Genomic DNA, 137767 nt, shown 5'->3' with positions numbered 1-137767 from the left:
CGGCGTGTCATAGCGCCTCAGAGACTCCCGTGTGTCTGAAGGAAAAGTGTTTTTATGACTTTTCTGAGAAAGGGTTAAACAGAACACTATATGTATAGTGTCTATGCCACGTGGTTAGTCATCTTGTTACAAAAGACGTTATTTGTATTATCGTGATAAAGGAAAAAGAATACTTCTGTCTGCTTTGTGCAGAGCTAATAACAGGTTTAATCGATTCTCTACTTAAATAACTCATTGTCTATAATACGTATCTTATACCAAGATATTGATGCTACCAAAGAAGAGATTATAAAGAGATTATAGGTAGCATGAGCAAGATGAACCACCTGACTCCACTAACAGCTAAAAAAATGAAAGTGAGCTTAATTAAAACCAGTGAAAAAAATTTGAAAAGTTATAAAGCCATCTTACCCGGTAGAAGTCTAGAACAGAGCTAAATTTGAAAAGTGAAAAAAAAAGAAGAAACCAACTGCCTCTCAAGAAAGGGCAAAGGAGATATTTGCGGCACAGAAGCTGCGAGCAGAGGTTAAAATCCAGTAAGTTATATATAAAAATATTATTAATTTTAACTGAGGGTACATCCACAGCTCACACCAGTGTAACATAATGTCCTTTAAAATTTGATTCACTTTCCAAAAAATGTGTACTTGAACAAATGCCTCTCGCCATGTTTTGCTTTCACCCAAAAACTAGTATAGAATATAGAATGTGTATTTATAGTTTGCTTTGTATATAATTATAATGTTGAATGATCTTCTAGAAGTAGATCGAAGTTGTAGTAATGGGAGTGGGCCGGCCAAGGGAACACATGTCACTGTCTACGTATACCTTATCAAGTCAGCCAATTACGATACGTACATACGTTACATATAATAACCCGTCTTTTATAGTAGTACCGTATTACTGGGTGCATGGAAAAGAAGGAAATGGAAAACGGAAGGCGAAAATAAATAATAAAAAAATCGCGTGTACCGCGCGTGCATAATTATAATGGAAACATGGTTATGATGGATGAATACTATTTTCCTGATCACATGCAGGACGTGTTTCTTTACCTCCGACTCTATCTCTTTTGGCTCTGGTGGAGGGCTTTTAGTGCTGATTCGATTCTTCAAATTTGTGAAGCGCACCCAAATTCGATAAAGAATGGGTCGTATCAAAGACATGTATTTCGATGAATTTGGGGAAATAAACTCAATGCCTGTGAGTAACCCATGTGGAAAATCACAATGTAACGTAGAGTATCTCAAATAAAGGCCGCGTGTAGTTAGCAGCTGCCAACGGGCAAGTTTAGCTTTTGCTCGCTTTTATTCGACAAAGAAACTTTAACATCAAAATCTGCCACTATTTAAAGCAAGATATTGTTGCTATCTATGCTGCAAACGCAGCGCTATGGCATCCAGGTGAGTAGAGATTCTCACCACAAACAGACAAACAAACAAACAAACCAACAGACTACTATACCCGCTGGCCACGGCATGGCCTCGGGTAACTATTCGATCTTTCCCGGGTGGACAGTATGTTTTTTGGAAAATTCAAGTAGGTTTATGTCTCTTCCACCCATATAACTGTTAAGCTGGCCAATTTGGTGGCATACTCTTTTTCTACAGTACAATGATGTCCACTACAACCAAAGTCCAGTACCAAATGTTGGGGCCGTTGTGGAACGACAAAAGCTTTTCTATTGAAATTGAAGTGAGTCATGAATTATTTTGTGTGTTACTGATGGACCTTGTTGGAAAATCAGCTGGTTATCGAATGCTGATTATAATTGTCGTGTACACAGACCTGGGACTTGCTGGAATTGATGTTTAATAGATTCAACGGTCTTTGCCAAGAGTTTATACGACACCATGATGAAACCAAATCATTACATTGTCCCCATTCAAATCAACGAGAGCTCAATTGAGATTAGCCGATTAAGCACAATGCAAACAGGAACCTTTCGGCTGTACTACGAATCTGCGATGGCTCGCTTACTTACAACTAACCAAGTTTCAAGAAACACCGATATAAACGTTTATGGGCAGATTAACTTTGGCTGCATACGGTTTAAGTTCATCTCTCAAGTTTAGTGTCACTGATGTGCCTTTGTCATAATTTTTTTTAACCGGTCCATTGATTTTTCCATATCCTTCTTTCTTAAGTTGGCCATCTTATCAAACGACAGGGAATAAATGCTCTTGACTGCTTTCACTGAATTCATGACTTCACTGGGAAGTATAAACGACTTAAATAGAGCATCTTTTTCTATAGTTAGGATTAAGATTAAGGTGAGACAACTGCTGCCTTGAATACTCTTCAGCAAGCGACAATCCCAGAGACAATCCGAACAACTTCTCAGTCTGTGCAAGACACTTCCTTCCAAAGATTTATGGTCTGGTCTCCTTCAACAACGAAAAGGATTTGTGTATAAGAAATGACAACAGGCCAAAAGCTAGTTTAATCCTGTTGCATTGCGTGGGCGTGGAGTGTTGGAAGTCTGCTCAGTTCAACATTCAAATAGATGGTAGCAGAACAAGTCCTTGTTCCCACCCCTCTTCCCTATCACCTTTCTAATATTTTGACGTGAGTTTGAAGGTTGCCTCATAACATATTTACTTTATCATCATTACTTTATAACTTATGTCTCGATGTGCATGCGCATGCGCAAGCGATGTATACGGTTTTTGTGTCTGTCTGTTTGTCCGTCTGCATGTGTGCTACAGCCGCTTCCGTGTAATTTATTCGAGAAAAACATTTTTCATTATCGGGTACTTTCCCTAAGGGGAAGGTATTTCATGTGTTTAATGACGTTCGATTCTGTGAACAAACTGATCGACTACTACAGGATTATGTCGATGTCCTCGAGGCAAAGCCCTAGCAACTCATACCAAAAACTCAGAACCACCACGGCGAGACCTATAGGAACCACAGGAAAGACAAGGCCCCTGAGGAAAAACCCACAAATAACAACCAGAGGAGCACCCCCAATTGACAGACACAATATTTACGTCGGGTGGATATGTCCGAGGAATATGTGTCTCATGTATTCAAGTATGCTGCCTGTGTCGAGAAAATCCCTTTTAAGGCCCCGATATGTTGATAGGGTAGGGAGATATGCATAATAATAATGATGCCCAAATTTGTCATCCTGTATAGGTCAATCACTCACAATAGCGAAGCTACAGATCTCACTATTGTAATGGGGTTTCATTCCTCTGCACTGTGAACGCCCCTCATATCTTCCCATTAATTCTGCTGGATATGTGAACACAGATTGTGGTTCTCGTGTCGGTAAAGAGGAATCCACAAGTCAACAAAAGAGTCCCATTACACTTGGCAGTAATCTAGACAAGACGGACAGGCTAGAATTTGGCATGTACGTTTATCTTCACAGCAGTCGTTTTGGAGAGCAGCACCTTCTCTGTCGGTATACTATCGGAGATATGCCACCACAAACTAGGACATTCGGTAACATAACCAGTTCATAGTGAGTTTCCACTCCAATTATTGTTGACAATATGCTATAGCCACCATCACTGTACTATAACAAATTATTATATGGATCTAATCTAAATCTTGATAGATCGTCAGCAAACCCCCTTTATCACGAAGAGGGTGTTGTGGTCCCGCTGAAGCTTATCCAAGTGAGTAATGGATGTATCTACGATGATCCAGAGTGCCTACCGTTTGTGCATGAGCATGATCACTACCACTCCACGGGCCTCTTCTTGAAGCACACAAGCAAGGTGGAAGCTGTGAACGTTTTATACGCAGCGGTGCATGGTAGACAATCGTAGGTGCATGCGTGCTCTTGGTAAGAAGGTACCACCAGACAGCATGTCACCAAAGATATGTGCCGGTCTGTATCACAAATGCTCATACATACACATTGTATTCTGGTTTAAATTTGGGTGTGCGAGCACTACTGTGCACTAACTTCCCAACTGGAACATAGCCACTGACTATAATGACTACGTTTTGTGTTGTGTACATATACTCTTCCTACTTTTGAAACACACAGCGTGTCATAGCGCCCCAGAGACTCCCGCGTGTCTGAAGGAAAGTATTTTTTTGACTTTTCTGTACATTCACAATATATTGAGAACAGAACACTATACGTATAGTGTCTATGCCACGTGGTTAGTCATCTTGTTAACAAAAGACGTGATTTGTATTAAAATATTAATCGTGATAGCAAGGAAAAAGAATACTTCCGTCTGCTTTGTGCAGAACTAATAACGGGTTTAATCGACTCCATGGTTGCTACTAATCTTTGAACAGGAGGCCATAGGCAGAAAGTCGATATCTCTAAAAGTACGGACAAAGACAGTTTATCACAGTGCTTGGTCACACAAAAGATCATTACCCACTCTTTGAATTTCCCTGTGATTCCGGATTCTGCATGCAGCAAAATTAAAAACAAATTTAAACATGTTCATCAATAATATTATTATTCATGATAACAGTGTGTGTATAAAAGCTAGCTATTAGTAGCTTTATGTTATGAAGCTTTGACACCTCCACCGAGGCATCAGCACCTGCGATGCTTTCATTAATGCATTTCCTGTCAATGAATAATTAAAAAAGGGGGCTCGAGAGCCCTCAGAAGAAATTTCTTCAGTCAATTCCACGCACCTCGTGGGTACACAAACACATTATTATAACTTGTTGTGTGATATGGCATCCAGGTGAGTGGACTTAATCGCAAACAGACAAACAAACCAACGGACTATTATACCCGTGGCCTTCCACGCGCCTCGGATAATACAGTACAGCTATATGCATAAAATGGATGCGCACAACGGACCAAAAAACAAAGCCGACTGCACCTTGTCCTCCACGGAAATTATTCACTTGTGAAGTAGAACACTGATTCAGCTGTATTGCGGGAATGTATGTACCGTATAGCGGGAATTTTCGCGGGTGCAAAAGAACAAGAGCACGTGTATGGAATACGAACAACAACTGAGTGCAATGTACAGTAGAGGCACAAAAGTTCTGTTCCATTTTTTGATTCTGTTGCAGCAAGCAAATCCAAACATCAACATTACACTAGAAGGGAGTGCTTCAACAAACCACCACACTTCACTTTGACCTTTATTATTTTTGGGTGTGTGGGTGGACTAAAATAACACAACAACTACATTGTGGTTGCAGTGGCTCTAGAGTGTATAGCCTGCAAAGGACTGTAGTACAGTAGTACTGTGGAACAATAGATACAGTAGAGAGGGATTGGAAACAACGTACCTCAGAAGTACCACCCATGTTTCATAGCCTGCAAAGGACTGCAGTAGTACTGTGGAACAATAGATACAGTAGAGAGGGATTGAAAACAACGTACCTCGAAGTACCATTGCTTGTTCCCCCCCCCCCCCGTTTTATTTCCAAGTGAGGGTCTAAACATGAATTGTTTTTGCTGACTTTGTTTTTGCTGTCTGTAAAAAGGTCACGTTTCTCCAGTCTGTTCTGTCATAGATCGAAAAGGAAGGGGATTGGAAACGAAAATGTTTGCGTGAAACACTCCGCGTTATAGGGCGTGGCTAACACTACAAAGGGATTATTTTATAGTCAGCATGCTCATTACCTGTCTTGGCTGCCATACAATGTGCTGTACACAGAAATGGTGAAATTGATCACTCATAACGTGGAGTGTTTCAACCATTTACACAGGGAGGCCTGGTCATTTCCAATTCCCTTAGCTGTGCTCATTAGCTCCCCACACTCTATCTGACATCTACCACATGGCAACAAGCTGGCAACAAGCTGGATCTTGCGATTCACACTGGGCAGACAATGCCATACAAGCACTAGATGAATTCTTGAGGCTGTCAATAGATAAGCTAATGAGCCACCTTGTGGACAGACAATGAATCTGTGGCCTGCTCAACTCATGCCACAAGTCATGCCACAATAAGGCAAGATTCAGCTTGCAGCACTAGTTTGTTATGTGGTACTAGCAAGGACATAATTATGCTTCTCTTCATACCCTTGGTATACAAGATATGAGATGAATATGTGGCTAAGGCAAGATTCAGCTTGTTCTCTTGATCAAGGCCTCCTGGTTTTGATTAATTCACACAGACAATGAATCAAGGACTAATGCTGCTACTGCTGCTTTTCATTTTGTGAAACTTTACCTATATGAATTGCAGGCACAGCTATGACTTGGGGCATAGAGGCAGCCACAATGGCAATAGCTATAATTATGAAATTATTTTGTTGGCTTGCTGACACTATAACAGAAGCCAACTGTATTTACTACATTGTGGTTGCAGTGCTTTGCAGTATAACCTGCAAAGCTTTTCAAGTACACTTGAAATATCAATTTAAAAAGAAACTACCACTAATTGACCTCAGGTATGTGTACATATAGTAATGGTCAGAGCTGGATGCTCATTGTAAATGAATGATTGGTTGTGCAAGACCTACATCTATTTTTAGAGCATGTATTGATGTGTTTAGCCTTTTTTGAGTGAATCCTAGGCGTTTAAGTAGACAGTATAATGTGGCAGCACTTTAGATCTACCAGTAATCTGAACTTCTGAAGCAATTGGGTCTGAATTTTAGGTAGTCTTGGCTTTTCACAAATAATTTCAATTCATCGTGAGATCATCTAGACAGTGCTCCCTTGGGCTGGCTTTAAATAAGCAGCGACACACCTCCAGTGAATTGAAATCTATCAACAACCCTCGGGCCAAACATGTAGTAGCTTCAGCAACAAACAATCTAGCTATCTGCTGCTTCCTGATGGTACAGCAATTGACAAGCTTTTGCCATACCATTCTCCACCTCAAGAAGAAATAAAGTATACAAAGGGGCTGTAAATGGAAGCATCAGTCAACCAATAAACACATCCTCTCTACTCAGAGTGGGTACATTTGGTAATACTTTTAGAGCACTTGGGTAAAAGCAGCAGTCACACTGAGCCAAAACAGACGGTAAAGACCCACTAGACAATAAACATTAAGCGACACACGAGTCCTACGTAGCTCTGATAAAGGGTTGATTGTACAACCTAACACAACTATTATCACTGTATACTCACCAGACTCGTAGCTGGTCACACGTTCCTTTGCTACATGTACTTGCTCCTCTCCTATGTTACTGAGACGAGATTGGCCAGCTCACTCCATGTTGGTCGTCTAGACCAACCCGCACTGTCGTTGGGACACGAAAATCACAACACACTGAGACAAAAAATACGGTAAATACCCCTACACAATAAATTGGCTTCATCTCCAAATGGGTAATAGGGTCACGCTTTCACAAGCTAATTTGTTCTCTGCAAGGACAAGAGATGCAATACATAACACTAAAAGCAGTACTACTGTTAGCACACACGACGACATGTATATAAAGAGGCTAGCTCTGAACCAGGTTTCTTGGTCTGGCTAGCTAACTCATACCTCCCCATGTAAGACACAGAAAAAAATGCGTGGGTAGAAGGACATGAGGGGATGGTGATATCCAATGGTTTAGAGTTAGAGGTACACAGTTGGAGGATCACAACCATTTGTAATGGACACACGTATATAACGTATATAACGAAACAGACACTTTAGGTACATGCATGTACATGGATTATGACAGAGGGATAATTTGGAGATAAAATGTACGTACGCATGGCTAGTATTGCATTATAAATTTACATACATGCTGGTTTAACACATTACTTTGTAACCCTCACCTTTTACAGCCAGTCACTGGAGGTGCTTGGTGATCCCAAACCCTAGGCTCCCACTGCGGAGGAGATAACGTCTTTGTACAACCTAGCAATATGTACAATCGTCCCAAAAGAACGAGTTGGTCTTTGCCATACCTGGAGTGGTGTATGTGCTGTGTGTGTGTATATGACACATGCTTATAGGCTGCATGTTACAGTATATCTTTGTGCTTTTGCACAAAGACAATAATAATGTACATGCATACAAAGATTAATGACTAATGCTGTTTATGATATTGGCAACGGTTCGAATTAAGGATTAATTGTACGTATACTAAGTACTTTACATGCATCCATTCCTTAAAGGCTACAATAACTGTCACTGCTGGGCAATACTGTAGGCCAATACATCTCACCTTGATGATTATGGTGCAAGCAAGTAGCTAACTTTGGGACGTAACTATACATTGTCGTGTATAGTTACACATAGAGTGCTTTTGAGGTGAAACTTAAGAATTAAACGTGAGAAACAAATGACCCACATCGAAGAGGGTACCGTACAACACGTTGACTTACTCTGATCGAGTCTTGTCTCTTGTCCTCTGTCGTTCTCAATGTGAGTGAATCGGGAGCCAAATTCCTGGTTGGTAATTAGATCCATGAAAGTGTTGCTATAGAGAAACTCACTAGAGCTGCAAAAAAGAAAATATTGCTGTGAAAAAAAGCTAAATACTAACGTCGTAGGCGGTCACTGACTACCAGTTGAGTAGGGATCGCTGTGACCCTCCACGGAGCTATGAAATTGGGTGGAATCACCTACATGTAGCATGATGATGTGGACACAATAAAGTGCAGATTTCCCTAGCGAGTATTGGTGTTCAAACCACCTTGGCAAACAAGCCGCTTCCTGCATATAAGTCACATTGTATAATTATCTGCCTATGATGAAGCTTATTTCACTCATGTTTGTGCGTCTTTCTGTGATCTCTATTGTTATCTGAACTCTGTCCAATAACTCTTCCTCATTTTTGTTTTTTGCACCTATTATTCTCGAATGTATGTTACAGTTCAAGAGCACATGCTCTTCCAACCCTACTCTCCCAAAAATGTTTTTTGCACTTGTTATACCATTAAAACAAGCATATATATCTACCTTAAAACGTTAAGAGGTGTTTCCGATCTTTTGTGTGACCAAGCACTGTGATAAACTGTCTTTGTCCGTACTTTTGGAGATATCGACTTTCTGCCTATGGCCTTCTGTTCAAAGATTAAGTAGCAACCATGGAGTCGATTAAATACACACATGTACAGTCACAGAGGGTACATGTGCAGTGGAGGGGACACAGAGGGTTAAACACACATGTGCTCACCACATATTGCATGGTGCCCACCAGGGAGGTACACACACTACTCTGATCATAACTCTTCGCATGTCCGAAGTCAGTCAACTTATACACAACCTGTACAACAAGAAATCCAACATCTTGATTAAATAATGTATTTTCTTCTGTTCTTCAGTTTTGGCCCTAGTTATACTTTCTACATGTACATGTAATAAAGCTAGAGTACTCTTGCTATAGCGCTGGGCAAGCTAGTCAGAGTAGAATTCATTGTAGCTGACCAATACGACATTGGGGAGACGTTAGGCGCTGAGAAATTATTATCCTACCATGGTTTGCTGCTCTGTTGTAAGTGCCTGCAATCCACCGTCATTATCTGATATAAACTCACCTGGTTCTTGTGGATGATCTTGCGCAGTATGTTCTCTGGCTTGAGATCTCTGTGGATGACCTTCTTCTTGTGAAGAAACCGGATACCAGAGTCTACACACACACACACACACACACACACACATAGAGGGGGTCAGTAGGGGGTCAAAGCGTTATAAGAAGCATCTTTGAACGGCCACAACTTTCTGTTTTAGAGAGGCCATTTAAATGATGTGTTGAATCAAAAGTCTATTTGGGCCTGTTTTTGACAAAATACCATGGGCTATAATAATCATCAGCCCACGGTCTTTTGTCAAAAACAGAAAATTACGGCATACCCACACCCCCACACACGACACACTATAGAGTCCAAGGCAGAGCACTTACTGACGTCAGAACAGATTTGTCGGACATCTTCCTCCGGGAGACCACAGCAATTGTCAGGTTCACGAAGTACCTAGCAAAGAGGGGGCGGGGCATTGTATATAATTATATCATCAGGGCGACGCCCACCTGTCTGAGGTCCCTTCCGCCACAGAACTCCATATATATACATGGCACGTTTCCTTGGGGACGGTAGTACAGTCCCTCGGGCGGACTCTGCGCCTTGACAATATTGACGTGATCCAAGCGCTTGATGATCTCCACCTCCTGCATCCAGCGATCAAATGACTCACGGGAAATATTGAGCTGACGACATTCCTTAAGAACAAGCTTCTCCCCCGTGAGCTGTGGGGGCGTGTCCAGTTATATATTATAATGCAGTGACGTGTACCTTATGCACAAACAACTTGACAATTCCAAAACCTCCCTGGCCTATATCCCTATCAAAGGTCCACAGCTCCTGGGCACGTGAGGGTGGCGGACTGTCCCCCGCGCTGTGATACTGCTCGTCATCACTGTAGCCAGCATCGAAGCCTACTTGAGCCATTTACTACACACTGCACGTACATGTACACACTCACAAACTAAAAACAACTGTTTGTTAAATTTTATCACAGTATAGCATCTACACAGGCTCTCCTTTTTCTTTTTTTGTCACATTCGTTCAATAAGTTAAAATACTGTATAATCCTTTAATGAGATAAAATACGGTATTAATTGGAGGTAAAGAAAGAAATGGACGTAAAGTTAGGAAAAGGAGACTTACTTTTTCACTGTACGCCCATTTCTTTCTTTGCTGCCTCACAATGTCTTTATGGATGAACAGTGACAACAGCAAGAAAAAGTAAGGCCTGGGATCGAGGCTAATCACAGTATAGGATCAGTTGAGCATGTCAAGTAGGTTGCTGGGTCACATGATACCTAGGTTAGTAGCACTAGTAGCACATGGTGTCCCAGAGAGCACATGGTCCAAAGAGCACATGGCATGAAACACAGTGGACAGTGTAGCTAGCTAGAGCTGAGGTGAGGCGGTATACATGTACGTGTACACTGATTGTATTCTCTGTATTTCATTGAGATAACCCCTCTCCCTGCTCTACAGGTTCTGGCTTGGTTTGAGGACGGTGATCACCAGACTACAGCTTTTGTCGAACCTTTAGTAGCACATGGTGTCCCAGAGAGCACATGGTCCAAAGAGCACATGGCATGAAACACAGTGGACAGTGTAGCTAGCTAGAGCTGAGGTGAGGCGGTATACATGTACGTGTACACTGATTGTATTCTCTGTATTTCATTGAGATAACCCCTCTCCCTGCTCTACAGGTTCTGGCTTGGTTTGAGGACGGTGATCACCAGACTACAGCTTTTGTCGAACCTTTTGTCATTCTTCTCATTTTAATAGCCAATGCAATCGTCGGAGTATGGCAGGCAAGTGCTATAAATAATAGTTAGACACTGTTTTGGAGGTGTCTATGGGATTTAGAAGCCCAAAGGCACTGATTAGTATCCCAAGCGTAGCGAGGGTACTAAAGTGGCTGAGGGCTTCTAAATCACATGGACACCGACAAAACAGTGTCTAACTTATTTAGATATTAGTGCACATGCGCAAATCGCTTGACTACAATACGATTACTTGACAATGGACTACTAGGTAAACTAAGTAAATTTGCAGGTATACTAAGTCCCATAGTATACCTGCTCTGAGGCACTTTTCCCATGTACTTCCCGTGTAGATCTTATCAACTAGTGTCTAATAGCTTATATTTTAATTATTTGCAACAATTTGTGTTATTATTTTTTGTTGTATATTTGTGATGCATGGGTTAATTAGATTTTGTTCTTTTACTGCAGGAGAGAAATGCCGAGTCAGCAATCGAGGCTCTCAAGGAGTACGAACCGGAGATGGCCAAAGTGATTCGCCAGGGGAAAGGGGGCGGAGTCTCGAGCATACGAGCCAAAGAGCTGGTCCCTGGAGACATTGTGGAAGTATCAGGTACAATAGTCAAGTGGGTGTTTTCTAAATCAGACCTGTTTTCGGAGCTATCTTGGATTGTCCATAACTTGTGTTGCGAACGTCAGATTCCAAAAAATGTTATGTATTTAGTAGCTGTTTGGTAGTGCTACAATATGGCGTGGTTAGAACAATGCTTAGTTAGGACCCAAATTGTCCAAAAATAAGCCGCTAGCTCTTGAGGCATATTTGTGTTAGCATACGTATGCATGTACAGTGAACCTGTCTATTGTAGCAGCCCTCTATAATACAGCCAGGCCCCAAAGTCTCCATAGCATGTGTTTGGATTTGTGTTAGCAGGCCACCTCCATATATACAGCCAGGCCCCAAAGTCTCCATAGCATGTGTTTGGATTTGTGTTAGCAGGCCACCTCCATAATACAGCCAGGCCCAAAAGTCTCCATAGCATGTGTTTGGATTTGTGTTAGCAGGCCACCTCCATAATACAGCCAGGCCCCAAAGTCTCCATAGCATGTGTTTGACCTTGTGTCAGTAGTAGGCCACCTCTTCATTGCCGCCATTGTTATAGTCCGCCCGTCAGTACAATATTTATTAGCGTGTGGGCAGCCACGGGTTATAGTAATCGTCAGGTCTGTTTCGTCGTTTAAGACTCTTTTCCTGCAGTTGGAGATAAGATCCCAGTTGATATACGCCTCATCACTATTCACTCTACAACACTCAAGATTGATCAGTCCATTCTCACTGGTGAATCGGTCACGGTCATGAAGCACACGGACGCCATTCCTGACACAAAGGCAGTCAACCAGGACAAGCTCAATATGCTCTTCTCTGTGAGTGCATGGGGGGAGCTTGGTTGCCTAACAACACTTGAAAAGTGAACTAAGTTACATAACCTTCCAAACGTAGCCAGTGTTTCACTGAATTGTTGGGTGGTCCTTGATATAATTATCATCATGTCATGCGATAAAGCTTTCTAAGAATTCATTTTGAATTTGCCCACACTGGTCAAGACAAAAACCTTCTTAGGCTATAAGAGAAAAGGCAACATTCTGTTATTGAAAATAGCCACTGCTTTGAAAATTCTGGGAACGTTATTGTCTATCTAAAACTTATTTGTTGTGAAGTGCTGTGACTGATTCCATTTCTCTACACTTGTCAACAGGGCACAAACGTTGCGTCCGGTAAAGCTAGCGGAGTGGTGGTTGGAACTGGTCTCCTCACGGAGATAGGGAAGATCAGGGATCAAATGGTTTCTGAGATGTGTCGTATTTGAAGGGGATTATTTGTGTCCTCTTCTTGATATCGCATCTCATACATGTCTACACTTTTAATGGTTAAACTGTATAAGTGGTGATGTCTGTATTGTGTTATAAGCTCTATAATTATAAGCTCTATATATATATGTCCACTGTAGACTGGAGATGGTGTCAATGATGCTCCAGCACTCAAGAAGGCTGAGATTGGAGTAGCCATGGGATCAGGAACAGCTGTCGCAAAGAGTGCCTTAGGTGAGAAGAAACTGTTACTAAGTCTTATGTATATAGAGCTGTTACTTACCTCATGACTACTACTTGTGTGGTTCATGATTTAAATAGCAGCTAGAGCAAAGAAACAACTGATTCGAAATATTTGCAATAAATTATATCTTCTACTTCGGCAAGCTTGTTTCACATCCCTAGAACTGTTACATGCATGTGCATGTGCATGTGCATGTGGTCTTCGTGTACTGTACATTATACAGTATGTACACTTTACATGTGATTGTAATTATGCACTTGATATTATAAAATGTACAGCTGTTCGAAATCCATTCTTTTTTCTGCAGAGATCATTTTAGCTGATGACAACTTCTCGACGATAGTGTCAGCTGTTGAAGAGGGCAGGGAAATATATAATAACGTACACCAAGCAGTTCATTCGCTACCTCATCTCCTCCAACATCGGGGAGGTTGTTTGGTAAGGGGGCGGGGCTCAACTAGTACACTACTGTATGTGCATGTGTATACTACTAGTATCTTCTCATCGCCAGAGGAAGCAAAATTGACAAAACTAAACTCAAAATTTGAACTCATTGCATGTTTGTTGTGTGACTATTCGCTCTGTTATAGCTCTTTTCACCTGATGTCGCCATGTTTCAACCCCCCCCCACACACACACACACAGTATCTTCCTGACAGCTGCCCTTGGTCACCCTTAGGCCCTCATCCCAGTGCAGCTGCTGTGGGTCAACCTGGTCACGGATGGGCTCCCTGCCACGGCACTAGGATTCAACCCACCTGACGTCGACATCATGGACAAACCACCGAGGCATGTTAAAGACCCGCTCATTTCTGGATGGCTCTTCTTCCATTATCTGGCTATCGGAGTGTATGTGGGCATAGCAACAGTGGGAGCTGCCACCTGGTGGTTCATGTTCTACTCTGGAGGCCCACAAATCAATTATTATCAGTTAGTGAGTGTGTGTATAACTTTGAGGGGACGTAACTTTAGTTTGGATAGTCCAATCGCAAAAATAAAAAGCAATATGTACATTTACATGTATATGTAGGTCTCTGAGAGCCCTGTTATGTGTTTCAAATAAAAATGTTATTTTAATTTTAAAATTTACCTCTCCCCAGTCTCACCACCTCCAATGCACCAATATACCACCCCTGAGTTTTCTTCTCTGAGTAGCTGTGACATATTTGATGACCTTCATCCAATGACTATGGCCCTCTCCGTCCTCGTCACCATAGAGATGCTCAACGCTCTCAACAGGTACACACATGTACACAACCTAGAATGTGGTACAGCACACACACACACACACACACACACACACACACACACACACACACACACACACAGGTAATGAATATAGTGTTGCACACAAGTTTATCAAGCCCCGGCTTACATGGGCCTGATTGTTCACAGTTTATATGCATGTATGCACTGTACGTGTAGCCTTGTACATACGTTTTTGTAATGAATATTTCAATAATTGTTTGTCTTGGTTCATTAACCACACCCCCCCCTCCGCTAGTTTGAGTGAGAACCAGAGTCTACTGGTGATGCCCCCCACTAAGAACATATGGCTGCTGGGGGCCATTCTCCTCTCGATGACTCAGCATATTCTCATCCTCTACATTCCATTGCTCACTGTAAGACATGATACTTAATGAGTAGAAATGGTTTTAAACCACAATCATGTATTTGATGGGCTGCATGGTTTCCCTGATATAGGGCGTGTTTTTGTTTATGCTATGTACCTAGCTCAGTAAGTGCATAATGTAACATAGCCTCCTTCGCAGGCCTTCCTTTTTCAGTTATAATTTTTGTTTCTGTTGTTTGTCACAATAATAATTGGAGGGAGCAAAGAAAGAAAAAAGGAAGCCACTAAGAAAAAGGAAGGCCTGCCCCGCTAAGTCTTGTGATCTGCTACTGACGTAGCCAAATTTAATTGAGCGTGGGCAAGAGTAAACCGCAATATCTGTCCTCCCACACACTGTGACACAGTACTTAGAGCGTATTTACCAGGAACTAGAGGCAAAGAGTGTGTGAAGCTACAGAACACGGTATGTAGAAGTTAGCTCTACAAGATGAAGCATGAAAGGCTAGAGTACTACTGTATCTGATAATAGCACTTGTCAAAAGCCTGAAAAGGACCTGGGCAAAGTATCCCAGATCCTGGACAACTCACAGCAATACTTCTGACATGCCAAAATTGACAGATCCCTTCATGTCATCAGAAGGAATGTTTTAGTCCAAGTCATAATAAGAGGAGAAGAAGATTGCCCTGGAACAATCACACTATCCAAACTAGAAGGGCAAGGGCAACCAATTTTATCCTCGGATAATTACAGTAGAACTACAGCAGAACTACAGACTACAAGACTCGCCTTATCAAACTCAATGTGCTCCCACTCTCAAGACCTCACGTTCGACCCAGTCGAGTGTTTTAAATTAGACAATGTAGACCTGAGTGCTTATCTGCAGGTATTATTTCCGTATCCACTATAGAGCTGGTTCTACTGCCAGAAAGTTTCCAAAAGGAGCAGAACCTCTAATACTACTACAATAGGATTACACGACTATGGAATTGACAGGACCCTATCGATCTTCAATCTATTACATGTATTGAACTAAGGGAAAATTCGACATTGGTGCTCGTTCCCCTGTGAAAACTGTCTCATGCACACAAATTAGTATAGTTTAGTCACTCTGTCAGTACTCATGAGATCACAACCTTGCAACATTGTCATTTTACACTGTTTCTAGACTAGACTACTGCTCAATAATAACTCAAGCCTCAATTTGAAGCTTGAGGATAGGCTCAAAGATAGACCTTTAGTCTTCAGACTAGATATTAAAGCCATCGTCTATGATAATAATTATCTCCAGACTTGCATATGAAGTAAGTCTACAATGCATAGGCATCCTGTGGCTTTGTTGCCTGTCAGGCTCCGCCCATCTACTGAAAGCCCACGCTCATTTTCACTGTGCCACCGTCACGCGACTTAGCGAGGCAGGCTCTCCTTTTTCTTAGACGGTTAGTTCTTTCTTTCTTTGTTCCTCCAATTCTTACCGTATTTATCTTATTGACCGTGTGACAAAGAACAGAAAAAGGAGAGGCTGCGAAGGAGGCTAATGCTAACAATCTTAAATTGATACTCTTTTCTAGATATGGCCCAACTTAGTTCTATAGTTTATACGTAGCACTTTTGTGTTCCCTGTATTATACGTGTACAATATGTAGTACAGTGCTGTTGGCAGACTTGATTGCCTTCACGCTCTGGTGTTGCTATCGTAACCCAGATCAATCTAATCTGCACACACAATCTAAGCTCTGTCAAGATTATCTCTGTTGTATATACATACGTACAATTAGCTCTACATGCGTATGTGTGTAGAGTACATGACAATTGACTACAGCGTTACATGTCGGAATTTTGCGTTAAAAATTAATTATAGCTATTCAAGTGTGTGTTACCTTTAAATAGAGTACTATGTAGACGGACAGAGCTTGTGTGTGTGTGTGTGTGTGTGTGTGTGTGTGTGTGTGTGAGGGAGTGGCTAAACATGGTGCTGTCAGGATTGCCCTATATGCTGGCCTGCACCATGCAATGCCTACAGGTAGTAATAGTATCTGTAATGTGTCGAACAGCTAACTGAACGAGGGTCTATGTCTTTCTCCCTTCCTAGCAGACCGTGTTCCAAATAACACCGCTCAACCTGACCGAGTGGTTTGCAGTGCTCTGTTTCTCAGTGCCTGTTATTCTGCTCGACTAGTTGCTCAAGTTTATGTTTCCCATTAATTCTGCTGGATATGTGAACACAGATTGTGGCTCTCGTGTCAGTAAAGAGGAATCCACAAGTCAACAAAAGAGTCCCATTGCACTTGGCAGTAATCTAGACAAGACGGTGGTGAGCAAATGCACTAGCTAGCTAGCTACAAGTGTTCACATAAATATACAAAATATTTTGTTGTAGTCCATGCAGCTTATAATTATGTGGTGCCATTAATTTTACTATCTTACATATAATTATGTACATGTACACTATACGTAACACTAAATTAATTTGTAACTCCTAAAAATTATATTTATTGCCTCTGTTCAAACTACATGTATGTAATATAGCTACATGTATCTTCGTTACTGACCCTCCCTTTTGTCTATCTCATTGCAGATGCAGATTTCAAAAGTCCCCTACCAAGTTAAAGAAGAAGTAAACACTTTGACAGAGAATGGAGCATGGACTTAATTTTAACAGTCACTCCATCAGAGTAGCTGTGATACATAATTTATAGTACATTAGACTGAGAAAAACTCATGGCATGTAGAGTAGTATATTAAATTTGGTTTTTCTTTACTTTCTTTCTTTTATGCACTAAATTCAATTCTACGATACTTATATATTATATCTGCTGTATTTATTTCACACTACTCTCAACTATTGCAGGATTTTAGTGATTTTTCAATACCAGTGAAAATTAATGCCAAAAAATGTCAAACCACCAAGTTGTAAAATAATTATTATTATACATATAAAACTATAAACATAAATAATATACTTTGCATGCATGGCTGGGCATCTAATGTGTATAATCACAGCAGTGTATCATGCTGAGGCATGCCATCAGGTTCAGTGTTATCAGAGCTGACACCACTGCTGCTATCTTCCTCATCTCCCACACCATTAGATTAGCGCTGTAATATAATAGTCCCAGTTGTGTTTGCTTGTGTCTTTTTATCTTCTTACTCTGTGGGGAAAACAAAGCAGTTATAGTCAGTGTACCAATACCATAAATTATAAGGCTATAATTAAAATTATGTATTAGTGTATGCTTGTAAAGGTACTTACTTGTGGTATATCTTGTGGTGGTCACTTGGTAAACAGAGTTCAAGTGGGGCATTCCAAAACAGTAGCTGGTGAGCTGTGGAGAATAGAACCAAGATTAGGCATGTGATCACCTGGTATACATAACATCTAGCTACACACACATGCATGTACACTACACACACACACACACACAGGAGGTTAAATGTAGGCAGACTATAATCATATCCATGGCTTCAAATGAATAACCACATACTCTGACAAACTAGGATCATAAACTTGACGAAGCATGCCTCTACAGGTTAGAGCCTAAAATGTGGCAAGTGTATCAGACAACACTCAGCATTCTCAAGAGTCTAGTACTACAAAACAGTGGGAAAGCAAGATCAAACATGCCTAGACCTTAGAGTACTTACATTTGTAACTTTCTACCAAATCAATGCAGACAAAATGTGGTCTTAACAAGACAAAACTATTGTACTCATAACAAGTGTATAATCACAGCAGTGTATCATGCTGAGGCATGCCATCAGGTTCAGTGTTATCAGAGCTGACACCACTGCTGCTATCTTCCTCATCTCCCACACCCTCACTCTAGCTGTCAAGAGTAGATAAGCTCTTGGTGCTGTCTATAGGGCTTTCCAGAGTAGTCTCCATGAGTGGATTGTCCGCCTCAAAACCAAAATCAGTCTCAAACGTATTCTTTTTGGTTGGTGACAACACTTCAGCTTCTTCGCACCTGACCCGTTTTCGTTTCCGTTGATTCGCTTCCTCTTCACTGTAGGGGCTCAGTGTCGTGATGTAATGCTTCGATGAACCCTCTCTTCTGCGATGCCTTAGTTTGGTCCGTGTGTGTAGTTCTACAATCACAGGAGAGCTTGTGGAGGCCTCACTCGTAGCTGCCAGTAAACCTTCTCTTGGTAGGACAGTGTTTGAGCTTGGAGATGCTTCGGTAGTTGACTTGAGGGATACAGGGTCAGTGGTATTAGCAACGTCTTCCTCCAATAGGAAAGCGATAAGGACGGAGATGTTGTCAGCGAGTAAGTTCTTTTGTTTCCAGCGTTTTAGAGCTTCGTTTATGATAGCCTTAACCACATCTCTAGGCTGGTGACAGGTCTGCTCATCGTGTTCGTAATCCCAGATAAACTGGACCACTTCAGTCGGAGTCATCACGTTCCAGAGGCCGTCCGAAGCTATCACCACAAATTTCTGTTCTTTCGGAACTAGAGGGAGTATGTGAACATCAGGGCATGGAGAGACGACAAATTCCTGTGTGGTCGGACTTAAGGACCAAAAATCCCCCAGTGATCGAGCTACACTTAGAAAAGGAATTATTTCGTAAGCAGCCGGGGGTGCAGGGCCGTCAGTCGAGTCTGTGGTAGTAGCCTTAGGTGTCTTTCTCTCCTTCTGCCACACAACACGAGGTACTCCCTTCCTGCTGCGCATGACCTTCCCACCTGTAGAGGGAGACAGAGTGGTATTGTATAGGTACATACCTATGCTTTGTACAACACATGACAGAGAAAGCGAGCAAATGCTCAGACCGAGGTATGCAATCAAGCCACTAGTGGCCTCTTAAGTGAATCGCTAATGGGAGGAAGTCCTCTAAACATTTATAACGTAGGCCAGGCAAGACTGAACTTGCAAATCAATATGTAGTGTTAGCAAACACAGAATCAAGGTGTGTTACGACTATAATAGAATACAACACTTCCTGCAATCTATACTCTGTTACGACTATAATAGAATACAACACTTCCTGCAATCTATACTCTGTAAAGCTGCCAACAACATGCAGTTTGAGTCTGAATAGCAATACACACACACGTGTGCTCTATGGTAGCCATTATGATCCACCCTAACAGAATGTTACTACATTACATAACAGTATCAATAGGATAGATAGGTGACCTTGTGTCTCTATTCGTGCAATCTCATTTGGGTCTTCTGGTTTGTGGTCAATGGTGAGGGTGTTGGCCCTGACAGAGTGTTGACCCTCCTGTCCTGCCAGTGGGTTCACCTCAGCTGCACAAGAGTAGTACAGTATACCTTAAACAGCCGCAAATAATATTAATCTCAAAACACAGCAATGGCTATTTAGGGAGTACTACTATGGGGGACAGTAGTGTACGTAAAATCTTGTGAAACAACATTCACGATAATTGTCAACAATCAGTGCTAGAGCCAATAGCATCGTTAGTGTATTCATGACTACAATGTACGCTGTAATGTAGTGTAATGTAGATGAAGTGGGGGGAGGCGATGATTAACTACCCATGTTTGGAAATGCTATCACATGTTAGTTTTAAATGAATAGTGTTGCCTGCCTACCACACTGACAGTGCACTAGTGACACTGCTGTCAACTAGAGCACTAAAGTGCAAACCCTCGGCTGGTGACATGATTATAAAGAAACCAGAAATATAATGCAGTGCATATAGACTATAGTGATGTTGTTATCACGTATGACTTGCACAGCAACTAAGGAACAATAAAACTAAACCAGACTGGAGGCATGCTGAAACATTTGAGAACAGGTAGTGGTAATGCACTGTGGATTAGGATCACAGCAAAGAAGCCTGGAGTCTCAGAGAAGTATGGCTCCAGGTCCTGCATGGATCCCAGTCAGCAAGCAAGCTTTCTACTTTAGTGACCCTGTTCCATTGTTCCTGGTATATACAGCTTTCTATTTTAGTGACCCTGTTCCATTGTTTCTGGACCTGGTACAGGATCACTTCAGTTATAAGTAACGCATGTGCAAGTTCTGTTCAAGCTACATTTTGCTCGCTTTTATTAGACAACGAAGCTTTAACACCGAAAGCTGCCACTATTAGAAGTACTGACTTGTTGTGTGGAGGCTACCCATGCTGTAAACGCAGTGCTAGAGCATCCAGGTAAGCAGACCCAGTCACAAGCTTCTTAGCTTTTGCTCGTTTTTATTTGACAACGAAGGTTTAACATGAAATTCTGCCACTATTAAAACTAATAACTTGTTGTATGAAGGCTATCCATGCTGTAAACGCAGTGCTGTGGCATCCAGGTAAGCAGACTCACCTGTCACAAACAAACAAACAAACCAAACGACTACTATAACCCGTGGCCACCCACGTGCCTCGGGTTAATAATGACAAAGCAACACCTAGTGCAGGATTCAACTTGCCCATGGAATCCTTGCAACACTCCGCACTAAACATAATAACATCACATCCTACATCATGTGAGATCCTGATGGTGGTATGAAGCTATCCTAAGAATTGCCATTTATACACACACACAGAGAATGTAGTTACCCAGTACAGCAGTGGAGTCACCAACGTTGGCCACAATGATGTGATCTTGTCGGAAGATGACTGTAGAGGCTGTTGTACCTGCAGTGCTCAGATCACCCATCTTGTTCTTTTTCCAGTTAGCTGCAGAGAGAAATATATGGTATAATAAAATGAAAGGGCACCAGTATCTTTGTGATTGTGATTGTGGATATTCTTAGATAGTGTATGGTTTACTTAGAATGCTTTCAGGATCATTATCCTGTGCTTGGATAAATACATCGCTTGGCACAAGCTGCTAATTTAACAAGTCTATAATGTGATAAATTTCATTAGCGCTCGCAGAGAGCAATGCTATAGAACATGAACACCATTCAAACTGTATATCACACCACGGATACACACAAGGATCTATTCACAGCCAGGCCGGGTTTGGTCACTGACCACGAATTGAAACGCAACACAACACAATGGGAATGTCCGAATACAGGTACTATTCAGCCTGTTTTGGAGTGTTACAACGCCACAGACTGACTAGAGGAATGTAGTGAGTGATAGCCATAAATGAGAAATAGTCTCTCATTACACAAGTGGTTCCATGCTTCACTACAATAACAGTACAACTGATAAGAGTATAAAATTCAACGTACCTCTTAGAGGTTCCATCTCTTTGTGTAAGGCCATAAATCCTTCACTAACCGATTCTTGAACACATTTTAAATCCGATGATTTGAACTTGGGTTGTTTCTGGATAACTTCCCACAGCCTCTCTTTGGCCCATTGGGCTGCTTCCTTGCCTCCATGGCCATCAAATACTCCAATATAAGCTTGCTCCCGAAGGTAGCCTATATCTTTGAAGCTCCCTTCGCTTGGAGCAAGGTTAACTGCAATGTAGTCTTCCATGTGCCTGCGACCACCAGCATTCGTTTCAGCTGTAACGCTGATCGTGATACCTCTGGATGTATCTTGAACAGACATTATAAAGATTGAGCATAGTTTTGAAGTTCTTGGTTGTTTCCGTGGAGATATTTAATCAAGAGTTTACGATAGAGAGAGAGTATCGAACGTAGGCATACTGTGTATCAGATGTATGCGGAGAGTAACGTGACTTCCTGTATCTGTCACAAGCTTGGAATTTGCACACTGACCAATCCAAGCGTGGGTGATGTAATCTATCAACCCATCCAAGTGTGGGTGATGTAATCTACTTTCTTGATAGATGACATCACCCACACTTGGATTGGTCAGTATGCAAATTCCAAGCTTGTGACAGATATCTCTATCATAAACTTTTGATATAATGCAGTCAGATAGTGCTGTTGAACGATTCCTTGAGGCAATAATATACTTTGTGTATGCAGCTTTCTTTTAGCTCTGTTCTAGACTTCTACCGGGTAAGATGGCTTTATAACTTTAAAACATGCTTGGGCATGATTCAACCCGCCTAAGGCCACTCCAAGTGACACTCTGGTTTCTGGTCCTGAAGTTTTTCTAATTGCATGCGGGCGGGCGGCTTTTCTCATTATGTCATTATCAATTTCACCTCATTATTTTGCAAATGAATATCATTATCACACTATTTTGTACCGCATGGACCATTCTGCGCATGCGTAGTAGAAATAATGAGATAGAAATCCAATAATGAGATAAAAATCCAAGAATAAAATCTGATGCGGGCGGTGGACCAGAAACCAGAGTATCACTTGGAGTGGCCTAAAGGTAAGAATATTCATAGCTTGATAAATTCTGCCACATTTTATACATGTTAGCCACTTAGCAGCTATTAGCAAAGTTACAGAGGGCGACCTAATTTCTTTGTTGGAATTACTGGTTGAAAGCTTGTGCTTAGATCAGCCTAAACGATTTATACGTACATGTACCTTGTTCTGTCCACTGATATGATATGATGGACGTACGGACATAGTCCATCCCATGTTGTCATCTGTGACCTTCAGTATGCTTGTTGGTAAATCATGTGGTATCACCCCAAGCCAAAGAAAATTAGTCATACATCAGCTGGTAGAATTTAGTGCTAGAAAAAAGTTGAATTAATACTAGGTCTGGGAGACAATCTCAAGTACTTTTCATTATGTGCGTCCTTCTAGACTAGACTGGAGACTACGCCTTCAGAGAGGAACTGGTAAGCTACTTATCAAAGGGTTGGTCCGTGTGTGAGATTCTTCACGCACGGAAAAACTCTTATAATAATGCTGACGTCACAACCACCGCCCACATGCTTATTACAGCATACTGTATAGCGCGAAATTTTCGAGGTACTTATATTTCGTGGAATGGAATGGCCTCTAAAAGCATTTCTGTTCGCGGAATGACTGCTTACCGGAATCCACGTAAATATTTGCAAGTTATAGCATGTAATTCTAATTAATTGATTATGAATGTCATTAACGAAGACACTTTTGTACAATATTAATGAGGTCAGAAGGGAGGCTGCTGGCTAGAAAGTCTTTTATCTCAACTTCCTCTCCAATACATTTGAGTCTTGTGAGCTCTTCGTTTTCTTTGCAGTGGCCATTGTTTGAACAGTTTACTAATAAAATTATTGTTGCTTTAGTTAGATTGCGCATGCGCAATAGTCTATTCTATACTGACAGCCCCTCCTCTTTTTCAGTTTGCCGTTTTGTCCGGATTTGCGAGGTTTCGGACTAAAGAGGTCCAGATTACCGAAGTTCTACTGTAGTAATATTGTATATAACTAGCGTGAAATTTTCGAGGCACTTATATTTTGTGGATTGGCCTCTAAATGTTCGCAAAATGGCTGCTTACTGGAAGCCACGCCTTTAAATCTTTGTACGTTATAGCAGATAATTCTAAATTAAAGAATAATTTTCGTGTAGGATTGCTAACCAGTGAGTTATATTATTGTAGTACTCTCATGTTATGCAAATGATTTCAGAGTGATCAAGGACACCAATCGTGATTTACAACAACTTTTATATCATGTTTTTTAGAAAGTGCTTCTTACTTGGAATGAATGTTTTCAGCAGTGAGAGAACAAGAAAAACAATAATTTGCCCTCTTATAATCATACAATGCAGCTTCTTAATGCCCTTCCTCGTTCTCTTCGTGGGAGTTTTCTTTGTAAGGGTTCTCGGTGCTTGACTTAGCAGTGATTGTCTGCGTCCAATGTCCAAGCTAGTTTTGCTCCAGGTTTGTTTCCTCGATCCCTGAACCTTCTTTTTCGCATTGAAATGCAATACTTTTGCCAGGTATATATTATAGTAACGATGAGAGTATTTCCATGCATGGTTTGCTAGCAATCTGCACATTTGGCCATTTCTGTCATTCCTTGGATATAAACTCAACGTAAATATTGTGTCTGTCAACTAGCGTGTGTAATGGTTGATCAGCTTCATCAGGGGGGGGGGGGGGTACGTTTGCGGTGAGTAACCCTGTTTTGTCCATCTCCTGTCTGATCTCGTGCAGCACCGCTTTCATAGCTATTAATTTCTATCCTCCTTTGTGGATGCTGTACTCGTAGATGCTCGAGTGCTTGGCTTCGTACTTTCTTGAGACTGGGTACCCACTAACTTTCACCGAAATCATCAGTTCTTCACAAAACTGTTTCGCTATTTTGGGTACCTCTTCGTTACAGTTTCCTAACTAAACAAATTTTTTTTAAGTGTCGTGTATAGGTACGAGTGTGGGGTGGTTACCGTCATCTTTGATACAATACGCCATAATAATTCATTATTATGGCGTAATACCTTAAGTGCCAGCGCATCTTAGCGCTAACTTGATATTTATTCTGCAACTCTAAAAATGTTGTGAGCCTGGCTTGGGGTGTGTGCATGCTTGGGGTATGTGTATGTAATTTATGTACGTGTACGTAAGTTTTGAAACTTACAACTATCAGACTCATTATTACGTGTAATCGTTTTGTTTTTGTTAGGCTGAGTCGGATAGTGGTGGTGAAATGAGTACTGAAGTGACTGATGGTGAAGTGTCGGGTGTTAAGAGTACGGTGCCCACTTCCGGTGGTGGTGAAGTGCCTGGTAGGCACTCCACAAGTGACTGCAGCAGTCAGGCTCAGCGTGACGGGTGTGTGTGTGTGTGTGCTGTCCATTGAATTTTCAGTGATGAATACTCTTTATGGAATTTGTTGACCTGATAGAAACGCCAGACAACTCAGGCGAGGATAGTTAATCAGAACTACCAGCGATATCAGTAACGGGGAAAGGAAGGTTAGTACAATTATAGTAAGCATTATGCATTATGGTCTAAGTTTTTGCACTACTAATCGGTGCTGCACTGTACATAGTACAAAGAGGTACATGTGTGCAACAGCCCACGTGGGCGGACAAAGTATTTTAGCACTTCACTTATTCATCTGCATAATTATAATAATGTGTTCAACAAAGATGTAATGAAACTCCAACATCAATGCCGAGCGATACTGTCAGTTGATGTTGAAGATGTGCAACGAATCCATGTGCGACGATCCAACTTGTTTTCGGACGCTCTTTGTCAGTTCTCTAGAAGCAGCTTAGATTCTTAGGAGGTCAGATGAGGGAGGGCCCCGGAGGGAGTTTTTACACCTCACTGTTCAGTGGCCATGTCGTACCCAGACATAACATCAAGGCTGTTTCTGACAACACGTTTTTCTATATCGGCATTGTTCAGACTGGTGATGTGCTGATTACATTGCGTACGGTCGTGTGTGCAGCCTGGAAGACAGTAATAGAATGACTTAAAAAATGTTGCTGATGGTCAGTCACCCTTAAAATGTTTTTTCCATAGGTACAGTCTGCGAAATGTACGGAAGAGCTGCAGTCACTCGTGGGAAGTGATGACTTTAGTTTTAGGTTTCAATGTGGATATAGCAAACCAGTTTTTCGGATCAATTTGGAAGACAAGGAAGATATCACTCATTGTGTTTGGTTCATTGTGTTTGGTCCAAGTACACGCAGAGCTTGATCAGCTACGTAAAGGTCTCTTTGAAACTCTTCAGTTTGAGTTACTCACGATAAGCCAGGTGTTGCTGCGTCAGAGGACTTTGAAGTGACACCTGCTCTTGTGTGATTTTATATCGATAGATTATTGTGTTCTAACAATCGCACCAATCGAAGAAGCCATCATGTATAATTGGAACGAGTACATCTTCGGTCTTTGGTCTTTCTGAAACAGACCGGCGAAGTACGCTTGGCGGATGTTCAAGCGGATGTTATGAGTTCCTGCAACAGGATTTCCAAAAACGTCCACCATCAGATTTACAGATGTTGACTGTTTGCCCACTGTGTCCACGTGTGACGTATCACTGATGTTTCCAAGGAAGATGGCAGTTCGAACAATTTCAGAACTTCTGTATCAAGGGATATTACGGGTTTGGAACTATTTGAGCAGTTCAGTGTTGATTATCATTGTTGTTTTTCATATTTATCTCACATTTATCACCACCGAACCGGAACCGAACCATTGGTAGGTTTGGAACTATTTGAATATCATGCAGTTAATTAGCCATTAGTATAATTATGTTCATTATCCTAATTGTTAATGGTAATTATAAAACAACATTTCCATTTCGTACATCATTTTTACAGTAATTGCAACCATTACGTAAATGTTGTCCAACTAGTTTAACACAACCTTGATACAGTTGCCTTGTAGTATTGTTAGATAGTGTCTCCACAGTTGTTGGATTCGATGGTAATACACTAGAAATAGCATCTGATTCTGTTGTGTGACTGAATTGTCTGCGGGCGCTCTGACCATAGATGAAGGAAGAGAAAGGGATTGGAAACGCACGTCATTTGACGTCACGTTTTACTATGTTTTGTACGTTGTGTGGGCGAAACCCTTTGAAGTCTAGGTGCGTTACGCCTAGGCTGCTAAGCTAAGAAACTTATTTTCGTCTGTAATCACAGCTAGATATTGACTGAGATGTGCTTCATAAAGAAAATACCAAGTACAAAGTTGTGCTACTCTTGGAAAGTTGTCTGAACATGAAATGTATGTGCTGTGGGGTCAGTTTTCTTTAAATTGCATATTAATCGGCTACTCAAAGCTATCTTGCCTAGCTTCTTTCATGAAATAGACTCTATGTACACTACTTTAATGTATGGTCTTTCCCCTTTCTTGTTTGCTTTAGACCTCATCAACTTCCTCCAGGCTGAGGGCACCCTGGAGGAAGTTTTGAAGGGAGGAGACGAAGTCATACTCAGAAGGTAAGCCTTCTACATGTTAATAATTATGCATCTATCCAACCACTTGGTATACACAAATTTCCAGCGCAGTGACAAACATGACAATGGGGGAATTGAGAAGTGCAGAGGAGAAGAACAAGTTTCGGGTGGTGTCGGTGTGGGGGCACAAAACGGTAACAGCCCATGGAGCTGCTAGGATTGTGATGCCTGCAAAGGTATACGAGATCATCATGGAGCATTCACCACAAGGGGAGGATACAAACTTGGTAATTACCACTGCCTCTGGGGGGAAGGTTACACACATGGCAGAAGAACTGACAAAGCTGGGGGACTCCTTTGGAAAGAAGTTTGCTGTAAGTTTTAATTTAAGAGTTGAACTAGTACTTGTTTTAATCTGCTCTCACTTGCAACAAACTGCTGCAGATTACACCCACCCTGAATAGGAAGGCAATAGCAACACAAGTGGGCAGAGTGTGCAGTGAAGTGGAAGAAAGGCAATTAAGTGGCCAAATTCATGACACACTCAGTGGATGTTGCCAGGGGAAGCTACCAACACCTGGCAACAACGGAGCAGGCAGTATCGGTCTATACCTCACTCTGAAAAGGAACCACCAACAAAAAAGAGGAGGTTTTTCACCGAATCGGAGAACAGACTAATAAGTGATTACTTTCAACCAAGCAAAGATATGAAACCACCAAACTCGGACAGAGCAGGCGCTTTCCTGAGAGAACACCAGAAAGGGGGCAACTTCTCCGGAAGAAGCTTGCAGCAAATTCAAGACAAAGTAAAGACTCTCATTAGGCAGATGAGAAAGTGATCATTGAACTAAAGTTAGCTTTTAGTGTGTACATAGTTTTGTTTATTATTTAGTTATATAGCTTGTATTGTTTTGTTTTGTTTAGTGTGTACATTGTTTTGTTGTTATCAGAATGAGAACTTTGTCAACAATAATGCAGGAGACATTATATTTTGGTCATGGCCCATGGCTAGTATGCTTGTCCCTCCTGGCTAGGCTAGGACTTTGTTTAATACACAGGAGACATCTGGTCACAGCCCTCCTGGCTAGGCTACAACTTTGTTCTTTTTCAACAATATGCAGGAGACATTTAGTCACCCCCATGGCTAGTATGCTTGGCCCTCATGGTTAGGGTAGGACTTTGTTCTTTTTCAACAATATGCAGGAGACATTTGGTCACAGCCCTCCTGGCTAGGCTACAACTTTGTTCTTTTTCAACAATATGCAGGAGACATTTGGTCACAGCCCTCCTGGCTAGGCTACAACTTTGTTCTTTTTCAACAATATGCAGGAGACATTTGGTCACCCCCATGGCTAGTATGCTTGGCCCTCATGGTTAGGGTAGGACTTTGTTCTTTTTCAACAATATGCAGGAGACATTTGGTCACAGCCCTCCTGGCTAGGCTACAACTTTGTTCTTTTTCAACAATATGCAGGAGACATTTGGTCACAGCCCTCCTGGCTAGGCTACAACTTTGTTCTTTTTCAACAATATGCAGGAGACATTTGGTCACCCCCATGGCTAGTATGCTTGGCCCTCATGGTTAGGGTAGGACTTTGTTCTTTTTCAACAATATGCAGGAGACATTTGGTCATGACCCTCCTGGCTAGGCTAGGACTTTTGGTCACATCCCTCCTGGCTAGGCTTGGTCACAGCCCTCCTGGCTAGGCTACAACTTTGTTCTTTTTCAACAATAATTTTTATGCAGGAGACATTTGGTCACAGCCCTCCTGGCTAAGCTAGGACTTTTGGCCACTGCCCTCCTGGCTAGGCTACAACTTTGTTCTTTTTCAACAATATGCAGGAGACATTTGGTCACGGCCCTCCTGGCTAGGCTATGACTTTTGGTCATGGCCCTCCTGGCTAGGCTTGTTCTTTTTCAACAATATGCAGGAGACATTTGGTCATGGCTCACGGCCCTCCTGGCTAGAGGACTTTTGGTCAGCTTGTTCTTTTTCAACAATATGCAGGAGACATTTGGTCACAGCTCACAGCCCTCCTGGCTAGGCTAGGACTTTTGGTCACAGCCCTCCTGGCTAGGCTAGGACTTTTGGTCACGGCCCTCCTGGCTAGGCTACAACTTTGTTCTTTTTCAACAATATGCAGGAGACATTTGGTCACGGCCCTCCTGGCTAGGCTATGACTTTTGGTCATGGCCCTCCTGGCTAGGCTTGTTCTTTTTCAACAATATGCAGGAGACATTTGGTCATGGCTCACGGCCCTCCTGGCTAGGCTAGGACTTTTGGTCAGCTTGTTCTTTTTCAACAATATGCAGGAGACATTTGGTCACAGCTCACAGCCCTCCTGGCTAGGCTAGGACTTTTGGTCACAGCCCTCCTGGCTAGGCTAGGACTTTTGGTCACAGCCCTCCTGGCTAGGCTAGGACTTTTGGTCACGGCCCTCCTGGCTAGGCTACAACTTTGTTCTTTTTCAACAATATGCAGGAGACATTTGGTCACGGCCCTAGGCTAGGTCACGGCCCTCCTGGCTAGGCTAGGTTAGGTCACAGCCCTCCTGGCTAGGCTACAACTTTGTTCTTTTTCAACAATATGCAGGAGACATTTGGTGACTTTGGTCACGGCCCTCCTGGCTAGGCTAAGACTTAAGACAATACCAAATAAGTTATTAAAAGACAAAGACAAAGTGATGTATAGTAAGTTTAATCTTAGTCTCTCTTTCTCTTTCTGCCACTTTTTCTCTTCATCTGCTCCATCAGACTATTGAGGTCTGGCTGTGCACCAACAAACACACTCTCTGCTTCCTCGTATGTTTGTGTACACACCCTCTTCCTCACACACCCTCTTCCTCAGACACTCTCCTTGTGCCCATTCTGGCACTGGAAACATCATCTCTTCTATGAGTTGCTCGCAGTCCGGCCTTAAATAGTTCAACGATATGGTATCTCCCTGGAAATCCTCCACCTTCCCCACTAAACCTTCCAGCATATCAACTTCCTCTTGGTAGAGGTTCTCGTCATTTTCTCTACTTATTTTCAGGAGCCTCTGGCGGAAAGGTTTCCATACACCACCCTTTAGATTGTGCTTGGCCACCAAATGGTCTGCCAATCGGTTGGATACAGCATTGCAGTCCGAGAATGGACAGTCCCAAGCAGTCCTCTTTACCGGAGTGAACTCTCTGGCTTTTTCAACTCCTAGTCTCTCTGAAAGAAAAGATGTATAATTAGCATGCTGGTAGTAGTAGGTTACTTACTGATCAATCTTAAGTCAGGCGTCTTGCCTCATCCATGAAGGGTTTTCTCTTTTCTTTCGTATCCAGCTGGTGAACCCTTGCCAGGTGGTCTGTAAGCTTGGCATATTGTTTGTGGCAGATTGCACACTCTCTTCTTGCTCTCTTAGATGGAGGTTCCATGGTTTACTGTGATTGACAGGTAATGAGGTGAGTGAGGTGAGTGACAAGAGGTGAGTGATTGCTTGACAGTTTGGATAGGTGTTATCACACTTGTCAGTGCGCGCAATTAGCATGTCAGTGTCATATAGCTAACCCTCATGGCTAGTCTTGCACGCACAGGAAGCTGTACAGGCCGTTATGCTTTCACTTTAATCCCTCTATTCTAACACTAATCGATTATTAGCCCTTCTGGCATTCATAGCAAGGGAGAATAGTCTTTACTGTATCGTAATGTATACTTACTTTTAATAGGAATGCCACACGGAAGAAGATATCAGCATTGGAAAAAAGCTGCAAGAGATAGACGGCTGGCTTGGTGTGCCAAAGATGGAAGTGCAAACGAAGTCCTCAAGTGATTCTAATATTACATTGTGTCCTTTGATAAGTCCTCTGATAATAACTTTTACCGATCGTGAACCAACTACAAATGTATGTCTACATTATCATTATTTTTTTTTTATAAAACAACCACTTAATTATAATATGGAAGTTGTACTGTATAGAACTTAAAGCAGTATCTCATTCTAATCCTTTTCATTATTCTGTGAATAGAGACCGTAGTCATTCCTTTGAGCTCAAAACTCTTCAGTCTTATCGTGGAAGTGTATTTCAGTGTATTATTATTCCTGTCAGAAGTTACCAGGTCTAAGCAGACTTCTCAGCATTCTGACTATTTTAGCTTGTCTATTATGACTTTTAATATGACCTGTGCAAGATATCTTACCATGTTAGCCCTTTGATGAGAAGAAGACAAGCTTTGATTCACTGCCACAGCAGCCTCTCTTATTGGCGCCAATCTCGCGCGCAATGTATCCCTAAATAATGATTACATCACCGTAACGCGCCTGGATTCAACCACGCCCATCGTTTCCAATCCCTTTCTCTTCCTTCATCTATGCTCTGACCTTCCACAAACAGTTGCATGGGAGACATACTTCCTTCACTTGAAAGTCGGTGGCAATTCCAGCTTCCCTGAAAATCTTGGAGATAAGAACACAAAATGAAGACAGAACATATCATTCACTGGTACCATCTGCTTCAAGTGCAGAGAATAATTTGATAAAAGTGCTTGACTAGCCACATCCCTTTCGTTATGGGTGGATCGTCCAGTTATAACTGTCTTTCTAACATGGTCTCCACACCAAAACATTTTCACCGCCGTGATCAGACCTTACGCAATCTGGTGTACCATATGTAGTTTATCCCTTCTCGAAATGCATCAAGCACGAACAGTTATTGTTAGAGCACTTGATGAACACAATTAGTTGATGAACACAATTAGCCGTGTAAAACCATCTACACCAGCATGGACTCATTTTATGATTCCCATCTATATGCCATACAGCATTGGGATAGGGCACAGAATACACTCGTCGATTGATCACCCGAGAGCGCCTAGCTACTGTATTTGAGTGATCAATTCTGTGAATAGAGGACGCAGTTGTGTAAAAGGCGACCTTGCAGAATTACTTCACTGGTTGTTCAACTTTAATCTCTTTCAGTAGGTCATCCAGATCTGAAGGGGCAATATCAGAGTACGAATCCGAGTCAATATCAAAATCCTGAAGCTTCCGGTATAGAGTACTTCTAGACACTCCAATCATTCGAGTCAGTCGTAGCAACTCTAGTCGTAGCAACTCTTTTTTGCACACGTCAATGCACTGGGAGAAAATTAAAATTTCATACTATAGGATTGTTGTTTGAAATGTGGGTGGCACGTCAGGTGATGTTTGAATGCCCAACTGCCTGAAATGTACAAATTTCCTACACATTTACAGGTACAGGATAGTATAGAGAAATGTGGTAATTCTGTTAGGTCAGGTTTCAGGTTTCATTCAAGTTTCAAACTAAAAGACTGTTCAGCTTAATGTTCAAATTTCATGCATAATATGTCCACAGTACTCCGATCAAATTTCATACATAATTATGGCACATTGCAGTATAATTTAACTTCATTCAGTTCTAACTGTGACAAAATAACTGATGATGAATAATGATTGGGCAAAATTGAATAAATAGTGTCAGTTTTGTCCTTGTGGTTTATCAAACCACAGAAGGTGTCCTTTTTTTCATTTGCCTCTTACCCTTAGCACTCTTCCTTGCAAAATTGTAATTGTAGATTTTATTGAACATCTGATTTACATAGTCCTTTCTCCAAGGAAGGGACCACCTTATCTTCATCACCACTTTCTTCTGATGACATCTAACCAATATTTTCAGCCAATTCTGTCGGGATTCTTCTGTGAGTTTTGGGTTTTTCTTTCTTGGGAGCGTGAAGACCCAGGAGTAGCAGCTTGGGATTGACTGGTAGAACCAGCTAGAGCTTGTACAATACTTGGACTTGGACTGTTGGCAGCCATTTTCTTTTCCTTTTTTGTGCCACTGGGCATGCCCTTACTCTAGTCACGTGATGCAGCTAATTCATTATAGTATACGAGTGATATACATATGTTGTACATAGTTATGCATGATATATATAGTATGTACGTACATAATAATAATATAGTATGTACATGATAATTATATATAGTATGCATGATAGTATGCATGATATATATAGTATGATATATTATGTACATGATATATATAGTATGTACATGATATATATATAGTATGTACATGATAGCTTTTAATAAGTGCTGACATCAGCGTTTTACATTCAAATTGCACAGCAAGCGACTCATCACCGACTGTGCAGATATTTTTCCACCCGGAAGTATTATTGCACACTTGTTAATGCAGTGATTCTTATTTGGAATAAAACATTTTCAGCAGTGAGAGAACATAGTTACACACTGCATTGCAATGTTCTTTTCTTGTTTTCTGATGCTCTGTAGCTCTGTATCACTAGTGAAGCTGAGGTTGTCAGTGTTCGCATCAAACAGGCATCAGTGTTGGGAGTGGGTGCTTTGAGCAGACATGTAGAATTGTACTGCACCGCCTGTTCGGACTTGTATAAAGTCGTTTTGGCTTCAAAAACGGTTGTCACACGTTATAGCGGTGCATGTTTCCTCTTCTGATACACTGGAGCATGATAGAAAGCAAGCACATGCTTCAGAACTATCCATTTTCAAAACGGGTTGCTGGTTGTCAACGTTTTTCTTGTCTTTTTTTGTCTACGCATTCTTCTGGCAGATTCAACCTGCATTTTGGTTGCCAAGCAATAAATGTAATGTAACTGTCACTCTAACTGTCACTCGTGCCTTGCAGGCACAGACTCGTGATAATCTTCAGTATCCATACATATGATATATAATTATTAGTATGCATGATAATTTATATATAGTATGCAGTACATGATATATATAGTATGCATGATATATAGTATGCATGATACCGTATAGCGGGTAATTTTCGGGGGACAAAATATTCGTGGTTCAGCAATATTGAGACATAATATTTTCGTGGTTGCTGCTTGGATTGTCGGTAAAGGTAGGCAAGGTCGCTTCATTCGTGGGTAAAATATTCGTGGGTAAAATATTCGTGGGTAAAATATTCGTGGTCATACCTCCAACCACGAAAACCACGAATATTTTGCCCCACGAAAATTACCAGCTATACGGTATATAATGCATGATAATAATTATATATAGTATGTACGTGATATATATATAGTATGCATGATATAGCTATACTAGCATGATACTATAATATAGTAGTTTAGAAAAAAATAACGCGCTCGTGGCATGCTAGACGTGGCATGCTAGACCGACTGGAGATTGCTTGAACATTATGGTTTAACTGAATACTGTTTGTCGTTCCCATGCTATATATAATTATAGTTTTTGATCGCTACATAATATTATTGCCGAGCGGGAAGCGAGGCGAATAATCGTACTACCTGATTCTGGCCCATGTGGATATATTTGTATATTTGTATATATGTCTGCAACGGATGTGGGTTGGGCTCCCCCGGGGGGCAGTACGAGTCAATAAAGAAGAAAACGATGTGCTAGGGCGTGGCCATTGCAATGAGCGTGGCGTACCGTACCCGTACCCGTGCAAGCTAGCTAGCTAGCCACCCGCTCTCGTAGTGCAAACCGGCATGCAGCTCTCTCTACAGAGCAGCTAGAGAGAAACACACAACAGGACAGAGACCGAAGAGCCACAGCTAGGCGGCAGCAGTCGGATGAAGAAAGGTCAGCTCATAAATTCTACTCAGTAGCACCGTGACTACACATCACACTTCTCCAACAGGACAATTAGTACAAGTCGTACAAGTCAACAAGCTGAAACAACTATCTGCTAAACTTGTCATCGTCACTCCTTGCCAATCATAAAGCAAATGACACAATCACAAGTGCCACTGACAAACAAATAAAATTCTTATGGCCGATCCTTCAACTTTCATACACTCCGAACAAAATCATTAGTAATGTTTCCCGTAACTAACAATTCTTACAAGTTATTTTATCATTATTTGATGTTCTTCGAAAATGTCATATGATTATTCACCATAAACAGAGATACAAAAGAAAGGGGATTCGCCCACGCCCACGCCCTATGTAAAAGGACTGACATCCGGTGAAGCACTCCGTGTAATTATTGCGGAGGACTGCGCTACGGTTTTGTATCCCTGGTTTCTAGCTCTCCTATCCACTAGAGAGCCTGTGAGAGAAGTAAGCTTACACCGCTCTAAGTCCGTTGTCTTTACTCTATTTTTTTGAGTTTAGCTTGAATTACTCTATGTCAACTTTTCTCGGTCCCTCCTGTGAAGTCAAAACAGCAAAGGACATTGCTTGACTTGGTTATTATGTATCTAAGTGCAACATAGAATGGCTTCATGCTATAAATAAGCTGTACTGTTCATAAACGTTTGCAGTATAGTCCTTCAAACTGCTTTAGTGCTTTAGTATACTTTCAGACACACCACGGGCCTGTCCCTCCTACGACTTCATAGTTCTTCTTGCATAGCATTTATTTGTCTAGTAATAGTGGCTGCATGGCTTAGTCGACTTTTTTCAGCTAAATTCAAAAAAATCAACATTAAAAATGATCAATTTCACTGTTTCTATGTACAGCGCAGCACATTGTAGAGCAATCAAGACAGGTAATGAGCATGCTGACTATAAATATAATCCTTTGTAGTTTTAGCCACACCCTATAACGCGGAACGCTTCACGCAAAAATTTCGTTTCCAATCCCCTGTATCTCTGTTATAAATTTCAATCCGAGCTTGGCGCCTGCGTATATGAATACGTATGCCCTAGTATGACAATATATAACAATACATAATAAGTATACAAAAAAACTATGCACAATGCAGGGGTTGATTAATGTTAGTCGGATATAGATCGCTCGGAACTATCAGGTTCAGGATGCATGGGCTCACTTCTGTCAAGAATAAGTTGATTTCGCATTCCCATTCCTCGTCATGGCTAACTCGTACCATTATTCTTTTTACTTGGTCCTCGATATCTGAGTATATTTCCACCTGCAAAGTGTACTTCTTCCCATTGAGTAGGAATAGCTGGGCAGTTTTGCGCTGTAACGTAGATGTATCCACATGGACTTCTTTTTTGATGTTATAGTGAACAATAGACTACAATAGACTCTGGGTACTTAAGGCCTGGGTCAGGCACCAATAACATTAATTTTATTCATTGCCAACATTTGATGTAGATTTCCAGCTGGGGAAATTAATATGCTTCTTTAGGTAGGCTGTATCTCAAGAATGCAGTAACTTTTACTCTTCCCCAGCTGGATCCTAGTACTATGAGATGTTCATCTAGCCATTTTTGAAGCTTGATCTTAAAACTGCCATGACGTCATCACCATTTATGGGACTAATTAGCATAATTGAATTAGTTAACGAAAACATAGAGCGATCATTTTGATGCAGCATATTGCAAATAATACAGCAGTATGAACATAGTGTAAATTTTGGTATTTAACCCTTTCCCCGTTGAAGCCGTCATATGACGGCCACTCTAGTGGTCATTTTCAAAAATTCGTTGTGCCCACTGTGTTGGAGCTATGCACACACTGTAGGTACCAGCACATGCGCATTGAGCATGCGCATTGAGCTGCTCTTTCACATGGTATCTTTAATATGCTGCCTCGAGGTACGCTTTGTACAGTAATGTCGAAAGACAATTCAAGATCTTCGTAGTACAATCTCAGTGAGGTTCTAAAGTAGCTAGACAGTGAGAATATCGATGCTTATGGCCTTGTTGAGTGAGAGGACTGGGACTGGGATCATAGCTAGATAAAAAGCTAGAAAATATAGAGCCCGGAAGGCCTGAGGAAGAAGCTCTTGCGATGGAACAACTTCTTGGATCTGGTAAGTCTAGAGTAGCATCTGTAGTCCTGTAGTCTTGATAGCTTCAGTATAACTGTATTTAGGCTAGTTAGTACAGCAGTGGACATCATGAGCCACCATTGAACTTGTAAACCTGTGTGTAGGTGAAGAAAACATTTCCCAGGAAAAGGGCGTCTGCTGATACGACCTCGCAGACCGTGAGAACATTGAGAACACTTATTTAGTGTCTTTAGCCACTCTGTGCCTTCATACAATATTATTTGTGTACATAGTTGTGAATGTTTGTAAACAATTGCTAATTAGTGGGGGTGGTCAGTTGCTAGGCAACGAAGATGGTGTCAAGATACCTCTGGGGTCAATAGTTACAAGTCATTTCAATTGTTATTTATTCTGTATTTATTCTGTATTTAACCACATTTAACCACAAGAATGCAGATAGTATGGCTGGCTGCAATAATTGCACACGCAAAGTTTACAATCACTGCGTGCTTATATCTCATTAGTTGTGGCTGCGCTCGCAATGTACATTGTACTACCGTACTACCGCAATATTATTTGGGGGCGTGGGGCGTGGCTTTCATCTGCAAGCTATTTAGCCATTACCGTAGAGGGTAAGCGTTAAAACGTTCAATCTGGAGTTCCACGTGCAGGATAGGGCCTATATTTAGCATAGTTAACGCATGTTAACAAGATTACAGAGAGTTCTATAAATTAAACAACACAGGATGTTCCTAAAAAAACGTTCTGATATAAAAATCAAGTCCCTAGCACTAGTGGTTTTCTAAGCGGAACCATTTTTAACCATTTTTAGCTATTCACTAAAAATGGCTCGCTGTATCTCTTCTGGGTGATATTTATTCTTGTAGGCACTAGTATAGTAAAGGACCCATGTCTCTACTGGCAGCAGTTTCATAGTTAGTTTTCCTTAGCAACAGTGTGTGGGCGTAGGTGGCCCAGCACCCTTAAGGCTAGGACTCTCTTAAGGCTAGGACTCTCCCTGTTACAGATACGGTGTTACAGATACGGTATAATAACATAAACCTCAATTTAACCCTTTCCCTGCTTTAATTAAAAAGTGTTATTAAAAACACTTTTAACAAAGTTCCACAGAGTTCCACAGGTAGAACCGGACCTGTGGCATTCATGGAATCATCATTGTTGCCTAGCAACCAACCACCACCCAATTGTTAACAAAAATTCACACACAAACAATTATTGTATGATGTTATAAGTGTTCAGAATGTTGGCTCACTCAGGACTCAATCAGGATCTGGTTCTAGCCCTTTTCCCGGGAAATATTTTCTTCACCTACGCTCCACTGTTGTATTAACCCTTTCCCGGCTTTGGACGACATATGGCTGAAAAATTCTAAAGAAAAGGGACAAAAACTTGAGTAGAGCAGTGAGGGCAGCATTAGAAATACGATACAAGGACTGCCAGAGGACTAAGAAATAGACCAGTTGCCAAATAGGCTGATTCTTATCGGTACATTCTCCAGAATCTGTGCCAGTGTCATTGTCACTACTATCACTGGACGGCCAAATTTCTTCAACCTGAACATCAAAAGGACAAAAAATCAATGTATCTACAGTATAAAGATCATGAAAAATACTACTGAAGATCTGTTATGCATCAAGTGTACTCTAGTTCAACATTTATTATAAAGCTTCGTTTGTACCTGATCAGTACTGTGTGTATCTACGTTTGGAGGGTCCTGATCACTGTCAGAGGAGTCCGAGTCTTTTAAGCTACCGGTTTGAGATGCGTCATCACCTGCCAAAAAGTAAGAAGTTGGTTAGTCGCTAAATAAGATTTTATATACCGCAAGCCATATTATTAATTGGTGTGCGTATTAAACTATGAACCATGACAACCATCAGATGGTTTCGGCCATTTGGGCTTGGTTTCTGGGGTTGCAACCTTAGATTACCTGCTGTACTGGTATTAACATCTTGAGAGGTCAGGCGGTTGCCAGGTATCAGCCTTGGATGAGTGATCAAAAAACTGCTCACAATGGCGGTAGAAGGTAGATTTCGACACTTCACGGTCACAGTGCCTTCACGGTCACAGTGCTTACAATACAAAGAAGCTCTCTTCCTTTTCTTTGGATGAGGAGAATCATTATCGTCTGCAGGAGTACGAGTAGCCATAGTCTAGTATAGTCTAGTCCGAGTATTTTGCAAAAGTCTTGCAAGCCACGCCCCTTAACGCGAAGGGGATACTTTGTGAACAGGCGTGGCTTGCGAGAATCTACACAAACGCAACGGATCTCCGTATTAGAGAAGCTATTATCCGTATGTGTCTGTATGTTTGATTCCGGTAAGGACGGTTATTGCAATAGGTCCGTACATTACAATCGTCCGTTTGATTCCGTTTATTCCACACAAACGGAACAACGTTTTATACCGTATTTCATCTATAAGACTGCTGTGAAAACAGGATAGCGGGGTGGCTCCCACGACTTTGCCAGAGCCAGGACCCTCACGGATGACAGAGATTTAATTACATTATTTTGTAGGAAGAAGTCAATGATTGTGCTAGGAGAGAGTGAGGAGGGTGACCCATGCCTGCAAGCAAACAAACTGAATGCCAAACAAACTCATCATGAAAGGATTCAAGAAAGAGGATGGCCCATTTATTAAAGCAGCTCTCGACAATTTTAATGTCCGAAGGCAATCGTATTGTGGAACATTCGTTGGAAATCCAATATTTATTATTAACTTATGCCCATACAGTAAGATTCAAAGAAAATTTGTGATGCAATCTGAGAAAAGAGACCACTTCGCTTGATCAAAAAAATCTGCGATCTATACACCTGCTGATAGAGCAGAAAATTACCTACGTAATGCTCTGCTTAGCGTGCACATACCTCATAGTATGACGAAGTTATGATCGTTTGAAACTCTCTGCTCTGAAATAACGTTATTGAGAAAACGCCCCTTAAACATTGACAAATTTTCGAATGCAATATTGCATTCTAGTAATCTTTCCGCGTTATGCATTAGGTAATGCATTACGTAATGCAAAAAATAGTACACACGTGGTAGATATTAAAATTATTTTTCTAAGAAAGCTTTAGGGCCTTGTAGATAAAGTATACTACTTCCATCGCTTACTCCTGAAGCTCTTGAGCTAATGACTACAACAGAATAGGGCACAGCAGTCACACATCTCACCGTTTGGAAGCAAGATAGCTCCAGGGCTAAGGATACCTTCTCTAACTCAAGTAAGTTAAATTACACCCTAGATCTAGCTAGCCTTTAGTGTGTTTCTTGCTTAACTTGCTTAACTTGAATGAGTAACAGTCACAACATTTCATGTGAAGTATGCAATAGTGTAATAAGTATATTATAAGTATAAAAAATAATTCAGTCTTGTCTTTGAGGGCAAACAGTTCGAACATGTCCTTCCTGCCTGCACAAACCACATCTCCGTTTTTTTGCAGGTGGCTGGGATGACTCAGGGGGAGGAGGTGTTGTAGCTGGAGTTCCATGGCGACTGGTTGGCCTTGGAGCGGTAGGCAAGGGACAAGTTACGTCTTGTGATTCAAAGGGACAGAACGGACGGATTTTTTCGTATAAGTACCACTGACGTTCACTTGAGAGCCCTCTTGGTGGAACTTTGTCGGGAAGTGTTTGAGGATCAGGAGTCCAAGGCTGTTTCAGCAACTCGTATTTCGTTTCGGCTGAATCGGAGCGCACTTTCACAACGACCTCGCCTGGTTTTGCCGAATCGAAGTAAAAGTGGTGAAACTTTTTGATACCAGTCAGTTTCTTCATCCGGACAGCAAAAAAACTGGTCCAATCAAACACAGGCACAACTGTTGTCCCGTCCTCTCTAATAACGAGCTGGGAGACATTGCAGACTGCAGACTGGTTGACAACGGTAGCAATATCTGTGAGACAGCCAATTCTCGTTCTTCTGTACCGCTGTTTCAAAAGACCAAAGCACCAATCTGGAGCAAACTTGGTGTGGCCGACAACCATGAACGAGATTGTGGCCTTCGTGTGCCGTCCTGTCATACAACGCCAACAAAGGTAGTGGATCATGCAGCTGTTTTTGTTTTGACCCGTACAATTGTCAGCGTGCAGGTACACCTCCGTCTCCCCTAGGCCATGGTGTTCGAAGTAATAGTGAAGCTGGCTGATGACGGTATTTGCTCCCTTGCCACAATCTCCTGCCTCGTCTCCAAGGAAGTTTACTTGACGGGGGATGGCTTCGCAATGAACACCAAAAATTGAGCACTTCCGAGGTGTCAAAAAAAAGATTGGCCCAGGCTGCAGAGGATCACATGGGTAATGTACTTGCTGAGCATAATCAAATGAATAATGCACTTTTATTCTCTTGGTGTTTGCAGGGATTCCCGAGTGAGGCAGTGGTGGTGAGAAGGTGCCGTTTTCTGTGAAGCATGTTCGGACTTCTTGTCGACAGTCATCACAAATCGCTCGATAGTACGATCGCTCCAACTGTACGTGCGTTAGGTGGTCTTCAGCAGCCTTGAGAGTTGAGCTTTTATCGGATTCCTGGCTGTTGGCAGAACGAATGATAGCCGTGCTGTTTTGCTGACACTGCCAACAGAGATCGGACATTGGCTTCATTATGAGAACTTGTGGTAGGAGAGTACGCCAGAGCCGACAGAAGGTGCTGTACACAACTGTGTGAATACTGCTGTCATTGATGGCCGATTGATGATATTCGATCCAAATTGAACGCTTGGTCGCACTAGAGGGTAGCAGCTTCAGGTCTGATCGACTGTAACCAGGCACACGGCCTGGTAAAAGAAGCCCGTGGAGTTGAGTGTAGTGGACCAAAAAACCAACAACGAATTCAGCTGAAGAGAGAGAAAGTGTCCACTTCGGGGAACGCTTGGTGTTACCATGGATCCTTGGGGTCAATCCATTTTCTTTGTATCTTTGGGCCAGGGCCTTCATACGTGTGCGACTAACACCATGGAAAAACAAGAACATTTTGGCACAAACAATCAATCCCTGGTGAAAATATCTGGTGTACGCTTTCTGTCGCGGTGACTTTTTATGCCCAGATGCTGTAACAACCGTGTCTCTATTGTTGGATGTGGCCATGATTTGTCCTAAAAGAACCATATCCAGCTCGTCGTGGGAGAGGCTTGCGCACTGGGAACGAACGTCTTCGACTTCGTGAACTGAAAACTGGAGCGAGCAGCACTTCTGTTTCCACAGACTACACCCACACTCTTTTCGGCAAAAATCGTGTACCTCCTTCTTCTCTTCAGCGTCTGATCGAGTGAGTTCCACCTCAACATCACAAACCTGCTGTAATTTGGACATTGCCTCTGTTACTGTCGTATCTGTAGAAATGTCAATTTCGTCGTCCACGTCTGTTTCTTCGTCACTGTTAAATTCTTCTCTCTCATCCTCTATGTCACACTCTGTGTAGTTATGTTAGGTAGTATTATTGTGCATTTATAATTATGTATGTGTTTTGCATGTCAAGCTGTCTTATTTTAGCGTATACTGTATTTATTTTGATGTGTATTTTACCTGTGGTGTCCATTGCATCACTGTCTTCTTCCAGGTCTTCAGGAGAAGTGAAATACTCATCTAGGACATCTAGCAAGGCATCCTGGTCCTCGAGAGAGTAGTGCAGTAGATCATTTATAGCTTTAGAAGCTTCCCTTGCACTCGTATGTGTCGCCATCAATGCAGAATAGACCATGCGTGAACGTGCATTATAATTTTAGTAGCTAAGTAACGGATGTAAATTCTACCGCAAGGGGAAAATCCCCCCGTATACTACCGGATATTTCCGTGTCGCGTAGGCGGAAAAATCGTTTACGTGGCAAAATTTTTTTATAAAAAGTGAACAATAGTGACAGTTTTCTGACGGCTCGCTCGGGTGGAAAGAGATGGATTCAGAGCTTCAGACTTCGTAGACAGGTAGCAGAAGGTCTGTAGATACATATAAGCTATTAAAACGTTATTAATCAATTAACACCATGAGTCATGAATACGCCTATAGCTCTAATTGACTTTTACCGCGAAGTGGTCTCTTTTCTCAGATTGCATCACATTTTCTGTCTTGTTGAGTCTGTTTAGTCAATGCTTTACAGCCAGACACCTTAGCTAGGTCCGTTCAACTGCAGCTGCCACAAAAATGACATAAAGAAACCAGAAGTGATACTGTAAAGTTGATGTAATTATAGCGCCAGCCGCTACATCAGCATCAGCATAATTTTTTAGGTCCTAAAAAAGTTGTTGGAATTATTTTTTTCTGGCGCTTAGACAATCATCTTGCATCCATCTTGCATCTTATAGCTGCAGACTAAAACAAGAATAACAATTTTTTGTTTCTGAGAAAATCAATATTTCAGAGCAAGTATTATCAAAGAGAGGGATTTTCTTGTACAGGAGGTATATGTAACAGGCTCGGGAAAACAGACCAATTGGCGCAAGCTATAATTTTTGCGATCTATATACCAGATGATAGAGCAAAGAATTGCCTACGCACATACCTCGTTCCATGCCTGAGTTATGCGCGTTGGTATTGAGAAACGCCCACTCAAAGATTGCCAAATTAAGGTGCATGTTTGCAGAGAGGTAGTAAAAAGACTGTAGTTATATAACTATAAGCAAAGAAAAATTTTATGAGATTATGCACTGTAGTCTCAATTGGTCTGTTTTCCCAGAGCCTGGTCACATGTATTTAAGATAAACTGGATGTATTATTATAGTATATAAGACAGATACCTTGAGCCAGCACAGTACAACAGTACAACAGAAGCAAATATGTTTTGTGCGTAAAAACGCCATCTTGTTTTGAATTTGATAACAGAAACAATTGTGCAGTAGGCAGCTTTGGATGTAGCAAATAACAACAGGATGATCATTGCAGAAATTTGTGCAAGAAGGGCTGCCTTAGCAACGAAGAGATGCTTGTCACAAATGGTGCAATCTGATTGGTTACTTGCAGAGGTCTTCTACGGAGGTCCATTATATGTTCACTACATGCATTTAACATGATACATACATGGAATGCTTAGCAACATCTGTAAGCAGAAAACTAATTTTTAAAAGTCTTTGTGTTCTGCAGTGCCGCTTTAATCTCACTCTTGCAGCTACCTGCAGAGCTAACTATAACGAGACGGAAACATGACAAACTGCCTTCAGTGTGAGTTTTTTTAGCCAGAGCAAAGTTGCTTGAGGTTTGATGAAACAGAGTCTTCTTTACAGCCTCGGGCCCTTGGACTCAGCCTATAACTATTATGTAGATGAAAACTACACTATTACAGTACATGCTCATTAACTAGCATAAACTCAAAAGTTCTATGCCTAACATATTTACTACCTCAAAACAAAACAACTAGGTACTCTGTACCTACTAGTGTCTAAGACTTCCGCTGAGGATAATTATTGTAGTTCATGCACAAAAAAATTCAGATCATAACTCAAAGAAAGCGCTGATGCCTGAATCGGTGGAAACAAGTTTGTCTAACGTATATACATGTTTTGAATTTGCAAGTGGGCATGCGCATGCGCACCGAAGCATAATCAGTCTATTATATATACCAGCTGAGCCGCCCTCATAGATTAAAGGTTGATGGACAGGTTGATGGACAAACATTCGTCGTCGTTTAATATACGTACGCATTATAATAGAGGTCACTTACGTTGCTAGCATTGGCAGGTCTCGATAATAATTATTATTCAGGCAAGCAATAAAATAATGTTTGAAACACTTGTGATGACATTGTACATAATAATTGTACGTAACTTCATAAGTCATTGACCAATCCTCCATCGAGAATGCATATCAGCATAGTGTCGTAATTTCCAGACCAGGAGTTGTATGCACATCTGCATTGTTTTGCACTTCTGGAAGTTTTGAAAATCTTTGATAGCAATTATAGTTTATAGTTACACCTTCAAGCCGCGTGTCTGTAGTGTGTTCATTTACATTGTCAATTTTTGAGAGACTAAAGTCGTCGTTGAAAACACGGACAAGCATCTTTGACATGTAGTAGCGTGTCAATGTCATCTTCCCAAAGTGTTAAGTGTTAAGATACAATTGTTCGTTGAATCAGCAATCAAAGCAGATCTCCCACCAATAAGATTGGTACACCACTTCTCCCTGTAGTGGAAACTGACGTGTCAGCATCAGACCATTATTACCCGAGGCCGTGCCGCGGCCAGCGGGTATAGTAGTCTGTTGGTCTGTTTGTTGGCTGACTCTGGATCCTATACTCCAGCCTGGCAGGAGCCATACCTCTCTAAGTCTAAGCTCCAGGCTTCTTTGCTGTCATCCCTATCCACAGTGCATGTCTAATGTGACATGTACCACTCAAAGCATGTACCACTCAAATGTTTCAGCATGCCTCCAAGTCTGGTTTAGTTTTATTGCTCTTGAGTAGTCATACATGCATACATGCTACATGCACTGCATTAATCACTCTTCTGGTTTCTTTATGTCACCAGCCGAGGGTCAGTGCTCTAGTTGATTTTTGTAGTCACCTATTTCTGTAGTCACCTTTACCAGTTTTCCGTTATTATATCATGTTACGTAATACGCAATACGCAATAGAATTTAATCACGCAATGCGCTACTACTTTATTCATCTCTTTTTTGTGATTCTTTTGTTAGCCTCTTACGCACACACCTGTATCATCACACACCTGTATCATACATTCACGTCACTTTATGTTTGTGGTCACTTTATGTTTGTGGACAAGAATTTGGAATGAAATATTATTAGTAACTAAACTACTAAATTGGTGACCTCGACGCTCGACGTGATGCTTCGCATGCACCTGATAACATAACTTCTCTCATTGACACGAACAAGAGAAGTTTACCATACACCAAGAGAAGAGTTGGTTGGCCTATATATGCACGGCTAACCAACCAAGACAAAGATTTGCCGACAAAGACTTATATATAATATATGCATGGCCAACCATGGCCAACCAACCAAGACGACCAGACAAAGATATGCCAAAAAAAGCCAACCTGCTTTTTTTTGTCCGTGATGATAAACTACCTTGGTTCTGAGGTTACTTTTCTGTACACAGATCCCTTTATTTCATTTAAGAATTGTTGGCATTGGAAATACCGTGTGCAAAAAATTGCTAGATTTCCAAACAAAATGTGACATAAAGAATTCTTTAACAGATCAGCTACATAATTGGTTCAGTTCAATGGGTGATGAATTTGTACATAATTATTGACTTATTGTCAGTCTCTTTCTCTTCCCATTTCCTCTTCCCTCTTTTCTTTCTACCTCTCGCTTGTGTCGCATTCTGTCTTTTTTCTCATACCAGCCTTTATTCTGTCATATCTTCTAGATTCAAATCTCAGATTCTTAACTTAATCCTTTCTTCTTGAAACAAAAGTTCTGCCTCTCTGATTCCTACAGTCTTCACTATTCCTGGCTCTGTAAAAAAGCTGGACTTGATACCAGCTAGTCTGCACTGCAGTGCTGCTTTTATCACAGCTTTTATACTGCTGGTAGGTTTGAGATTGTTGATCAGAAATGAGCACAACGGTTATAAAATCGTACAATGCGGTAGGGTAAATCCTGCAATCTGGTTGGTCCATTGCAACTACGTCTACAGTGACTCCTCAATTTTATGTAGAGTACAATGCGGTAGGGTACAATCCTACAATCCAGCAAACCTGCTGATCCTTGTGACTGTTCCTTGTGACTGTGACTGTGACTAGATTTATTTAAAGGCTTCCACGATTTTCAAGCTGCAGATCCAAAAAGATCGCTCCAAGAGGACGTGCCAACACCAGAATCCGATAGAAGAGGACTCCCAAGAAAGCTGCATGTGAACCGTCCACTCATGTAAGTCTTGAGGCATTGCTTGCTCAAGTCTCTCCAATTAAAAATAGAAGATGAGAAGAGCGACTCGTTGGTTTTGATAGTGTCTAAGCTAGAGGAATTCAGCCAGAGCCTATGCTTCTCGAGAACTGTGATGTTCAAAGCGATACACGAAAATTGATGTCTCGTCTCGTACGTTTCAAGTTGCTGATGTTGATAGCATTGATAGCATTGGTGCGAAGTCGAGGAATTGAGAAGTATGCAAGAGTTTGATCGAGTAAATGTTCGTGTGAAGGTCATAAATGTAAAGAAGACGCAAGAAATTGTCACTCTGCTTTTTTTCACATGTAAAGTAATAATTACATGCATGCAACACTTTGACAACATGCCACGCACAATTCAAACTTAAGAAAGGCTAGTCAAGCTCTGCGCACTTAAGGCCCGGGTCCAGATTTTAACACCAAAATTTACACTATGTTCATACTGCTGTATTATTTGCAATATACAGTGTATGCTGCATCAAAATGATCCAAAATGAAGCTCAATGTTTTCTTTTTCCAAAAAACTAATTAGCTTAATTCAATTATGCTAATTAGTATGCTAATTAGTCCCATAAATGGTGATGACGTCATGGCACTTTCAGAAAGAGAAGTGCAAATACGGCGTTGAAGATGCCAAGATCAAGCTTCAAAAACAAGGCTAGATGAACATCTCATAGCTAGGTACTAGTATCCTTGATGGGAAGAGTAGGAGTTATTGTATTCTTGAGATACACAAAATAGCCTACCTCTAGAGTGGCTGTGTCAGAGCTAAAGAAGCTAGCATAGCTAAGAAAGTTTTGGACATTTTTACTTCCCATCAAGGAAACATAATCATAACAACATACTCTATCTTTTGAGGGCCTAAACAGCTACTCTTACCTTGTTTAAGTCCGCCGTATTTGTTGCCAAAGATAATCTATAATAGTTCTAGCAGCTAGCTAAGCAAATACATTGACCTTATGACGTCACGTGCAATGAATAACATTAGTAAACATTATGAATCTCATTAACACTACATGATCTACATGATCTACATAAAATGTTGGCAATGAATAAAATTAATCTTATCAGTGCCTGACCCAGGCCTTAACTGCGCAGAGTTTCTGTTGGAAAGATAACGATGGCCAAGAGTGGATCAAAATCAATGCGTAATATTTTTGTTGTTACCTTGGCTGGTGATTTTTTTTGCCACTACAAATTATATATCAAGGAAAGACTACAGAAACATTGGTCCAACGAGACAGAAACTCTGAAATTGATAGATGAAGTGATTAATCCTTACGTGGTAAAGAAGAGAGCAGAGAGCAGAGTTGAAACTAGACCTAACACAAAAGGCCTTGGTTATATGGGATATGATAAAAGTAATGGAAAAGTTGCATTCGTTACATTGTGAATTTGTTCCTATACCTGCCAACATGACGCGACGCATATATTTCAGCCTCTGGATCTAACGAGGCTGGATCTAACTGTGAATGGATCATCAAAGAATTATATGAAAAATAAATTCATTACCTACTATAGTGACGCTGTCAAAAAACAACTTGATGATGGAAAAGCTCTGGATGATATTGATGTGGATTTTAAGTTGACTACCATGAAGCCACTACATGCTCAGTGGCTTGTGAGTATGTATAACTTCTTCACTACAGAGAAGGGAGCACATATAATTTTAAAAGGATGGAAGAAGGCAGAAATAGTTGGCATTGTGGATGAAAGTATAACTATTCCAAGTGAAGACCCTTTTAATACCATATACACCAATACTAGTTAATTCTACTGTACTGTATTTCTGTGCTCACTTATCACCTGCATAGGAAACATGATAACATTAATTAATACAATGTCATTTCAATTTCATAGACTGGCGACGCCGCCCTCGGCGCGTGTAGCTACACGCGCTCGAGGTCATTTCAAATCGCTAAAATTAGTACCCGCCAAATGCAGTATCTCAGCAAACCGCTAAAATTAGTACCCGCCAATAATACCAACCTTAAGCCGTGATGATAATTATGGTAGGGATATAATTATTGCATGATTGGTTAATGCAACAACTGAAGAAGTTAAGGGTCAGTATAATCACTGATGGGGGGGGAAAGGTTTGAGATGGGTCGTACGCTGGAGATGGTGTTTGATACGATGAATGTGGTATGTAGCTGGTGCTGGAGTGAGGAAACGAAGGAGGACTACTAACCATGTTCATGTTCATCATTGTTCATCATCTGAGACATAAAACCCATCATCATGTTTGCATGCGTTCCTCGTGATTTCGCTCCTCTGCCATACATGCAGGTATAAATTACTAGGGTGACACTTACTAGGGTGACACAAGGTGTGATGGGGGAGCAGTACAGGTGTTTTGATGCAGCACTGTAGGTGCGCATAAACGTTTGTTTAAAGAACAGGGGAAAGAATTATGTACTAACAAATGATATAGAGTGCTATAATTATAATTAATGTTAATTACTTCTGTTCGGTACTAGCCTCGATCCCAGGCCGAGTTTTCGCTTTTATAACGGTTAGGCAAACAACTAGGCCTGGTACTAGTTGTCTGCGCATGGGTCAAATTTTCATATTGTATTTGTTGGTCGGCAAAAATATTTATAATCGAAATTTGTACACAGAAAATGCACAGAGTGAGCACAAAAGATGCACATAGAGGGAGCTGCTTCACAAGGGCCTGGGGAGTTGCCAGTTGTGCTGCAGCACGATTACAGTGACCCAGGGCAACTTCAAGATGATTGAATGCCTTCAAATTACGTGATTTAGCAGGCTGCTGGACTTCTCTGATTCTATGCCCCAACTCGTAACTCAGTTAAACTTTGCTTAAGAAAACGTAGATGCCTCTGAGCTACCCACCAACGCTCGAACGAGCAGGTCATACTCCAGTCCTGTAAGTATAGGACAATATTAAAAGAAACCAAACACGGTTAAACCCTTACCTTAAACTGTCCAGTCTCGTCCGTTAGTATAGCCAAGAGCATTGCTCCTGTACAGAGAAGTAGACATTCTAAATACGTGTAGATCTATAGTGTAGATCTATACATATCGTATTAAACAAGTTAAACAAGTTATAGTGTCATTGTCGACTAGCTGATGATGGCAGCACCAAGTCACACTCTTCACTTGATCCACCATATTATTAATGATGATACTATAGTCTACCTAGATATAGATATATCTTACCAAACATGAACAAGACTTGAATAGCATAGGGCCCACACAAAAAACAAAAATATCTGACCTTAACAAGCTTGACAAAGCTTTATACCTCTTCCCTTGTTGTTCAGTCAATGTTTTCTAAGCTTCAGAGAAGAGAGAAGCTTCAGCTAAGAGCCGATTCCAATAATGATAAAACTGACTTCTAGTACACGATAGTACACGAATATAAATGTCACGAAAGTGAACGAGAATATCCATTCGTCAGAATCTGACGAACGACTGACGCATGCGCAGACAACTAGTACCAGGCCTAGTTGTTCGCCCATAGATTTCTAGTGGGGGTCGTCTCCGGAGGACAGCGGCAGAACGGCAGAACGTTCCGTTAAATGTATGTGTTACCACATACAGCTGAATAATTTGGTCTAATGTATATAATTTGCAAGTGGGCATGCGCATGCGCACTGAAGCATAATTATGTATCTATGGTGTTATACCTACATAGTCAGCATTTGCAGCTGAGCTGCTCTCATAGATACGCAATGACAACACACATTCGTCGTCGTTTAACCCTTTCCCCGCTATAGTCGGCATGGCTACTGATAAATTTCAAAAAGTCATTGTGCAAGCTGTGTTGGAGCTATGCGCACACTGCAGGTACCAGCACATGCACATTGAGCTGCTCTTCCACGTGGTATTTTTAATATTTTGCTTCGAGGTACGGTTCAATCAGAATCGTTGAAAGAAAAGTGACCGTTCTTCGTAGTACAACTTCAGGGAGGTTCTAGGGAAGCTAGAGAGTGAGAATAGAATATCGATGCCTATGAGTATGAGTGAGAGGACAGTGACTGGGATCATAGCTAGGTAGGAAGCTTCCTTTCAGAGAGGTCAAGCTAAAAAGAAAGAGCCTGAGAATCCTGAGGAAGACGCACTTGAGGTGGACCATCTTCCTGAACCTGGTAAGTCACTATAGAGTAGCATTTGTAGCTTCTATAGGTTTGTTTAGGCTAGTTAGTACAACAGTGGACATCATGAGCCACTTGTAAACCTGTGTGTAGGCGAAGAAAATATTTCCCGGGAAAAGGGCGTCTGCCGATAGAACCTCAAATACAAGTTTCTGCAGATCCTGATTGAGTCCTGAGTCACCGTGAGAACATTCTGAACACTTATATCATGTGTTCAGTCACTTTGATGAATTTTTGTTAACAATTGTATTTTTGTTAACAATTGTTATTTGTGGGGTGGTGGTTGGTTGGTTGCTAGGCAACAATGATGATGCGACAGTCTACCTGTGGAACTTTGTTACAAGTGTTTTTAATATACGGTTCATGAGTTATAAATTTTTTAAACAAAATATGCGAATATTCACTTCGGTTAATATACGACCAAGATACGTCACTCACATCACTCACATTAATTTTACATTAATTTTACATTGCTAATCCCCGTATCCATAAGCATTGGCAGGTCTCGATAATAATTATTACAATAACTTGTGATGACATTATAGTACGTAACTTCATAAGGTTGTGCTCATTGATCCATCGAGAATGCATAGGCAACGATAATTTCCAACCAGGAGTTGTATGCACATCTGTTTACCTTCTGCATTGCTACCCCACTTGGAGCGGAGACCCCAAGTGGAGACCTTGAGGGTGTCACCTAACAGCGCATCCCTGTGCCAGCTGTGCCTGTCACAATCAATCTGAGGGCCTCCAGCTGACGTATTGTCTGGACTTCGTAGTTTCGTAGCTGTACATCTTTCCTCTTCCAGGTTGGAGTATGATTGTGCAAATCTCTCACATATGAGCATTCTTGTGCCGCTCAGCATAGGTCACCAGGTCGAAAATGCCTTCTTCTCAAAGGCAGCAGGTTCTGCTCCTTCAGCGAGCAAATGCTTCATTCATGTGGCCCAGTGAGTTTTTCAATCGTCCAGCCATATTAAGGCCTGTCCACACTCAAACTGAATTGAGTGTGTCCACACCCAATGCGCATTGCGCGAATTCGAATTACAACTGCTTTGACCCAATCCCAGAGGAGGATTGAATGCGCATTGCACAGTATTATCAATGAATTTTTATGCAGCCTTGCACGTGCAGGTGCTCTAGCTAGCTATAGATCTACTAGATTAGGCAGACATGGCCATGGAGATGCAGCAGAAGAGGAAGAGCAGTGCTTGTGGTTGGGACAGCGAGGCTACACGCGCTATATGGGATGTCCAGAGCAAGCTAGACTCTGTAAAGAGGAACAGAGACATCTTCCTGAAAGTGTCTAGAGATCTCCAAGACCTTGGATACAACTGGACTTGGGAGCAATGTAGGACTAAAATAAAGAACCTCACACAACAAGTATAGAAAGGTATAGAAAGGTATTACTATAGCTAGGTTAAAGACAATAATCGAATAACTGGTCAGGGCAGGTCAACCTGTCCTTTTTATGAGGACACAAGAGCAGCATCAAAACCTCCACAGCAATACTGATACTACCGATGGTAAGGGAACCACGCTATAATCTACATGCATGTACGTGTATATATATAGCTATTGTAATGGTATATAGCTATTGTAGTGTGGAATATACTCAACTGCAGCATTGCCCAGTGCTTTAATGTAGGTTGATTCTGGTGTGTCTCAACCACAACATTCACTAGCGCATGACACTGAAGGTATAATGTTTAAGCACTTGACGTAATAATTATATTTGGTTGCACAAGATTACTCGCACGGTGAAGATATAGCAGGTGGTGGAGGTGGGACTCATGATAGTGATCTAGTAATTGAAGGAGGTACCCTACGCCTGCTTCATTACCTAGGTGTTTGGAATGATAACATTGTTTGTTTTCAATTAATGTATAGCACAAAAAAGAAAACGCTCCACTAAGTCGAGCACCTCTTCAGAGCTCATCACAATCATTTGTGATATGGAGGAGAAGGCAGAAGAGAGGGAACTGAAGAGAGTGAAGCTAGAGGCAGAAATTGAGAGGAAAAGGAGGCAAGAGAGGCAAGAGGAGCGAAATCACGAGGAACGCATGCAAACATGATGATGGGTTTTATGTCTCAGATGATGAACAATGATGAACATGAACATGGTTAGTAGTCCTCCTTCGTTTCCTCACTCCAGCACCAGCTACATACCACATTCATCGTATCAAACACCATCTCCAGCGTACGACCCATCTCAAACCTTTCCCCCCCCATCAGTGATTATACTGACCCTTAACTTCTTCAGTTGTTGCATTAACCAATCATGCAGTTATAATTATATCCCTACCATAATTATCATCACGGCTTAAGGTTGGTATTATTGGCTGGTACTAATTTTAGCGGTTTGCTGAGATACTGCATTTGGCGGGTACTAATTTTAGCGATTTGAAATGACCTCGAGCGCGTGTAGCTACACGCGCCGAGGGCGGCGTCGCCAGTCTATGAAATTGAAATGACATTGTATTAATTAATGTTATCATGTTTCCTATGCAGGTGATAAGTGAGCACAGAAATACAGTACAGTAGAATTAACTAGTATTGGTGTATATGGTAATAAAAGGGTCTTCACTTGGAATAGTTATACTTTCATCCACAATGCCAACTATTTCTGCCTTCTTCCATCCTTTTAAAATTATACGTGCTCCCTTCTCTGTAGTGAAGAAGTTATACATACTCACAAGCCACTGAGCATGTAGTGGCTTCATGGTAGTCAACTTAAAATCCACATCAATATCATCCAGAGCTTTTCCATCATCAAGTTGTTTTTTGACAGCGTCACTATAGTAGGTAATGAATTTATTTTTCATATAATTCTTTGATGATCCATTCACAGTTAAATCCAGCCTCGTTAGATCCAGAGGCTGAAATATATGTCATGTTGGCAGGTATAGGAACAAATTCACAATGTAACGAATGCAACTTTTCCATTACTTTTATCATATCCCATATAACCAAGGCCTTTTGTGTTAGGTCTAGTTTCAACTCTGCTCTCTTCTTTACCACGTAAGGATTAATCACTTCATCTATCAATTTCAGAGTTTCTGTCTCGTTGGACCAATGTTTCTGTAGTCTTTCCTTGATATATAATTTGTAGTGGCAAAAAAAATCACCAGCCAAGGTAACAACAAAAATATTACGCTTATCAGTTAAACATTGATTTTGATCCACTCTTGGCCATCGTTATCTTTCCAACAGAAACTCTGCGCAGTTAAGGCCTGGGTCAGGCACTGATAAGATTAATTTTATTCATTGCCAACATTTTATGTAGATCATGTAGATCATGTAGTGTTAATGAGATTCATAATGTTTATTAATGTTATTCATTGCATGTGACGTCATAAGGTCAATGTATTTGCTTAGCTAGCTGCTAGAACTATTATAGATTATCTTTGGCAACAAATACGGCGGACTTAAACAAGGTAAGAGTAGCTGTTTAGGCCCTCAAAAGATAGAGTATGTTGTTATGATTATGTTTCCTTGATGGGAAGTAAAAATGTCCAAAACTTTCTTAGCTATGCTAGCTTCTTTAGCTCTGACAGCCACTCTAGAGGTAGGCTATTTTGTGTATCTCAAGAATACAATAACTCCTACTCTTCCCATCAAGGATACTAGTACCTAGCTATGAGATGTTCATCTAGCCTTGTTTTTGAAGCTTGATCTTGGCATCTTCAACGCCGTATTTGCACTTCTCTTTCTGAAAGTGCCATGACGTCATCACCATTTATGGGACTAATTAGCATAATTGAATTAAGCTAATTAGTTTTTTGGAAAAAGAAAACATTGAGCTTTATTTTGGATCATTTTAATGCAGCATACACTGTATATTGCAAATAATACAGCAGTATGAACATAGTGTAAATTTTGGTGTTGAAATCTGGACCCGGGCCTTAAGTGCGCAGAGAATATAAGATGATAGAGTTTGGTCGGCATTAAGCACAGGAATATTGAACTTCTTTATTTTGTCCTTGATGCCCCTCAAGTACTCCATTAACATTCCTTGTACAGTTCTGGTGGGATTGGAGGTCGTGTAGTAGTTCCCATCCGTTTAGTAAAACCCATGCGAGACTGAATCCATGAACGAGGCATATCAAATTTAGCTGTGTACTACGAAACATTATCAAACGGCAAACGTGACAGAGCAGCTCAATGCGCATGTGCTGGTACCTACAGCGTAGCGAATTTTTGATAATGACCACTAGAGTGGCCGTCATATGACGGCTTCAACAAGGAAAGGGTTAATCGCCTGAAAGTCTTGAAACGAAAATTGCGAAAGCAGACCACACCAGGTGCATTAGTGTGACTGTCGCACACGTATTGGGAAACTGGTTGCACACTACAGTGTGCAGTTTGCACTTTAAGTAGCAGATGAGGAGGTGTGTGCAACCAGATGCAAGGAAAAGATGCAAGGAAAAGAAAAGCACATGCAAATGTCAGGTACTTAATGTCAGAAGTACCTATAATACACACAGGCTCTCCTTTTTCTTTTTTTCTGTTCTGTTCTCTTTATCACTCTCTTTATCACTCGTTCAATTTACTAAAGTACGGTATTAATTAGAGGAATAAGTTAATTGGAGGAATAAGAAAGAAATAGACGTTGAGTTAGGAAAAAGGAGAGCCGTGGTAGAAGGACTAGAGATGATGGCCTACCCACGCTGACTAATAAAACTTTGCCTGCAGCAAGCTGGACAAGGACTGGAACTAGCTATACCTTAGGCTTAGCTAGATGATCTACTAGTCTAGATTGCTTTTCTTGTGTCTTTCTACATGCTATAGTCTATAGTATTAGCTTAGGCTGATCTGACTCACAGCACAGTGTACAGTACAGTACTCTGAATGCACTCTGAATGCGTGGGAGAATACCTTACGTCACGATTGTGGGTTTTTTTTATTGCTCCGGAGTTGCTGTGCAAGTCATACATATCATGATAACAACATCACTATCATGCACTGTATTATACCGTAATTGATATAATTACAGCACAAAAAATTGCGTTCAGCCCAAGCTAGCGCTTAAATTATGTGCGGTGGCGCTTATGTTCAACAGGCGTAGTCTAGCTCAGTTTCATCATAGATAGAACAGTAAGACTTACTGTACGTGCTATAGCTGCACGTTGAGACTTGTGAACAACGTTCATTACCTGAGGCGCGCGTGGGCGGCCACGGGTATAGTAGTCTGTTGGTCACAGGTATATATACTCACCATGGATAGCCTGCACACAACAATATCTTGGTTTAAATAGTGGCAGTGTTAAAGCTTCTTTGTCGAGCAAAAGCTAAGAAGCTTGAACAAGCTTTGATGTGCCTCCATACAACAAGTTAGTACTTTTGATAGTGGCAGCTTTCGATGTTAAAAGCTTCGTTGTCTACGTTGTCTAATAAAAGCGAAAAAGCGAGCAAAATGTAGCTTGAACACTTATAACTGAAGTGATCCTGTACCAAGAACAGGGTCAGGGTCACTAACTCCTACTGCTACTCCATGCACCTCCAGGCTTCTTTGCTGTGATCCTAATCCTCAGTGCATATATCATATCTATAGTGTGCCTGGTTTAGTTTTATTGCTTGCTGTGCAAGATAACAACAACATCACTATAATAACAACATCACTATATGGCAATGCACTGCATGGTTTCTTTATAATCATGTCACCAGCCGAGGGTTTGCACTTTAGTGCTCTAGTTGACTGTTTTAGTCTGCTTTCTTTCTGCTCTACTGAGTAATCCTATGGAAGTTATTTCTCCCTCCACACAGCCGTTTCAAGCTGGTCACTTAGTTTAATATTCGAATCAAGGACTTATTATGAAAAGTGGGTGTGGTTATGTACCATTTTTTTCGTCTGAACTTACTGTTCTTTTTTTAGATTTTTGTGCACTATTTTTGTCATGGAAATGATTATTAAACATTACATAAGAAGTTAATGACCAGTGCGCAGTCTAAAAATAAAGCACATGGTAGTGCGCATACAGGTGGTTGCTTGCTTGTAGTTAGCCATGTTGTAAATTAGTGGTTAGAGTAAACCAAATCAAAGCGGTCTCCTATCAACACAGAATTTTACCAGTACAAACAGTTTGTTGCAACAACCAAAGTAGATGTAGTAGTTTTGTATTTTTGTAAACATAGGACTGTCACACTTTTTATTCAATAGATATAGCATATTAAACTTTAGGTAATTTTTGTACATGTCAGCTTGTAATGAGCGGAGAACACCACTCAGCACTACAGAAATTCTGCAGGGTTTGTGGAAACAATGTTTATAAAGGAAAAACTCTCCTCGACAGTACAAGTGTTGTGACCATCAGGCAGATTTGAGGGAGGATCTCCAAAGTTAAGTGACTTCAGATTGTTTGGAATGTATCACTCTAAAACTCCTCAGCACAACAAGGATGTCATAATAACCAGCTTGACGAATGTTGATGGCGTTGTTCGTGTTGTGTTTGCTACGATGGCTCTAGGCATGGGAATCGATTGTGTTGGCCTCACTCAGACGATCCACTATGGGTCAATTGATGACTACTTTCAGGAGTGTGGTAGAGCAGGAAGAGGTGGAGCTTCCACTATGTACTGGAAGCCATCTAATGTTCCACAGCGGAAGGCTACAAGATGAGAGAAGTTGATACTGTGAGACGGTATGTGGAGAATAATTTGTCGGAGGTTCGATTACTTTGACCCGGCCCGGCCCTTGCCAAAAGTATCAAAAGACGTGACAGATTGAGATGTTGCGACAACTGCACATTCCCAAACCCCATGAATGGTAACTTGTACAATGTACGATGTTCGTGTAAGGTTACATGTGTAAGGTTACATGTGTTTGAATCGAACAATCGCAACTCAGTATAATTATTTATACTGAGTTTTGGGTGCATGTGGGCTACTGGCGAAGCACCTTAAAAAAACGAGATGAAGGCTGTACCTCATGGTGTCTTGGAAACCAGCCTAATCATTAATTTTTAATTTGCTGACAATCCATCATTCAGTTTGTGCGTGCAGAGTTGACTTGTGCAGAGTTGCTTGTGCAGAGTTGACTTGGTGATAATAATCAGTCGCGATTGTCAGAGTCAAATGAGTCAAATGTGACAGGGCCAATGAAAACGGACCTTAACGCGGCAATAATTAAATTAAGCTATAGGCCAATTTAGTAGAAATGAAAAACATGGGCAACAAATTTTTTTTTCACAGGTGCTAACTTCAACCCTTCCTCTACCTACCTGTAAAAATTTGGGTCTCTACGAAGCTTTAAACAGGTCAAGCGCGGACGTTGAAGAAACTCACCGAACGTTCATTTTTACAATGAAATTTACTGTCTACGTGAGGGGAAATTCCCTGGGAATTTCCCTATTATTGTTAATTATTTTTAACAAATAAAAGATGACAACTTGTACAGGACTATTTCATCAGCCCAGTACTTACAATCATCAAGAGGAGCCAGGTATATTATAGCTCCACTTCTTAACAAACATAATTTAGCAACAGAAATACATTAGAAAGAGCAGCTATCTAGCTAGCTAGCTTGGCGCAGATCCACTCTTGTTTCTTTAGATGTACGTATCCCGTGCCACTTGTCCTCATAAACACTCCATAACAACCTACAGATAAGTAGTAAGTTAAGATAGACACAATATCAATGTCACTTACATCCTAGCCAATAGACTAGCGTTTCTCAGGCCTCCGACACTTACCACCATCTGGGGGAACCATCAATATAAATGTTATACGACAATTCCACGCAGTTTCCTTGGGCCCTCCATGATGTGATCACCCATCCCATCAGGCCTGTTACTACTAAGCACAATGGCAATGATACCAGTACTAAATTAAAGGAGGAAAGCTTCTTATAAGGCTACTAATAAGTTGGATCAAGCCTTAGATCGATACAGACGAATACTAAGTGAAAGACGAAAGCGACTAATAACAGGAAGGTTTCCATATGCTGACACACTGAGACTGTACTAGCTCATCTACACTACTCCAGTCTACTGTGTACTGTGAAGAAGGTAAGAAGATGGAGGGCTATGGAATAGATAGTAAAAAGTAGTCTACAAAAATTAATATTAAATAAAATTTATTATTATAAAAATCTGATTTTCTTTGCACAGTTCCTGCAGTACCAATCTGTATCTTCTGAAGGAGTATTCTTCTCTACTTCAATGTCAGTGCAAGACCTATACAAGAGATAGTTATTAAAAATGTATGTAGTAGCTACATTAATTTTTATTCTTCGGTCCCAAACTTACCAATGATACCAGACAAAACATGAATCACACATAACCATGTTCCACTTTGACGTAATGGCTCCACATTTCCATTCTGTTCTCTTTCCATTCTGTTCTCTTTGCTTGAACTAAGAAGAGCAATAATCAATACCAAATTATTGTACCTTTTTTATCCAGGAGTTTCTTAGAGAAGTAAGATTGGATACTGATCAAATCTTCGTCCACCACTTCATCAGGCAAGTTACCCTTTATCTCAGATTCTTGAACGTACTTACCACCATTACATACCCTAATGCAGTGTAGGTACATCCTTGCAGCACAGTAGTACAGGGGCGGATCCAGGGGTGATTTTGAGGGATTTTGAGGGGCTGAAGCCCCCCCCTTTTGAAAAAACTACCATGTGTTGTAGTCTGACTCTACAACAATTTTACCACCAATTATGCATCTGTAGACTCACTTGAAATCACTTGAGAGATGCTAGACAACAGCTACTAGGAGTATAAAGGATCTAGGGTAGCTAGCTGGACGTACCTAGCTAGCTAGCTAGCTGTACTTACGTACGTACATCTGATCAGTACAGTATCACCATAGTATTAAAAGTAAGTGCAGAGGTCAACGTATTCTACTCATTAATATGAAAGTTCAAAGGTCAAATCTTGAAAAAAATCGCCTCCGGCGAGGCTGCCCTGGGCGGCTCTCCTACGGGGCTTCGCCCCTTTCTAGCTAGCCCCCCCCTTTTGTTTTTCCTGTATCCGCCCCTGTAGTATCAATTCTAATGACATATAGTATGTAAATAAAAGTTTTTATATGATAGGCAACCATCTCACCTTGTGAGATACACTCATTTCCTACATTGTGTACCTTTGTACTCTGAAGGATAATGTTTTGTGTTTTCACACGTCTCTTATAATCTTCTAATAATTATACCTGTTACATGATTACACCCACTGAGGTGCACCTCGCTAAAAGTAGCTTCAATGCACTTCTCTATACTTTCTCCCTGTGATCATTATAATTCCCTATAATTATTATTCTTACGTACAATTAGAATGTGGCTAGAAACCATAGATGTAGTAGAAACTTGCTCACACTCACTGCATTTAACTGAAGGAACAAGTATAGTCACGTACTATCAATATTTAAAGCATACCAGTGGTCGATAAGAGAGTTGCCATTACTTTATCCATTGCTGACTGAGTCATGCTGTGCATGTGATGTTTGCAATACTGACTGAGTGTAATTAATATCTACACTTACTTCACTTACTTCTCGTCTACAACTAGGTGGCTGTTTATTCTGTCAAGAATTGCCAACATGAACTCGTGAGCATCTTCTTGATTACCTGCATGGCTGCCAGTGATGCATCAAACCTTCGGTATATTCAATAAAAAGTAAGCAGCTTGTATGCACTAACGTACAATGTCATTATTTCCTTCCTTACTTTTCAGCTGAGAGTATATGCCAGAGGGATGAACTTGGGATGAACTTGGGATCTCGTCTGACATTCGTCGTACAGGCTTTTAAGTGTGCACACCATGCATAACTGTTCACTTCCCTGACTATGTCTGTTACAAATTTTACATGAACAATTGAATGTGCATTATTAATATTCTCCTTACCATGTGGTACTCGTTCATCACACAATACCTTCTGTATACGAGATGTATAAAACATACCCTGAAGTACAGAGTTTGCAAAGCATGTATTGCCCATGTTGTGCAAGCCTCCTCCAAACGATGAAGCCATACTATGAGCCACTAACTCAGCCATAAAATCAGATCTAAACTTGCTTATACAGTACACCATGGTCATGTGGACATGAATAAAAATATGGAGGGCGTTCATAATTCGAAACTGCTGAATCAGCATATGGAAACCTTCCTGTTAATATCACCATTCGTGAAATACTACCTATAATAGATCACTTAGGCTTCCTTTAAGGTAGGACAACTCACATGATCAAAAGTGACGTCACGTGTCGTATTATGATGTCACAGAATCTGTTTTGCTCTAAAAAGTGGCTCTGCTGACTTAGTAGGACGTGATTAATCCATCAGTACAACTCTTGAGAGCTGAACATCTCTAGCTCGAGAACTACGGGGCAAGAAAGGATCGGCACTCTAATAAGTCCGAAGCAAGCCGCGGCCACTGAATAATAGCCGCGGCTATTCGAACCAATCCGCGGATTATCCGGGGCTTTCCATCTAAGTCGCGGCCATGATCCGGATGAATGGGGCAAGCCGCGGCCACTGTAATAATAGCAGCGGCTATTCGAATCAATCCGCGGATTATTCCATCTACGCCGCGGCCATGATCCGGATGAATCCGCGGCCACTGTAATAATAACCGCGGCTATTCGAATCAATCCGCGGCTTGCCATCTAAGTCGCGGCCATGATCCGGATGAATGGGCAAGCCGCGGCCACTATAATAAATAACCGCGGCTATTCGAATCAATCCGCGGATTATTCGGGGCTTGCCATCTAAAGTCGCGGCCATGATCCGGATGAATGGGGAAAGCCGCGGCCACTGTAATAATAGCAGCGGCTATTCGAATCAATCCGGGGCTTGCCATCTAAGCCGCGGCCATAATCAGGATGACTGGGGGGGGGCCAGAGAGGTCGAGTGCTTTTTATATAGTCGAAGCAGTTTGCAAGCGCTCCTAGATCTACACTAGATCTACACTACAGCAAGGTAAGCGACTATGGATTTTGGTCCACAAACATCTGATCAATCGATTGATTGATCTTGTGCGATCAAAGTTAGTTGCTGTGCCCTGTTGAATGAAACAACTGTCATATAGTCATATGTACTGTATAATTGTTGTGGCATACGTACATGTGTACTTGTATACAGCTGCCACCCCCTCATGTGTGCCACCGTTCAGGTTGGTTAGCAGCAGTTAGCAGCAGTTAGAAGTTGAAGTGCAACCAGCCATGACCATCTCATGCGCACACTGCACTGTACGTACGTATGTACGTATAATTATACTTCACTAATGCATGATTGACCGCACTTCAACTCACCAACCATACATACTATACTGCATTTATTGTATACCAGTCTTTGTCATAATAATTGTGTAGTGTAGTGTAGTGTAGTGTGTAATGTACGTGTCTCCTAAATGTGGTTAGGACTCTGCGACAGGTCAAAGGCACTCTCCTCCTGTGAAGGAGGTGAGTAAGGTGAAGGTGAGCAAGGTGAGTACTGTATTTGCTTGATTAAACGCCCGGGCGTTTATTTCCTAAGAGAAGTCTGTAGAGAGGAGAGGGCAGAGGGCGTTTAAACGAGATGGGCGAAACGGGCGGTTATTGAACATCCGGTAGTGGGTGTAGATTAATGTGAGGGCGTTTATTTGAACACGTGGCTAACAAACTGAAGTATGGCTAGCTATTCAGTTAGCAGTACTTTGAATCCTTCTTCCCTACAGAGGCCTACAGAGGTCACACACCGTAAGTATTGCTCTACCTGGCTCCATAGTACACATGTATCTATGCTGCCATGCTTCCCACTAGTTCCACGTGTCTACCACCCACAGTGCCACGCCCATACATGGGCGTTTATTGAGCTTTTACCTGGGCAGCACAGAGGAAAACCCTAGGTTGTATATAGCCATTCATTATGTCGTTATTTTGAGGGTTACACTCCACTCGTAATTAGGGTTAGGACTGGCAAGGATCCTGTGGCTCGCACACTTTTCTCCTCGTCTTTATACAACCTCCCTGATGAGTTCAGTATCCAGGAAGAACTGTCATTTGGAGCGTCTGGACCAACATGGAGGGAGCTGGCTGATCATCTCAGTAAGATCGGAGAGAGGGGAACAAGTAGCGAAGGAACTCGTGACCAGCTACAAAATCGGTGAGTACTGTGCAGTCATGTCTCACTTAATGTTTATTATCTAGTGGATCTTTACCGTCTGTTTTGGCTCAGTGTGACTGTTGCACTCTACCAAATACCCACTCTAGTAGAGTAGAGGATGTGTTTATTTGCTTACCATTTACAACCCCTTTGTATGCTTTTTTCTGAGGGTCCTTTGTTCATTGTTACTAACCCTCCCCTCAGGTATTATGTGACTGAGGGTGTGAGGCTCTACTCAGGAGACCTGGAGGGTGGTCACACAGACCAGGAGAGTGCAGCCAGCACATTAACAAGTGAGTGGGTGATCGCGTTGCAGTGAGGGCGTCTGCTGTTTAATTGTTTGAATGTGGCATTACTTTGAGTGCGTGTTTTAAATACTGTACCACCCGGACCGGACGTACTCGTATGGTCCTTTGTTCATTGTTACTAACCCTCCCCTCAGGTCTGAGAGTGTGATGGTTCTACTCTCAGGAGACCTGGAGGGTGGTCACACAGACCAGGAGAGTGCAGCCAGCACATTAACAAGTGAGTGGGTGATCGCGTTGCAGTGAGGGCGTCTGCTGTTTAATTGTTTGAATGTGGCATTACTTTGAGTGCGTGTTTTAAATACTGTACCACCCGGACCGGACGTACTCGTATGGTCCTTTGTTCATTGTTACTAACCCTCCCCTCCGGTCTGAGAGTGTGATGGCTCTACTCTCAGGAGACCTGGAGGGTGGTCACACAGACCAGGAGAGTGCAGCCAGCACATTAACAAGTGAGTGGGTGATCGCGTTGCAGTGAGGGCGTCTGCTGTTTAATTGTTTGAATGTGGCATTACTTTGAGTGCGTGTTTTAAATACTGTACCACCCGGACCGGACGTACTCGTATGGTCCTTTGTTCATTGTTACTAACCCTCCCCTCAGGTCTATTAAAAATAGGTCAGGTCTATTTAAATATTAAAAATTATTTAAATATTAAAAAATATAATATAAAATTATTTAAATATTAAAAACATCTGCCGTAATCGGATCGCTGGCTATATAGCCAGCGATCCGATTACGGCAGATGTTTTTAATATATCTGATGATAGATCTTGATTAGTGCTCTCTAGTGGTGGTCTTGGATTTCCAGTGCCTTGTTTGGTTCTCTAGATATGAAGGCCGAAAGTAGCTGGGCGTGGTCTGGCGAGTGGGTAAAGGCCTAGTAATGTGGCCGCTACCAGTAATAGTCACCGCCGCATGTGTTCACACAAAACCGCGGTTGTCCGAGGTCGCTCAAAATTAAGGTATAGCCAGCGATCCGATTTACGGCAAATGTTTTAATATACCTGATGATAGACCTTGATTAGTGCTCTCTAGTGCTGGTCTTGGATTTTCAGTGCCTTGCTTGGTTCTCTAGATATGAAGGCCGAAAGTAGCTGGGCGTGGTCTGGTGAGTGGGTAAAGGGTGCTAGGTATGAAGGTCAGTTTGGAAAAGGGTTGGGCTTGCAAATGAGAATCCGGATGACGACATGTCTGGGTCAGAGGTCAGATGGGCTGGGCATCCGGATGACGTAGTACTGGAGTTCAGAGGTCAGCGAGATAAAACGGGTCAGAGGTCAGCTCAGAAAAAAGGGGCTGGGCTCTGTGCTTTATATAGAAATACAAATAATTTTTTATACAAATAAGTACGGCCTAGGGTCCAGGTAGCTAGCTACTATACTATACCTTAGGGCAGTGCTAAATAGACAAAGACAGCACTCTACAGAGTATCACAGGTGAGGAAGTACACGTGCATTGGAGGGTAAAAATACACGTATTGGAGGTTATATGTATATTATTGTGTCTTCTCTCCAACACAAGACAACCCCTGAGGGCAGAGCAGTGTCTCCACCATTGTCTGCTGGGCTGGCTACTCATTCATTTGTGATACCCAAAGGCGGTGGTCTGAGGATTGTGATTGGGATGGACCTCATCTCTTTATTGAGAAGAACCTCAATGGAATGGCTGCTGCCCAAGGTAGGGGGTAGATGGGCGTGGTCCGCCTCCAAAAAGGGAGACGGGTTGCAGCCCTATCTAGCATTCACGCAGCACCAATACTGGCAAGTTGCCGTGTGAGAGTTGTCCTGCAAACCACAAAATGCATGATGGGGTGATATTGCTTCCATACTGCTCCTATATACGCCTCTAACCCTAACCGTTGCCCGTCCACCCAAAAGAAGGGAGGACGGGTTTCAAGCCTATGTCTAGATTTGTATAGTGCTGCATTTACGTACAGCTTCTTATCAGTTTTTACATTTAGTCATAACGTTGCTACACTCTTTCCGCCATTTCACCCCCTTTTGGAAAATATCATCTGGTTGCTAAGCCGCATAGTCAATTGCCGCTGTTACATGCAGTATAATAGAACTTTTTATGGTAAATACTAGGAGTATGTATAAAAGCTATTTAGTATTAGTAGAGCTTTATGTTATGTATAGCTCTGGTATCTCCACCGAGGCATCAGCACTTGCGGTGCTTTCATTTAACAGGGTTTCATACAGGATTCTTAGCTGGGAGGGGGAAGCGTTTAATTCAGGGGTGTCCCGGGGGAGGACAAAATTGCACGCTGTCAACGACAACGTATTGTTTTCGAATAACTCCCGTGGCCGAAAATGTTAATAAAAACTGCAGAGAACTTCATCATTCACGATTAGAAATCAATAGTATGGTTACTTGTGCTATTAATCCCATATTGCAATTCTATTAATTATATACATGCAGTCTATTATTAGAGTTATGATTGTTCTGTGCATGCCTCGCACTTCCATTCGACGCCATCAACTTGAAACACTTCGTTGGGAATGCTCAAGCACGATCGATGATACCACCCCTTGCAAACATCACATTCTGCCATAGGATCGTCTTCGATGCTTTCCTCGGGCATTCTGCATGTGCAGTACAGGGAGACATGCTCAGCGTGGATCACACCTGTTGAGGTCCTCAAATTCCTTATTGGGAAGCGATCAAGGAAGCACTTCTTGAGGCTCTCCTTCAGGTGTTGTCTTGTGGATGTGTGCTCGTACACCACGGCCAACGGATCGTTCCCAGCACACAAGTCATAGGCAATGGCGATAGCTAGCACACCACAGTCAGAGCCGTTTCTCTGTAGACCGACGTCCATCATGTTGATTGTGAGGTTGGGTAAGGTGCATAACATCAGGCTTGCTATAATTGGAATCGTTGACTTCTGAACGCTGTGGTACAGGGTGTCGTAGACGTTTACTTGCCCCGGGCTACAGCCAACAGTAGACACAACACACCAGTGCGTATTGCTCACGTTTAGAATTTGAACAAATTCTCCTGTGTTCACATTGAATCCTCTAATCGCTTGGAGTGTAGGAGGCTGTAGGCCTTCGATGTGCGGGAAATGCTGGTACAAAAGGTGTTGGCTTGCAGTGATGACGATGTCATTCAGCCATCCAGTGGGTCTATCAATGTTGTTGATGTCAGTTGATGACAGACAGTATATGGATGTTTTAATAGTGTTATCACCCTGTTGTGTGTCTGGGTCCTCTTCTGAATCATCGTCCTCCACGTACAGATAGTCTGGAGTGTCGATTGCACACGAGCAGCTCACCATGTCTTCTTCCTGCAGTGCTCTGGTTGACACGACCTCGCTCTGGCGCCAGTTGTCGAGGGGAATCTCGTATCCTTCGTCTTCCTCCAATTTGTGTAGCTCACTTCCTCCAAATCGCTTCAATAGGGTCCCTCGCTTGGAATGGAGTGTGTATCGCTTGTTGGTCACTTGAGCAATGCGACAGACAAGGTGTTTCCCAGACAACCTCGTAACGTGGATGGCTACCTTGTCTCCAGGTTTGATAGGCTGGAAGAGCCTTTTCCCACGGTTCCTATTGCCCGCTGGGCAGTCTCTCTTGTGTGCTTTGGGATTTGGGCAGATACATTCGCCTCGTTCTGCGTGCAAAATTTGATCCTCGAAGTCGCTTTCACTGCTGTCCCTGTTCACACTAGCGTCTGTCCCATTGTTTCTGTGTTGTAAAAATATTTATAGCAAGCATGTTATCACAATCACACCACAAAATCCCATTGTGGCGGCTGCTGTACATTTATGTCTATTACACATTGCTTCTGTTAGTATACACATGCATTCATGTGTACGTATTACTCACTCGTTTGATTCAGCTGAAGAAGGTCCTTGTTTCTCTGATTTAGGATGACTCCTGGCATCCCTGCATGTAAATAAGAAACCCGGACATCAGTAAATTGTATAGATCCATGCAATGGTGTGATTCAATCATATTTATTAACTGGACACAATATTTTTTGCATGTCTGCATGTTGTTTTAAAATCTCATTACAACTCTGACCTGCTTGCGTGTCGCTTGTTCAGTGGGCAGTCTCTGTGAGATTTGTTTCTGTGTTCGCTGGAGCCACACTTGCAGAGTTTCGTGGCAGCTTGATCCTTCTCTGTTCTCTTTCTCCTCCATTCACGACCGTATGTATCGCCGAGTTTCTTTGACCAATTTTTTCTTTCTTCCCCGTCCATCTTTCTCTTGACCTTATATCGTATCCTTCTCTTCTTGTGCTTATCCTCTTTGATTTCTCTCAATTGCTTGTCTCTGGCTTTTCCGTACTTCTCCAGAGCATCCTCAATTCCTGTATAGAGGGGCAGCCCCAACCTTTGGTACAGCACAGGAATCCAGTTGTAATGAGGTCCTTTGTTTTTTCTCATTGAGGTAAGGTTGGCTTGAAGGAGGCCCAGCTCTGTGGAGAGCTCGTAGTGAAGCTTTTCCAAGGAGATGTGCTTCGGCCTAAATCGAATTAGAATGTTGTGTGATGATTCCATCGAGTTCGTGTGCCCTGCTTTGAGTTCTGGGTGGATCAGCGATGATGACTTTCGAGCCCTGTGCTCAATCTCCGTCCTGTAGGCCATCATATGGAAAGGACATGTCAGCTTATCCCGTGTGTGGTACTCTCGTCCCTTGCACACAAAGTTTGTTTTGTCGGGGCACTCTCCACAGCTGCACACTATTAGGGCGTGAAAGTCGCAAGATCCGCCAACCCACACGTGTTCATCAATTGCATGATGGTAGAGACTACGGGTATTTTTTTCAAATTCCTCTTTGGACTCACTGTTCGACAGAATTTTGGAAAACAAATTTCTGGAGTTTCTGATGAACTGGTCAGTGAAACATCCGCAGCCTTTCTTGTGCTTTTTTCCAGAACAGGAGCAGGGCTCGTTCTTTATGTCTGCAATGTGCTTCTGATGACTTGTAAACATTGTAGAGGTGAACGCTTTCATTTTCATCAGCGTTTGCAACTGGTTGAGATGAGACCTTCCCTCGTGTCCACGACACATCATTATTTCTACGTCCTCGTAGATACCTCTTATGGCCTTTGAGGTGGAGGAGTCATCATCCTGCCAATTAGGGGTTGGTGTAATTATTTTGACACACTTGTCAATTAAGGCAGGAATTACATCATTCTAGCTCGCATATAAATAATAGTTAGACACTGTTTTGGAGGTGTCTATGGCATTTAGAAGCCCAAAGGCACTGATTTAGATCCCGAGCATAGCGAGGGTACTACTAGTGCCTGAGGGCTTCTAAATCACATGGACACCGACAAAACAGTGTCTAACTCATTTAGATACTAGTGCGCATGCGCAAACCTTGCCCTCTACAATACAATTACTTGACAACGGGATACTAGGTATACTAAGTAAGTTGTAGGTATACCGTATAGCGTGTAATTTTCGTGAGGTAAAAATTTCGTTTATCTTGAAAAAGGACATTTTCGTGAGTAAAAATTTCGTCAGCTTCCTATGTGCACTGCATTGGGTGCGTTACGGTAGGTTTTCGTGGGTAAAATATTCGTCGAGGTCAGCTTTCCACGAAAATAACGAATTTTTTACCCCACGAAAATTACCCGCTATACGTATGGTACTAAGTCCCATAGTCTACCTCCTTGAGGCACTTTCCCCCATGTACTTCCCATGTAGATCTTATCAGCTAGTGTCTAATCATAGATATAATGCCATTGAGTATAAATCTACCAACCATTACCTGCCAGTTTATTGCCAATTTCATCCCCTGTTCTTTGGCTTGCTGGAAGAGTATCCTGGCTGCATAGCCCTCCGCTCCCTTGGACGTCCCCTTGTACAGATCGTCCTTGTTAACTCCGCCCTTTTGACACAGATGCTTTCGAAAGAGCAATTCACTTGTGAAATAGTTTCGAATACTGAAAGTAAAGTTCTTCGAATGATGACCTCTTGTCATCCATGCTCCATCTGCAACTGTGACGGCTCTCTCCCACGATCCTAGCTCTTCCGGTTCCATTTGTTTCATGGCCTCTCTGGCTTCTGTGCACATCTCATCCACCATTTCTTTGACCACTGGGTGCATAATGCGAATAGTTTCTTGAAACCGGTCGTCGTATGTAGACTGAATCCCCAGCGAGTAGCGTAAGACCTTGGTGTAGGTTGTGAAGGTACAACCACTGATGATGAAGGCGACATGCAGTGCTCGTGTGATCTCACTGTTCCTTCCATCTTCTTGTACCTTGCACGTGCCCAGTGTGAGCTCTTGTCCTCGGCATCCGTCACAATTGTAGGTTATTGTTGCAGCTCCACCTATTCCCCTCTTGACTGAGGTGGGAACAAGGTTACCCCTACAAGCTGGTTCAGGGCACTGACGAATCTCATTGAGGCGTTCGACAAACTCGTCCAACTGGCTCAAATCAAGAAAACAAAGCGCCTTTTCATGCGCATTAGTACATTTTATGTCCATTGGTGTTATAATATAGTCCGAATCTTGAGGGTATTCCACAGTGGAGAGGGGTGTGCCCGGTTGCGAATCCTGAAGGGGGGTGATAATGGTCTGCTCTGGTAAATCTAGCATATATACATGTACGTGCATATACCGTAAATAGGGACGGGATTTCAACCAATTATAAGCCGCGAAAAACAATATAGCATACGTAGTCAAAATATCATGTGCGAAATTCACGGCAATTTTACGGAAAAAATTGGGGGCTATGTATGATACATACATGTATAATTATATGCACTGTACGTGGTTGTGCTGATGATGTAACTATTTCTCACCTGTCTCTCTAGCAGACATCTCCTCTTTGGAGTAGGGGGCGAGTCGGACTCTTGCAGCCTGTCCTGTTCAGAGTAGTCCTGTATATAGGTGGGTTAAATTCCTTAGTATATATCCGGTTTCTGAGCATTATATGTAGTTGCCGTGTATACAATACATACTTGTTGTTTTGACAAATGCGGCCCACCAAATGCAGTTTCCACTCTATCACTAAGTACATGCAGCAAGGGTGTACAAACCTCTGAGTCCTTTGTTGGGGTGAGAGGCGAGTCTTCCATGCTGGACATCGCAGACTTATCTTTGCACCTGGAATATCTTGCTCTGTGAGATCAACTTGCTGAGTTTGGTGAGATGAATAGTGCTGTTTGTGTGTTTGTGTATGTGTGTAGCCTTTATATGCAACTAACCTACAATCTAAAAATAAATACTGGGGTTTTTTAGCTGTCCAGTGTGGTGGTTTGTGGTTTTTTCAGCTGAGCTTACCTGGTCACTTTGTGGTTAGGATCACTTTGTGGTTAGTCTGACCATGCAGCACACAGAAAAAACCTTGTTAGATTGTAGTGATGTCATTGGTTACTTTTGATGGTGGTAGGGGGGGGGGGGGGGGTTAGGGGAGGGAAGGTATGAGTTAGTTAGCCAGGCCAGGCCAAGAAAATGCTGACCTGGTTCAGAACTAGCCTCTTTTACATGTGCATGCTACACACTGTACGTACAGTGTAGTGCTGATAATTTGTTCTAGATTGAAGTTTTAATGCCTCTCTTGTCCTGTACTCGTACGCTGACCTCACATAAATAACTGTCTTAACTCCTATCCCCCTCTACCCTAACCCCTAGGTTCGTCGAGGGAGTTCCTGGTCCACCTCCCCCCCAGAGGAGAGACAACCACACCTACCCACACTACTATGCCAGCCATGTATCTCAACTGGTAATAGATTGTGTGATCGACCCTTTATAATGTTCATTATAGTGGATCTTTACCGGCTCAGTGTGATTGTTTCTGAAGTATTTACCAAATCTACCTACCCACTCTAGACAGGATGTGTTTATGAATGACCAGCAGGGAGGGAAAAACCCCTAAGCATTATTTTTTGTGTTGGATGTGATGTCATCAGCTTTATGGTGTGGTTTTTTTTTTCAAGCTGAGTTGTCACTTCGTGGTCATGACCAGCACAGAGGAAAAACCCTAGGCACAATTTTTAGGGGTTGGATGTCACTGTTGCATCTACGTATGTGTAGAGGCGTTTAATGACAGTGTGGCCCCGCAGTCCAGTTTATTCTCATATACGGGGTCCGTGTACTGGGAATACATTGAGATGCAACCAGTGCTTAAAACATAGCTACCGGTTGCATCTCAACTTTGAACGTACAGTGTGAGTCGGCTCCGGGTATCTAAGATTTGAACTAGTATACAGGTCGTCCTCAAGCTCGCTGACAGTGTCCATGAGTCCAAGCAGCTCCATTTCTATTCACAAGTTATGAAAAATAAGGTAAGTGAGATGATTATATCTATCCATGATTGCATGTTGTGATGTTGTGATGATTGTTGTATATACATACAAATTGTGTCAGCTAGATCTGTCTTGTTCCCTGCCAGGTGTATTAATAGTGATTGTGATTGCGTACCTGCGTACTTACAGATCAGACAAACACACAAGAGGACTCTCAAGCTGACTCTCAAGCTGAAGAGGTACGTACTTGTAATGTTTGTACCGTATTCAGGCCGCTAAAACATTGCTAAACAAATACTGAGTGGCGCCCTAAATAGCTACGTGTGCCTACATGTATAGGATGCGCATAACCGTTCCACCTCCTAGCGTTACACTTATCCTATAATTATGTGTGGCTGAGCAGTGGTTTCTAGAATTGGAATGTTGTGGTGTGAATATGCGCAGACTGGCTAAATGCTAATTATTATGCCATAGGCCGCTATATGAATTTGTTGTGTTCACTAATTATTATGTACATGTACACATGGATTTTGTACGCACACATATCAAGCTTTTTGAAAATGTGAATTTGTATCTGTAGGAGGGCAAAGTGTGAGTAGATACGTTGCTTTCATTAACACCTATTAATCGGGTACGTGAAGTCATATAAAACGTACACATCATTAGGTAATTTTCTTTATCAAGCACTCACCTGTCCACGCAGATTTTGTTCCTGGTTGGCTGTGGTTTTGTTAAACCTGCCCTAGGAAATCATTCAATTAAGCAAAGTTCTGATGCTGTCAATTCAAAAAAGAAGACGGACCAGTTTTCATGAAGGTATATACATGATATACATGTACTGCATTGTACTTATAGTCATTACATGCACCTTTGTCATTGCTAACATTGATAATAATGTGTGTATGATTCTCGAAGGAAAAGCATGGGCGCCTTGGGGATTTTCTAGAATGTGCATGCCTTAATTGATATACTAACTTTGCATAATTATAGTAATTTGTAGCCTCTTTTGACGCATTATTCATACATACTATATTAACGTACGAGCTCGTGTTCTAAGCATTGCCTTTACATCATCCAGCTAAGTTACGCTCCTGTTGATTTGGTTATTCGATTAGCTGTTGTCGGGGTACATGTACATATGTACTCACACTGGCGGCTATCATTTGTGAACATTTTTTACCTCCATGTATAAATGCTTTGGAGTTCATATTCTGAACATAGCTAGTATTTCCATAATTCAAAAACATGTACCTGTACATGAAACAATTTTATACATGGCTTATGGCATAATAATTATTCAGACCACAACATTCCAATTAGCATAGATACAGCCACAGAATCTGTCCTTAACTACATGTACACTTAGTCCATTTGCCTATTGCCATGGCCACTTTCCAATCAAAATTAAATTACACTGGATGCAAGTAATTATTTATTAGTTCTAGAAACCGCTAATAGTGTGAGCAAAGTACATTTACTGAGTGCGCGTCGCGTGCAGTCCACTGATGAGTCCCGGCACAATAAACATTAGGGACGAAAAGGTCTTGTATTCGACCTTCTGGGCTATACCAATGATACTTGATCGTCCGTTACTGTAAGTGTATGGCTTTTTGTCGCACTTTTCTGCAGCTCAAGCACACCTGTAATGTTCTCCATACAACGCCTTCTCATGGATCTGACCAATCAGGTTGCGTAACACCAGGTGGAGGTAGCAAGAGTATGGCCGCCCAGATTGAGAATGACAATTGCAATAGAAGACTCACCAATAAGAGAGAGTAAGTCAATGTGATATATAGGTTTTTCGTTTCTCACATACGTGTACATGTCCATTCATGACATCCGCTCTTTGTAAATAGAGATTTCATTTGTCAGTGATTATTAGCATTAATTATAGAGTGTTATGATTATTATATGCATTCCAAATTAGAATGCAGCCACAGAACTTTAGAGCCTGCCTCTATGTCCCTCTGTAGTGCGTGCTATGAAGTTGATGCTCACATTACCATAGATAACTGTAAAAAACGTTGTGGCAGCTTATAACACCCGACTACTGGATTAGGGTAGAGTATATAGTTTAGCGATGCTGTATGTAGCTTGCACTGTACTGGCTGGCAAGATGTTTTTTATGCAGGTAGGCATAAGAGTGTAATGTAACGTCACGACTGACTTTCCGAATCCGGGGAGAAAACACTCCCAGCTGACTCATATGTGCGTCCTAACCAACTAGCAGACCAAGCCCCAAATTAACTCTTCAGAACCGTGCTAGTGTCATCCATTCGCACAAAGAGTTACCGTATACGTGTTTCGATTGCGAGGATTTCCCCCCCCGCATAGATCGCAAACAAAAGGCACATGCAATAAGGCTTTTACAGTGTCATTCGCAAATGGTTAGCTACGCATTCGAAACTCGGTATACGGTATCTCCTCTATCTGTAACAAAAAAAATTTCACTAATAACCTTCGCATAATTGGCCTTCAATTCGAGTATAATAAAAAGCCTGCAGTTGCATGAGCTTAATTGGTACCTGTGTCTGCTAGCATGTATATTCATAGACATATTTCTCATTTTTGTGAGCCCCACAAAAGGTTCAACAAGCCTTTGCCTATAAAACCAGACCTGAAATTAAGATTACTTACTTGAATTGGATTTGGCAGAAATATATCAATTTTTGGGAAGGTCTCCCTAGGTAGTAGCCTAATCTGGAGGCCTAATTTGCAAGCAAAAAAAAAGAAGACTAACATGTACATAATACATGTGAACACAACAAATTCATATAGCGGCCTATGGCATAATAATTAGCATTTAGCCAGTCTGCGCATATTCACACCACGACATTCCAATTCTAGAAACCACTGCAAGAAAGAATGAACACATGGATTTTGTACACACATCAAGCTTTTTGGAATTTGTATCTGGGCAAAGTGAGTAGATATGTTGCTTTCATTAACACCTATTAATCGGTACGTGAAGTCATATAAAACGTACACATCATTAGGTAATTTTCTGTATCAATTGTTAAAGCACTCACCTGTCCACGCAGATTTTGTTCCTGGTTTTGGCTGTGGTTTTGTTAAACCTGTCCCCTAGGATTAATTAAGCAAAGTTCTGATGCTGTCAATTCAAAAAAGAAGACGGACCAGTTTTCATGAAGGTATATACATGATATACATGTAACTGCATTGTACTTATATATGCACCTTTGTCATTGCTAACATTGTATGAGCTTAATAGTGTATGATTCTCGAAGGAAAAGCATGGGCTTATATTAGCCTTGGGGATTTTCTGGAATGTGCATGCCTTGATATACTAACTTATACACTAATTTGTAGCCCTTTTGACGCATTATTCATACATACGTACTTTGTATTAACGTGCGAGTTCGTGTTCTAAGCATTGCCTTTACATCATCACGCTCCTGTTGATTTGGTTATTCGATTAGCTGTTGTCGGGGTACATGTACATATGTACTCACACTGGCGGCTATCATTTGTGAGCATTTTTACCTCCATGTATAAATGCTTTGGAGTTCATATTCTGAACATAGCTAGTATTTCCATAAACATGTACCTGTACAGAGGTTGTATATAGCCATTTTGTCACACTCGTACACCTAGCTCCTACAATTTAAGGTATTAGAGTGATGGCAAGGGTGGTGGTATTTGGGGGGTATTTGTTGACAAATACTGTACCGTTAATAACCCCTAGTACATGTTATAATCCTTGTGCTTCATTTGTGTGTATTAGGGTTAGGACTGGCAAGGATCAATGCGCTTTTAAATGCATTTGTTAGTTTTGACATACAACTATCACACACACACCACCCCTCCTCACACAGGTCCAACCCGCTCCTGTCTCACACTCTCATCATTCATGGGGATTACCCCGCCCACCTACCATTTGGGGCTGTGCATCTGTTGGCTACTAGTAAGTAAGCCAGGCTGTTGTTACGACGACTCTAACAGTGTGTACAACAAGAATTTCTGCGGACAAGTGAGTTAGAGAAAAATAGATTACATCATACATTGTATGTGATTCAAAATTTTAATTTGTCGTTCCCTCTTAAATGCATCTATTGACTAAATTAATCCACACACACACGTACAGGCTTATAGCCAATGCACCGTACATAGCCCCCCCCCACACACACACACACGTACAGGCTTATAGCCAATGCACTGTACATAGCCCCCCCCCTCCCCCCCACACACACACACGTACAGGCTTAGCCAATGCACTGTACATAGCCCCCCCCCCTCCCCCCACACACACACACGTACAGGCTTAGTCAGGCTCTTGAGACTACCTATGTGGTTGACAAGTATGCTTTTACATGGAAATGCCTGATTTGAGCTGATCAGCTCTATAAAGCATTATACATGTACATACATCTATAGAATCCATCTATAGAAGTGCTTTTTAACATCAATGAAATTTGGGGTGAATTACAAGGCAGAGGAATTGTATTCTAGGCGAGCATTAATTATTCCAGAGAAAAGAGTTGTGTATGTGGTAAGCATTGTGGCCTACCAGGATCATGTAGACCTCACAAATGGATTTTCACACATGTGGGACTGAGTGCGCATGCGCACAATATTGTGCAAGAGGTTGAAGTTCACGGATGGCTGTGCTTTCTGGCATTGAAGAATTGACTCTACTTGCTGCTCTTTTGTGACCCAACCTCCTCTGGTTCTGTGTTCTCTGAAGTTACTATGTACATGCACTCACCCATACATGTCAAGTCACGGATCGCAAATTCACTTTAAAGTTCGTTCTCGAGTTATAGCTAGCCAGCTACAAAGGAACTGTGTTGACAAAGGAAAAACGAGTGCAACGAGTCCCTCAAAGAGAGCAAACTGCTTCTTTTGTACCTGGGCGAGCACCTCTCCCAGTAAGAGGCTCTCTTTCTATTAGACCTCAGTTCCATAACAAGCCGCTTGACCTTCCTCCTCCGCCAAGTGCCCAGTCCACATTTGCGAACACTCTTATTCTCAACTCTAGCTGCAATTTTATATCCTTTTGTGTAATAACTCTAGTCCATGTGTCATTGTCTTGTAAACTTTTGATGTTTGATTGATGAATGGTGATTGATGAATCAGGTCGTTACATAATGACTGAGTGATACCATAAATTATTGGCACGCATGACAGCTAGGTGATATACAACACAACAAGATAATTAAAATTGTTCACACTTAAATTCACCTCTAATCGTAATATTGATTCCAGCATAATATCCTGGACCACTACGCTATACCACGCGGTACTTCACCCATGAAAACTGAACATCTTCAACAACATTTCTGGTGATTGCAGAGTGGACATGCTCCAATGCTTCACGCACCACATAACCTATCGTATCCACTTTTCTTTCAGCTTGCAGCGAAAAGCAATTGCCCTTGCATCGTATGGATTAATGGTTTCACAAAATATGTTTACAGGTGTCTCTATCCCATTCTTTTGCAATTCAGCGACTTGTTTCAGAGCATCTTGATAGTCAACAGAGCGGCTTGCACCAATGCACTTGAACGTGACAGTGTGAGATGCTGAGAGAGAGAGTTGTGGAGTTGTGAAGATGTGTCATCAGATGGAATGCTTTCTTCGTCAGCACAATTTTCTTCAACGTCGTTGGCAAGCAATTCCATTGATTCAAAATCATCGTTTCAAAATCAATCCACTACATATGGCAAACAAACCGTTGTGCTTACACAGGCAGCAAAGATGGCAGGCTGCATAATAATTGATCACATAATTCCGAGCGAAGCGAAGCGAGGCTATAATCGTGCTGGGTTCAATCGAGATCAACGAGAGTAGATGGGTAGCTTCGACACAGCCCTGCATCACAGCGAACAAACGCATCAAAACACTCCGTCTCAGACTCCATCTCATTTTAACCATTGTTAATTGCTACCTCCACTTCAACTCGACTGCCATGATCTCAAAATTGGGTAGGTTGTACATGAACGGTTTGCCAATAGACAATATAGTCCATGACTCTTCTTCCCTTTGAGAAAACCACCAATACCCCTGGCATTGAGCAAGGACTGAAAAAAGAACTCTGAGAAGAAGCCATTGGACTTAGAGAAAGTTGTCTTATGATGATAATGACGCGCGTCCAACCTCTCCTGATACAGTCATGCACTGACGTAATGACCAAAAATCCAGAGACACCTAAAAATAGAACTGCCCACCAATCGGATTGCAGATTTGTGACCAGAGCACTAGAGCACTAGAGCACATTTAGGAGTATAAAAAGCAGCTACACCAGTCTGCCTACTGTCTTCTTCGTGGGATCGTTTTTGCACACACTAACAGCTATATCGTCTCAACTCAACCAGCTCTACCGTCTCACCCAACTAGGTGTATCGTCTCAACTCAACCAGCTCTACCGTCTCACCCAACCAGCTTTGGACTCGACCAGAAATTTGCACCCGTCTCCAACAGCTGAACTCTACCTATCCGCCAGCTCTACCATCTCTCTCAACAAAGCAGGTTCGTTTGTGTCGTGATTATAAAATGTCAGTTACAAAATTTTAGATGCGTCGGGTTACTTTTATGGATTTTGCGGTGTATAGTTAATTTTGCTGTATAGTTAATGCCTTTTGGCCCAAAGCCATAGTCCATGTGGTGTGCAGTCTTTGTAGACTATCTCAATGATAATGAAGTGCAAGCTAAGGCGCGCTTATAGTCACGTTTTCTTGGATCTCAATTTGTAGATTTGCAAAACAACGTTTCGTTCTCGGAGTAGAGCCAGCTAACTAGGTTTCTTCTTGGAATAGCCTTTTTAGAACAGTTAAACTTGTCCATGGACTTTTGTTGCTTTTGTTGTCTTGTGTAATTGCTGAAACTTGCGCAATAATTATTTATGTGTAATATTTGGCAAAATCTCAGCCATCAAGTGACCTCAGAGCTCATGCCCACCTAGCCTCGATCCCAGGCCGCACTGAAGATGGGCCTGGTACTGTTAGCGCTCTCCAGAAACTGGGGACTCTGGATAACATCGTATATGCTCAGTAAAACAATGACGGTCACAACGAACGGAAGTGCTGCTTGCTAAGACAACTCAACCATAAAGCCTCTTCTGTCTTCAGACTAGTGTGCAAGCCTTCAATTGTTTAATTTATCGCTGTGTATAGTTACTACTGTATAGTTCACACAAACTTCCAACGTAGGAAATAATAAACCGTTCTTGTTCCGTTTGTATAAATTGTTTACTTAACTTTGCTTGGTTCTCCAGTTCCCTAGTCCTCTGAACTATCCAGCCTTTGTACCTCTTCAGTGTCTATTCAATGGCTTCCCGAAGGTTAGATATACTGTGTTAAGATTTACTGTATTAAGTAACGCAGAGCCTCTAATTGTACAAGGAAAAGCCAGTTCACAAGGCCAAGGGAGGTCAAATAACTCTGCCCCCCATGCCATGGCTAACAACCCCTTTGCCTAGTCGTTTAGATGAAACCTACCTAAAAAGACAGTCAACAATGCGTTGTCATAATAATAATCTTGGCTGTATAGCCACTGCCAATAGCTGGCTTGTCTGGTTTTGTGAATAAGCGTAAGGAGGAAATGTATTCCAACCATGGTATGCTGCTGGTTGCACTGGTACTTATAGGGTGAGTTTCCTAAACAATGCCTTGCCAACGCCAAGTATTAATTGGACTACTAGGTGCCCTGAAAGCTACTAGTAGTTGGCTTGGCTGCTTAGCATTTGTAACATTCATTCCAGAAAAGTATACCCAGAGACACCAGACGTTTTCTCTCTCCCATGCTACTAATGAGGCCTCGAGGCTAGGCAAAACCGAAGGCTCACACTCTACCATACCTCAGAATTAGCACGTTTCAACTCCATTCTTCCAACTAATCGCCTCCTTCATAGCTGCTTACCAGCTCGTTTGATTGGCTACCACTAAGGTTTCTCCAATAACCTTATTAGGGAATAAACTGAACTGTAAGATCATTAGCACTACACTGTAAGCATTTGATATGGCTCTGTAGAACAGAAGCCTTATAGATCAACTGTGCTCATAAATGCCATAGACATGTAGTTCCAAGTTCTTGGCTTTTGCTGCTTCTGTAAATTTTTAACAAAAAGAACATTATGACGTCATTATTCCTTATGATACCGCCCACCTGCATGTGTTTGCGGTCATAGGAAAATTGGCTTAGGCAAAGTATGATCTAACCCATGATGCTTTTTTTTCAATAGTGATCAGATGAATTTGAAGCACACTGGTGACCCCCCCCCCCCCAAAAGGCACAAGCAAGAATGTATGCTTAATTTTTACAATCAGCGCTATTAGTATAATTAATAGTATGGTTACTCGTGTAATATGGGATTAATAGCACGAGTAATTAATCCCATATTGCTTGTTAATCGTTTACGATGCAGTTTTAAATAAGAATTTTAATTAAGAATTAACACAAAGAAGACTCTGCAACCAAGAGTTTCTACAAGCCTCAAGCAACGTTAAAGCTTCCCTCTGGCTAGTGTACATAAAAAAAACTAAGCGGCATCTAAGCCAGCGTAATGTATACCCATACCTAACCCTGATTGTTGTTATCACAGTCTTTTCTTTTTTGCAGACCGTGTTGTTAAACTGGGGGAGGATGAAGACAATGACGTGCCTTTTAAACATTCACCAGCCCTAAACCTGCTCGGGATTAAGTCAACAATTATTGTCACAGCAGAAATGAAGAAAGCATACGAATTCGTTACAAATCCGGACAGAAAGGGTCATAACATTTTGTGCCTGCTCGGTGGTCCCGGATGTGGAAAAACAACCACGCTCTTTTGGCTGTTAAAGCAATTGGAAATCAGTGACAAGTACAAGCCTGTAACAGGAGTTCTTGGCAGCGAAGTGGTGGAGTTTTCAATCGAAACAAAAGATTTTTTGCCGAATCATGTCTTGTTGATCGACTTAAACGAGGCAAAGAATGCAACAGTTAAGATGATCAAGCCGGTCCTGTCTTTGTTACATCGTTTCCATAGAGTAGTGTTTGCCGTATCGTCAGGGTTTATTGCCAAACTAGAATCAGACCAGTCCACCAAAAATTTGTTTAGTTATATTTTTAGGTGCGCAAGCCGCATCCGGTGCAAGCAATTCACAGATGCCGAAACACAAACTTTCGCAAAAGAATTGAGAAGCGATATTTCTGCCGAGGAGGTCCAGCAGCTCATTGTCGCGACAAAGGGAGTACCTCGGCTTCTCTGCTATGCTTATGTTGGTTCTGGGATGCGTGCTTGGGTAATTCAGGATGCGATAAAAACGGAGTTCACAAATGCAATTAAGGCTCTACCAATTAATTCAGCAACACCTACAGATGTAAAGATTCTCCTCGCATGCTACTTCAAAATTTCTCTTCGGTCTGTTAACCTGACCCTAGTTCAAACGAAGGAGTCAGTATTATTAAAGGCTAACCTTGTCTACATAGAAACCGAAGACCTGGCTACAGTACCGCACTGCTATTTTCAGATAGATCAAACTCTCATCGAGCTGCTCGGTCCTAACCTTTGTGTACCGTTCCACAATCGATTCGGTACTGTCTCCACTAGAGCAGGTTTAGGAGATGTATTTGAGGGAGCATTTCCGACCATCCTTTCCCAAAGAATGGACCTTTGTGTTAGTCCTGTTCATAGTATCGAAGAAAGACAAACGATATCCTTAACATTTAAGAACACTGATCCTCTTTTGTACGACCGTAACCCTACTAACATACACAAAGGGTTTTTGTATGAGACACCAATGGGCTGCATAGGGATTGATTTTTTGTCTCTCCAGGACAAGCCGATTGCAAACACCCTGGTTGGGATTCAAGTAACAATTCAGAATAAGAACATAAAAGATAAAGTTGAAAAAACACTTCGACTTTTCCTCTTGAATTGGAAAAACATTTTGAAACGATACTATTGATTATTGTTAATCCCAACTGGGTTGATGGGCAGTGCTTCGATTTGGTTCATACCTACACTTCCAGTGGAAGAGTACAACAAAGATATGGTAAGTGGTACTACGGTGAACTATGCGACTTCGATCCACTGTTAGCACTTCTACACCTCATGTTGACCATTCATCAAATGCCTTGAACTTGTAAATAGTTAAATATTCTGTAAATATTCTGTGATCACCAACCACCTGTTATATTTTTAATAATATATCTGACATTAATTTTAGATACTCTAAAAGTAACAAAACATGGTACCATTAGCTCGGTGTATTCACTATCGTACACAAGATATCAAGAGCTAGAGATCAGCAGCAAAAGATCCAGAGGAACACCTACACACCAGACTCTTGTTTAAGACCGCAGCTTTATGGGGTCAGAGGTCAGTTCAGAAAAAAGGGGCTGGGCTCTGTGCTTTTTTTAGAATACAATATTCAAATAAGTAGCTCGCTAGAGAGCTAGCATACAGGCTAGGCAGTAAGAGAGTAGCGAGCTAGCATGCAGGCAGTAAGAAAGTATCACAGGTGAGGAAGTACACGTGCATTGGAGGGTAAAATAAATACAAGTGTATTGGAATTATTATTGTGTCTTCTCTCGATCTCTCCAACACCTGAGAGGTGCAGCTGATTCATTTGGGCTACCTTCATAACCCGTATATTCTATTGTAGATAGAAGAGGAAGAGGGATTGGAAACGGAAGTACCCTCGTGTGAGTATAGATATGTGAGTACATAATTATATAGAGACGTTGTATGTATACTACCGGTTCTATGTGCACACGTGCATTGGAGGGTAAAATAAATACAAGTGTATTGGAATTATTATTGTGTCTTCTCTCGATCTCTCCAACACCTGAGAGGTGCAGCTGATTCATTTGGGCTACCTTCATAACCCGTATATTCTATTGTAGATAGAAGAGGAAGAGGGATTGGAAACGGAAGTACCCTCGTGTGAGTATAGATATGTGAGTACATAATTATATAGAGACGTTGTATGTATACTACCGGTTCTATGTGTACTCTTCCTAACGATTGTATATACAATCATCTAACCGTGCACTAAATGTCATGCTACCTATATACAGGAGGCAGCTCCAATTGTTTGGTACTACTGGGCAAGCTCGCTGTTTATTTCCTCATCTTTTACAACGTCCCCGAGGAGTCCAGTATCTGGAGCTGTCGTTTGGAGCCTTGATCAGCCCCTCAAAGTGAGTGTGTATTCGTAGTGTGCAGGGCTGCATTGAGAGGGGGCGAGGGGGTAATTCTCCCCCCCTAGGATCTGACAGATTCGTTTGTTAATTCTGATGACTTTGCCTTTGCCCCTCCTACATTTTTAATTTGCCCAATTTGTCCCCCCCCTGATCCAAAATCCTGGATTCAGCCCTGGTGTGTGTGTACCCACATGTCAGTTACTCTGAAAAGCTAGTTGACTTTGTAGGAACTGTCTGTGTTAGCCTCGATTCCAGGCCGCTCTCAATTGAGAAAGACGACCTGGTATACACTGTCTGCGCATGCGTCAATTGCCCCAAGATTCTTGGGGATCGAGATATCTTAGTAAATTAGTCTATATTTTACAATGATCGATGTCATTGCACAAATCACAGCAGTTTTAATAAAATAACACAGCTACTTACAACATTTATGACCTAGACTAGTGACTAGTTTTGTTGTGATGACTTCTACTTCTGTTCTGCTTTTGCTCAAGCTCTCTCCAGTGTTGAAAAGTCCGGTTTTGTCTTCTTTTGTACTGTGGTAGAGTGGTGGGTGTTTTTCTGTCAGTACCTACCGGCTCTGGCAAGTCTACTTGCTTCCAGACGCTTGTTTGTGCCATCTCAGTAAGATCGGTGCTCCTTGTATGAGCCTAGAGTTGTGATGGCGATTTCTCTTTTGACACTAATAGTTTAATCAACCACGTGGGTGACCATAGTACAACAAAGACTAACAAATTTACTATTGAATCCACTCACACGCAAACGGTGGATACTGATGTGAGTACCATAATTCTAAACTGCGTGCATTTCTAACTAAGGCTGATTACAATTCTAAAAAAGCGCCAACAGTTGCGGTAATACATGTACATATTTTTGTCGCTTAGAAAAAGGTGCCTGTTTTTTGTTATGCGCATCCATCTGATGCATATATAGCTGTACTGTATGTAAAACATAAGCAATCCAGCAGATGGGGAGTTTGCTCCATCAGGTGGATAGGTACGTGTGCCTACTTGGCATGATAAAGAAAAAGTAGAGAGTAGTGTAGCAATCAATAAATAACGGTGGTATTTTCTGTGCCCTGGGCGTACTAACCCTCTGTAAGATTATGTACACTAGTCTCGCCATTGTTGTGTACATGTGCCGTACTCTACCGAGATTATGCCCACTCTAATTGCATGCTGCAACCCATCTAGTTGGGGCCAGGCTCGGCCTTGCGTTACGACGGGAGGTCGTGTTTCAAGCTAATGTCAGGATTTCAATTTTACCTTGCTTGCGCGATTGGGCTGCAACTATAGTTGCTAACATTAGCTTGAAACCTGACCTCCTGTCGTAACGGAAGCCTGTCGTCAGTTTTCTGGTACATGTATTATGTTATTACTGTGGCCAGAAGGGAAGCTGCTAGCCTTTATCTCAACTTTATCTCCAATACAGTGAGTCTTGTGAGCTCCCTCTTCGTTTTCTTTGCAGTGGCCATTGTCTTGAGTAGTTTATCAATAAAATTATTGCTGATTCAGCTAAGCAATTTAAATTGCGCATGCGCAGTACTCTATTCTACTGACAGCCCCTCCTCTTTTTCAGTTTGCCATTTTGTCCGGATTTGCGAGGTTTCGGATTAAAGGGGTCCGGATTAGCGAGGTTCTATACCTAAATCAAATTATCAGAGGCTTAACTAGCGAAGACTCGACTAGCGAAGCTCAACTAGCAAAAGCTCAACTACATGTATATAGCGAAGCTCAAGTGCAGAACACCAAGTTGAGAACACTAAATAGCGAAGCTCAATTTCAGAACACCAAGTTGAGAACACAACTGCTAATTGACCTTCAGGGCCATGCACCGTATCCACTCCTCGTGGCCATCTAATTCACGCTCGGTTGGGAATACTACACGACGAGCCATGGCCTGCACCCATCCCTTCAATTGTCTGGTGGCTCTCTGCAATTTTCACTTACTGCACATACTCAGGTTGTATATTGTCCCGCACTCTAGAATGACTCAGTAGACACTATTGAACGCATACCTTGGTGGATGTTTAGATCCAGATCCCTGTAATTAAAGTTTTCCGAGCAACTGACAAGAACTACATGTGTACATATAATAATTATCATGTCTCAGAAAGAAGTTCTGCAGTCAGCCGTTTAAGCAGTTTGACACATGTCTAACACGCTATACACGCATGCTATAAATGGCACATCTCTTTTTACAGTATATGTGTTAATATAGTATAGAGCTGGTGGTTGGGGCATGTCCCAACAGACTTCACTTTGATGTACGAACAGCCCATATTAAGCTCTTGGCTAGATTTTTTTCCGCGCGACTAGCTTCTCTACCTTGGCTAACTCATTGAAGAAGAGGAATGTCTACGAACTGTCTGTTTAGTACGGACCATGTAGTGTGACAAATTGACAGACTTTAGGTTAGCTGCTTGCGTACATCATTTTAACTCCCTAAATGGGTGATTTCAATTATTTTTCAACAGGTTATGCCCCTCCTCTTCTTGGACTGATTCGTTGACCACGACAATTATGTGCTTTTTGTAACAGTATTATAAGACATGTGTGTTGTTTCCCAATAACTTTGTTGATCTGTGATGGTGACTCTCTGGTACTCAAATACACCTGTAACGTGAGAGCAGACGCGGGGGGTGGTGGGTTAGATCTAATTAGTGGTTGCTCAGGGGATTCAGTACATAAAACTACACAATTCGTTTAAGAGTCTCGAACCCAAACATGTACAGTACTTTTGTGCAAGGTGTGGTGGTTTGTTACGGCCGAAAGTGACCGAAAGTGCTTGCCTGAGCTCACATCACTAAGGACCTCTGCGGTCTGCTGCTTGGTCTTGTTTGGCCTTCAGATGCCCATGCGCAGAAATGACTTGTGAGCTATAAATTAACCTTTGTTTACACTGAAAGTTTAGTAATTACTTCTATTTGTACCACTAGAAAAACGAACTACTTTAGACGGTGGAATGGGAGTAAGTTTTCACTTCCAGTGTGATTGTGGAGTAAAAGAAATTACTTTCAGGTTTGGAAGGCTTGATTTGTCTCAGGATTAAAGAGTATAGTGTCCGCTATGTTCTCTCATCTGTGGATTACTTCAGTAAAGAACACCTTCCCTACGCTATCACTGCTTTGTTTGTTTTGATCTTGGTGATTATCTTTCCACTTGTATTTCTTGTCATCTATCCAATGCGTTGGTTTCAACGAGTTCTGAACAAGTTTAAAATTCAGCGTCAACACGTTGATATGTTTGTTTACTGTTATCAAGGTTACTACAAGGACGGGACAAATGGAACTCGTGACTGTCGATGCTTTTCTATAACGTTCTTTCTCTCTCATATCATTATGTTTGTCTTGTTCGCCCTCTCACGAAATATTCATTGCTATCTCATATGTACCATGTTTTTGTCATCGTCCAGCTACTGGTACAGCCATACAAAGAGCAGTTTCGTATCTACAACTTATATATTAATCGATATTGTGATGATGTTGAATATTGTTCTGATTATGGTGCTTCAGCTTCAGCTATAGCCTGAAAGCAGTTCATTTTGTTAACTTTTCTTTTGTTCTTACCGGAATGTTTTGAGTTCTTCCATTTGTGTATTTAGTAGCTGTTACTATGTGGAGGATATGGTCAACAAATTAATTGCTTCAAAGTATGTGTTAGACAACATCGTAATATCGATATTGAAGAAAACGACACCTCTTATAATTTAATTTTCCTGATAGAATGCTATAGTTCAAGCGGGCTTATTGCAAGGGGACAATCAACGATGCATCTCATACGGAACAGCTGCCTGATTGTTTTGAGCCAAACTGAACATTGTTGTGTATTTTAATAAGTGCACGTTTTATATGTACTGCCATGCATGTTCATTTTCACATACGGCTCTTAATTAAGCTTTATACAATTATACAACTCGAGACATACATTGTCATTGTAAATCTACAAAAAGTGATGATTGATGAATGACAATTCAGTGATTAAATGATCGCTTGGCCTGTGTTGGATCACTAACAATTACAGTTCAACGTTTGATATAAAAGTAGAATGGGTGCATTACGTATTTGAGTGAGGGGTCGTGCGCATTAAATGACGGCCTCAGGCAATTTTTCCCCTCAGTATTTATTATTTATGTTATTTATTTCTTGGGCTTTATTCCCCCCTTAAAAAATTGACATTGCGGATCTGCAATTGCAAATCGCCTCCTTTTGAAACACATGGCGGTTTAAACCGCGGCGAAAAATGTGATGACATAGACTGCACTAGACAGCACTAGAGCGCTAGTCCCATCACATTTTGACATGATAGCTTGTGCAATTTTTTTTTAAACTGAACATAATTATATTATTACATGTAAGTTAATTGTGATAAAACATAACACAAAATTAATGATTAAACTGAAGAGAACTGCTGGCATAGCGTACTCGTGAGTTCATAGGGCAGGTCCTGCAAGTGCTCCACATACATGCACTAGTGATGGCATCCTCAAAGGCATCGATGTCGAGCTCCTCCGGATCCTGTTCGGATTAGAGCAGCAGCAAATGTTGACCACGTCACGTCCGATCTCATTACCTTTGTGAATGAGACTCAGAATGAGAATAAGAGATGGTTTGTTTCTTCTCCCCCTCCCCACCACACATGATGAGTGACACACACACTTGTACACACACGTCGGCCCGTCATCACTCCCCACGAGGCCCTCCAGAGGCACAGTGTTCAAGAGTAAAAATAATAATAGTTAAAAATAGGATGTTGACAATAAAACCATAACAACACTGACTAAATTTCCTTTTCGTCTCAGCGAGGGTTCCAAATTCATTGGGAGAAGACAGATCATTATCCCGTGCCAGTTGAGTACGTCAACTATTACGTCAGACTTGATCATCGATCGCCCGATCGTTAGAGAAATTTTGCATTGAAGAAGCCACTATTCATGACTTCTATTCTATCTGGAATCACCAAACTCTTTCTCAGCGAGATTGCCAATCGGTGTTCCAAACTCTTTCTCAGCGAGATTGCCAATCGGTGTTGCGCCACTGTTTGCGGCAAGTTTTAAATTGTTGGGGTTGTTTGGACAGTAGTTTCTGTGAGTTGGTAAGGAATGGCTACTGGATCCACACTTGCACTTTCTCTTTTCCTTTGCTCCCTTGACAATCTCGACCTTTTCAACCATATCCTCATCCTCTCCGCGTAGGTGTGGTGTTCATGTTTATTTGACCACAGTTTTCGTTGCTGTGCTTCGTATGTCCTTTGTTTCTTCAACTGTAGCCGCCTCTTTTTTGCCTTTGTTGTTTTTATTGAGTCGAGGACCTTTTTGCAACAGTGTGAATGAAAGGCTACTATACTGCTATTGACTCGTAACAGCCTCGAAGGTTTACTGCCAATAAGGTTTACTGCCAATGGGTCTTAGTCGGTTGCACATGCGCATAATTTTAATTTTGGTTCTGTATTAGAAAATTGATAAGTAATTGACACAAGCATCAGTGGCTAGTATCCAGTTAAGAGAGGCAGTGGCTTCAACTCTTCAGCTTCTAGATCGCTTTGTTCGTATTGCGTTTTCTTTTCTCTTTAACTTTCCTTCATACTTTTTTCTGTCTGAGGAAATCACCAAAATAGACCATTGCTCGAATGACGAGATCCTCTTCATTATCTGAAACCGTTTCCGTCTCTGCTGAGGCACCTTCAAAGGTTTCACTTGTCACTGGTTGTAGAGTTGGCTCCGTTGCGACACCATGGTAGGTTTCTTTCAGTATAGAGAGGCAGTTTTATCTCTTAGCTCGTTGTGCCTTATGCTGGGGTAGCCTCCTCTTGGGCATGAGAGAGCATGTTGAATAGAGAACGTCTGGCCACAGACACAGTGGGTTGGACCATATTGCATATTGCGTCACAAAAGGCCGTTTTTTAATTACATAACTACATTGCTCGTGAAAATGAACGTGGCGATTATTATTATTATTAAGTTGCCTTTGCACGACTGAACGCAACTCTTTCATGCTTGATGGTTCTCTTGAGGCTGGGGTGTCACACCTACAACGTATTACAGTATTAGCACCACTTCATTGTGAGCTAACAGATATATAACAGGAACGCACCTGGTTTAGTTGAGACCAAGAACGATGTGGGAATGTTAGGATTGGTCTCCGAGAATTTACAACCACCCTGAGTGCCTCCAACATAGTGGTTTTTGTCATTGCACACGATGAACGTCACGTGTACTCCAAACTTCTCAGCCCAGTCACAGTCACACTGAAAAACAAAAACAAAAACAAGTACATACAATGAACTTGTAGTAGGCTCTGAAATAAATATGTGATTTGTCCCCTCTCCTACTAACAGAAACCATACATTGTAATAACGTATCAATCGTATGTACTGTATTACTAGCGAGTAAAAACATATGCAAATTTTGCGAGGGTTGATCAATTCGCAACAATAAAATCGCAAAACTTACTAGTAAATGCACACGATCCTTGCCAAATCGCAATAGTTGGATCGCAAAGGGTCAAATTTTCTGCTGATTTAGCTCATTCGCAAAGGTTTTTCACCCGCAAAATATTCTAGTAATACGGTATACACTCTAACAGCGTATTAATTGTTACTTAGTTGTGATATATAGAGTGGAAACTGCATTTGGTGAACCACATTTGAAAACAACAAGTATGTATTGTATACACGGCAACTACATATAATGCTCAGAAACCGGATACTAAGGAATTTAACCCACCATGTATATACAGGAACTTGGAGGAGATGTCTGCTAGAGAGACAGGTGAAAAAATTAATAGTTACATCATCAGCACAACCACGTACAGTGCATATAATTATACATGTATGTATCATACATAGCGGGCCCCCAATTTTTTTCGTAAAATTGCCGTGAATTTCGCACATTATATTTTGACTACGTATGCTATATTGTTTTTCGCGGCTTATAAATTGGTTGAAATCCGTCCCTATTTACGGTATATGCTCGTACATGTATAATTATATGCTAAATTTACCAGAGCAGACCATTATCACCCCCCTTCAGGATTCACAACTGGACACACCCCTCTCCACTGTGGAATACCCTCAAGATTCGGACTACATTCTAACACCAATAGACATAAAATGTACTAATGCGCATGAAAAGGTGGATGAGATGTGCACAGAAGCCAGAGAGACCCTGAAACAAATGGAACCAGAAGAGCTAGGATCGTGGGAGAGAGCCGTAGATGACAAGAGGTCATCATTCGAAGAACTTGTACTTTCAGTATTCGAAACTATTTCCCAGGTAAATTGCAGCATCTGTGTCAAAAGGGCGATCTGTACAAGGGGACGTCCAAGGGAGCAGAGGGCTATGCGCCAGGATACTTTTCCAGCAAGTCAAAGAACAGATAAAATAGCTTTTATGACTAAATGTATAAACTAATAAGTTGTTTTGAAGCTGTAAGTAAATGCAGAACTATTATTATATGGCAGCAAGGTGAACATGCATGCACACTCAGAATACACACACAAACGCACACTGACCCACTAATATGACCTGGCGCGCAAATTTTATGATTAGTTTTGTGTTATACTATGCGTAATTGACTATGCGGCTTAGCTATAGCAACCAGATGATATTTTCCAAGAGGGAGTGAAACGGCGGAAAGAGTGTATGTGCAACGTTATGACTAAATGATAAGAAGCTGTACGTAAATGCAGCACTATACAAATCTAGACATAGGCTTGAATTGAAACCCGTCCTCCCTTCTTTTGGGTGGACGGGCCACGGTTAGGATTAAAGACGTATATAGGAGCAGTATGGGCCCCATAAATCATTACATGTATGCCAATACAAGGCCCGGCCTAGGGGACGTGGGCTCAGCTGTCACATAGCATGCCGATTTAGTATCAATATGTCATCAGTATTATTTGTACATAGACAAAAATGTAGCAGTAGCAAGCAAGTACCTTTGGATGGGGTTTTGGTCTATTACAAAAAAGTATTTAGGGGTGAAGCTAGATTCAGTTTTTTTAGCAGCTAAAACAATCTTTCAAAAGATCCTAATAGCCAAACAGGCAAACAAAACCTCAAAGATTGTTGTAAACATAATTATAGTACACTAAACCTCAAAACATAAATTATTACACTATTTCAACCAAGCCATTAACTTACTCTGGAGTGTTTCTCTTAGGCTGAGCATCATTGAAGCCAGAATACATCCACACCAGCCCTGGACCACCGTAACACCTGCGGCTAATCTCCACAAACACTAGGTTACCTGTAGGGGAGCAACAGTTGTATGTAATATAAAGCACAATCATCCATCACTTGCTAAACTTATGCACCATAATTATGCAGCCAAATATTATCTGTCTACAAGGTTGCACACGATACAATTTCTAGCCTAGTCTATTGACCTGTTTGCCTGCTCTCCTCATTTTGTCACGGTCCCAGGCTCAGCAGAGGAGTGGTGGGGTCAGCCGGGTTGTAGATGTTCAGTGCCAACTTGTTTGCTTAATTAATTATGCCAGAGGGGAATTTTGTGGTCAGTGCAATATGACTTTTCAGCAGTGCAATATGACTTTTCAGCAGTGCAATATATATGCTTCATATTGCACTTGGCAACAACATAGCAACGGGATATAAAATATAATAATACTGCTTGTGATCAAGAATCAACATGATATTTACTTGTATTATAGTAAATTATATACATGTATACCCAATTATGCAACAGTTACCGACAGCTATAGCCAACATATATATATATACGTATACGTTGTTGCATGTGTGGAGGTTATAATAAGACCTTTATTAGCAAGCGGATTGAGGCATTTGATGATAATGATAATTATTCATAGAATTTTAATTGAAAACACACCCCTAACTTCCACAATAAGCGGAAGTGCATAATTTTTACTAATCAATATTAGTCATAATTATTATTCATGACCATGAAAAAAACCATACAAATTTATCCTTTTCTTTTCTTTTAGTGCCTTTAATTTGAGGTCACGTGATATTTATAAAGCTGCTAATTTCCAAGCGCGAGGGCCTGAGAAACTACAAATTGACTTTGCATGGCCTAACTATAACTTGATTCTTTCAGACTCTAACCATTCATAAAAATGTAATCGTTAATGCATTGTAGTGTTCCAACAGTGAAAATAATAAAGTGGTACATGTAAGACAAACGATAAATGAGGATAAATGAGAATGAATAATTATAAGGTTTTTGATCAATAACAGCTAGCTAGTCACCTTTTTGTTTTGTTGGTGGTGGTCCATTCTCCTCACTCTCTTCAGTCACAGCAGCTGTATATAGCGAGAGTATAGCTGTATTGAACCACACTGTACATATGATCGTAGTGAGCTTACGTTGTTGTGGCAGAGGCTTTAGGAAGTCAGCAATTTCAGTGTAACCCCGCTGTGTAGCAATGTCACGAGGAGTATCGCCATTTTTGTCAGTTGCACCTGAACAAGAATGGTGGTGTAAAGCAAAAGTATAACACTGGGAGCTAGTACTCACTGATATCACAGTTGGCCTTTTCCACTAAGTACTGCACCACATCTTTGTGTCCCCGAACGCATGCATTGTGGAGTGGGGTCCTGTTGATATTATCCCTCACATCTGCACATAACGCACCATGGTACTATACATAAGGATTGACAGTGCAAGTGTGTGTTTCAATTATTGCACAAATTTTGACTCATGTTTAGACTGCTCTATTTTGCAGGGAAAGGCCATATCAAGAAAAGGACTGGACTGATAGCTTAGTTAGCCTTTTATCTGTCTAAATGTGTTAAGCATGCATAATAGATTATCAAACTCACTCTTGGGGTCAACCTTGTCTTGTTCAACCAGTTGTTTCACCACACCCAGCTTGCCCCACCAACATGCTGCACACAATAACTTGGCCTTGTGCTCATCACCACCACAGCCACGGCTCATTAGGTAGAGGGCAACATCCATGCAACCATCATCCAGACAGCCATACAGATAGTCAGAATTCAGAGCTATGTTCAGTGGTGACTGTTCCCAATCATCCATCATATCTGCAAGACAGTAAATTAGCATGGTTATGAGTGCGACAAACAGTCACACAGGGTATACTATAGTCAGTCAGTCAGTCTGTCTGTCGTTCTGTGTATTCTGAGTCTGCTCATCTGGATGCGATAGCACTGTGTTTGTACTATGGATAGCCTCAACACAACAAGGTATAGTATAGTTTTAAATTTGGCACATTTTGATGTTAAAGCTTCGTTGTGGAACAAAAGTGAACAAAAGCTAAGAAGCTCTAACCTGCACGTTGGTCTAGATGTTTACATGCGGCCAAATTATAACGCCGAGGTTTGCACTTCAGTGCTCCAGTTGGCACAGTAGTAATTAAGTAGTGCCAATAATTATAATCTTAATTTCTAGAAACCATGCAGACAGGTTGAGCTTGGACATATAATTATAAAGTCTGTATTGCCACCATAATCAAATACTTGCATTCCGATGGGTTATGACAACTATAATGCAAGAACAAACAGTATAGGAGAGGCTACGGAGAAAAATAAGAGCACACTAAATCTCACCAACATCCATCTTCATATTCTCCACCAGATACTGTACGACTTCTTTATTTCCTCTCTCACAGGCACAGTGAAGAAGGGTCCAGCTGTTCCTATCCCTCACATCTGTTGTGGAACATAGTTTAAATTCAAGTATCATAATAATTATGCACACAGATATTACTGCAGTCATTGATGTGGAGGAAATACCGTATATAGCGTGTATATTTCGAGAGTATAAAATGTTCGCGGTTTTAGATGATTAAGCATGTACCGCAAACATACCAACGAATTTAATATCGCAGAAAGGCTGAAAATTAAAGCGAAAACCTTTCTAACGGTCATTTTGCAAAAGTTTTATACTCTTGAAATAATTATACCCGCTATACGATACACAATAACAATGACTACTTACCAGTGCTACACCTGACCTCATGGATCAGGTATGCCACCACCTCTTTATGACCTCCCTCGCAAGCATAGTGAAGTGGCAGTCTGTTATCCCTCCCACCACCTTTATCAGTACGAGCACCATGGGTAACAAGTGTCCTCATAATCGCCATGAGGCCCATCAGACAAGCCCAGTGTAATGGAGGCAGCTCATCCCACTCCACACTCCAGTAGAGCGGGTGGTTGGGGCAGGCACCGTGTCCCAACAGGGACCTTACTTTGATGACATCTTCATCTGTATGAACAGCCTCCCATAAGTCCTTGGCTAGCGTCTTTTGAGCACAGTGGATATGACAGCTCTCCTCACAGTTAGGACATACTGTGATGGTGTGTGAGGGGGCGGGGGGGTAACAGTGTATGTGGTAATTATGTAAAGGTTCGATTAAATAAAAAAATAGAAAGTCACCTTTTTGTTTCTTTGTTGGTGGTGGTCTATTCTCCTCGCTCCCGGAGTCACTATCACCAGTCACAGCAGCTGTGCAGCGAGCATTGGACCACAACATATACTCATAATCGTAGTTTGGTAGAGATTGGAGGTAGTCAGCAATTTCAGTGTGATCACTCCAATAAGCAACGTCAAGAGCAGTCTGGCCATCATCACATCAGTTGCCTCTGAACAAAGGTATATACATTATAACACTGGAAGAGGCTGTGTTATATACTCAACGATATTAAAGTTGGCCTTCTCTACAAAGCTATACTAAACAGGCCATTTAAAAGCACAGTAGCTAGGTCATCACATGTAGTCACTCTTGGGGTCAACTTTGTGTTGCTCTATCAGTTCCTTCACCACACCCAGCTTGCCACATCGACTTGCTGCACACAGTAACTTTTCCTTGTGCATACTCCATCCACAGCCACGGTTGATCAGGTAGAGGGCAACATCCACACGGCCTTCTTCATTATCGCACTCATGATAATCAGGGCCTAGAGCTTTGTCCAGTGGTAACTGTAACTCATCCTCATCCTCATCTTCTTCATCAAAACCCTCCTCATCGCTCCACATATACTCCCGTTTGTCCACTTTCCATTCATTGACAGGCAGTTCTAAAACACCCCAAATGTTATCAGACATAGTGTTACCAGAGCTTTATGAATACCATAATTATAGCGAGTAATTCAGGGAGAGGGGGAGGGGTTAAAACATTCAGAGCACTACTTTTGTGGTTGCTACTTGCACCCAGAGGCCAAGGTCAATAGGGTCACTTTTTAACGAAAACATTAAACATCTGTAGTCCTGGATTATTGACCTTAGCTTGGATATAACAGCTATATATACTGCTTCTGTTGTTTTTGATCGTTTATTTGCCTATCCAGCGCATGCAGCAAACCAGTACATCAAAATTTATACCCTAGCTAAAGAAGGCTAATTTTCCATATCTTGTAATCTCTTCTCTCTAGCTGGTTCGTCTGGGGCTCAACTGATTTCTGTTGTGATGAAGCTAGTAGTGGTGAGGGTGAGCTCAGTTATATATGTAAACGTCTGCATAAGGCCACGTGGTGTTTTAATTTGTAAACTATTGACATTGACGTACCCCTCTGGCTTGGACCCAGATAAAGGTGGTCAATGATTATAGGCCTTAATTGCCCAATTATGCTCAAAATGTTGCCTATTAACTCATGTTTTTACCTATAATATGTGACAGGCTCTGGGAAAACAGACCAATTGGCGCAAGCTATAATTTTTGCGATCTATATACCAGATGATAGAGCAAAGAATTGCCTATGTATTGATGTGCTTAGTTTGCACATATCTTGTTCCATGCCTGAGTTATGCGCGTTGGAAACTCGAAGTTGTAAAACAGCAGTATTGAGAAACGCCCACTCAAAGATTGCTAAATTGGGAAAAGTAAGGTAATGGTGGCTGCTTAGACAAAGCGCTTTGGTGGAAAGAGTTGGATTCAGAGCATCAGATTTTGCAGAGAGGTAGTATAAAGACTGTAGATAACTATAATCCAAGAAAAAAAATTATGAGATTATACACTGTAGTCTATAAATCTGGCTATTGCTCAATACCAATATCTGCTCCAATTGGTCTGTTTTCCCAGAGCCTGTCACATATTATAGTCTTCGATTCTTACAACATTACGGAATCTTCTATCATAATCTTCTGAGGTACTATTGTTGGTGTTCGGCTGCCTGTAATCGGTGTACTGGAACACTGGACTGGACTGGACTTTGACCTGACTATTGCAACACAATGCAATTACATTCCTTTTCCTCATCAGTAACAAGACCACAATGACAATACTATAGTAAACATGAAAGCAGCGCGGGTGCTGATGCCTTGGTGTACGCATACAGTATACTAGCACTTCAGTCTATTATTATGCATCAGTGCACATGCGCAAGCAATGTATACGGTGTGTTTTTGAGTCTGTCTGTCTGTCTGTGTGTGTATAGACTGCTACAGCTGCTCAAGGATCAATGAAGTGCAAGTAAGAGTTTCATAGGCTTTTATAGTCATAGATTCTAATTTGTGGATTTGCAAAATAATGCTTCGTTCTCGAGATATTCCTTACTTGGAATGCCATTGCAGCCTTTTTAGAAGAGTGCGTAACAAAACTTGTTCACCAAGTGTTGCTACTCTACTTAGTAGTTAGCTCTGCACTAGAACGCTAGCTATTGGTAGCTGCAACAGTGAGAAGAGAGCTGCAAGGCTCTGCTGATGCAGCTAGACTTGAACTTTTGGCATAGATCGTTTTTAACAACAATCGTGGTTGATCATTACCCACTCTTTAATAATAATACAAAAAATATTCATCATGTAGTTTAATGGAGTTAAATAAACGTAGTTAACGAGGTAATACACTAACCGCGGTCTTACCTCGAATCACACAGTCGTAGGTGTGGCTTCCAGTCACATGCATGCCTATCGCACATGCGCATCCATGGTTCCACGTGCTAAAGTACAGCCGCTTGTCAGCGAGCCACAGACAAATTGGCTGCTCAAATCTTATGCCTCCCACCCTCCCATTCACGGAGGTTAAGACCTATTTTCCATCCGACGATGTTGATATACTGGTTGGGGGGCTGAATAAGGGCCCCCAACACTTACGTGCTTAATGCTAATCGCAGGGGCTCCTCTCTCAGTACTCCCCCAAAACATTACCGCAGTCACGTGACCCCTAACCTCTAGCGTGACAGGGCACGTGACATCTGCTTAGACCGATATACTGCCAAAAGATAGTAATATCCTCGCCTAGGATATGACGCACTCCTAGATCGCAGTCATTTACTACAATCTGTATGACCATAGTTAAATGATATTATGTGTGTAGCTTTATGTTATCATTGTTATGTAGCTTTGCACCTCCACCGGGCTAGAAGCTTGTGCGTACAAGTTGCTCACTCGATTTCCGTTCTATCTACTTCCTTCAATCTACTTCTTTCTGTCTTGACGTCATTGTTTTACAGAACATTTACGTTGTTATTTGTAGCCTCCAGATACTGGGGTAAGATTGGGGCATGCGCAGGCAGTCGTTACCAAGTAGTGAACAGTATATGATACTACAGAGAACATTCAAAGGCACAATAGAATTAACACTCACTTTCGGGGTCAACTTTGTGTTGCTCAACCAGTTCTTTCACTATATCCAGCTTGCCCCACCAACATGCTGCATGCAGTAAGTTGTCTTTGTCCTTATCACTACCACAGCCACGGCATATCAGGTAGAGGGCAACATCCAAACAGCCTTCCCTCTCTCGCAGAGTGTCAGGATCCATAGCTATATCTAGTGGGGACTGTCTCTCATCATCCCTCACATCTGTAATTTAACATAATTATAGATAGTCAGTTACACGAAATCTGATTTAACACTAGAGCACTAAAGTGCAAACCCTCGGCTGGTGACATGACATGATTATAAAGAAACCATATAATGCAGTGCATGTAGTGATGAATATCATGTATGACTTATTAAACTGTCTAGGCAAGCAACTCAGGAAGCTAACAAGACTGGAGGCATGCTGAAACATTTGAGAACAGAGTTTTATATACACTGTGGACTAGGATCACAGCAAAGAAGCCTGGAGTCTCATGCATAGAAGTGAAGTAGGATCTCAGAGTCTACCCGCCTCAACCTAAAAGCTTTTAGGTTGAGGCGGGTATTCGAGACTACCCAGAGTCAGCTAACAGAACTGAACCAGACACAACTGTGATTGAATTCTAAATACTTATCTCACAGACTACTGCTTTGACGGGTTTGCTCCCACTGTTAGGATTGACTGTGGACACCCCTTTCTTGTGAAACAATCAAAGCACATTGCAAATTATTTACCTCTTCAGTAACACTCTAATACTTTTGAGTGAAAGCAAAAACATGGCGAGAGGCACAAATAGTAACGACTGCTTACCAGTGCTGCAGTTGACAGTGCTGCAGTTGACCTCCTTGATCAAGTACTGCACCACCTCGATATGACCTCCCGAGCATGCCCAGTGAAGTGGAGCTCTGTTAGCCTCCCCACCACCGTCATCAGTGAAACAGGTAGATCTACAAGCTCCATGGCCGGATAAATGGGTAACAAGCATCTTTACAATCTCAAGGTGGCCGTCACAACAAGCTCTGTGTAATGGAGGCAACCTTATTCCCCACTTCTTACTCCAGTAGAGCTGGTGGTTGGGGCATGCCCCGCATGCCAACAGAGACTTCACTTTCATGACACATTTGTTATGAACAGCCTGTATTAATTATTAATTAATTAATTATTATTATTATATCCTTCAGATTGCCACTGCCCGGCCACCCTTATATGGCCACCCTTATATAGGACCTTCATATTCGCTGGCTTTCTAAAATTCTTGTAATAGTACATTTTTGATTTTTTTTAAGGATAAGGCATATTGCCTTGCGGCCATGGTATGACACTCACCATTTTATAATATAAATGAGCATGCTCATTAGGGATGGGGAAAATAATTCGAGATCTTCTTTCTTGATTGCACAATGTGGCATTGCAGCAACAATACAGATCTATAGATGGATTGGATTCGCCATTAAAGTCAAAATAAATAGATGTTAGTGTGTGTGTGTGTGTGTGTGTGTGTGTGTGTGTGCGTGCGTGTGTGTTTGGTAAGGGGGTAGTAGCACAAGGCTAACTGGGTTGGATGGAACGCCCGCTGAAGCATGAAGGACATTCAATTGACGGTTTATTGTACAAATCTTACGTGTAGGTGTTTTGTAGCCTCGATCCCAGGCCGCACTTCCCACTAGGGAAGTGGGCATGCCAACAGAGACTTCACTTTCATGACACATTAATTTTGTTATGAACAGCCTGTATTAATTATTAATTAATTAATTCTTATTGAGAACCCGCAAAGGAGGCTAATCCTAGCTAGCTATCAAGCTACATGTAACTAATTCCTCCAGAGAGACTCAAACAAAACACTGTGGTCATCCTAATTGGGCTAATTACTATGGTGCAATTCAACAATCAACACTATGGCGCTATATTAGTGCCATAAATTCAAGGGGGGTATACTTTTTCATTAGGGGGTATACTTTTTTTTATTAGGGGGTATACTTTTTCATTTGGGGGTATACTTTTTTTTATTAGGGGGTATACTTTATTAGGGGGTATACTTTTTCATTAGGGGGTATACTTTTTTATTAGGGGGTATACTTTTTCATTAGGGTATACTCTTTTCAGTAGGGGGTACACTTTTTCATTAGGGTGTACACTTTTCATTAGGGGGTACACTTTTTCATTAGGGTGCACTCTCTTTTCATTAGGAGGTACACTTTTTTCTAGGGTATAAATTTTTTTCATGAGAGCAGTATAGGAGAACATTATTCAGTATACTTTTCAAAATTCACTGGAGCCCTGGGCTCCTGATAAATCGATGACCATTTCCAGAAGACATTTGACTTATTGATCGACCTTTGACCTGAACACAAGAAATTCAGAGGAGGCTGGAACTACTTGACCTTAGTCAGTTAATTAATTAAGGTCACTAAATATAGGATTTCTTCAAACTTCTCTTTCAGACTACTTCAAGTCTAGTTTTAGTGTCTATAAGTTTTAAAACGTTATTCTACAGGGGGGGATCAATTTTATTTCGCCAATTTTTTTCAAAAGCAGAGATAGGATAAAAGTCAGCTCTTGTACTAGCCTCGATATCGTGAGCGGCTTGTTCTCGAGGGAAACGCACAACTGGCTTTGACCATAGGATAGGCAACGCCCAGCACTTCCATTGGATGAGGCGAGCTGCTAAAAAGGGGTGTGTAATGAGCAAAAGGGGTGTGTGCACCAGTAAAGAGTTTGTAGTTACTGTGCTCTTGATGTCACCAGATACACTTTAATAGATCATGTACAGTAAGAGCAGGAGAGGTACGCAAACTTTCTGGACTTCGGACAAACGTTTCATGATGCTGCTACTACTTCACTGCATTGAGAGCTGAAAAATATGCTTTGTTCCATGCAGTTATAAACACACTTTAATTTTGTGAACAAGCCGCTCACGATATCGAGGCTAGTACAAGAGCTGACTTTTGATCGTATCTCTGCTTTTGAACAAAATTGGCGAAATAAAAATTGACCCCCCCCTGTTGACCCCCCCGTGTAGAATAACTTACAGACACTAAAACTAGATTGAAGTAGTCTGAAAGAGAAGTTTGAAGAAAATCCTATTTAGTGACCCTAACTAAGGTCAAGTGGTTCCAGTCTCCTCTGAATTTCTTCTGTGTTCAGGTCAAAGATCGATCAATAAGTCAAACGTCTTCTGGAAATGGTCATCGATTTATCAGGAGCCCATAAATAAAGGGCTCCAGTGAAAAGTATACTGAATAATGTTCTCCTATACTGCTCTCATGAAAAAAATTGTACCCCCTAATGAAAAGAGTACACCCTAATGAAAAAGTGTACCCCCTAATGAAAAAGAGTATACCCTAATGAAGAAGTGTACCCCCTACAATGAAAAGAGTATACCCTAATGAAAAAGTATATCCCCTATAATGAAAAGAGTATGCCCTAATGAAAAAGTATACCCCCTAATAAAAAAAAGTATACCCCCTAATGAAAAAGTATACCCCCTAATGCAAAAAAGTATACCCCCCTTGAAAGTATACCCCCCTTGAATTATGGCACTAATATAGCGCCATACAACACTGCACTTCAATTGGACAACCAACTTGCAACTGTCTGTAGAATTGCTTAATGAAGAAAAATGTTAGTATGCATGAACTAAACATCCTCTCTTCCCCCTACTAATAGCTCTTCACCTCCTGCGTACAGCAGCGACAGAGCTTATTTCCCACCTCCCCCGTACACAAACCATCGATACCACCACAATCGCTACCCCTCACCCCCACCAAATAAAACAGTGACATTTAAATGGGAAACCCCAATTCCACGCATCACCCGTCCCCCCCCCTAAAACAAATGCTGTGAATGTGTGCTTGTGTAAATATTAATTTGTTACTCATATACTATTATAGTCTACAGAACTGTAACAGATAATATACTTGTCAAAATGAGTTGTAGTGATTCGTGCACACATGTTGGACCTCCTCTGGGCTAAGTACCGTATAGCGGGTATATTACGAGGGTATAAATTTTCGCGGATGGACCATTACAAAGGATTTCGCGGATTTATTTTCGTGGTCTGAGTTCCAGCCTTTTGGCGCATGCGCACATCAACATGCAGCTGTACCTCCACACCGTTAGCCTCGAATCCAGGACTAGCCTATAACGGTGAGGCACCTCTTATAGTCAATAGGTGTGGTCAATAATACTGAACACGCCTACTATTCAATAAAGATATAAATTTTCGTGGGTATAAATCTTCGCGGTAGAGGCTCAATCTGCGAACATTTTTTAATGGAGTACGTAATAAAACGATAAACAGCTAAGGTCGTAAGATAATAATTTGAATGGTTTAGGTTTCCTGGCTATCTTGTATTATGGGTCTTATAATTATTATATACCCTCGAAATATACCTGCTATACGGTATATAATCAACAAAAGTGGGCGTAGTCAAACATTTTGCGACGCGCTTACGTGTGCCCAAATCTTCCGCCCAAAATGGACCCTGAGAAGAGAGGGATTACAAACGGAGCACATGCACACAATCACTTCTGTGTTGTAGAAGGCCTTATTTTGAGTGAGTTACCAGCTTGCTGCATAAAGGGGAGAAGCTGGGAAGCCAACAAATGCATTACATAAGGGCTATAAAATCTGATTGGTGCTGAAATGCATTACGTAAGCAGTCTGTAATCTGATAGACTGGAAAACCACTCCCCTCCACTGCGCTTTAGGGACTGGCAAGCTGCCGTGTTGAGAGTTATCCCAGTGCGTGAAGAATGTCACGCTCTCACAAGAATGCAAATACCCGCCCACGCACAAAATATTATTGGCCTCTAGTATAAATACATCACTGGCGGTCTGTTATTGAGGCTGAAGCAATATATCACCCACGCATCACGCATTTTGTGGTTTGTTATTCCAACAGGACAACTCTCACACGGCTCAGAACGAATGCTAAATAGGGCTGCAACCCGTCTCCCTTTTTGGAGGCGGGCCACGCCTATCTACCCTCTACCTTGAGGTTCTTCTCAATAAAGAGATGAGATCCATCCTGACTTGGGGTATCACAAATGAATGAGTAGCCAATAATATATAGACTCGCCAGCCAGCCCTTGAGAAAGGGACTGGTCAAACTCTGTGTAGAGACTCGTGTAACGTTTGCCACGATATTTGTGGCAACTAACCGCATGCGGTTACCGCAAGATCAATGATAGTGACGTTTCACTAGAAAACTCTACGTATCACATGCAGTATACTGACGTCACGAAAACCGCAGCCATTTTTTTCATATTTTCTGATATGCTGACTGTGCAACACGAGTCTCAACACGGAGTTTGACCAGTCTACTGTTCGCCTGCAACAGTGACGGCATGCGAGTCTAAATAATATACATATAACCTCTGTATTTTTACCCTCCAATGCACGTGTACTTCCTCACCTGTGATACTGTGTAGAGTGCTGTCTTTGTCTATTTAGCACTGCCCTAAGGTATAGTATAGTATAGTAGCTAGCTAGCTGCCTCGACCCCAGGCCGTACTTATTTGAATTGTATTTCTATATAAAGCATAGAGCCCAGCCCCTTTTTTCTGAGCTGACCTCTGACCCGTTTTATCTTGCTGACCTCTGAACTCATACGTCATCCGGATGCCCAGCCCATCTGACCTCTGACCCAGACATGTCGTCATCCGGATTCTCATTCTCATTTGCAAGCCCAACCCTTTTCCAAACTGACCTCTGACCCCCATTAAGCCACTTTCATACCTAGCACCCTTTACCCACTCGCCAGACCACGCCCAGCTACTTTCGGCCTTCATATCTAGAGAACCAAGCAAGGCTATACGCTGGCTATACCTATAACTTAGCATACATTTTCATCAACCGCTCAATGGTGCATTTGCGGAGAAAATTTCTGCTTGTTAGCATGGATGCAAATAGCAAAACAGAAGTTTTTGGAATTGTATCAGTCCAAGTGAAGGTTTACCTCATGTTCTTAGGATCTCGGATTTTCCAGGGTTCCAAACAGATGAATACGATCCCTCCATCCATGCAACTTCAATGTACCGCTCTTCAATACGAATGCATTCACCAATTACAGGCTCCTTAGTATAGTATTCACAATAAACAGCAACGAGATCTCCTGTTTTAACCAAGGATAGGTCAGCTTCGGCTACGGTAGCTCTCTGTTTCCCTGTGTAGACCTGGAGGGGAGTAAAATGTGACTAAAGCAATGCTGGAATATAAATTTGTACAAATTTGCACACCTTAACAGCATACAGTGTTGTATGTACAACATTTATTACGAGCTGACTGATGGTGGTAGCTGACCTTCCTCACACCCTCAGTCACATAATACCTGAGGGGAGGGTTAGTAACAATGAACAAAGGACCCTCAGAAAAAAGTATACAAAGGGGTTGTAAATGGTAAGCAAATAAACACATCCTCTACTCATACTAGAGTGGGTATTTGGTAGAGTGCAACAGTCACACAGAGCCAAAACAGACAGTAAAGATCCACTAGATAATAAACATTAAGTGAGACATGACTGCACAGTACTCACCGATTTTGTAGCTGGTCACGAGTTCCTTCGCTACTTGTTCCTCTCTCTCCGATCTTACTGAGATGATCAGCCAGCTCCCTCCATGTTGGTCCAGACGCTCCAAATGACAGTTCTTCCTGAATACTGAACTCATCAGGGAGGTTGTATAAAGACGAGGAGAAAAGTGTGCGAGCCACAGGATCCTTGCCAGTCCTAACCCTAATTACGTGTGGAGTGTAACCCTCAAAATAACGACATAATGAATTAATGGCTATATACAACCTAGGGTTTTCCTCTGTGCTGTAACCACGCAGTTGAATTGCAGAAATTGCAGACTGCAAATACCCAATACACCCATCTCGTTTAAATGCCCAGGTAAAAGCTCAATAAACGCCCATGTATGGGCGTGGCACTGTGGGTGGTAGACACGTGGAACTAGTGGGAAGCATGGCAGCATAGATACATGTCTACTATGGAGCCAGGTAGAGCAATACTTACGGTGTGTGACCTCTGTAGGCCTCTGTAGGGAAGAAGGATTCAAAGTACTGCTAACTGAATAGCTAGCCATACTTCAGTTTGTTAGCCACGTGTTCAAATAAACGCCCTCACATTAATCTACACCCACTACCGGATGTTCAATAACCGCCCGTTTCGCCCATCTCGTTTAAACACCCTCTGCCCTCTCCTCTCTACAGACTTCTCTTAGGAAATAAACGCCCGGGCGTTTAATCAAGCAAATACAGTACTCACCTTACTCACCTTACTCACCTCCTTCACAGGAGGAGAGTGCCTTTGACCTGTCGCAGAGTCCTAACCACATTTAGGAGACACGTACATTACACACTACACTACACTACACTACACAATTATTATGACAAAGACTGGTATACAATAAATGCAGTATAGTATGTATGGTTGGTGAGTTGAAGTGCGGTCAATCATGCATTAGTGAAGTATAATTATACGTACATACGTACGTACAGTGCAGTGTGCGCATGAGATGGTCATGGCTGGTTGCACTTCAACTTCTAACTGCTGCTAACTGCTGCCAACCAACCTGAACGGTGGCACACATGAGGGGGTGGCAGCTGTATACAAGTACACATGTACGTATGCCACAACAATTATACAGTACATATGACTATATGACAGTTGTTTCATTCAACAGGGCACAGCAACTAACTTTGATCGCACAAGATCAATCAATCGATTGATCAGATGTTTGTGGACCAAAATCCATAGTCGCTTACCTTGCTGTAGTGTAGATCTAGTGTAGATCTAGGAGCGCTTGCAAACTGCTTCGACTATATAAAAAGCACTCGACCTCTCTGGCCCCCCCCCAGTCATCCTGATTATGGCCGCGGCTTAGATGGCAAGCCCCGGATTGATTCGAATAGCCGCTGCTATTATTACAGTGGCCGCGGCTTTCCCCATTCATCCGGATCATGGCCGCGACTTTAGATGGCAAGCCCCGAATAATCCGCGGATTGATTCGAATAGCCGCGGTTATTTATTATAGTGGCCGCGGCTTGCCCATTCATCCGGATCATGGCCGCGACTTAGATGGCAAGCCGCGGATTGATTCGAATAGCCGCGGTTATTATTACAGTGGCCGCGGATTCATCCGGATCATGGCCGCGGCGTAGATGGAATAATCCGCGGATTGATTCGAATAGCCGCTGCTATTATTACAGTGGCCGCGGCTTGCCCCATTCATCCGGATCATGGCCGCGACTTAGATGGAAAGCCCCGGATAATCCGCGGATTGGTTCGAATAGCCGCGGCTATTATTCAGTGGCCGCGGCTTGCTTCGGACTTATTAGAGTGCCGATCCTTTCTTGCCCCGTAGTTCTCGAGCTAGAGATGTTCAGCTCTCAAGAGTTGTACTGATGGATTAATCACGTCCTACTAAGTCAGCAGAGCCACTTTTTAGAGCAAAACAGATTCTGTGACATCATAATACGACAAGTGACGTCACTTTTGATCATGTGAGTTGTCCTACCTTAAGCTGTATGAAGGACAGAGACACTTTCTGTAGGGTCCATACAAGTGAGGGATCTTTTATAAGACTGATACATTACACAGATAATAAGTACAAGCTTATAACAAGACACGAGAGCTTACCATTTGAGCGACAGGAGTCTTTGTCTCTTTATTTCTTCGAAGATCCTTCCTAGGTGCCAAGCTACATAGCTATACTAGCTAGCTAGAGAGTCCTAGAACGCCTAGCCTTCATCTTCATCTAACTAACTTGTCTTCTCCAGAACATCTTTTACTAAGCTTTATGAGTATACGGAAGTGCCCGGAAGCCAATAATTGAACTTCAATTATCATGACGTTTGAGCGTCATTTACTCAAGAGGGCATTGCAATACCTTCGTACAGTGGTTTTCCATACCTTTGCAGGCTATACTCCAAGAGCACTGCAACCACAATGTAGTGATTACCTGTCTGTGTTATTTTCTGTCTGTGTTATTTTAGTCCACCCACACATCACAAAAATCAATGATGGGTAAAATACTGGCTATTGCAGACTTTTCACACAACTCAAGGGGTTACTACTCTACTTTCACAGCACTCCTTCTATAATTATAATGCTTGAGGTCAACAAGCTGCTTTCGGAAATATCCAATTTTGAGCCTAGTAAATATAGGCCCTCCGCTCCCTATAGCTATACATACAAGTTTTAGCTCATATCATTTTGCCACAATGAACCAAGCAACAAGTTAACTGAGTTACTATCAGAGCTACCATCACTTCAGTCAGACAAAATATGAGACACCTGGAACATTTAGCAGCTATTATAATTATTTGGCGAGTGAGCTATTAGAATTTGGCGATTTTTAATTTGACGTCTTAGGCTACTACAGCAATTAGGTCCACTAATTTGGCAGTTTTGAAATTGCCAAATTAAAACCAGTTTACAGTTTGTATTTTGCATGCCATAGCAAGTAATTGTAATTTTGTTGGCTTGTTACTAACAATCATAACAGAAGCCAACCAAAATACTATATTTACTACATTGTGGTTGCAGTGCTCTTGCAGTATAGCCTGCAAAGGTAAGGAAAACCACTGTAGCGTTCCCTCGAACATATCTCCGGAAAGAAAGTAGCTAGGAGGTCGATCTTGGTATCATTTTGAAGCTTAAAGGACGCCCTATCTGATTCAACAATAAAACTGATTCGTAAATGCACGCGTTAAGGTCCCTTTTCATTGGCACTGTCACAAATTCGTCGAATTCGAGATCAAATTCGTCGAAGTCTGACATTCTGTCTAGCCCGAGCTCTGATTCCACAACTGTATGTGTAGTCAGCTTGTTGAAATGTTTCAATTTGCCATTCCTCCAGCTTCTTGCAGTTGAGGGAGTTGAGAGGGTTGGGAGTAATCTTCTTGAATCCATCGTGGCTCAGTCTGGACTTCGAGTGCTTGGACGATCGATTTGATGTCTGCCTCCTCAGACTTCGTCGAGTGGGCCGATGATTCTGGGTGCATCCCTACCTGAGAATCAAATGAATCGACCAGGTGAGCAATGGTAGTGACACTTCTTGCCGATCTTGTACTAGCAGTCTCGGTGAAGTTGGTTTCGTATGATCTCCTTAAACTGTTTGTTCACATGCTCATTGTGTAAATCACATGGGATATTCCGACCATTACCGCCATATGTATTCACAAATCTCCCCCAGGTCAGTTGGTGAACCAAGTCTGGGGAGAGAGTAGCCAACTGCACCTGAATCCTGAGAGCCTCCAGTGCGTATACTTGGTTCGTCTTCACACAATCGTGAACCGGTCAACCACCTTGGAGGACACAAACGGAACCTCTACCGTTGGAGGGAGCTCACTGTCCATGTCTATTCCAAGGATGATGTATCTATGAGGTGACTTTTGAACACAGACATCAGCCCATCAAAAGAAGCATGCATGTCTTTCTTGGGATCCTTCGCCTGTGGAAGATGTCAGGAATAGATGGCTGAGAGCAACAGAGCTGATCTTGAAAAGATCCTTCCACACACTCTGTTAAAGAAAAGGTAAATACACATGCATGTACATTAATTGTACAGTCATGTTAATGACTTGAACGCTTTCATGTCCTACTTGTATAATTAATTATACACGTTATACACGTTATCACAGTACATGTACATCTACGTGTACGTACATACATACTGAATTATGTTTTTTGGTACATTGTACTCAAGGGCATTAATTAGAGTATGCCACATAATTATTCTAGATCACAGATTGTCTTCTCACCATCAGGTAATTCATGAGGGCATGCCAATCCTCCGCAACTGGCTCGAGACGATCCAATCCTTCCTCGGGTGTATCTCGGGTGTATCTCGGGTGTATCAGCATCTGCAAGATGTCCACTGTCAACAGATCTCCTCCTGATGCTACAGTGTGCTTAAAGTCCTTTCCAAGGTAATCCTGCGTTGACATCATGATGTCAATCATGTCCACTCGCTTGTTCTCGTTCTTGTGCAGCACATCGCACACAACAACGTCAGATTTTGTAGCCATTTCGGTACTGTGTGGATGTGGGATGTGCTTGGCTACTGAACCTTTTTGTGACTTGAAAACCTTCATGTGGTCACACAACACACGACGACACCACAAGGTTGCTCTTAATGGCCTTCTCATTCGGGAGATACATGGATGCCTGGTCTTTGGATATGTCACACGGGATGAATTGTGATGGTGCTGGTGGGGAAGGACCCTGCACTCGAGACTTCACCGCAAGGAGACTGTACATGTGTTTCAGTTGACCGTGGTGATCACTCCTGATCCTCGCCTCTTGTCTACATTGTCTCCCACAAACTTGAAGGACGAACCATCATTCTTAATGGGGACCCTGTGCTGCTCACTGATGGTTGTGATGAGTCCTAGTACAGCTGTGTAACTGAGTGTTACGTTACGTTCAGGTAATTAAGCCTGGTGTAAACCTGTAAATGTTACTGGCTGTTAATATTAATGTATTTGGGAAGTATGTTCTTACAAACATTATTCTCTTATAGCGATGTACATACATGTACATACACACGCACACGCACACACACACACACACCTTTTTGTTCACCCTAGTAGAGAAAAGCACAAGTGAAAGAAAGGTCTGCAGTCCACTCATTTCTCTATTCCGTTCCTTAAGCAACACACTGAGGGCCATACAGATACCGGGGTGGCGCCTTTCTTGGCGCCTTTCTTGGTCTTATTCCTGTGGTCGGACCTGGTAACAAGCAGTTTGAAGAGAGCTGAAGCCTTCACTTTTACCTCGTCGATACACTTCTCCAATGAGAACGAATCAACCTTGTCTACTGGGAACTTGCGGAACAAGGATGGGGCATCACCAGACTTCCGACACAGAGTAGCACATTCATCATTGATGTGGCTAATGAATTTCTGTACTAGCAACTCTCTCAATGCAGACACAGAGAACACAGCTCTAGCGATGGACCACCTGCCAGTACTTGTCCAACCTCTACTGTCAACGACCTTGGTGACTGGCGTTCCCTTACTGGGTGAGCTGACAGTAATCTTTTAATATAATGTACACAGCATTAATTATTACTTACACATTACACATCTAAATGTACCTCGACAGTTCTAAAATTGTCAGATGAAAATTGGGTTTTTAATTAATGTATGTGTATGTGCTTTTACCAGCTGCAGAGTGGACTGTGTTGACTGGTGGGAAATCAGGAACTGTGATGGACTCATTATCACTCACTAAAGGAATAACAACTGATAATTAACAAGTAAATGACAAACACGTAAACAGAAGTGTCTCACAAGGCTCAAAAGCAAGTCTTCTCCCAGGAGCTCCACCCATAGATCGCTTTGACAAAGGCTGTGCATTCGATGTGAAAGGAGACACGTCTGGGCCACTGCTATTTTTCGCCCTCTTTCTCGCACCCTGCAGCGTGCGCGTTGAGCTAACAGGGGATGACCGAAGGCATTCTCTACCCCTACTCTCATAGCTACTCTTAGAGGCAAGAACAAAAACCTCTGCAGCAATACATACAAGGCCTGCAGCAGTGACATGGATGACCATCATCGGAAATCTGAAGAAGAGCACACATTCTTCCTGGAAGGTCCTTTCTCAGAGCCTCAGAAGAGAACAAATTTACAGACCATTGCTGCAAAACCTACAAACATGCACTATGTTGGAAGCCATGAAGAACTAGAACTTGGTTAATGCTTTGGGTTTTTACCTACCACATGGACTGATACAATCTGCATGCGCAGTAATGAATTTGTATTCTTTGTCTGCATATTTTCAGTATATTTTTTTCATAAAAATAATGTTGAAGTTGTACAGGTAAAAAAACGGGAAAATATTCATGCATGCGCAAACAGTCAGTAGCAGGCCTTCTTTTCGCTTGAAGGCCGGTGAAGGAGGCTAATTGCACTGAAACAACTGTGTCCAGTAGGTTGATACCTGTCCATTTTATACAATCATTGGCTGTATATAGCAGTGTCCATATTTTCTTTTCTAGGATATGTTGTGTTATATAAAGTTTGCTTCATTCTCTGGATTCTCTGGACATAAACATGTACCTAATTAAATATTTATTCATTCCCATAACCTTTAACTGTTAGTGCTGGATGTGCTGGATGTAAAGACTGTATGTATGCTGCATTGGTAAGCATAGTGACCTGTCATATCCTTAGTGCATGCATATGAGCTTGGCCTGCATATGTAGAGGTGGGGGATATGGGGTGGGATATATTATCCTATCAGAGTTGCTAGACGAAGTTCATGCCCTGCTCATTCTTTCTAGTATCACAATCCGTAAAGGAGGTCAAGTTGTTGGGCCATAGCAACACAGGTTTCCGTAGGATCATTACTGATTGGCCCTTCTCTGTGCACCGTTTTCGGCTCAGCAGAGCAGGGGTTCGCCAGGCTCTCTCCCCGACAGTGGGTGGTGATCGAAGCCGGGCTCCCAGTCCCCATGTATTAAATGTAACTATAGAAAACTCGGCATTAAAAAAATGTTTTGTACTGTCTAAGTAAGGCTCAAATATAAGTAAGGCTCAAATAGCATGGCTATACTCAAGACGGATTTCTACAAGGAAAAGCTGCCTCATGTTGGTGGGGCATTGAAAGATCTTACCTCTATGTACACTCAGTTTGATAAAGGAGACCCTATAACAGCGCTAAAATTTCTGAATTTCTGTACCAAAACGAACCCTTTGGGTAGTCAATAAACAATGGATGGATGATCCTCCTGATGTACCTCTTCCACGGAAAGAAAGTATCTCTGGAGTGATGTACACTGTAAAAAGAGATGTGGTAAACTGCTGTGCTTTGTCAATCCCATTGTTTGCTATCACAAAGAAAATCAAAGAAACTCGACTGTAGGACCATGCACTTCGATTGGAGAAAGAATTGTGCCTGGACAGCCCACAGTGACGCAAATAGGCTTTAGTCCACCATGAATATGTGTCAGATAATGTACAAATGTGTGGGGTTGAGGGGATGTTTATAAGTTGCTATTAAAGAGTGCTGAAACTGGTACAAATTAGGAAAAAGGGACACAATGGACACAATGGTCAGAGATGCACAGCACACTTAGCAAATATTTACCTTCTCGAATTATGTCACTGTAATAAGGCGGCGTGCAAGAAACGTACTTCCGCGTAAGGCGTACTTCCGCGTAAGGGGATCTGGGGCATGCCGTTACGTTCTCTGATATGTTGGGTTGAATGTTTCTAAGTGCTACCTAGTATAGTCTTGTAAGAAGGGACAGTATTTTTGTCGTATAGCATTTTCTCGTATAGTAGGGATGATGATGATGATGATGATGATGTCCACTCACCAATGATTCTAAGAAGGAAGTCGACAGTGACAGTAGAGAGTGAGAACGTGTTTGTAACGTTACCATAAGCATAAGCACACACAATCGCACCTAAAGAAAATGATAACTAAAAGTACATCTATAATTATGTTGAGGCAGTACCAGCATCACAATATCAGGGTGTCATACACGTAAAATTAACTATACCCTGTGGCGCGAAGTACTTAACCTTTGCTACCTAGGTCTCTAATTGCCGTTGTGTTAATTACATGCCAGTCTCCGTACCTAGGAAGGGTGGCTGAGACTAACCAACAAGCAAGACAGCCTGGCCATCATGTCAGGAAGCCATCATCTATGATTAAAAGAAGCTGGACGTACCACGAGCCTGAGGCTTCGTTTTACAATGTATATACATGGCTCGGAGTCTGTTTTACGTTTTAATAATCAACCCATTCTCGTTCGCATTAACTGTGTTAATGTGCATATGACGCTCTAGCCTCGAATCCACGCCGATTAAAACACGGCCGGCACATGCGCTGAACAATTACCCAGAATTGTGCACGCCAGTAAAACTTTTAGTAAATGTTACCGTAAACTAGCTTGTAATATTTGGAATTTGTTTGGCGAGACTGCGTTTTGTGAAGCTGTGGCTTATGCTGCGTTGGTCTGGAGGATCTCACACTGAAGCTCTCATCCACGTCTTTGCTTGGTTCCCCACGGGCTATGGCAAGTTCCAATTCATGTTTGACTTCAAACTGAAGCGGGCAAGCTCGAGCTCTGAGAGAAGTGTTGTGCTGGTGCTGTCACCACTAGTGTGGGTCTCAGGCCTCCGGAAGAGGGGTGTCTCTGCTGCTCTGGCAACAAAGGCAAATAAAGATGTAGATATAGTGCATGTCAGCATGCATGGCCATATTGCATAATATGCAACTTAGGAATGTAAACTAAATAGGACTTGACAATTAATTTTTAAACTTACGGCATATTATATATTACATATTTATCTACAGTTTGGCTGATTCAGTTTCCATGGAAACTCTTGTAATTACAAACCACGACTATAATTAAAGAAGTAATTGATTTTCAAACTTTCTTGAATAACCGACACTGTATTATGTTTGGTATCATAGAATTTGGGGTATACTGACTTATAGCACATGTACTTACTTTATAGAGAGATTTTATTGAAAACATGCAGTAAAGATATTTTACAATTATTAATTAACTTTATGGGTACATATTTTGAATTTATATCATGTTCAATAAGAATTATGATATCAACTTCAAACCAGGGTTATTAATTCAATTAACTGCTAATAGACAACACTATAGAGAGTTTTTATCATTAGTACAAAAGAAATGAAAAAAAAAGTGGGAGTACAAAGATAAAATTACTCGTTGATACTTATGCGTGATTGATTCGTCATGGGCCTGACCAGAAGCAGTGGATCCATTTGTATCTTCAGAGGGATCAGTGTCAGAGAGAGATGCATCAGTTTCAGTTGAAACATTAAGATCAGGAAGTGAGGAATCACCATCATCAGATCGTGAACTTTGTGAGAGTTTTGCCTTCTTTGTGAGCTCTGGCTTGCTGCAGGTGCTTGCTTCTCTTGTTTGTACGAGGCATGAATAGCTCAGGAGACAATGGATTAATGGCAGAAATAGCTAGCTAGCTAGAAATAGCTATTAAATCAGAGCTAGTGAAAAACATCTAAAAAGAAAAAATACGTTGCCATGGCGATGACGTCATTTGCGTCATAATTGCCCACAAATTTTTGCCTTTTTTGGTGGGCTACTCTATATCTCCAGAAATACTTACTCAAATGAAATTTCGAAAAAACCATTAAATAGAGCTCTGCAAAAGCTGATGATTGACACTAACTTTACCACAAAAATGTGTTTACTACGTGAATGACACGCAATGCAAATTATGGCCACTTATGGTGAATTGCACTATACAGTACCTATAATCTACATTATTACAGTCATCCTTCATTTCATAGATGACCTTCATTTCATAGATGTCGAGAAGGGGAGAAGGACCTCGTGTGAGTGACGTTCCCTCCTCTATAGTGTTCCCGAGGCACTCCTTGGCAGAGAAACGTGGAAGCGGGTCCAACGTCCTCTCTGTGACTCTGTAGTGGCAGTCGCTATTGACGAGTGGTAACCTATTTTTGCTGTGGCAAGGGATAATAATTATAATTATTAGCATGCAGTCCCATGCATAATTATTTTACTATTTCCTAGATTGATTCCATAATTACTTCTTGTGGGGGTGTAAATTAAAAACGGTGTGGCTACTATTATAGATGAATCTATATTTGTGACAGGCTCTGGGAGAGCAGGCTACAATTGTTGAGATTTAAATACCAGATGATAGAGCAAAGAATTGCCTATGCATTGATATGCTTAGTTTGCACACACCTCTTTTCATGCCTGAGTTATGCGCGTTAAAAACTCAAAGCGGTATTGAGAAACGCCCACTTAAAGATTGCTAAATTGGGAAAAGTAAGGTAATGGTGGCTGCTTAGACAAGGAACGCGTTGGATTCAGAGCATCAGGTTTTACAGAGAGGTAGTAGAAAGACTGTAGATAACTATAAGCCAAGAAAAATTATTATGAGATTATACACTGCACTATTGAGCTGCACTATTGCTCAATATGCACTATTGCTCAATACCAATATATGCTCCAATATGGCCTATTTCCTAGGTTGATTCCATAATTACTTCTTAGGGGTGTAAATTAAAAACGGTGTGGCTACTATTATCAGGATGTACATGTGGGGGTGTAACCCACGTCACACTGCATAATGCGTACTGAAAACAGCACACTTGTAAACTGAAAACTGCACACTGGTGCATGCTATTAATTTAGCACATGTAATCGAACATCAGAAACGTAGGCTGTGCTATATGCCTTCAGGGTCTAAAACAGCTCGATCATCATTGCCAATCGGTTTGTCGATCACCACACCAATCGGTGGTTTGTCGATCCATCGGTTTGGCCCTTGACCTTTCAACTTTACAGTTTCGCTAGAAACACCTTGTATTGTATGTTGTGCATCAATTGAAGTGAAAGATATATAATGTTGGAATACAGCTTCAGAAAACAGTGTGAGACAGTACTGGATGAATTGTTTGGTCCAATAAGGTTTAATACAGAAAACATGTTCTGGCATAAAGAGAGTGACAGTTATGAGCAGCAGCTTCCCAAAACCTCCATGGTTCTTGAGTTGTGGTATGTGTAAGTAGTGTAAGGTGGAGTGCACAGGTTGATGATGTGGGGAACATTCCTTTTGGCGACAAGGCACTGACTCGTGAAGAAGTCAAGGGACATCACTTCCTACATCACTTCCTGCATAAACATAAAATATCTAGAAGAAAGGCATCAGAATTCATAATACAACTGGCCCTCTTCGAGCTTCACTTCTGTCTTGATCTTTAATAGATGTAAGTAGTCGAGTTCCAGTCTAATATAGTGAAGGTTGAGAGCTCAGGGTCAAGCATAGCTTAAAGATCGACAAACCGATTGGAAATGATCGATGAACCGATTGGTGTGATCGACAGACCGATTGGCAATGATCGATGATGTATGCATGCAGCGGATGAATCAAGTGCAAGTAAGAGTTTCTATAGATTCGTGGATTTGCAGCTTCGTTCTCGAGTTATGCCTAGTTTTGCTTACTTGGAATGTGAAGAGCACGTAGCCAAACTTGTTTACCGAGTGTTACGATAGTCCTTTGGCAACACCAACTGATCTCGATACTCCTCGGCCTCTCGTCCTCGGCCTCTCGCTTAGCTGGCACCCATCGTCAATCCATCTCGTTCAAAGAACCCAGTATTACTTGGCTCAGTCATTCCTGCGGCTTCAGCTCAATAGCTAGCTACATCTGATCCCTCAATTTCCGATGAATTATACGGACATAAATTATAGATAGCTGACGTGAATGGCTCTTGTGGTGACTACTGTCTCTTGTTGCACTGTGAACACACAATCTTTGTTATGCCATGCAGCATATCCAACGCAGTATTTATTAAGTATTCTCTTGTTTTCTCTTGTTTGATTCTAAACATCTGCATTTATTATGGACACAGTTACTAATTTCTAGTGTCATTATATCCATTATATCATTATTTATATCACTGTATTTTTAGCCAACTGTGAGTACATAGCATTCCTCTTGATACTTACCAGTTTCCGGTCACGCCCAGATACGAGGCGACCTAGCATTCAATTGGAGACGGATCGGCCTGGGATCGAGGCTAAGGACCAGGCAGTAGTATGATTTAATATAGCAATAACATTACAAACGACCTCTACCATAATTATTAGGCATAAAATGTGGGTGTTGTTTCCGTCCGCTATAAGAGGCAGTTTTGCACACATGAGTCGCACGTGATAAAGTTGTTCGTACTGAACCAGCATGCCCAGCGCAGGTTGCCACCTGCTAGATGAATCCTGCTAGATGAAATCCTGCTAGATGAATCCTACATAGTCGCTGGCCAGTCCATCCTAGGGATTAGGACTGGTCAACTGTGCTCTATGTACTCAACACACATCTGATTACGAACCACCACCAAGTATACGTGACACCTTGACACCGGTACTATCGCAAGAATCTCATCACTAAATTATCAAAGGCACAAACTAAAGATTTTATCATAACGACGTTTTATATCTGCCATTTTCAATCTCGCTTTAGCAGACACCGTACATTAAGACACTCGAAACATTCGTACATGGGTCATTCTAAGTGAGATCAACACACAAAATTCACGCCCACCTCAAATTTTCAAATTTTCCCGAAACTTGACATAGTATGCATAAAGTTATTGAACCAACAAGTTATTGAACCACAAGAATTTTTGTCACTCTTGTGCGAAATTTTGTCTACTTTCTGTTACGGAACAGGTTGCTTTTATCTGCCCTCTAAGAGTCATTGTCCGCTATATTGTGGTTTACTTTTTACTTTTGAATAATGGGGATCTTCGATTTTTTTTTACTTTGACAAAAATAATGTTTATTAGGCATTTTTCCACACAATCTGGAACGGTCTGGAACAGAGTAGTTTGCATCTGAGCCCAACCCAAGCCCCCCACCAAATTAGCTTGATGTTATCGCCGCCCCCAATGAAGATGGGCGTGGGTCAATGGCTGTGCACAAACTAACCACTAACCATCGATTTTATGCCTTGCTGCTGCCTCGATGGAAGTATGTGTGGCCTTTAACCTTTAAAAGCTGCACTCTGACAACCACATTTAGTTGCCACATTTAGTTGTTTTAATAGTACTTGCTAAATTCACTAAAAAAAAGGTTTTCAAAATAACAATTAAGTCCAAAATATAGTTGAACTTACAAACTATCATGATAATTGCATTTTGCAACCATTTAGTTATTTTAATAATTATAGGGTATACTTGCTAAATTAACAAAATTATCATAATACTACCTAAATTCTGTAATAATTATACGTACAGCCATTCATAGCTCATAACAATACAAAACTGTGACTGCAATGAACACGTAATTCATGACTAACGCAGTGTGAGTGACTGAATGCCAGTGGTAACTGAGAGATATGTTTAAAAATTCCTGAACAAAATTTAATAAGCATCTTTTGTCAAATGAGAAGTGCAGACTGCGCACACCAATTGCTGCCATCTTCTGGGCCACTTGACTTCCTACCACTTGACTTCTGGATCATCAGTCATCTACAAGGTCAAAAAAATGAATGATGTACGTGTGTGTGCATGTGCGAGTGAATGCGTGAGTGAATGCGTGTGTGTATGAATACGCAGTGTAGGTTTACGAATGTGTGTGTGTACACCAACACACACACGCCTGCATTCATACAATCTAACCTCATATTCCTGATAGAGACTTTCAAAGTTAGGAGCGTTGTACACACAGCGGGTTGTACACACAGGAGGTAGTACAGAAGTTTAAGGGCTTACATCATCACTACGTCGTCGTGGTAGAACAACGTCTTCTCTTGGTTTTTCCAAGTGCCATCCTTTCATCTTCGCTACCAGATACCGCATCAACATGGAAAATGGGATATCTATTTCTAAGCTTCGGCCACGTTTTTGAGGATGCTCACTATTATCTGTGGATCGCTGTACACCCTACCCTATCCAATCCACCCCCTACAACAATTGTGTACAAAACTTCTTTGCAGGAAACTTTCCCACACAAAAGAGTACATATGTGACAGGGCCTAGGAAAACACCGCATACCCGAGTTTATTTTTATTGTTGAATCGGATAAAGGGTTCTCTGAGCTTCAAAATGCTTCAAAATGATACCAAGATCGATATCCGGAGATATGTTCGAGGGAACGCTACGAAGTATTGCAACGCCCTCTTGAGCAGATGACGCTCAAACGTCATGGAATAATTGAAGTTCAATTATTGATTTCCCGGGCACTTCCGTAAAAGATTTCTGGAGAAGACGAGTTAGTTAGATGAAGGCTAGGACTCTCTAGCTAGCTTGTATAGCTATGTAGCTGGCATCTAGGAAGGATCTTCGAAGGACAAAGGCTCCAATGGTAAGCTTTCATCAGCTTGTACGTGTCATGTATCAGTCTTATAATAGATAGCTCACTTGCATGGAGCCTACAAAAAGTGTCTGTCTGATCTATTATAGGTGGCCTTTCACTTAGTATTCGTTAGTATTCGTCTCAACTTATTATTAGCCTTACAAGAAGATTTCCTCCTTTAATTGGTATCACTGCCATTGTGCTTAGTATTAGCAGGCCGGCCCTATAACATTTATATGGATGGTTCCCCCAGGTCGTTGCGAGTGTCGGAGGCCTGAGTAGAATGTAAGTGACACATTGTGTCTATCTTAACTTACTACTTATCTGTAGGTAGGGTTTATGAAGACAAGTGGCACGGGATACATACATCTAAAGTGGATCTAAAGTGGCCAAGCTAGCTAGCTAGATAGCTGCTCTTTCTAATGAATTTCTGTTGCTAAATATTATGTTTGTTAAGAAGTGGAGCTATAATATACCTGGCTCCTCTTAGTACTGGGGGCTGATGAAATAGTCCTGTACAATTATCCCTGGACAGTAAATTTCATTGTAAAAAATGAACGTTTGGTGAGTTTCTTCAACGTCCGCGAGCCAAATTTTTACAAGTAGGTACTGAAGTTAGCACCTGTGAAAAAAAATTTGTTTGCCCATTTCTACCCTCCGCGTTAACCGATTATACGCCATGACGTCATGTTGCGGGAACACCCCCGCAGCCATATTGATTTTTAAAAAATGCACAAATTAATCAGTTCTTAGAAAACTGTTTGTAACTTGAAAGCGCTTCGACTTTTGATTGTGCAAGTTAGACTAGGAAGAAAGACCAGTCAAAGATCTACAAGATGATGCCCGAATCGCTTACTATCTCGAAGGATTGGCTGTGATCTGCTTCTGTCAAGCGGTAAGTAGTAGTTACGTATAATACTGCTTTGTTACATGGCTTTTTAGATTCGCTAGAAGCTTCATACAGCCTAATACTTATTGTAGTAAGGGATCAGGTGTCATATACGGCACCTCGCTAATTAGATTCATAAACGTGTGGGCGGGAGTGGGCAGGACACAGGAAGCCATGTGCTTGCAGAAGTAGAATACAAACTATGTCTTTTTGGTGATAGGACCAGTGTTGTTTGGTGGAGTGGCAGGTATCATCCAGTATTTAAGACAGAGACACTTGCTGGCATCTACCTGTGATTGCTCAAGGTATAACCAACCATGAGTTGACTGATAAATAATTATAAATAATAAAAATCAATTATTAATTATAAGCAATGTAGCAGCAACTGATAAATAATAATAAAATAAGCAATGTAGCAGCAACTGTTAATAAAAATTAATAAGCAATGTAGCAGCAACAAATTATATACGACCATTCACAATAGGTGTAACATCCCAATGTCCAAAAAACCACGACGTGATGTGTCTGATCAAGTTAGTTGGTGGTGCAGGCAATGCAAAACAAGAAAATCAATAAGACACGGAAGTTTTTTTTCCAAATCAAAACTAACTCTGCAGAAGTGGCTGATGATAATTCACTTATGGGCGTGGGAGTTCCCTGTAACTAGTACCGACCAGCTGGCAGAAGTGGAGAAAAAAACTGCGATCGATGTATACCAGTGGTTGAGGAAAGTTTGTTCCGCCAAGCTTGTCAACACACCGTGTATTCTGGGTGGGCCTGGTATAACAGTGCAGATCGATGAATCTCTATTCCGACACAAACCAAATGTGAATTAATTATACATTAGTGTACGTTTGTGCTGTACACATACAAACAGCATCACAGAGGAAGAGCTACAACGCAAGAGTATGGGTGTTTGGTTTGGTAGATACATCGGTAACACCAGCTCTAGGATACATGGAGATTGTGAATGACCGAAGAGCTGTCACTCTATTGCCTATCATCCAGGCTCATGTAGCTCCTGGAACAACCATTCACTCAGACCAGTGGGCAGCGTACAACAACATGCTTTCTCTTCCCAATGTCAGCAGTTATTCTGCTGTAAACCACTCACTGCATTTTGTCGACCCGGTAACTGGAACACATACCCAGAATGTGGAATCCTACTGGAACCGTGTCAAAACAAAATTCAAGAGGATGAAAGGATGTGACGGTCATCAACTTCCAAGCTATTTGGATGAATTTATGTGGAGGGAAAGATTTACCACTAGCCACAAGGATGCCTTCAACTCCATTCTTGGGGAAATAGCACAACAATGCCCTGTGTGAGAGTGAGAATGGCAGTTCTTACATCTCTACCATTATTCAAGATTATTTAACCAGGATTTTAGTCAGCCATTGGTATTATTTAACACTATATAGTCAACCATTGGTATTATTATTTTACTGACTCACTCAGTCACTGTTTTTGGTTATGTAGCCAGATATTTTCTAACTCTTTGCTGTGTACCATTGATTTTGTGTTGCTAAGGACTTGCACATGGCTTCCTGTGTCTCGCCCACACGTTTATGAATCTAATTAGCGAGGTGCCGTATATGACACCTGATCCGTAGTAAGTATATAGGACGTAGCTGTAGAGTTTGTAGTGCTGAGAAGCGTTGCTTAGCCTTTTTCTGTGCAGCTACACAAGGTACTGGGTGTGGCTTATAACCTGAGGCAGCTATGTGTAAAGAGAAACAGTGACAGTGGTAAAAAGGTGAGTACAAGCTTCCTAAGCTGTATGTTGACTCTACTGAATGTTTAGAGTCTACTTTAGGGCCTGCATCACCTATTATAGACTTAAAATCAGGCCCATAAAATTAATATTAAAAATACAACCGGTTGTAGTTGCTACAGTACTTGTTCGTACTTGTTGCATGCGTTTGTAGAATTGCTAGAAGCTCTATGGTCTGGTACTGACTGTACATGGTAGATAGTAGTTGTATCTGGAATTGGTAGTGCTAAGCAGCATTGATTAGCCTTCTTTGTGTACGTATGTACACTACATGTAGGTGTGACTGGATCCAATAATCAGAGGTGGGGCCACGTATGTACAGTGACAGTGGCAGTAGCAACGAGGTGAGCCAGGATACGTATTACGTTTGTTGACTACACCAACATTATGTTTAGAACTCGTTATAATTATATAGTCCTTGAATAGTAAAATAATAGCCTCGCCTTTTGTTCTTCGAACCTTGAAAAACATTTTTTTTACCATCAGTAACGATTATAATTCTTTGCGTAACTAACAATAGATATAAAAAGTGTCTGATGTCTGTGGCTACTGCTGATACTTTGCTGTCACACTATGCACTGCCACTGGGTCCCTTTTGGAGTACCTTGGAGTCGCCTCTGTCAAGAGTAGAATACACGGTTAGACACACGCACACATACAAGCACACGCACACACACACACGCAAACACACACACGCACACACGCAAACACACACACGCAAGCACACACACGCACACACACACACACACACGCACGCACACAAACACACACACATACGTACGCAAACACACACACACACATACGTACGCAAACACACACACACACATACGTACGCAAACACACACACACACATATGTACACACACACACACACACACACACACACACACACACACACAAATCCACTTACACACATACACACACACACAAATCCACTTACACACATACACGCGCACAGACAATGCCATGTACAGGAAGGTTGACGTTGGTGGTAGGACTTTCACAACAGTGCTCAGCTCATGCAGTGTCAATGTCCTATCCTGATCTACATTTTTGATAATTTATTGTTGTAATTATTGTTGTACTGTACCGGGTATTTGATAATCTTGTTTTTATTCTATACATTGAGTGAAGCCATTTTATTTATTGCATTTACCTTCAAGCTCCTCTCCAAACTGTTCTCAATCAGAAAACTCATCATCACTGCCCTCCATGACTGGCACATCTCTGTTACCTTGCTGTACTCTGGCTACTGGGTCTTCTATGTCAATCTGTGCAGGTCCCAGAGCTAGTGGGTAGCCTACAATTTCATGCAGCACCTCCTCACTGATCTAGTGTGGCCTCTTAGCCATGCTAGTAGCTCTATATAATATTTTGATAGTGTTTGTTCATGCCAATAATTAATATTTAATTTGTAAACTAGCTACATATTCAAGCGTGTATTGCCAAAATATTTTCTGCACAGTAGGAAGTTTTGACTGCATATATACTTACCTGAACAGTAACTGGACATAGTAGTAGCGTTAAAATAGCAGCAGCCGCTCCCTGGTTTCTTTAGAGCAGAGAGAAGCCGGATTACTGCGGTTGACGCAAAAATGCGTCTATGGCGTCATACCGACATGACGCATAAATGCGTCTGCGGCGTATAATCGGTTAAGGGGGGTGGGTTTTCCTAGGCCCTATCACATACAATCTCGAATCTCGTCTGAATCCAGTCTTCAATTACGGCACTTATGCATCTAGAAGAAGTGGATATGTCCGACAATGATGGCGTGGATGAGCGTGAAATGGACCGTGAGGACTCAGAGAATGACTTTCGGTGTCATGTTGTGTAAGACAACATGTTTTTACCTTGGGATTGGCTTATCAATCTAGAAATCTTCTTGACCTGACCAAGTGGTTTCAACTGCCATCAATAAGTTCTCAAGAAGTTCATCTGTTGCATAATTATGACAAAGTGTATAAGTGTATTATGACAAAGTGACCAATGTAAAACTCATAGGGTTATGTTTATAGTTTATAGTGGTCATTTCTCAGTGCTAACTAAGTTTGGTACGTTTTTGCTTACCTAAAACTTTCACAAACTGCTTCAGGTAGACCGTTTTCTTTGAATTAACGGTACAGCCTCCTTCTCACCAACAATAGCAAATATCTTTCTCTCCATAACAATAAACAATAAACAAATTTCTCGCAACACAACCATTAAAACCACTCCTACTTAAACGTTATATTTTCGTAATCTGGCACATAGCTCTGAAGAACTAAACACCTTTCTCACAGCATTTCACCTCCAGTTACTCTTAAACATTTTTAGACATCACTATTTTTAAGCAAGACACCTTTCCCTACACCAACACACTCGACACGAAAACATACCAAAAACCAAAAAACTTATATCAATACGTACATTACAATTACAATTACAATTCAGACAAAGGTATTATTCAAGGAGAATGCATCAGATATGATGTACGTACAAACAACTAACTACTATGCAACAATCACACTACAACGAGCGAACAACTTATCAACACAACTTATCAATGAAAACTATAACATATAAAGAGAGACAACGATATCTACCACCCACACGTCCTAAAATGTTTACCTCCACCAGTCTGTTAAAATCCACGATCTTACAAAACTACAAAACAATATTTACGTCTCACACCCAAGATTTATTACTTTAGGCCTACTCAACGAACGAGCAAATTATAGACCCGAGCAAATTATAAACCTTATACTAGGTAACCACCTTGTCAACCACACTCGTCAACCACACTCGTCAATGCAATCCAAACATGCAAGCATCCGAACACTACAATTGATTTAAAAGCATACACCATTAGAAATTCATTCACCTGTAACTTAAGCAACATTATCTACCTAATAACCTGCACAAGACTCAAGGACAGAATAAACCGACACCGAACGAATATTAAGAATAACAAAACAGTCTACATTTCAATTTCCCGGACCACAAAACCTCGAACTTATCAGTACAAGTAGCAACTACTTTACATGTAGATGTTTGGATTCACCCAAAAGGACGTAATGTTAGCTTGCGTAATTTGTAACTATGTACCTATGTACACAATAATACCACTCATTTTGCGTAATATGAACCAATCTAGTGGGTTATTTCATACCATTCTAAATGCTCCTTTGATACCATTTGAATGACAGCACAACTCCTTTGGTCACCCCACTCTTGTCATAATAACAACGTCATACTGACCACTCCTGAAGAGGACTATTCTAAATGATAGTCATATTAACCCAACTCTTTTGGACCACGCGCCATTTGAATAATGTCATATTAACAATATTAACAACTCTTTTGGTAATATTAACCACTCCTGAGGGTTATTTCATACTAAGTTGTACTAACCACTGTTTTGGTCACAGTAAGAGTAGTTCATACCATTGCTATACCCCCTCTACAGAGTCGTATATACTCATGTTTGTCTGGTCAATACAATAATAAAAGTCAAACCATCAAATTCAATCATTAACAGTAGTATAGTATAGACAAAATAATAATAAGCTCTTTTAATATCACTTGCTATAGCAACGGTGTCAGTAGATAGTAAAAACATTGTATTCTTTAAATGAAATACGTAGTAGGCAGACAACAAAAGAAACAAACCCTCCCTCGGAAAAAGTGTCGGCCTCACATAACACATTTTGTTCCACAATAATGTGAAACTTGTCCTGTTCATCCATGGGCTGCACTTAGTCATGTCTTCTTCAGTAATTATTATGTTGTAAACACTAAACACTATAATTATAATCAGTTATAATCAGTTAGGACATATAACCAGTTAGGACAACCCTTTCCCGGCTTTAGCCGTCATAATTATGACAACAGCGATAGTGATAATTTTCAAAAAATCGTTGTGGGCGCTAGCTATGCGCACGCTGTAGGTACCAGCACATGCGCATTGGGCTGCTGGTATCTTGCCTCGAGGTACGCTTCGTGCAGTACTGTCGAAATAAAAGTGACCGTTTCGCTACAAGATCTTCGTAGTACAACCTCAGCGAGGTTCTAGGGCAGTACTGTCGAAAGAAAAGTGACCGTTTCGCTACAAGATCTTCGTAGTACAACCTCAGCGAGGTTCTAGGGCAGTACTGTCGAAAGAAAAGTGACCGTTTCGCTACAAGATCTTCGTAGTACAACCTCAGCGAGGTTCTAGGGCAGCTAGACAGTGAGAATAACGATGCTTATGGAGTAAGAGAGGAGTGGGATCATACCAAGAGAGGCAAGCTATAAGCCGGAGGAAGAAGCTCCTGAGCATGAACCAAAGTCCTGGACCTAGTATCATAATGTAGGTCTAGTTAGTACACAAGTGCACTTGTAAACCTGTGTGTAGGTGAAGAATGAAGCCATTATACCGTAGAGGGTAAGCGTTAAAACGTTCGATCTGGAGTTCCACGTGTAGCATAGTTAACCCATGATGTCATGTTAACAAAATTACAGAGAGTTTTGATCCATACATGGTCTAGATTTTTCTAAACTGGGTGTGTCAAGCAAAAAAGTCTATAAATTGAACAACACAGGATGTTTCTAAAAAAACGTTTTGTAATATTGAAAAGCATTTCAAACAGCATAAAATGATATAAAAACCAAGTCCCTAGCACTAGTGGTTTTCTCATTTTTAGCTCTTCACTGTTTGCTGTACCTCTGCTGTACCTCTTCTGGGTGATATTTCTTCTTGATTTTTGAGGTAGGCACTAGTAGGATAGTGCTTTTAAGTATAGTGAAGCAGCAGTTTCATAGTTAGTTTCCTTAGCAAGTGTGTGGGCGTAGGTGGGCCAGCACCCTTATTAAGGAGAACTGGTTTTTTAAAGAGACCCTCCCTCCATATATAATTATATGCAACACACTACATCTTAGGATAATATTAAAGTAGAACTTGCTCAAGCTTATATGTTGCTCAAGCTTATATATCGCGTCGATGTAGCCACTTATTGTAATAATTATAGCCTCAATTCCAGGCAGTTCTAAAATGTTGCCTCAAAATCGAACTCAAATAAACACTCAAATAAACACTCTTGCTAGTTCTTTCAGATTAACGGAAGGCAAGACGGAAGTTCACGGGGGCGGGGCTGCCGTTGCTGCAAGTAAATCTCACCACTGAGAATGAATCTATTTACAAGCAACCCACTCTTGGAATAACAGTCATCGACGGGAGCATTGATACAGTTGTATGTATAGTTATAAGATGTCGTGTTCATGATAAATCTGGATCTTTGTATCTTTGAATTTACTTTAGTGTGTTTCTTGCATGAGTAACATTCATGTGAAGTATAAAAAATAATTCTTTGACAGCAAACAGTTCGAACCACGTCTGCACAAACCACATCTCCGTTTTTTTGCAGGTGGCTGGGCTGGGCGACTGGTTGGCCTTGGAGCGGCCTTGGAGCGGTAGGCAAGGGATTCAAAGGTTCAAAGGGACGTATAAGTACGTTCACTTGAGAGCCCTCTTGGTGGAACTTTGTCGGGAAGCAACTCGTATTTCGTTTCGGCTGAATCGGAGTCACAACACTCAGGTATATTAAGGACTGGGACCTGCTGAATCAGCTAAAACACAGCCACGCCCACGATTTTTAATGTGTGTAAAAATTCTGGAAAGCTACTTGTCTTTTTTAGTTCTAAAAGCGGTGTTCTAAACCTTCCTTAGTGTAGTAGGTAGTTCAAAAGCTTATGCAGACATATCCGCTGGGAGGGAGCCGTGAGATTTTGCACAAAATTTAGTCTTACAGCTGACAATAAGTGACTAATAACTTACTCTAAATAGAACACGATGCTCCCTCCCAGCGGATATGGCCTTTGAACTACCTACTACACTAAGAATTAAGAGCAAGGTTTAGAACACCGTTTTTAGAACGAACTAAAAAAGACAAGTAGCTATCCAGAATTTTTACACACAAAACATATTAAAAATTGTGGGCGTGGCTGCGTTTTAGCTGATTCAGCAATAATTGAAGGTTAATGCACCTGAGCAACCTCGCCTGGTTTTGCCGAATCGAAGTAAAAGTGGTGAAACTTTTTGATACCAGTCAGTTTCTTCATCCGGACAGCAAAAAACTGGTCCAATCGTACAACTGTTGTGCCATCCTGTCATGCAACGCCAACAAAGGTAGTGGATCATGCAGCTGTTTTTGTTTTGACCCGTACAATTGTCAGCGTGCAGGTACACCTCCGTCTCCCCTAGGCCATGGTGTTCAAAGTAATAGTTATTTCCTACCTCGTCTCCAAGGGATGGCTTCGCAATGAACACCCAAGATTGAGCACTTCCGAGGTGTCAAAAAGACCCAGGCTGCAGAGGATCAGTACTTGCTGAGCATAATCAAATGAATAATGCACTTTTATTCTCCTTTTATTCTCTTGGTGTTTGCAGGGATTCCCGAGTGAGGCAGTGGTGGTGAGAAGGTGCCATGGTGAGAAGGTGCCGTTTTCTGTGAAGCATGTTCGGACTTCTTGTCGACAGTCATCACAAATTGCTCGATAGTACGATCGCTCCAACTGTACGTGCAGCCTTCAGAGTTGATGTTGGCTGTTGGCAGAACGAATGATAGCCGTGCTGTTTTGCTGACACTGATCTGACATTGGCATACTGCTGTCATTGATGGCCGATTGATGATTCAAATTGAACGCTTGGTCGCACTAGAGGGTAGCCTGGTAAAAGAAGCCCGTGGAGTTGAGTGTAGTGGACCAAAAAACGAACAACGAATTCAGCTGAAGAGAGAGAAAGTGAGAGAAAGTGTCCACTTCGTGGAACGTTTGGTGTTACCCTTGGGGTCAATCCATTCATTTTCTTTGTATCTTTGGGCCAGTGTGCGACTAACACCATGGAAACAAAACAAGAACATTTTGGCACAAACGGTGTACGCTTTCTGTCGCGGTTACGTTTTATGCCCAGATGCTGTAACAACCGTGTCTCTATTGTTGGATGTGACCATGATTTGTCCTAAAAGAACCTCGTCGTGGGAGAGGCTTGCGCACTGGGAACGAACGTCTTCAACTTCGTGAACTGAAAACTGGAGCGAGCAGCACTTCTGTTTCCACAGACTACACCTACACACACACTCTTTTCGGCAAAAATCGTGTACCTCCTTCTTCTCTTCGACGTCTGATCGAGTGAGTTCCACCTCAACATCACAAACCCGCTGCATTGCCTCTGTTACTGTCGTATCATGTCCGTCGTCCACGTCTGTTTCTTCGTCACTGTTAAATTCTTCTCTGTGTAGTTATGTTACAGCAGCAGAGCATGTGCTGGAGGTCTTGTGCTGGAGGTCTTGTGTAATTAAAATTATCGTTAGGTAGTATTATTGTGCATTTATAATTATGTATGTGTTTTGCATGTCTTATTAACTCGAGGCACGTGGGCGACCACGGGTTATAGTAGTCTGTCTGTTTGTTTGTTTGTTTGTTTGTTGGATTTTCTACTCACCACAGCACTGCGTTTACAGCATGGATAGCCTTCACACAACAGTATCTTGATTTAAATAGTGGCAGATTTTTTGATGTTAAAGCTTCTTTGTCGAGCAAAAGCTAAGAAGCTTGAACAAGCTTGTCTGCTTACCTGGATGTTCTAGCACTGCGTTTACAGCATGAGTAGCCTCCACACAACAAGTTAGTACTTTGGATAGTGGCATCTTTGTCTGAGCAAAATGTAGCTTGAACAGAACTTGCACATGCGTTACTTATAACTGAAGTGATTCTGTACCAAGAACGATGGAACAGGGTCACTAATAGAAAGCTGTATAAACCAAGAACAATGGAACAGGGTCGCTAAAGCAGAAAGCTTGAATTATAGCTCCTGCTTTTAGCTCTGGGAGGGACTCCAGGCTTCTTTGCTGTGATCCTAATCCACAGTGCATATAGTACCACTACCTGTTCTCAAATGTTTCAGCATGCCTCCAGTCTGGTTTAGTTTTATTGTTCCTTAGTTGCTGTGCAAGTCATATGTGATAACAACATCACTATATGCACTGCATTATATTCCTGGTTTCTTTATAATCATATTTCTTTATAATCATGTCACCAGCCGAGGGTTTGCACTTTAGTGTAGCGATGTGTATACTGTATACTGTATTTAATTTTAATGTATATTTTACCCATTGTATCACTTCAGCCTGAAGTGAAATACTCATCTAGGACATCTAGCAGGGCATCGGTCCTCGAGAGAGTAGTGTAGTAGAGCTTCCCTTGCACTCGCAGAATAGACCATGCGTGAATGTGCATTATAATTTTAGTAGCTAAGTAAATTCTACCGCCAGGGAAAAATCCCCTCTTATACTAACCGGATATTTCCGTGTCGCGTTTACGTGGCAAAATTTTTTTTAAAAGTGAGCAATAGTGACAGTTTTCTAAAAGTGAGAGTTTTCTGACGGGATTGCACAAGGTCTGATATGATATTGAGTATGATATTGAGATGCAACAAATGCAACACAACCCAAATTCTCTCAAAACTCTAGTTTTTGCTGCTTTGTGCACCTGTAGGCGAAGTTTTAACCCTTTAACCGTCACGGGCCACGATCGTGCCCGCAATAGTGACTTTTTTTGCGAAATTCTAATTCTGCGAAGTAGCTCGAACTACGCACATCCCTGTATAGAAGAAGAGCTGTAGAATCACGTGCAATTTAGTCTAGAATTTTCCAAGCCACGTTGCTATGTTAATTACCGCACGAAGCTATGGCTAGATTGTTTACTTGTGCCGATGTGCTTGAACAGCTTGAAGACAGCAATGGCGATGTCTCCTCTGGTGCCTATGAAGGAGAGGGGATAGTAGGATATCTCCCAAAGGCTACCAGCTTTATGCCAGACGCTGTCTGGGACTGAGGACATGCATGACATGGACCTAGACGCTAGCGCTATGGACCAGGAGAGGGCTCACTGTGTGACTCTGGCAGTATAGCTAGAATATCAGTAGTGTAAGTATAGTGTAAGTAAAATAGAATTAGCAGTAATGAACAGTCTTTATGTGAGCTTGTAAATTTCAGTAATACATGTACGTATTGTACTTCAAATTGATATATCTTAGCACTGTTACATTCATATGATGTGAAAATCAAGCTTAGTCAAGCCTTTATACCATATGATAGGCTGATCCATAAAAAAATGTTTTTGGATTTTATCTCACCGCATTCAAAATGATAAAAACGGGTGAGCGTAATAACGTAATAACCGTGGTTGTTATGGCAACATATGTTGTACCATTTTATTCCTGGGCATTCTATTGGTATATGGTTGCTGGAGAGAATTTACAGACATTTCACTTCACTGTTAATTAAGAATCCGACGGTTAAAGGGTCCACGGGTTAGGAAGTGAGACCTATACCCTTTCGAAATCATTACAACGATGGTCTGCAATTGAGTACTAAAGTGTGGTTGAGAAGCAATCCACAATGACGTTGGTGTGCTTCACAATTCAAATGCAACAACATACTCCTTTCACAATCGGTTTCTACCCCCAACGAATCTGACCCGGAAATACAGCCATCACATGTGTTTTTGTTGTATATCCCGAACCCAACACAACATTTAGCTCTGTTGTACAAGGTTAGCAAATAGCAAATCATATCCGTCATGCCCGATAACAGAAGTGATCAGTTTTCGAATATCTTGCTTTTTGGCTATCATTCCAAGATAGTTCGACTACTAGTGGTAGAGCTTGTATATCTCTTGATGTACAAACTTCCAGACCTTGTTCAAAGGAGCTCGGCTGAAGAGAACCAGCTTTTGATGTTTTAGTAGACTGTGGCTTCTGGCCAACTGTGGTATCTGTGGTATCCAACATTCTGAGAGTTACAAATCGCGCCTCATTATTTGTACAGAAATATCATGTGAGTTAGTGTGGTATGACCCCCAAAATTCCATTCAATCTTTCGAAGGCAAAGAGCCAGAAAGAATAAACTGGTCCAAAATCTAAGATACAATCGTGTACTTCTCTTTGCCATACAGTTTCTGTAAAATATTCCATTAAAAGATTGGTTAATTCGACTGCTTTAACGAACAACAGCCAGCAATCATAATGTTTGTATGGTAGAATTCCTTTCAAAGAGAAAAGGGAGTGTCCAGTTTCTCCATTGTTCCCATTGTTCTGCTGTAAATCCAGAGAAGTTACTTTGAGGCCTATGTCTGATGGTGTTACAAAGCTGTCTACTTTGGATTCTCAGGTGCATTAAGGACTGGGACCTTCAATTATTGCTGAATTTGCAAATTATAAGCCCCGCCCACACGGTCGCCATGGTTCCGCCCACGCCCACGCGTTCATTAGTTCAACGTACCACTCCCTTTTCATTTTGCAGTAATTCAGCTAGTTTAGAGAAGTGACTTAGTCGGCGTTTAAAACACCCTCTAGTAAAGCTTGCGAGGCAATAGATGACTTCCATAAGCCTTCCTTAGCTGATTTATCCTTGTACTTTGTCAAAAAATTGTTGACCGTGTCCCTGGGAAGCCTACTATCCAAGATGAGACTGCTACATCAAACAACTTTCTGTTATTTCTCCCTTGCAAAGACCAGGAGGGCTAAGCGCTAGAGTGAGTTAAGTATAATGAGCAGCAGCAATAGCTAGTAGACTTAGTGTTTAAACGCCGATTTTTCAATAGAAAAGTGAAATAGTGCTTCGACAAAACGGACTACCCTCACTGATCAATTAGTGGGCGGGGCTTCATTTTAATATTTTCCTAGAGAATTGGAGGCCAGTGTTTCATTTCATCATAAAAGTTTTACACAAATTAATATACACAGTAAACAGCAGCAGGTTGAAGTGCCTCTTATAAATGTCTTTTTTATGTTGGTCCCAGTCCTTAATGCACCTGAGTTGTATTACATCCATGTGTTCAGATAGCTTCCCAGTAGAAGATTATGCATGGGGTCAATAACTGAGTGTCTTACCACATCAAAGTAGGGTCCATGTTCCCTTTCAATTTCCTTCTGTTTTGCTCTGGTTCTTGCACTTTTTGCACTTTCACCGTGTAATTGAAGGGTGCGAGGTGGCCAAGATTCACCAGTAAAGTCAGCCTAACGATTTCGTTTCAAAACCCTTCAAACATATGGAGCATGCATGATATGCTGAATGCCTTCCGAGTAGCAGGCAAGTCACACAAATCAAGGCAGCTCTAACAATAGTAGTATGATACCCGATGATACCCGAATATGCACACCTTCCATAGCTCAATTCATCTCACGACGTAAATACGTGTTTGTATTGAACTTTGGCCCAGGTATAACACCAACAAGAATGATGTAGTCATTGGTGTACTTCTAGGCAAGTTTATATAGATAGCACCGAGTGAGTGAGTATGTGGTATGTGGTATGCTTAACCCTTTAACCTAACACCTTCTTAATTAACAGTGAAGTGAAATGTCTCTATCGGGTTTCCAGAGCAATAAAATGCCTAGCAACCATATACCAATAGAATTCCCATACAACAAGGACTAAAATGGTGCAACATGTGTTGCCATAGCAACCACGGTTTTATTGCGCCCACCCGTTTTTATCATTTTAAATGCCCGGCCAGCTAATATCCAAAATTTTTTTTTATGGATCACCTATCATAAAGGGTTGACTAAGCTATGAATGAATGTAACAGACTGAATGTAACAGCGATCTATGAAATTTACAAGCTCGACTGTTCATTACTGCTAATTCTATTTTAGTTATACTATACTTACTACTGATAATCTAGCTATACTATACTACTTACCAGAGTCACACAGAGTCACACAGTGAGCCCTTAATTTCGCAAAAACAGTCAAACCAGTCAATGTTCAGAGAAAGAGCCAGGTTGTAAGGTAGTGACAAAAAAGGACGCGTTCAGAAATTCGTTCCAAACTTTACCGTCACTCAGTTTACCTAGTCACTCAGTTTACCTAGTTCGTTCGTACGCCTTCGTATTTTCTCAGTAAATCCCGGCCGTAAGAAAAAGGTACGTAAACAGTACCACTAGATGATGTTCTCACACTTTTCATCAGCACAACATTTTAGCACAACATTACAAGGTGATCATGATACGGAAACTTTACATATGAACACTTGCGAGAGGTTATACTTTTATCAGGCTAAGTCCAAGGAGTACATTTCGGGCAACTCACATACTTGCGAAACATGTCAGTTCCTTTACCATGACCTTTTTAGCAGCTGCTACAGTTCTAGGAAGCAAACTCACAAAGTTTTGGATCTGATTACCAGGTACAGCAGCGAGAACCAGAAGGAGAAACATTGCTAAGAAGGTTCATCCCACCCTACACAGCGACTGCCACAATAACAGGAACATCACATAGATGCATAGATGCTCGAACTGTGCCAGGAGAGGGGGGGGGGGGTTGGTGGTCCAGCACGAAGGGGTGATCATCCTCATCCATCAATGAGCGTCAAGCCATACTTCAGTGACTGCTTCATCTTCACCCTGTATAAACAGTACCCTAGTGTAAGGTACGATCCCACACACATGCACACATGTAAAAAGAGGTGCTGAAACTATCACTGCCAATAGTATTGTCATCAGGTTCACTGGTACCATCCGAGTCAGCAGTAGAACTAAAAATTGGATGTATTCGTTACCCAGAGGACTACAAGCCACTGTCCGTATTTCATTTTCAGAGAAAACAAAGTCGTTGTCACAGTGGTTGCCACTCCATGGAAGTACAATTGTAAAACAACTTCTTGTGCTGAAAGTACTTCTTGTGCTGAAAGTACAATGATTTTCTGGTTGCAGTGCTCACAGTGGGCTCCATCTCGTATAGTAGTAGATATTCTGGATGACACGACGTGACGTAGACAGTCCTGCACTCCTAGCTGTACTGCAGTCTAGAATTTGCCCCACCCTAAATTGTCATGTGTCACAATGGACAACAGTTTTGGCGGTGAAGCGTAGCTAGCAAGGGTATAGTATAGTGGCCGGCCTGAGCCATCAGCCACACAACTTCTACAGTAGGGCTTCCACCGCCAAACGAACCACACCAAGGTCTACCACTAGATCTAACACTGGTTCTGATCCAAGACGTCCCAGTTGATGAGTTCAACATGGACAGTCCTATGTCTGAAGGCAGTGAATATGGTGAAAGACTTACCCAACTCTAACAGAATACAATGATCGACAGACCAGGTACACTACACCTAATCAGTCTCCAGTGCTAGTGAACTCTGAAAGAACCTCAAAATCTGTTGAAGATATGGTGTCGATGTTACAACGCCAGCAAGGAGTTCTTGATCAACTGCCAACAAGCACTTCAGGAGAAGACAGCAAACTTGGAGATGACCAAGCAAAGTAGCCCGTCACTATCATCAAGTGGCAGTGAAAAAGAACGTGGGAAGAGAAACAGAATTGTTACTAGCGAATTGTCGGTAAGTTAATATTCGTACACAACACCATAGTTTTAAGCTTAGAGGGACCTAATCATGACCTCATGATCACAAGCTACCATTGCATTGTAGACCTTAGAGGTAAATATTATTAACACCTACCATGTACCTAAACAACCTTTACCACCATAACGCCATAACGATAGGTATGCTTTTTAGTACATTGTCTCTCGAAACAAAGTATGACACTTCAGAAAGGTATAGGAAAGTTAGGCATGATTGTATAATTATTATTTCACTTTCTTTAGGTTGTTGACGCCAGCCAATCAGAAGGTTTTGTCCAAAATTGTGGGTGAACAGCCAGGGTGCATGGTCAAAGGTAACATATACACATAACACAAGCCTGCTGGTGTTTTGAAAGGTTGTTCCTTGAACATCAGGCTGAGAAGGAAGGCTACGCAGACGAGCAATCAAAAAAGAGAAAGTACAGATCTCGCCGCGAAAGGGTGAGTCACCTAGTGACTCCATAAATTTAAGAGACGGACCACACTAGACGGACCAGTGTGGTCAAAAGGAATGAAATGGACAAATATTGGAAACACCTCAGCATAATGTACATGACGGAAGAATCAGATGATTCCGAAAACCCCAATGGGTACACTGGATATACACAGGACTGGACGATTTTGTTCGAGTTTTGGACTCAAGACTAGAGAAAGCAAAGTGGGAGATCCGTCATCCAGCCCACCAGTTGATGCACCTTGTATGTATAATACACGAATGTGTGTACAAGTGAGCATACTATAGTTTACTGTGTGGTACACCTGCATTTACACATAGTATACACCACGGACACTGCAAGTCTACAAATGCTGTAAACCATTTTGTCCTATCTTGGCTCATCTACTAGCTGAAGTTTACAATGCAAGTGTACTAACATGTAAATCATTTTGTAAACTTGGATATACTACCAGGGCCCTACAAGGAAGTAAATATGAATACTATATAATTATACTGGCAATAATTATACATACATGTACATACACTAACACTGATTGTTGTTTCCCACGCCTAGCAAGGCTAACACTCAAGAGCATATTATGATGTACATTGGTCTGTGCATGGGTACAAACACATATCTTTCTAATTATTGCGTGGACAATTAAACGTAGCTTTGCAGATACACACATACAGTACACCATCAACATGTAAAATCAAGTATACCTTCAGATTCACTCTCGGAGCCACTTAAACAGCTCCTGCCACTTCTGCTTGAAGCGAGTTTGAGTAGCTCCCGTGATTAAACAAAACTCAGTCAGCATCTGTGTAATATAGACTGAAATAAATAAGTGAGCAAAAACATAAAGGATCAGGAAATTTCTCAATTAGTTGTTCGTACCCATTCTCTGCGCAAGTAGGCAGTTTGCTCCATCATCGATAACATGCTGATATCATTACAGTCATGACAGTATACATGTATAAGATATTAGATATTAAGAAAACTTACCTTTTCAAGTGACTATCTGGAAAGTACTCGACAGGAGCTATTAACGCTTTTTGCTTAGCTGCCTAAAATAACTTACATTTGAGTTATCCACTCTCTTCCTATCAGTGGTCCTATCAGTGGAGCTATTTCTTTCAAATAGTCTGCAGTCAGCTGTAGTAACACTTCTCCATCAACCTTGTGTTCTTACACTTTATCTTGTGAGATAGTGGGTACTTTATTTTACAGGCAGGCCATCATTCCACCTGACAAAATTGAGGTAGATTCTTAAATTTTATGACGCTCCGACCAGTTGACTCTTAGTAGCTCCAGTGCCCTGGTGTTGTGTAGCTCCAGTGCCCTGGTGTTGTTACAGGGTGCTATGGGAACACTCTGGTGCTGGTGCTACTACCAAAATACTGGTATCTATCTTCAAATTGTGTCAGCCACAGACATACAATCTCACTCTCACCATTCCCATTGACTACCATTAAAACGGCATGAGGAGTTCAGCAAATAATTATATTCTTTGTAGAGACTCACTCTTATGTTGAAATGATCGATATCAACGCAAGACTCCTAGCTATTTATTTGAAGGTTATTGGAATGATTCGAGCTGGACGATTAATACGACAAGTGTATTTAATTATCCAGTCACCCCTGCGTATGTAGTAAGCAAGTTTGGACATCAGGCAATACAAGTTGAGTCCGGAGACTCTGTAGTCATTGTATCTTCGGGTTATGTGTATATGAAAGTATTATAGCCTTTAACATAAGCCTTTAACATACTCTCTTCAATGCAGTAACAGTTGAATAAACGTGATTACATTCGACACTGCAAGTTAAAGCTCACTCTTCATTTCTTCTACTAGCTCACGAAAATCAACCTCGGTACATTTCTCGCTGCAATATTATGCATGTTTCTGATTCAGCCTCACTTGCTTACCTCAGACAAATCCTCTCCACGAATTTCCTTGATGTATAACCATCCAGTGGTGTCTAATCTTAATCGTAATAATATTATACGCCAGTACACGAGGTCATCCAGTACAAAGCTGATAATGCAGAGAGTATTAATAAGCTAGTCTACTGGTACAGTACACTAGACAAAATTAATTACCACAGTCTTACTTTTGGCCTAGACATGCATAATCAATTTCTTCAGTTTGTCGAGAAAAGTTCTCTTTGGAGCTCGAGTTCTAGTTGCTCCTAGAGCTTCTTGTGTGAAGAGTAACAAAATTAACATCTTCCCACTATTTCGGGAAAGAGCAGAACTCCTGGCCTTTCTGTAGATGGAGTGATTATACTTGCTACAGGAACTTGCTAGCCTCTATCCCAGGCCGGCCTAGGCTTCTCTGCGTAGTTAAGGCCCAGGTCTGGCTGTAAATACCAAAATTTAACACACTGCTGTATTATTTGTATATTGCAGTGTGCTGCATCAAAATTATCCAAAATTATCCAAAATGAAGCTCAATGTTTTCTTTTTCCAAAAAACTAATTAGTAATTCAATTATGCCCAAGCATGCAACTTTAATAAGAAGAACTACAAATGCGGTAGCATGCATATTTTAATATACAGGTACCAAATGATTGTCAGTATAATATTTCAATTACTAGGGTGACACAAGCGACGCAGATATTGTGCAAATGACACCATTCATATGGGATGGAGCATCTTGGATTGAATAGCCTCTGCCTGCATGTGTTGCTTCAGGCACTCTGGAGTCTCTGTAAGCATTTAATAATGTCTGGCTGCTGGCTTGTGCACTTTCTACACAACATTTAATACCTGCAGAACCGTTTCAGTTAGTTACCTTCACTTCCTGCTGCCCCTGTATCTTTCTCTGGGTCTAGCAAGCCAGCTGTTTCTGAGGATCTTGCCCGACTAGTTTTGTCTTTATTCAGCTAAAGTTATTGACTCACGTAGAAATTGGGATCTTGCTCCCTCCTTATTGCTAGACTAGTTTTGTCGCTATTCTTTAATCAGCTAAAGTTAGGGATTGGAAACGAACGAAAGTTTCAATGATATCCGTTGAAACACTCATCGTCTTGTACACATCCTGGCGGGATTGTAACAAAGATTTTGCTCTGAC

At 41.5% G+C, this 137767-nt stretch overlaps 8 protein-coding genes and 4 long non-coding RNA genes across 25 annotated transcripts; 5 read left to right on the top strand and 7 right to left on the bottom strand.

Moving 5' to 3' along the window:
- Positions 1 to 8128: 8128 nt before the first annotated feature.
- Positions 8129 to 10367, bottom strand: LOC135332032 (inhibitor of nuclear factor kappa-B kinase subunit alpha-like). Its single transcript, XM_064527339.1, has 8 exons — positions 10133 to 10367; positions 9871 to 10086; positions 9745 to 9814; positions 9380 to 9471; positions 9019 to 9108; positions 8802 to 8905; positions 8225 to 8340; positions 8129 to 8142 (listed from the first exon to the last, which is right to left on the bottom strand). The coding sequence occupies exons 1-8, from the start codon at positions 10286 to 10288 to the stop codon at positions 8129 to 8131; spliced, it is 858 nt and encodes a 285-aa protein (XP_064383409.1). The 5' UTR covers positions 10289 to 10367.
- A 234-nt stretch (positions 10368 to 10601) lies between these two features.
- Positions 10602 to 17672, top strand: LOC135332180 (sarcoplasmic/endoplasmic reticulum calcium ATPase 2-like). Its single transcript, XM_064527535.1, is given in 15 exon segments — positions 10602 to 10764; positions 10844 to 10985; positions 11065 to 11169; positions 11593 to 11734; positions 12377 to 12543; positions 12876 to 12962; positions 13128 to 13221; positions 13539 to 13618; positions 13620 to 13669; positions 13877 to 14165; positions 14332 to 14373; positions 14376 to 14470; positions 14736 to 14853; positions 16898 to 17116; positions 17381 to 17672. Coding segments are annotated over 11 exon segments (1197 nt in total). The 5' UTR covers positions 10602 to 10764; positions 10844 to 10985; positions 11065 to 11169; positions 11593 to 11643; the 3' UTR covers positions 16982 to 17116; positions 17381 to 17672.
- Positions 17673 to 18055: 383 nt separating this feature from the next.
- Positions 18056 to 22490, bottom strand: LOC135332178 (protein phosphatase 1D-like). Its single transcript, XM_064527531.1, has 5 exons — positions 21948 to 22490; positions 21322 to 21441; positions 19943 to 20056; positions 18534 to 19488; positions 18056 to 18128 (listed from the first exon to the last, which is right to left on the bottom strand). The coding sequence occupies exons 1-4, from the start codon at positions 22273 to 22275 to the stop codon at positions 18626 to 18628; spliced, it is 1425 nt and encodes a 474-aa protein (XP_064383601.1). The 5' UTR covers positions 22276 to 22490; the 3' UTR covers positions 18056 to 18128; positions 18534 to 18625.
- Positions 22491 to 25022: 2532 nt separating this feature from the next.
- Positions 25023 to 28410, top strand: LOC135332181 (uncharacterized). 5 transcript variants are annotated; one of them, XR_010393127.1, is made up of 5 exons: positions 25023 to 25356; positions 25430 to 25499; positions 27404 to 27479; positions 27544 to 27811; positions 27882 to 28410. XR_010393127.1 is itself a non-coding variant. In XM_064527539.1 (5 exons), the coding sequence occupies exons 2-5, from the start codon at positions 27258 to 27260 to the stop codon at positions 28113 to 28115; spliced, it is 585 nt and encodes a 194-aa protein (XP_064383609.1). In that variant the 5' UTR covers positions 26426 to 27124; positions 27180 to 27257; the 3' UTR covers positions 28116 to 28410. The 5 variants fall into 5 exon arrangements, 4 of the variants coding, with proteins under 4 accessions (XP_064383609.1, XP_064383607.1, XP_064383608.1 ...); XM_064527539.1 differs by lacking the exons at positions 25023 to 25356; positions 25430 to 25499 and adding exons at positions 26426 to 27124; positions 27180 to 27264; XM_064527537.1 differs by lacking the exons at positions 25023 to 25356; positions 25430 to 25499 and adding an exon at positions 26426 to 27124 and having other exon boundaries at positions 27180 to 27479.
- Positions 28411 to 40202: 11792 nt separating this feature from the next.
- LOC135332176 (uncharacterized) lies at positions 40203 to 44276 on the bottom strand. Its single transcript, XM_064527530.1, has one exon. It carries the CDS (start codon positions 42450 to 42452, stop codon positions 40515 to 40517), a length of 1938 nt encoding a protein of 645 aa, XP_064383600.1. The 5' UTR covers positions 42453 to 44276; the 3' UTR covers positions 40203 to 40514.
- Positions 44277 to 58583: 14307 nt separating this feature from the next.
- On the bottom strand, positions 58584 to 61609 carry LOC135332175 (uncharacterized). Of its 4 annotated transcripts, none has more exons than XR_010393125.1 (6): positions 60949 to 61609; positions 60771 to 60894; positions 60596 to 60679; positions 59494 to 60532; positions 58752 to 59457; positions 58584 to 58702 (listed from the first exon to the last, which is right to left on the bottom strand). It is a non-coding gene; the product is annotated as an uncharacterized LOC135332175 (long non-coding RNA). The 4 variants fall into 4 exon arrangements; XR_010393126.1 differs by lacking the exon at positions 58584 to 58702 and having other exon boundaries at positions 59333 to 59457; positions 59494 to 60433; positions 60480 to 60532; XR_010393123.1 differs by lacking the exon at positions 58584 to 58702 and having other exon boundaries at positions 59333 to 59457; positions 59494 to 60329; positions 60480 to 60532.
- Positions 61610 to 62525: 916 nt separating this feature from the next.
- Positions 62526 to 92651, top strand: LOC135332172 (uncharacterized). Of its 4 annotated transcripts, XM_064527526.1 has the most exons (10): positions 71822 to 71937; positions 72402 to 72514; positions 75535 to 75689; positions 75979 to 78998; positions 79899 to 79960; positions 80276 to 82016; positions 82303 to 82356; positions 82544 to 82597; positions 82718 to 82840; positions 92551 to 92651. In XM_064527526.1, exons 6-10 carry the CDS (start codon positions 82005 to 82007, stop codon positions 92581 to 92583), a joined length of 276 nt encoding a protein of 91 aa, XP_064383596.1. In that variant the 5' UTR covers positions 71822 to 71937; positions 72402 to 72514; positions 75535 to 75689; positions 75979 to 78998; positions 79899 to 79960; positions 80276 to 82004; the 3' UTR covers positions 92584 to 92651. The 4 variants fall into 4 exon arrangements, 2 of the variants coding, with proteins under 2 accessions (XP_064383595.1, XP_064383596.1); XR_010393122.1 differs by lacking the exons at positions 71822 to 71937; positions 72402 to 72514; positions 75535 to 75689; ... (3 more) ...; positions 82544 to 82597; positions 92551 to 92651 and adding exons at positions 62526 to 63186; positions 63391 to 63479; positions 63629 to 63711; positions 84422 to 89611; positions 89873 to 90312 and having other exon boundaries at positions 82303 to 82342; XR_010393121.1 differs by lacking the exons at positions 71822 to 71937; positions 72402 to 72514; positions 75535 to 75689; ... (3 more) ...; positions 82544 to 82597; positions 92551 to 92651 and adding exons at positions 62526 to 63186; positions 63391 to 63479; positions 63629 to 63943; positions 84422 to 89611; positions 89873 to 90312 and having other exon boundaries at positions 82303 to 82342.
- LOC135332171 (uncharacterized) lies at positions 65803 to 70793 on the bottom strand. Its single transcript, XM_064527523.1, has 6 exons — positions 70490 to 70793; positions 70253 to 70330; positions 69213 to 70004; positions 67515 to 68566; positions 67317 to 67376; positions 65803 to 67175 (listed from the first exon to the last, which is right to left on the bottom strand). The coding sequence occupies exons 1-6, from the start codon at positions 70535 to 70537 to the stop codon at positions 65924 to 65926; spliced, it is 3282 nt and encodes a 1093-aa protein (XP_064383593.1). The 5' UTR covers positions 70538 to 70793; the 3' UTR covers positions 65803 to 65923.
- LOC135332173 (ankyrin repeat domain-containing protein 27-like) lies at positions 88946 to 94359 on the bottom strand. Of its 3 annotated transcripts, none has more exons than XM_064527528.1 (11): positions 94227 to 94359; positions 93786 to 94139; positions 93395 to 93496; positions 92648 to 92869; positions 92343 to 92444; positions 92192 to 92287; positions 92075 to 92128; positions 91231 to 91326; positions 90986 to 91091; positions 89567 to 89599; positions 88949 to 89088 (listed from the first exon to the last, which is right to left on the bottom strand). In XM_064527528.1, the coding sequence occupies exons 1-8, from the start codon at positions 94321 to 94323 to the stop codon at positions 91256 to 91258; spliced, it is 1098 nt and encodes a 365-aa protein (XP_064383598.1). In that variant the 5' UTR covers positions 94324 to 94359; the 3' UTR covers positions 88949 to 89088; positions 89567 to 89599; positions 90986 to 91091; positions 91231 to 91255. The 3 variants fall into 3 exon arrangements, with proteins under 3 accessions (XP_064383599.1, XP_064383598.1, XP_064383597.1); XM_064527527.1 differs by having other exon boundaries at positions 89567 to 89596; XM_064527529.1 differs by lacking the exon at positions 89567 to 89599 and having other exon boundaries at positions 88946 to 89088.
- A 14055-nt stretch (positions 94360 to 108414) lies between these two features.
- Positions 108415 to 110075, top strand: LOC135330987 (uncharacterized). The gene is made up of 3 exons (XR_010392899.1): positions 108415 to 108800; positions 108964 to 109394; positions 109540 to 110075. It is a non-coding gene; the product is annotated as an uncharacterized LOC135330987 (long non-coding RNA).
- Positions 110076 to 118892: 8817 nt separating this feature from the next.
- Positions 118893 to 122036, top strand: LOC135330990 (uncharacterized). 2 transcript variants are annotated; one of them, XR_010392903.1, is made up of 5 exons: positions 118893 to 119106; positions 120783 to 120857; positions 121153 to 121219; positions 121396 to 121513; positions 121833 to 122036. It is a non-coding gene; the product is annotated as an uncharacterized LOC135330990 (long non-coding RNA). The 2 variants fall into 2 exon arrangements; XR_010392902.1 differs by lacking the exon at positions 118893 to 119106 and having other exon boundaries at positions 120701 to 120857.
- Positions 121334 to 122169, bottom strand: LOC135330991 (uncharacterized). The gene is made up of 3 exons (XR_010392904.1): positions 122031 to 122169; positions 121815 to 121919; positions 121334 to 121492 (listed from the first exon to the last, which is right to left on the bottom strand). It is a non-coding gene; the product is annotated as an uncharacterized LOC135330991 (long non-coding RNA).
- Positions 122170 to 137767: the final 15598 nt, after the last annotated feature.

Source organism: Halichondria panicea, chromosome 2, assembly GCF_963675165.1.
Source record: "Halichondria panicea chromosome 2, odHalPani1.1, whole genome shotgun sequence".
NCBI classification, from domain to species: Eukaryota; Metazoa; Porifera; class Demospongiae; order Suberitida; family Halichondriidae; genus Halichondria; species Halichondria panicea.
The sequence above is the reverse complement of the archived record's forward strand: the minus strand, read 5'-3'. Positions and strand labels throughout refer to the sequence as shown.

Bases quoted from the DNA above. Each gene is read 5' to 3' on its own strand.
- LOC135332032 (XM_064527339.1), bottom strand. From the start codon at position 10,288: ATGGCTCAAGTAGGCTTCGATGCTGGCTACAGTGATGACGAGCAGTAT. The intron at 9,109-9,379 runs GTGAGTTTATAT...CTTGTTGTACAG, and splicing joins AGATCATCCACAAGAACCAG to GTTGTGTATAAGTTGACTGA. The intron at 8,341-8,801 runs GTAGATATATAT...TCTTTTTTGCAG, and splicing joins ACACCTCTTAACGTTTTAAG to CTCTAGTGAGTTTCTCTATA.
- LOC135332178 (XM_064527531.1), bottom strand. From the start codon at position 22,275: ATGTCTGTTCAAGATACATCCAGAGGTATCACGATCAGCGTTACAGCT. The intron at 21,442-21,947 runs GTACGTTGAATT...TTCTCTCTGCAG, and splicing joins AGAGATGGAACCTCTAAGAG to CTAACTGGAAAAAGAACAAG. The intron at 19,489-19,942 runs GTCACCTATCTA...CTCCCTCTACAG, and splicing joins TGCACGAATAGAGACACAAG to GTGGGAAGGTCATGCGCAGC.
- LOC135332181 (XM_064527537.1), top strand. From the start codon at position 27,355: ATGTACACTACTTTAATGTATGGTCTTTCCCCTTTCTTGTTTGCTTTA. The intron at 27,480-27,543 runs GTAAGCCTTCTA...ACAAATTTCCAG, and splicing joins GACGAAGTCATACTCAGAAG to CGCAGTGACAAACATGACAA. The intron at 27,812-27,881 runs GTAAGTTTTAAT...AAACTGCTGCAG, and splicing joins CCTTTGGAAAGAAGTTTGCT to ATTACACCCACCCTGAATAG.
- LOC135332176 (XM_064527530.1), bottom strand. From the start codon at position 42,452: ATGTCCAAATTACAGCAGGTTTGTGATGTTGAGGTGGAACTCACTCGA.
- LOC135332172 (XM_064527525.1), top strand. From the start codon at position 63,874: ATGGCTCTACTCTCAGGAGACCTGGAGGGTGGTCACACAGACCAGGAG. The intron at 63,944-82,302 runs GTGAGTGGGTGA...ATTCTATTGTAG, and splicing joins TGCAGCCAGCACATTAACAA to ATAGAAGAGGAAGAGGGATT. The intron at 82,343-82,717 runs GTGAGTATAGAT...ACCTATATACAG, and splicing joins GGAAACGGAAGTACCCTCGT to GAGGCAGCTCCAATTGTTTG.
- LOC135332171 (XM_064527523.1), bottom strand. From the start codon at position 70,537: ATGTCCAGCATGGAAGACTCGCCTCTCACCCCAACAAAGGACTCAGAG. The intron at 67,377-67,514 runs GTCAGAGTTGTA...ATTTACATGCAG, and splicing joins AACAAGCGACACGCAAGCAG to GGATGCCAGGAGTCATCCTA. The intron at 67,176-67,316 runs GTGAGTAATACG...TTTACAACACAG, and splicing joins TCTTCAGCTGAATCAAACGA to AAACAATGGGACAGACGCTA.
- LOC135332173 (XM_064527529.1), bottom strand. From the start codon at position 94,323: ATGTTGTGGTCCAATGCTCGCTGCACAGCTGCTGTGACTGGTGATAGT. The intron at 94,140-94,226 runs GTGACTTTCTAT...ACACCATCACAG, and splicing joins ACCAACAAAGAAACAAAAAG to TATGTCCTAACTGTGAGGAG. The intron at 93,497-93,785 runs GTAAGTAGTCAT...GTTCCACAACAG, and splicing joins TGAGGTCAGGTGTAGCACTG to ATGTGAGGGATAGGAACAGC.